The sequence below is a fragment of the Citrus sinensis genome, chromosome 5 (genome assembly GCF_022201045.2).
Source record: "Citrus sinensis cultivar Valencia sweet orange chromosome 5, DVS_A1.0, whole genome shotgun sequence".
Taxonomy (NCBI): Eukaryota; Viridiplantae; Streptophyta; class Magnoliopsida; order Sapindales; family Rutaceae; genus Citrus; species Citrus sinensis.
Genome location: NC_068560.1, coordinates 24852749 through 24983513, shown reverse-complemented (window position 1 = coordinate 24983513; position 130765 = coordinate 24852749). Strand labels below are relative to the sequence as shown.

General features: G+C 34.8%; 3 protein-coding genes, 1 long non-coding RNA gene and 4 other non-coding genes across 24 annotated transcripts; 4 read left to right on the top strand and 4 right to left on the bottom strand.

The window, feature by feature from the left end:
- Positions 1 to 11545: 11545 nt before the first annotated feature.
- LOC102623528 (cysteine-rich receptor-like protein kinase 44) lies at positions 11546 to 123036 on the top strand. Of its 15 annotated transcripts, XM_052441990.1 has the most exons (9): positions 11559 to 11766; positions 11871 to 11974; positions 12350 to 12553; positions 12653 to 12784; positions 12876 to 13084; positions 13487 to 13697; positions 13968 to 14205; positions 14397 to 14547; positions 14640 to 15009. In XM_052441990.1, the coding sequence occupies exons 2-9, from the start codon at positions 11896 to 11898 to the stop codon at positions 14946 to 14948; spliced, it is 1533 nt and encodes a 510-aa protein (XP_052297950.1). In that variant the 5' UTR covers positions 11559 to 11766; positions 11871 to 11895; the 3' UTR covers positions 14949 to 15009. The 15 variants fall into 15 exon arrangements, with proteins under 15 accessions (XP_052297945.1, XP_052297944.1, XP_024951662.2 ...); XM_052441984.1 differs by adding an exon at positions 67906 to 68294 and having other exon boundaries at positions 11553 to 12553; positions 14640 to 14856; XM_052441986.1 differs by having other exon boundaries at positions 11555 to 11766; positions 11871 to 12553.
- Positions 33375 to 33481, top strand: LOC112498485 (small nucleolar RNA R71). Its single transcript, XR_003065796.2, has one exon. It is a non-coding gene; the product is annotated as a small nucleolar RNA R71 (small nucleolar RNA).
- Positions 51988 to 52149, bottom strand: LOC112498005 (U1 spliceosomal RNA). The gene has a single exon (XR_003065090.2). It is a non-coding gene; the product is annotated as a U1 spliceosomal RNA (small nuclear RNA).
- Positions 68758 to 72930, bottom strand: LOC127902555 (uncharacterized). Of its 2 annotated transcripts, none has more exons than XR_008054941.1 (3): positions 71191 to 72930; positions 70804 to 70879; positions 68758 to 69370 (listed from the first exon to the last, which is right to left on the bottom strand). It is a non-coding gene; the product is annotated as an uncharacterized LOC127902555 (long non-coding RNA). The 2 variants fall into 2 exon arrangements; XR_008054940.1 differs by having other exon boundaries at positions 72477 to 72904.
- LOC112497807 (small nucleolar RNA R71) lies at positions 85451 to 85557 on the top strand. Its single transcript, XR_003064789.2, has one exon. It is a non-coding gene; the product is annotated as a small nucleolar RNA R71 (small nucleolar RNA).
- Positions 97298 to 97459, bottom strand: LOC112497829 (U1 spliceosomal RNA). Its single transcript, XR_003064812.2, has one exon. It is a non-coding gene; the product is annotated as a U1 spliceosomal RNA (small nuclear RNA).
- LOC102623230 (3-oxo-Delta(4,5)-steroid 5-beta-reductase-like) lies at positions 98215 to 99825 on the bottom strand. Of its 2 annotated transcripts, none has more exons than XM_006471724.4 (2): positions 99658 to 99825; positions 98215 to 99549 (listed from the first exon to the last, which is right to left on the bottom strand). In XM_006471724.4, the coding sequence occupies exons 1-2, from the start codon at positions 99694 to 99696 to the stop codon at positions 98395 to 98397; spliced, it is 1194 nt and encodes a 397-aa protein (XP_006471787.2). In that variant the 5' UTR covers positions 99697 to 99825; the 3' UTR covers positions 98215 to 98394. The 2 variants fall into 2 exon arrangements, with proteins under 2 accessions (XP_006471787.2, XP_015383889.2); XM_015528403.3 differs by having other exon boundaries at positions 98215 to 99546; positions 99658 to 99819.
- On the top strand, positions 120101 to 121988 carry LOC127902554 (cysteine-rich receptor-like protein kinase 25). The gene is made up of 4 exons (XM_052441997.1): positions 120101 to 120559; positions 120659 to 120790; positions 120882 to 121093; positions 121514 to 121988. Exons 1-4 carry the CDS (start codon positions 120169 to 120171, stop codon positions 121766 to 121768), a joined length of 990 nt encoding a protein of 329 aa, XP_052297957.1. The 5' UTR covers positions 120101 to 120168; the 3' UTR covers positions 121769 to 121988.
- Positions 123037 to 130765: the final 7729 nt, after the last annotated feature.

The following is a 130765-nucleotide window of genomic DNA, read 5'->3' as shown; positions in this document are numbered from 1 at the left end:
GCTTGATGAATCACAATCTTTCATGGCTTCATCTTCAGTATTCTAGTGTATTCTATAGAGCTCTTCTATAGGGTGTTTGTTTAGCTGATTCGAGAGTACCTTGAGCTGCTAAATTCTAATTATCGTCTTCCCACCAAAATAATCTCACCGTGGCATTTCATCGTACACTTCATCACTTCCATCAAACACCTTCATTCTTAATTTTACACACTGAGCCTCAAGGTGGCAATCTGTACGGGTACTTCATCGTTGTAGTTGAAATGTGAAACTGTATTTATTCAAATGTCAAACTGAATTTATTCAAGTATGTGTATATCCATTAATGATTGTTAAGGAAGCTCATAATGTATGGAAGGATGCAGCACACGTGTGAGTTGAGTACAGTCAGCTGAATCAGTTGAAGAGTGAAGTGCCAGCTCAGCTGAAGTTAGTTAGGCATGTTAAGTTTCTATTCAGTTAGTTTCTTCATTTTCTGTTAAGCTGTAAACAGTTAAGTATAAATACAAGCATCTTGTAATCATTTTGTTATCAAGAAAAATGAAATAAAGCATAAGATTCCAGAAGTCTCTTTACAAATTTCTTAGCAATCAAAATACATTTTCTCAGTAACCAAACAGTCTGTTCATTTAAGTTTTAAGCTTTCAAACATGGTATCAGAGCCATACAGAGCTAGTTCTAGTAATCAGTAGTCAAGCTTTCTTAATCAAACAATAAACAACACAAATCAACCTGCTCAAATCAACTTCTCTTTTACTAACCCTATCAAGCTAGATCGATCAAATTACTTACTCTGGCGTTCTCAAGTTTTAGCTTCAATAAGAGGCAATCGTTTAGAGGATTTTGTCACAGGAGCCAAATCAGTACCTGATAAGTATCTTCTGTCAACTGAAGCAGATGGATCTACACAACAAATTGAAAATCCTAAATATCAGATCTGGAGATCACAGGATCAGACACTTCTTGGTTGGCTACTGTCATAATTAAGTAAAGGTATTTTAAGTCTTGTTATCAATTGTAAGAGTTCATTTGATATATGGAGAACTTTGGAAAAGAAATTTGGAGTTCAATCTAAAGCTCGAGTTCTTCAGCTCAGATATGAACTAAACACTCTTAAAAAGGAAGCTCTTAATATTGAAGATTATTGTATTAAAATGAAAGCAATAGCTGATAAGCTGGCCAGTGCTGGTAGTTCAATTACAGAGAAGGATCTTATGTTAACTATTCTTAATGGATTAGGACCAGGATATCGTGATATTGCTACATTTATAACTGGTGCACGGATGAAATTTGATGATGCTTATGCACTGTTACTCACTCATGAGACTAGATTAGAGCAGGAGCAAGGTGACAAAAATATGTTTAATGCAAACTATGCATATACTAATGCATATTATCCTAGAGCTTATTTTGCACAGCCTAGAGGAAGTTTTAAACGAGGAGGTTATTCTGGTGGTAGAACTCCTTTCTTTGGCAAAGGAAATATGAATTACTCTCCAAGAATGTTTAATGGAGGTTTTAGAAATGGATATGGCAGAGGATTTTTTCCTGGAAATAACTCAACTGATTTCAACCATTTTCCAGCACCTAGGAATCCAGTACCTAGGAACTCATCTTTTCTAGCTAGAAATGGATCTGCTAACATGAGTGGATCACAAGGAATTTTTAATAATGCTGGAGAGCTGATATGTCAGATTTGCTTTAAAAATGCCATACTGCTGATGTCTGTTGGCACAAATTTGTTGAAGACTATGTGCCTGTTCCAAGAGGTTTTGGCAGAGGAAAAACACCAAGAGTAGCATATTTTTCAAACTTTGATGGCTCTACTTCTAATCCAGATTTTGGCTATGAAAATCTTAATAATATGTTTCCAGGTTATGATTCTATATCTAGCAATAGTTATTATTCTGGAATGGATGGATATAGTCCTAAAGCTGCTAGAACAGCTTTCATGGCTAATTTTGAAGGGACTGCTGATGATAGACGGTATTTGGATAGTGGAGCAACTCACCATCTAACCAACAATATGGAGAATTTGCATATCAATGAAGAATTTAAAGGTACTGATCAGTTTATCATTGGAAATGGTCAAGGTTTGTCTATTACTCATGTTGGACATGCATTTATGATATTAAGAGCTTCTAAATCTTTACCTACACATGCTAGAATAACACTTAAAGATATGTTACTTGTTCCTTCAATTATTAAAAATCTATTAAGCATTTCCAAACTCACATCTGATAATCATGTATCTGTTGAATTCTGTGGAAATATTTGTTTTGTGAAGGACATGAAGGGTCAAGTTCTTCTGCAGGGTATTGCTGAAAAAGGCCTTTACAAGCTGCTGCTAAACTCTAATTCTCTTTCTTCATCACCTACATCTTATCTTTGTAAATCCCAGCCAAACAAACCAGTTTCTATGTTGTCTGTTTTCAAACACTGTGATAATGGTACTCGAGCTTGCTATCATTCTATTTCAAATAAGTGTAATGCCAAACCTGATATAATAACTTTGTTGCATAGAAAGTTTGGTCATCCAAGCTCAATGACATTGGTGCATTTGCTCAAATCTTGTAAACAGTTTAAAGTCTCTAAAAAAGATATGTTGTCTTCTGCAAATACTTTATGTGAAGCATGTCAGCTAGGCAAAGTCCATAAGCAACATTTCTCAATAACCGAAACAAAAACAAAAGGGGTGTTAGAATTGATCCATACTGATCTTTGGGGGCCTTCACCCACTGTGTCTAGAGATGGATACTAATACTACAGAGAGCTGGAGAAATTCATCTCAGAATTCAGTAAGACTTTTGCCTTAAAAGACTTGGGAATTTTGTCATATTTTCTGGGGATAGAAGTTTCCTATACTAAAGACTGCATCTATCTATCTCGGAAGAAATATATCTTGGATTTGTTATCTAAAGCTGATATGCAAAATTGTAAAGGTTGTGACACTCCCATAGTTACTGGATCAAAGCTTCTGAAAGAAGTCAAAGGCTGTTTGGGTCAATACATTGAGGATGCAACAAGCTATAGAAGCTTAGTTGGAGGTTTACAATATCTGGTATTAACCAGACCAGAGATAGCATTTGCTGTGCATAAATTGAGTCAGTATGTGACAGCTCCAACACTCCAGCATGCTATGGCTTGTAAAAGAGTTCTTAGATACCTGAAGGAAACTGCAGATTAAGGTTTGAAGTTTTTAGCAGGTGGGGAAATAAAGATCACATGATTTACAGATGCAGATTGGGCATGTGATGTTAATGACAGAAAATCAATAGGAGCATATTGCATTTATTTTGGAAACAATCTAATTTCATGGTCATCCAAGAAGCAGGCTGTGGTTACACGATCCAGTGCAGAGAGTGAATATCGAGCTCTGGCTTCTGCAAGTGCAGAGATAACATGGATCTAGTCATTATTCAGTGAACTCAGCATTAAGTGTACTTCATTACCAACTATCTGGTGTGATAATATAAGTGCAACAGAGTTGGCCAAGAATCCAATTTATCATTCAAGAACTAAACACATTGAACTGGATATGCACTTTATTAGAGACAAAGTTTTGGCAAAGGAGTTGGAGATTAACTATATTCCTAGTGAGGAGCAAATTGCTGATGCTTTGACAAAGCCTCTGACATTCATTCATTTCAATTATTTCAGGGCCAAACTCAATGTGCAACCATGCCCCTTGAGTTTGAGGGGGGCTGTTAAGCAAGCTCATAATGTATGGAAGGATGCAGCACACGTGTGAGTTGAGTATAGTCAGCTGAATCAGTTGAAGAGTGAAGTGCCAGCTCAGCTGAAGTTAGTTAGGCACGTTAAGTTTCTATTCAGTTAGTTTCTTCATTTTCTGTTAAGCTGTAAACAACTGAGTATAAATACAAGCATCTTGTAATCATTTTGTTATCAAGAAAAATGAAATAAAGCATAAGATTCAAGAAGTCTCTTTACAACTTTCTTAGCAATCAAAATACATTTTCTTAGTAACCAAACAGTCTGTTCATTCAAGTTTTAAGCTTTCAAACAATGATGAATTATTCCCATGCAATAATTTGAATGGGTTGGAAGTCACATTCATTTTTCTTTCTTCCTCAAATGGATATTCCAAGGGATTTGCCAATCATAATAAGCTGAAAATCTCCCATCAAACGAACATTTTTATTAGCATATTTTGCAGACATGTTTCTCAGTCTTGGTCACAAAACTAAAACAGAAATAAATCCGAAATGCTGACGGAAATTAACATCGAACAACCTCATGCAATTTATTTGATGGCTATCATCCTCAGGGCACTGGACCTTGTCTGCGGGTGAAAATTAAACACAACCAATCGATAATAAGTCCCGTCAATGAGCCTAAATTCATGAATAATATTCCGAACAGGCCGCTGATCATCTTCGTTAATCGTCTCAACGCTTCTTGCCTGACCCTACCTCAGTTGACTTACAGCCACAACACTCAACTTCCCACCGTTCAATTGTTCTCACCTCAGAAGCCTCACGAAAACATCTGTACACAACACGTTCATCGTCACTTGTAGTAATTTCTTCCAGCAGAATTCCATCAGGAGAAGGCTTCCAATCATCCATCACATCACACGGTCCAAGATTCGAAGAGCAAGCAGCTCGAACAATGTAAGCGACAGAAACATCATCTACAATGCAATTGCCTTCGGATGGACACCAGGCACAGCATTTGCTATCTTCGTGCCAACCAAAGAGCAACGAAGGCTGTCCAATAAGAGTGCTATCTCCATCGTCGTCTCAACAAGCAAGCTCATGTTCCAACGCTTCATGTTCTACATTATATAAACGAAACCTGAAACCGAATCATGATCCAAACATAGTTACTGATTCCAGAAGGATTGCTTGCGTTCCAAGAAACATTGCTACTCTTACGAAAGATAGAAACATAAACGGCCGGAGTCTTCGGTTGTGCCCTAGGAAAAATAAAATTCTTTATGCTGATAGTGGCTTAAAAATTCCGTAAATAAAATCCGCTGAAAGCAGCCTTGCGATTAGGTACATAAAGATCATGAATCCAAGTTGAGATATACACTGGCGGCGTAGGTCAAGGCACTGGGGTGATTATCATTAATGGAAAACTGTTTCATGAAACTCTTGAAATCATTCAAATGGCAAAGGAAGAGCGAGGAGTAGAGGTTAACAAGTTGATAACAAACTTGTCTATATGTATATATATAGACATTTCTAGTTAACAGATGAACTACTCTATATGGAGCTGCAGTGAGAAACTTTGTCCTGCTGGAGCACTTGAAAAAATGACTACGTGACTCCTAAATCAGCAATCTTGGGTATCTAAATACGGAAATATTACCAACAAAGTGTTGGCTCCACTGGCAATGGAGTCCCCTTAAGTGGCTTGACTGGGTTTGCTCCCCAGTTCGAGTCGCAGGGAAGTCGCCTTTGTTGAGAGAACCTGTGCCTCCCGGTTCGAGCGGGGACTTCTAGTCTGGGTTGTGGTACGGGCTTAAAGGTGTCTCCCACAGTTGGGGCCCTCCCCAGGATACCTCGTGGATAAGACCAAAAAAAAAAAAAAATACGGAAATATTAATTACTTAGAAATTTCAGCGATATTCTTTTTATTTGGTTTAATTATAACTGTTTTGTAAGAAGGCATAAAATTATTAGTCGTGAGTAGGTAAAAAGAGACATAAACCTTATATGACTTTAGTTTTTGAACAAATATAATAACCTTTTCAAAGTTTTTTTTTTTTCGTAATCTCTTTCTGTAACCTTTCTTTTTTGACTTGAGAAGCATAGTTTTTATATCATCTTAAAATCTATAGTCGCAGTAAACCTAGTAAACCTCACCTATATTTACAGATAAATACTAATGAAATGTTGAAGACAATTAAACGTAAAAATAACTTTTATTTATTTATTTCAAATGTGTCTCCAACTAATGATCAAAGAAGCACATGACGTGATTCGATACTGTCACTACCAGAAAGTATAGTTTTTAGTCTCTACATACTCCATAACGGTATACAATAATACATGATTTTATTGGATTTGGATCTAATAGGATTTTACATCAAATTTGGATTTTGGGTTTAATAAGTTTTTACATCAAATTTGATTCCAGGATTTATTGCATGCAGTGCAAGTCTCCAGCGAGAATAAAACGATGATATTAGAAACGCCTTAGCATTACTAAGATAAAGGCCTCATACAAAAACTGAATACAATAATTAACTTAGTTTATCCTTAACTCTGCGTACGCTATCTGTAAACAATGTTAATTTAATTAATTAATTTATTATTACTTACTGGTCGTATTCAACATTGTTAACAAATATTTCAACCATTTTTGTTAAAAAATTTCCAATGCAATCCTTAAAAACTAAAAAGATAAATATTTCTAAAACGCAATTAGTTGACAATTGATTAACGGAAAACAACAAAATCACGTAAAAAAAATTAAATCTCATAAAAAGAGATCCCAGAAGAATCTCGTTCTTATATTAGGAGTAAGCCCGAGAAACTAAGGGCCACTTTGATAATACAGTAGCTTTTAGAATAATCATTGCTAATTACATTGTCGAAACAATCAATTGTGAATATAATTAGTAAAATATTTAGCAAGATTTATTTTTAAAGTATTATATGTTTTAAAAGCAGTCATATGTATTTGATAAATCCTACTGTTCAACTGTTATAAGAAATATAAATGACTGAAGTGAACATAATGTTGAATAAAATTTATTAACAGAATTATAAACATGTTTGTAAAATATATGTTTAATGTGTAAATATAATATTTGATAGCTAAAATAAATATTTTATATTATTAATTTTATTTTTTATTTTTTATCTCAATATAATTAGTAGTAATAATAATAATCTCTTTAAATTTAATAGTTTTACCTTCTAATTAATAAGGACAATTTTGAATTTTTATAATATATGTGAAGATATATATGAAATAATATTAAATATAAAAAATTGATTGTCAAAATTAGATTTTAAAAGTTACTTATTTTCTACTTTTTAAAATTTGCATGGAATAATTTTCTCCAAAGTAATTAAAAAAAATCAGACACCTAAATTAATTACTAGCTTTTCGAAATCATTTTTAAACACCTTACAAGTATTTCCAAACAGACCCCAACTCTCTTTTGTAAGTAACAAACCCATGGCCCATTTTGAAGTATAACAATAATCGGACGGCAAAATTACGCATTAGATAATTGCATGAGTCGTGGTGCCCGGCTAGCAGCTAACTTCCCCATCACTTATGTTTAGGGACGGGATCCACCCAAGATAACATTTTTGAATCTTAATTTGTACCTCTCAAATATATGTGTCACTCTCACTTATTTATTAAAGATAAATTTTATAACTGATAAAATTATTATTATATAATTTTTTTCAATAAACTATTATTACAAACTCGTTTCTTCTTTTAAACCTTTTGTTAATATTCTCTTAAAATAAAAATAACTTTACATCTTTTGTTTATGCAAATCTCATTTAATTTTTTATCTTTTAATTTATCTTATTATCTCTCATTTTTCTCTCCTAACTTATTAACCCATATTCATTTTCTTAAATTTATTTTTTTCTTCTTTACTTTTAAAATGGTGATCTATGGATTTTTATTTTTCATTTTTTAAAAAATGTTGATATATATAGAGAAATGTTCAAATCCGGAATTTGAAAGTGTAGGAATGTTCGGGAAAACACATAAACCGTGTGGTTTAAGAGCTTTAAGTTTTAAACATTTAAAACACCGCGGTTTTAAAGTTTTACCAGACGTTTCCCGCACTTTATGATCCTGGACCAGACAACTACTAATAAATTACATATGTAATCGCTTGTGTGAATTATTATACTTTACATATTTATGCAATATCAAACTATTATACTTTATCAATAGGTAAATTATTGGTATTACATAAAGTATAACAATTTGTTTTCTGAAATGTAAAATTTTAATAATCTTGGTTTTATCTTTTAAAAATTAAGACTTGACTTATTATCTTGACTATTATACTTGACTTATATTATTGACGACCTTGACTTATATTATTGACGACCTTTAGCCACTATGAGTTCATAATACTTAGTGTGAGATATCAAGAAATATCTTATAGTATATACCTATTAGTTCTAATTAGAATATAATTTTTTAATGTATGTTATACAATAATTTGTTTAAAATAGTAGAATATACCGATACACGCAAGAAATTATATTATACGTCAATCGTAGTTAGTTTAATATATATCTAAAAGCTTATATATAATTCTTTCATGATCTTAACTTTTCCTAAGCAGGAGTTAGTCTAATTTATAGTTAAAAGCTTATATTTGATTCTTTCACGATCTTTACTTGTCCTAAGCAGGAGTACATCCTAACCCACTCCCTCTAAAGGAAAGTACTAATGAAACTGTCATCCACTGTCAGATTCATCGGTGAAATATATGTAACACAAATTTTCAACGTAATCATCTTAATCTGTAGATAAGTGCATAGTAGGCTTTGATAATTTGATAATTAATAATTAATTTTAATACTGAAAAATGTATTGTATAATTATTACTAAAGGGAATTTCATTTGATTGGGCTTCTTTGTCTTGTTTTGAATCTGTTCATTTGATTGGTGAATGGTCTTTTTCTGTCACATAGCTATTTAATCAAGTAGGGACTACACAGACATGCAGCTCCACAGATGTGACATCAATGTTATTATTTAGCACTGCAAGTATTTAATACTCTCCCCACCTATGTGACAGACTGACGGGGATCTGAACTCGAACTTTTTGTTTTTTTTTTTATATGAACACAAAAGAATTTTACAATCTTAATTAGATGGCAGTCACCCGTCACTATAACTCACCATTTTGATGAATTTTTTATTTATTTATATTAGAATGCTATATTGGAATTTTTTTCTTTTTCCAGAAATTCGTGTTTAATTAATCTAACGTATGTTAAAGTTGCATGGTATTTCTTAACGATGACTAATCTTCGATGTGAAGAATAAAGATGCCTAGCAGCTGCCAGTTATGACTGGAGGAATAATTTTAGAAACTGCCAATTATGAATAATTAATCAGGGAAGGTCCCATTAGAAAGTGCAGGACCACTGCAGACGACTTCCTAAGTCTGGTTCCGTGCTGTTGGGGCTGGTTCGCGTCTTCGAAAAGCCTGATTGGCCATTAGAAAGTGCAGGACCACTGCAGACGACTTCCTAAGTCTGGTTCCGTGCTGTTGGGGCTGGTTCGCGTCTTCGAAAAGCCTGATTGGTCCGCGTTGAGCAGCCTTGATATGGTACTCCTTTCATTTTCATTGATATTTCTCATCAAATAGTTAAGTAGGGCCTCCACAGCCATGCATGCAGCGCAAGACTCTATTATGGTCGTTTCATTATTTATCTGCATAATTTTTTATGGATATTTTTCATATAAAAACATTATAAACTACAATATAATTGATTAACATCTAAAAAGATTGCATTCAATTGAATATGATTTAAGTTATGATAATATATTATCTTATATATGCTCTTTGATATGTTTTTTATTTGTTTAACATTTATGATTTGTAAGGACACAAATATAAAATATTAATTTTTAAATTTTTTAAGTTAAAAAACAAATAACTCAATATTTATTTTTAAGAATTTAGGCAAAAAAAAAAAACAAACGTTGCCTGTTATTAGTCTCCAATGTGAAGATGCCTGGAAAATGTCGATGGTTTCGCGTTGTACAAACTTCATAGGAGTTTTCTAAACTTCCTTAATGGTCCTTAGGGATGGCAATTGGGTGGGGTGGGGTTAGGCATGGCAAAACCCCGGGTTCGGTCTGGGTTTGGTGCAACTCGGGACCGGACCGGACGCCAAAAATTGAAACCCGGACCCGAACAAAACCCGGCTTTTGCATGTCCGGTCCGGGCTTGAGCCCGGCGTGTCCCAGGTCCGGGTTTTGTCTTCGGGGCTTCTAAGCCCGCAAACAATTATTTAAAAAAAAATAGTTGTTCTAGTTGGCATTGGGAAGTGGGAAACAATGCATGCAACATAAATTGCAAGTATTGATTCCTGACAGGTTGTTGATGGAGATAGTTGTTGTCTTGTTGGCATTGAAATTCAAATTAATTAAATTAAAAAAATTGTTAATTGGTTTGGACGCCCACTCAAAGGCCACCCAATTGAATTTGTGCGCGTGCGTGCAACCTTCGTGTCCACGTGCTGCGAGGCTGCATGTTCTGTACATATAACACCGGCCAAATTTTACTTTTCAACATTAAAAACTTGGGAGCTTGCTACCTACTACGGTACATTATCTGTAAATGCCAAACGAGAAGAGATGATGCCGGTGCTCCCTACGGAGCAAAACCGAGTCAGCAAATGCCAAACGAGAAGAGATGATGCCGACTGCTGATTGCCGACTGCCGAGGGGCGACGGTGACCGACTGACGGTGGGTGCTAGCCGACGGTGACAGTGGCAGCGTCGCTGCTGATGCCTTTGGGTTTGGGTGTTTTGCGATTTGGGGAATTAGGGATTTTCGGATTTGGGTGTTTTGCGATTTGGGTTTGGGTAAATGGTTTTATTTATTTATTTTTTTAAGTTTATTCGGAAAAAGGGTCCGGGTTCGGGTTCCGGGTTTTTGTTGCTGAACTCGGACCGTGCCCGAAAGTGTTCGGGTTTTAAATTCTGAAACATGGATCCGCTTTTTCAGTATATACGGTCCGAGTTTTGCTTGGACCGGATTGGCCGAGTTCGGGCCGGATCCGGTCCGGGCGAGTTTTTTTGACACCCCTAGGTGGGGTGGGGTGGGGGTGGGGAGGCATATCCCATTCCTCACCCCATTAAAATTTTTTGCCTCCATTCCCCACCTCATTCCCCAATAAATTTAGTGGGTTGGGGATGGGGAATCTCCATGTGGGGAATAATTTCACCATCCCCACTCCATTTCCCATTTGCCTATTTTATAGTAGGTATAAATATATGATTTCAGTAAATTAAAAATTAATTACTTAAAATAAAATCATTACCATATTATAAAGTATTTAAATTATTTTTAAAAAATCTCTAAAAGTTTGAAATAATATCTTAAAATACTGTCAAAACTGAAAATTGTTTGAAGAGAGCAGCATCTTAAAAGAGAAAAGAAAACATAACAATATTTTAGAGTTGAAAAAGAATTATATTGTAGGATTTTCTTTTATTCATATCATGTTTATATTACATAAAAATAAAAAAATTATTAATTGACATTATAGTTGATAAAATAAAAATTATTAAATAAGAATTAAAAACATATTTATATATAATGGGGATTGGGGTGGGGTGGGGAGTACAAAACCAAATCCCACCCCGTTAAGAATTTGAGAATTATTTTTCTCCCACTTCCCACTCCATTCCCCAAAAATTATTTAAATTTTTCCTCATTTGGGGTGGGGCTCCATGGGACCCCAAACTCGTGGAGAATTTTGTCATTCCTAAATTGATCCTTTGTTGTTTGACTTGTCAATTTCATTGATCTTTGTATTATCCTTTTTAATTATTTAGCTTAATGAAAATCCAATCCCAATAGAAGTTACGTGAATGGGGTTGGAACTCACTATTTTTCTATTATCTTAACTCGTCTTGTATTCACCATTAATCCTGTTTACTTCTAGTTGGATACTTGTGTCTTAATTCAGTCCCTTGACATTGGAAACTCAAAAATTTTCAGAGTTGAAGAGCAAGGGGACGATGCCGATTCTGCTCGTATTATTTGGCCTGAGAACTAGAAACATAGTTAGCTTGCTTTACCTTTTTTCGTTTCTATCTTTAGTGCTGTTACAAAGTTCGTCAGCGGCGGCTAAACTTGACTCCAATTATCTCTACCATTTCTGCGTCAGGGAAAGCAATACTTCTTCTTTATTCATGTATAATGTTGGCACACTCTTCTACGGAAAGCTCTACAATGAAGGTGGCCGCTACCTATACTACAACGCAACTGAAGGTGATGACCCGAACAAAGTTTATGGTCTTTATCATTGTTATTTCGGCGTTTCTATTGAGGTCTGCCAAAATTGCATAAAAGCTCTAATCAATACCCTTGTGACAAATTGTACTGGCTCCAAGGGGGCAATTATATGGTATGATCAGTGTATGCTGCGCTTTTCTAACATTTCTTTTGTGTCTACGCTGGGTCTAGCGCCATATGTAATCTTATCTCAAGTAACAAACTTTACTGATCCCGATAAGGTCACTAACATTTTGGTTCAGTCAATCAATGATCTAATTCAAAATGTAACCTCAAGGGATTCTAACTCAAAATATGCAGCAGCAGCCCAAATGGTTAACGCCTCTAGCATTGACAAAATTTGGACTCTAGTGCAGTGCATACCATATCTGTCTAAATCAGACTGCAATATTTGCCTGCGCCAGACTGTTTCTCGAATTTCATCCCGCTACTACGGAAGGCAAAGTGTTAGAGCCCTTTCGCCAAGTTGTATCATAAGATACGAGATGTACCCTTTCTTTGAGGAACCTACGGCTCCCATCTCTCCACCTAATAAGAAGAGTGGTAGTTCCAATGGTGAGTTCGTAAATCTCAGGTTCCTTAATTCTATATAAACATAGCATAAGATGTATAAAGGGTTTTCCTCAGAGATTCTTTAACTTGGCTATATGTTAGATTCGGGAAAGAAGAAAACGAAGGAAAGCAGAACATGGATTGCAATCGGCGCCGCGGCATCATCAATTATAGTACTTGCGCTATCTTGTTTTTTACTTTGGTGTATGAAGAGAAGAAAGGAAAGAGTCAAAGGTAATGTTTGGCATTAAAAAGCTATATATACTCGACCACTTCCTTGTTCTTATTCATAGTTTACGAAGTTAGTTAATCCGTTGTTTTGCAGAGGAGAAAGCAAATAGTCAAGAGACACGATCGCTTCATCTGGCAGATGGTAGAATTGGCAACGACTATTCGTATGATGTTTTACGAGGACAGAAGCAGGAAGAATCTCAAGAGTTCCCTTTGTTTCCGTTACATCTCGCAGTTGAGGCTACGCAGCATTTCTCTGATGAAAATAAGCTTGGAGAAGGCGGATTTGGCCCTGTTTACAAGGTAATTATAAAGGGATGCTTAAGGTCCTATTCGGTATTTAGGTGTTATATCATTTAAGCTATAATTACTGTAAAAAGAAAAAAAATTGTAACCATAAAATAAAAATTTTGAAGAGTACATATGATTTTTAAATAATAATTTTGATAAAAATTGTAAAAAAAAATTATAATTTTTTCATCACATAGAGATCGAATTGACTTAGTTTCTCAGTCATAAAAGTTAGTGTTTACTAAATACTTTAGCGTTAATCATACCGATCCATTTTTATTGTATGCTTGTTTAAATATATCTAAGTATTCACCGAATGCAGTATTTGGAAATGAGTTCATGTCAGCGGAAACTTGCGTTTTCTGTACGCATACAAGACTTTCATGATAACAATAAATGGAAAGTTGCTTGCAGGGTAAATTAGCAGATGGCAAGGAAATAGCAGTGAAGAGGCTCTCAAGAACATCTGGGCAAGGCCTACAAGAGTTCAAGAATGAAGTTACTCTAATCGCCAAATTGCAACATAAAAATCTTGTGAGGCTGTTGGGCTGCTGCTTACAGGAAAATGAATCACTGCTTATATATGAGTACATGCCCAACAAAAGCCTTAATGTCTTCCTCTTTGGTTTGTTTCTCAGACTTTCTATTTCCTTAATTGCTAGTTGTTAAGTTGTGCAAATAAAAACAGAACCTGTGGTTGTTTTGGTTTAATTTCAGCTTGTATAATTGAAGTGGCCCTGTTATATGGTTTGCACATTATGTGCCCACTACTAGGCACTATGGCAATTGTACCCAAGTCTTTCCATTTCCTATTATTTTCCCCGCTGCCTTGCCATAGAAGAGTGGATGACAAAGTAGCTAATTAAGTTAAATGCTATGTCCAATTCATTATCAGATTCAACGAGGAGTGTACAATTGGACTGGAAACGACGCATAAGCATCATTAATGGAATTGCTCGGGGTCTTTTATATTTACATGAGGATTCTCGACTCAAAATTATTCATCGTGATCTCAAAACTAGTAATGTTTTACTCGATCATGAGATGAACCCAAAAATATCAGACTTTGGAATGGCTAGGATATTTGGTGGAAATCAAAGTGAAGCTAACACCAAACGAATTGTTGGAACATAGTAAGTTCATTTCATTCCCATCTGCTTCTGTTTTCTCTGTTTCCAATAATTAAATTTGCTAACAGTATTCTATTGCACTTGGTTTGAACATGTGACCTCATGATCATGTCACCAGATTCAAAATACGGAGGTCACATACGTCACTAGCTTTTCTATGGCATTTGATCTTATGTTGTTCTGTTTTCAAACAGTGGATACATGGCCCCAGAGTATGCTATGGAAGGATTATTTTCTGTAAAATCGGATGTTTTCAGTTTTGGAGTTCTTCTGCTAGAAATCATCAGTGGAAAAAAGAACAGTGGGTTTTATCTATCAGAACTTGGTCAAAGCCTCCTTTCTTATGTGAGTAACTTTCTCTATCCTTCTTTCTGGAGAATAATTTCCAATGATTTTGAGTCTCATCTTTGCTTATGACCTGTATAACAATATTATAGACATGGAAACTATGGTGTGAAGGAGAAGCACTGGAGCTGATGGATCCAGTACTCAAGCAGTCATGCGTTGCTGCTGAACTTTTGAAATTTATCCATATTGGATTATTGTGTGTTCAAGAAGACTCAGCAGACAGACCTACCATGTCTTCTGTGGTTGTCATGTTAGCAAGCGATACTGTAACACTTCCTCAACCAACCGAACCTGCATTTTCTGTAGGTCGAGATGTTGCAAGGCCAAGTCAATTCTCATCGGGTGCCGAAGTTTGCTCTGTTAATGAGGTTACTCTTTCAAATGTGTCACCTCGTTGACTTGACCATCAATTCCTGTTCATTCACTCCGTAGAAAATAAAAAGCGAAGTGTGTTTTAGATTTTGAAGTCCTGGCAATGATAAAACTACAAGAAATTATTAGTTACGGCAGGTCCAGCAGCAGCTCTTGATTATCCAATACAAACATTTGTTCTGCTTCTACACTGCATGAACTATTGGCTATTGAAAGATTGTATCTGGTTAATGTTGTGCGTGGAATGCGGAATCAAGCGCAGTAAATAATTATAGAAAAATAAAAGACACAAGAATTACGTGGTTCGGTAATTAAACCTACATCCACAGAGGTAAGAAAGAATAATTGTTTATTTAACAATTAATAGAGTACAATATTTGAGTAACGAATCTCACTTCCCAAAAACCCAAATATACCCAGTACTCTCACACTCTACAGAAAAGATAAATTTCCCAGACACACTTCTCTCACTTCTCTTAAAAGCTTAGAAACTTATAAACTTAACAATTTTGAGATGATCTCAAATGAATGAAATCCTTAGCTATTTATAGGAGAAATGAATTACTATGCAAAGAATAAAATAATTAAAAATAATAATTTTTAATTATTATTATTTTTCAAATCCATCCCCTTTGTCCGTTCTTCTTTTCTGCTTGAAAAATCTCTACAATTGTTAGTGTAACCAACAATTTGTTGACTTCAATAAATCGTGCTACCAACCTTGAAATTGGCAAGCTCTTCTTTGACTTTTCAACAATTCTCCACATCGGCGAAGATTTGTTCAAATCTGAGCTGACTACCAACGAGCCATCATCCCCAAAGTGGCTGCATCTCTATGACTGCTTACGTACCCAAATTTGGGATCAAGCCAATCGTAGTTCAAAATTTTCGAAGGACATATCTTAACACAATCGAAGGATTTGAATTAATTTCAAGCAATGTTGAAACTTAACTCCAGAAACTACCTTCGTCAACATATCTGATGGATTATCTTTGGTATCGATCTTTCTCAACAACACAACACCGCTCTTGATAATCTCTCTCACATAATGATATTTCACATCTATGTGCTTCGTCCGAGCGTGATATGTTCGATCCTTCACAAGGAATACCGCACTTTGATTATCACAGAAGACTGCAATGTTCTCCTGGATTACTCTCAAATCACCTAACAAGTCTTTCAACCAGATAGCTTCTTTTACAGCTTCAGTTGCTGCCATATACTCTGCTTCCGTAGTGAACAGAGCAATTGTCGATTGCAAAATCGACCTCCAGCTAACCGGACCTCCACCCAATGTGAATACGTAGCCTGTTGTAGATCTTCGCTTGTCAAGGTCTCCAGCGAAATCAGAATCACAATACCCAACACATTGTTGACCACAATCCTTCTTAAACAATAACCCAACATCAACTGTCCCATACAGATATCGGAGAATCCACTTTACTGTAAGCCGGTGACTTTTACCCGGATTGTGCATGTATCTACTAACCATGCTTACTGCTTGAGATATATCAGGCCTTGTACATACCATAGCATACATAAGACTACCCACAACACTAGCATATGGAACACGAGCCATGTAATCGCGCTCTTCTTGAGATTTAGGACATGAAGAAGAGCTTAATTTGAAATGAGAAGTTAGAGGTGTACATATTGGTTTAGTTTTGTCATCCATACCAAATCTTTCTAGCACTTTCTTTAAATAAGACTTTTGAGTCAACCATACGCTCTCATTCTTCTTGTCTCTACGAATCACCATCCCAAGTATTCTCTGTGCATCACCCAAGTCTTTCATCTCGAACTCAGAAGCCAGCTGCTTCTTTAATCTTTCGATCTCATCTCTATTCTTCGAAGCTATAACCATATCATCGACATAGAGTAACAAATAGATGAAAGCTCCATCTGGTAGTCTTCTAAAGTAAACACAATGATCGTGTTCACTTCTGGTGAATTTCTGCCCTTGTATAAATTGATCAAATCTTTTGTACCACTGCTTTGGCAATTGCTTTAGTCCGTACAAAGATTTAATCAACCGACACACATGATTCTCCTTTCCAGCAACTCTGAAACCACAAGGCTGAATCATATAGATTTCCTCCTCCAAATTTCCATGTAAGAACGTCGTCTTAACATCCAATTGAGCCAACTCTAATTCATATTCTGCAACTAAGGTAAGTAGGATACGAATGGAAGTATGTTTTACAATTGGAGAGAAAACTTCATTATAGTCAATACATTCCTTTTGAGCAAAACCTTTTGCCACGAGCCTTGCCTTGTATCGAGGAGTTGATTGATTCGGAGATCCTTGCTTTTTGGTGTAGACCCATTTATTGCCAATAGCCCTTTTCCCCATTGGTAACTTTACAAGTTCCCAAGTCTGATTTTGATGGAGAGATTTCATCTCTTCCTCTATGGCTAACTTCCACTAATCACTTTCACTGCTGTGTAATGTTTCACTGAAAGTGTTGGGGATGTCATCATCAATAACTGGAAGTGCATAGGCTACCATCATGTCTTTAGTAAGCCATCCAGGTTTCTTTATCTCTCTTCTTGGCCTTCTTGTTGCTATAAAATCATCATTATCTACATCATCAATTGTTTCTTCATTTTGTGGGACATCAGAAGAAACAACCTCTTCTTCAACTCTAGGTGTCACCTCCATAGTTGAACTCTTCTTTGATGTAGAACTAATTGGTACATATGGAGTTGCACAAACTCCACCCGCTGCAATACCTCTTTGGTCTTGTTCTCCACCTGCTGAGAACTTGAAGCTTTCATCATTGAAGCTTCATCAAATGTGACATCTTTGCTACACACAAACTTTTTATCTCCGAGATCCCAAAGCTTGAAGCCCTTTACTCCACCTTTGAATCCCACAAAGATAGCTTTTCTAGCACGAGGATCCAGTTTACCATCTTTGACATGATAATAAGCTGGACACCCGAATACACGAAGGGAATCATAGTCTTGTGCATACTTTCCAGACCACTTTTCCATAGGAGTTTTACCTCTAATTGCAGTAGAAGGCAACCGGTTTATCAAGTGACTTGCGTAGCTCACAGCTTCAGCCCAAAACTTTTTATCTAAACCAGCATTAGATAACATACATCGTACCTTCTCCAGTAAAGTACGATTCATACGCTCAACCACACCGTTCTGTTGCGGAGTATGTCTCACCTTGAAATGTCTTTTAATACCCTCGTTCTGGCATACTTGCAAGAATAGATCAGAAGTATATTCACCCCCATTATCAGATCGTAATACTTTGATCTTTCTGCCAGTTTGAGTCTCCACCAATTTCTTCCATTTCACGAAAATCTCTAGAACCTCATCCTTTGCTCGCATGGTGTACACCCACACACGTCTAGAGAAATCATCAACAAATGTAACAAAATAATGGCTTCCACCAATTGATGCAGTCTTGGTTGGTCCTCATACATCACTATGAACATATTCAAGGATCTCACGAGTATCGTGATTAGCTGTACCAAACTTGACCCTTGTTTTCTTGCCTACTACACAATGCTCACAGAAATTTAATTTACCGGCTTTGGTACCTTTTAAGAGTCCATGCCTCATCAGAGTTTGCAAAGACTTCTCTCCAGCATGTCCCAGTCGTACATGCCATAGCTTGGTGGTGTCACTGTGCGCCTCAACAACATTTGCTTCATCAGTTATACCTCCCTTCAAATAGTACAGATTGTGACGCCGAACCTCTTGCAGAATCACCATAGCCCCATGTGTAAACTTCATTATACCATCTTCAATGGTAACCTTGTAGCCTTTAGCTTCCAAAGCACCCACAGAAATTATATTTTTCTTTAAAGTTGGAACAAATCTAACCTCTTTGAGTTCTCTGACCATTCCATCAAATATTTTGAGCCGAATTGTTCCTATCCCCATTGTGCAACAAGGTTGATCATTCCCCATCACAACTGCACCGGATTCCAGATTACGAAAATCTATGAACCATTCCTTAATAGGACACAAATGATAGGTTGCTCCAGTATCAAGTATCCACTCGCTCGAACTAGCCACGTATGCTGTAGGAGTAATACTTAGTGAATAATCAGAGCCCTCATCTTTCCGTGCCATGTTTGCTACTGCTGGTTTCTTCCCATCTCTCTTTTGAGCCTTTGGACAATCTTTCCTCCAATGGCCCTTTTCATGACAAAAGGCACACTCATCTCGAGCTATATTTCTGCTTCTTGATTTGGATCGAGAATTCTTTCCACCACGCTTCTTCTGTTTCTTCATCGCCCAATCTCTGCTCACCAAATCTTCAGACGATACTCGTTTAGAATTTTTATCATTATTCCGAATCTCTAAGCTAGTCAATGATGTGCAAACATCTTTAAAGACGATCACACTCTTCACATATATCAAAGTAGTCACAAAATGGCTATATTCCTCTAGTAGTGAGTGTAACAGAATCATAGCCTTGACTTCATCCTTAATATCTTCATCAAGATTCTTCAAATTAGCAAGTAACTTTTCAAATCTTGAAACATGATCGTGCATTGACACCCCAGGCTTCATTCGAAAACCATATACTTGGCTCATTGCATGAAGGCGATTTTCAGGACTTTTCACCAGGTACTTCTCCTCCAATGTACACCACAAAGTCACCACACACTCCTCATCTTTCACTAAGTATTTCACCTCTTTGGTCAAATAAGATTTGATCTGACTACAGACTTTTTCATTCATATGATCCCAAATTTCTTCATCATACAAGTGTCTTTTATTTTTCAGAACAACATCGAGATCGATTTGAATAAGGGAATCTATAACTTTGCGCCTCCACATGCCGAAGTTGATTTTCCCATCAAACTTTTCAACATCGATCTTCTGGCCTCCTATAACAGGTGCTGAATAGCGATTTGACAAATCTCGCCTCCCACCTGAAGTGTCTCCTGAAATAGTCTCGGTAGATCTCTCCCTAATTCTGGAAGTTTCACCTTCTACCATTTTCTCAACGAACTATTTCCACTTGAAAAACAGTCTCTATGATGTTAATTTCGCGTGAATAAATGCACCAGGAAAGTTCTCAGGAAACTGGACGGGAACTCGGTCCTAATTAAAAACCAGAATCCTTAAACTCTTATCGTCTTTGTTGACAGAACTTTCCTAGACATGCAAAAATACAAAATACTTACAATTGACTGTCTCCCAAGTACAAATGGCCGTCTCCACCGTATTCGTGAACAGTACCGTATACGGGAATAGTACCGTATACGGGAATAGTACCGTATACATAAACAGTACCGTATCCCCCCAAGTACGAACTTTCGGCTCTGATACCACTTGTTGTGCGCGGAATGCAGAATCAAGCACACCAAATAATTATAGAAAAATAAAGGACACAAGAATTACGTGGTTCGGTAATTAAACCTACATTCACGGAGGTAAGAAAGAATAATTGTTTATTTAACAATTAATAGAGTACAATATTTGAGTAACGAATCTCACTTCCCAGAAAACCAAATATACCTAGTATTCTCACACTCTGCAGGAAAAATAAATTCCCCAGACACACTTCTCTCACTTCTCTCAAAAGTTTAGAAACTTATAAACTTAACAATTTTGGGATGATCTCAAATGAATGAAATCCTTAGCTATTTATAGGAGAAATGAATTACTATGTAAAGAATAAAATAATTAAAAATAATAATTTTTAATTATTATTATTTTTCAAATCCATCCCCTTTGTCCATTCTTTCTTTTCCGCTTGAAAAATCTCTACAATTGTTGGTGTAACCAACAATTTGTTGACTTCAACAAATCGTGCTACTAACCTTGAAATTGGCAAGCTCTTCTTTGACTTTTCAACAGTTAATTAGTCTGAATACACATCTATTTTGCCTTAGGTTTTACACCGGTGAAATAAAAGAAACTGAATTGGATTTAAACAGCAAAGAATTCAAAAAAATTATGTATGAAAAAGGAAAAAAAAAACCCCAATCATATGCAAAATTTCAGGTTTTGACAGTGGTGAAACCATGTTAAGGCCTGCAGGATTTCACATGGGCCACGGGAGGGTGACAGAAAATGATGATGTACCCGTGTAGGTGATTGGCCATGTGCAAATTCAAGCTTTAATTTATACCTTTGAATGGATGAAGCCTCTCATTTCCAAAATTTCTTCAGGGATGAAAACCAAATGATCTACTATGTTGCACAGGTGGTACCAGACTATAATCTAAATAACTGGACCACACCTATTTCAATTTGTACCATCCATACTGAAATCTCTGAGAATGACTCCGCTGGCTCCAAAGATTGATTCCTAATCAATTATGACACCAACATGTACCACTCAAATTCATTGACATATTTACATTTACATGATAACTTCTATTACCTGACGCTTTTGCTAATTCCCCACCTGCAAAATTTGGATAGTTACATAGAGATCTTAGAAAGGTATATATGGGGACAAAGGGAGGCCAAGAGTCCCTTATTACCCATAATTCTGACCAGGTTCAACTCCGACAACTTATGGTGAATTGTGAACTTGTTCACTTGAATCTCTGATGCTCACGGGCAAAGCAAAGGCCACTATTGTGAATACCGTATAAGTAGCGGGCCTGCTAAGTAATCTCAATGCCAACGTGCATGTAGACAACAAGAGAAAGAGTAGTGTTACTTCTTCAGCTGTCCGCTGGAGTTCCCCTAACCACTTCACTAGGGTTCTCTTACAATCCTTCACTGAAGTATATTGGGGCAACTCTGGAGGGCAGCTGGAATTCATTAATTTGTTAGTTAGAAAAAAAATAATAAATAAAAAAAAGCTTGATGATAGTAGCTCGTGTATTTATGGATCATATAATTAGATTTCTCATGTGAAACCAGAAAATAAATCAAAATCCAAAACATAGCTACTGAGTTCAAAAGGATTGCTTGCATTCCAAGAAACATTGCTACTATTACGAGAGACAGGAATGTAGACGGTACAGTCTCCCCGTGAGCCTTCGTTTGGAGTGGGGAGCTTAAAAATTCCATAGAATAAATTCCCCTGAAAAGCAGCCTTGTGATTTATAGAGAGTGATGGCCAGTGCATGTGCATTGGTTAAGGAAATTTATAGAATGGAAGACTTAAAAAGCATTCAACTTTTTGGGAAGTCCAAAAAGTCAGAATTACTTGCTGAATAGTTAAAAATTAGAAAAAAAAAACTACTTCGAAGTGTAATAAATTTTTGCAATTTTCCAAATCATTTATCTCCTAAATCAAATATTCCTGCTATCACATTGTTTAATTAGAACCCTCACTAAGTCCAAATTAATGTAATATTCTAATAATCAAACCACAACAAATAATGTGTATCGTGGAAGGGTTCATGGAAATTTCAGGACTTTTAATTTTAATGTTATGACCTCTTACAATAAATAATATTCTACGTGCTTGTTAGATATAACTTATCTAATGATAGAACTTTTGAAAATCAAATAAGTTATTTTACCTTTACTCGTAAAACTCAAATTTTGGGATTTTAGGCACAAAGGTTGAAAAACTTTTTCAAAATGTTACTAAAATATCTTGTATTGATTTGATAATCTTATTTTATTTATTTCATAACATAACTTTAAAAAAACTTACCTATAAAGTAATTTTTATAATTTTTAATAAAAGTTCTCATTAACAATCAAACAACTAAAATTGTTTTGATAAAAGCTTTTCTAACAAAAGTTATACTTACGTTAAATAAGCTCTATTTATAAAGATACACCAAATGGAGCCTAAGTGAAAATGATGGATGAATTTAAGGTAAATGAAAAAATAAATCAATAAAGGTTTTTATTTTTTTTTCTAGTTAAGCCATGAAATAGCAAAAATTTTGCCCATATGGCAATAGGCACATTCAAAGTTAACTATATGATTCTTAAATTAACAAGCATTACAAGAAAACAGATATTAGATGACGAAAAATAATTATCATAAAATGAGGTGCATGACGAACAATCTCTCCTTCGTCTACATCATTGTCACGAGGATGGATATATATTCAAGGGTGCAGCGGTGGTTGAACCCACTCAAAAATAAATTTTCTATTAATTTTTGGAAAAATTATCTTTGGTGGGTTAATTTTATAAGCAAAGTTTGATATTATGCTAAATTTTATAAATTTTTGTTTTTTATTATGGTGTGGCCTCCTATAAAAATAAACAACAAAATACATGTATTTTGAAGTATTTTCAAAATACATCAACCCCATATCCTAACATAAGTAATCACCAGCAGCAAAGTACTTGTGCCAAAAATCAATGTCCACCAAATTCTAGCGCTAAAATCCTCATCTAGCAAGACAATCCAAATTCACAGTACCTAAAAACAAACATAGTACAAATTAAAAATTGTAACTCCAAAAGCCATCAGAGTATTATCATCTAAAGAATCATAATTAAACCACAATGATGATATAAAATTTTTAAATATAACAAAAAGGAAGCTTGTATAAACTATTATTTCTTTTAAACGAAAAACATTTGTATAGCAATCACTTAATGTATACTCACAAATAGTGGTTTATAGCAATAATCAACATCATTTACCAATATATCAATAATAGTAATCTCAAGAAATACCAAACAAATGAAAATATCAAAGCATGAACCAAAACATTGCTAAGAAATTATACTTATACTTTCGACCAATTTGTCTCAACTCTCTACTATCAGTAATAATGAAACTTCTGTAGATGCACCACTAAAGAGTAGAAGTAGGCTTAGTTGTTCTGGCATGCATTGCAGCACCAGCGAATTTCATTTCATTCAACAAAGCTTTGACTTAAGAACCCAAATGTAGGAAATCTCAATGCACTCAGAGATTTTTCATTTCCATTTTACAGTAAAAAAGAGAGTAAGTTTGATAAGAGAAACTCAAACAAAAAATTAAAGATCACCTATTGCATTTAGCTTTGAGAAATTTAGAATTTATTGGAAGACTAAAAAGCCAATTATAAGCCAATTATGTGCATCCATGTCATGCTAAATATGATCGTGATTTTTAAAAGGTTATCTATTAGAAAAAGCAGGTTTTGTAGTTAATAAATTTAAAGTTAAATGTTGCAGAGCGCCCAAGTTGCTAGCCCAATTACCTACAATTTCAGGCCAAGAGCCCAAGACAAGGTTAAGAGTGCTAGCTTGTAAGCTCAAGCTTATACATATCTAGAATTCTTTATACAACTCTAGCACATGTAAATATCTAGAATTCTAGGCAAGTTAGTAGAATTCTCTAGAACTCTAGAGCTTGGCAAGCCTCCCCTATAAATAGGGCATGTCATTTAGCATTTGAGCATCAAGTTTTGAGCAAGCAACTCAAGCACTCTTGTAAGCTCTCTTGTAATCTCTTTTGCGAGTAATATAATTTTCCTTATTCGGCTCCATTGCTCTCTTCTCTCTAGCTCTTCCGAAAACCTCTAGGCTAAACTAGTCGAGAAACTCAAAGGCTTACTTAGCAACTTTCGGCAAGAGTTGTCTAAGTGCCGCACGGGTTTATTGCACAAAATACTCATCCCATCACAAATGGTATCAGAGCTAAGGTTTGCACCCACGCAAGTTAGCTTACGAGCAATGGCCAACCCTCTAAACCCATCACAAGAGGGCGTTGTTGGTGTGGAAGTCCCACTGGATCCAAGCCGCGGTCGCGAGGAAGGACGCGCTCCAGGCAAGACCCGCGACAAGTCCAAGGCCTCATTCATTGATGCCTTGGAACCTTGCATGGTTACGCTCGAAACGATTATGTCCGCCGCTCAAGACATCCTTGATGGATTGGAGGAAAGTGTAGACGGTCTCGAGGGAGAATACGCCGAATCCACAGTGGCAACAAGGGCCCTCATCCAAGACCATTAATCCAAGGGGAGTTTCGAGCATTTCACGAGGAGTTGCTGAAACTCTGCAGTTTCGTCCAAGAGGAATTGCGAGCTGTCCGTGCGGAAGTGGAGGAAGTCCGCTCGGATTGGGCATGGCACAAGCGTACACTCTTCGCTAGCCCGGCTTCCGCAAGTACAAGTGATGCGCGATGCGTCGACGTGCCAAAACCCGACACCTATGATGGCACATGCAATACCACTGTCACGGACAACTTCCTCTTCGTGTTGGACCAATACTTCGATGCCATGGGTGTACGAGATGAGGCATCAAAAGTGGACACATCACCCACTTATCTTCAAGGCGCTGCACAACTATGGTGGCGTCGGAAGCATGGCGAGATGGGTAAAGGCATTTGCACCATCGACACTTAGGCCGACTTCAAGCAAGAACTCCGAAAGCAACTCGCCCCAAGCAATGCAAAAAAGGAAGCGCGAGCGGGCTTACATCGCTTAAAACAAACGGGTAGTGTTCGCGATTACATCAACGAGTTCACTACCCTTATGCTCGAGATAAGTTACATGTCTGACAAGGACTCACTCTTCTACTTCCAAGATGGTCTCAAGGATTGGGCCAAGACGGAGCTCGATAGGCGGGGTGTTCAAATACTTGATCACGCTATCGCCACTGTGGAATCGCTCACCAAATACTCAACATAATCCAAAGACAAAAGGCCTAGCCAAGGCAAAGGTGGGGGAGAGAGTCGCAATGACAAGGACAATAATCGCAAGGACAAGGACAACAATCGCAAGGACTGGGGCTAGAAAAAGCCTCCTAGCAACAAGAGCGGGCAAGGCAAATCGGAGAACAAGAAAGAGCCACCAAAGCCATTAAGAGCCCATGTTTCATATGCAATGGCTCTCATTGGGTACGCGACTGTCTGGAGAAAAAGTCGCTTAATGCTCTCGCAGCCTAACTCAAGAGCAACCCTACAATGTCCGCGGAGGAACCCCAACTCAGCATGGGTTCTCTCTAGCGCCTCGACACACTCAATCGCCAACAACCCGCACTCACCAAGAAAGGGCTCATGTATATGAGTGCGAAAATAAATGGTCAGTGCATTCGAGCACTACTAAACACGGGAGCAACATAGAACTTCGTGTCTATAGACGAGGCCAAGCGCCTAGGCCTTACGACCACCAAAGAATGAGGCACGATGAAGGCGGTGAACTCACCTGCCAAGCCAATCACGGGAATTGTACAAGGAGTGTACACAACCTTCGGTACGTGGAGCAGAAAGTTTGACTTCTTTATTGTGCCCATGGATGACTTCAAAATGGTCCTCGGCATGAAATTCTTCGACCAAGTCCATGCCTTTCCGCTGCCCGCTACAAACTCCCTAAGCATCCTCGACGGAAGTAAAGCATGCATGGTTCCCACGGAATGTGGCAAGTCCGAGGAGAAGACGCTCTCGACCATGCAATTCAAAAGGGCTTTCAAGTAGGACTCAAGCTTCTTAGTCTCAATCCAGGAACTAAACAAAGAAGGAGATTGCGGAAATAAGCCAAACTAAGTCCCTCCGCAAATACAAAACGTCCTCAATGAGTTCAAGGAGGTGATGCCTCCCGAACTTCCGAAGAAGCTCCCACCTCGACGAGAGGTAGATCATGCGATCAAGCTGGAATAAGGTGTGAAGCCACCAGCCTTGGCGCCCTACTGCATGGCGCTGCCTAAACTTGAAGAGTTGCAAAGACAACTCAGGGACTTGCTGGACGCAGGTTACATTCGCCCCTCAAAGGCCCCATTCGATGCACCAGTCCTTTTCCAAAAGAAAAAAGATGGATCGTTACGAATGTGCATCGACTATCACGCGCTCAACAGGATCATCATGAAGAACAAATACCCGATCTCCTTGATCGCGGACTTGTTCGAACAGCTTGGTAAGGTGCAGTACTTCACCAAACTCAACTTGTGCTCTGGGTACTATCAAGTACGCATCGGCAAGGGAGAGGAACCCAAGACATCGAGCACAACAAGGTACGGGTCTTTCGAATTCCTTATCATGCCATTTAGTCTTACTAATGCACCCGCTACATTTTCCACACTCATAAACAAGGTGCCCCAACCATTCCTCGACCGCTCTGTGGTCGTGTACTTGGACAATATCGTGGTGTATAGCACCACTCTCGAAGAGCATGCCCAATATTTACGACAAGTCCTCCAAGTACTTCGAGACAATGAGCTCTTCCTCAAAATGGAGAAGTGCTCGTTTGCCCAACAAAAAGTGAAGTTCATTGGCCACAAGATTGCGGGCGAAAAATTCATGATGGAAAATGCCAAGGTGAAAGCCATCCTCGAATGGGTGCCTCCTATGAAAGTGCCCGAGCTTCGCTCATTCCTTGGATTGGTAAACTACTACTGACGCTTCATTAAGGGCTACTCAGCAAATGCGGTACCCTTGACAGATTTGCTTAAGAAAAATCGAACGTGGGGCAGAATGTGGCAATTCGCTGAGCACATCCAGAATTTCAAGCATGAGAGCGCGATGAGGACGCCGCGAGCTTAGGTGGGGCATGATGTTGCGGACCGCCCAAGTTGCTAGCCCAATTGCCTACAATTTTAGGCCAAGAGCCCAATACAAGGCCAAGAGTGTTAGCTTGGCCCGATTTCGAAAATTTCTAGCCAATTCTAGCACACTCAAGCTTGTACATAACTAGAATTCTCTACACAACTCTAGTACATGTAAATATCTAGAATTCTAGGTAAGTTAGTAGAATTCTCTAGAACTCTAGAGCTTGGTAAGCCTCCCTTATAAATAGAGCATGACATTAAGCATTTGAGCATCAAGCTTTGAGCAAGCAACTCAGCACTCTTGTAAGCTCTCTTTTAATCTCTCTTGCGAGTAATACAATTTTCCTTATTCGGCTCTATTGCTCTCTTCTCTCTATCTCTTCCGAAAACCTCTAGGCTTAGTTAGTCGAGAAGCTCAAAGGCTTACTTAGCAACTTTCGGCAAGAGTTGTCTAAGTACCGCATGGGTTTGTTGCGCAAAACACTCATCCCGTGACATAAAGCTCCTTTAATGCACATAGATGATAATAATTTTTGTGCTTATGTATGTATGACAATAAAGACAAAGGCGAAAGAGAGAGTACATATCAAAACATATTTGAAGCAGCTCTTATAAATTATAAAATGTACGAACGCAAACCTTTTAATTTGAAAGCAAATTTCCACTTAAGCCAACCTCCTTTAAGTGTACCACACAATCACAAAAATTTAAGTCCAGTGCTTTGCATAATCGAAAACTGATCAAGAGATAAAAAACACAGAGGGTGAAAGAAATTAATGCAACTTACTCAGCACAATAGTGCCAATATTAACCTTGGAGAGAAATTTTTTCATAAAGGCTTAGTCCAGCCTCTGCCTTCTGGTCCCTGGATGATCCAAAACAAAAAAGAAAATACACCTAATATCACTATTATTAAAATGACCCACCCGCTAATTAGGCATCATCCACCAACGGATATTACTCGTCTTATTTAGCTAATTATTGACTATTTAAGTATTATCCAAGCTAATTCCTTAATTTCAACAATCAAGGATGGTTTATGCAAAAAGCCATGGAAGAAGTCAAGGATGAACTAACAAAACGAAAAATTTCAACTCTTTAGTATCTCCACCATAGGGCACATATGAAAATAAAAAAAATTAATAAAATCCAAGTTTAAACAAAAATTCCAAATTGAACGGGGAGGTTACCAGGCTTCGTGTCATATATTATGGACAAAAAAAAAAGAAGGTTGAATCATTGGTATTACTGTGAGGTCCCATAGTTGATCAAGAGACTGAGTTGAATTCTCATCGAGGGAACCCATCAGCTCATAATCCAGCTCAACTTGCAACATTTAAACGAATAAATATTTAATTACCAAGTTAAATTATAAATTTAAAAGTAATTCTTTATGAAATGGAAATGAAAGAGCATGAACCATCGATTAATAATATGACACTACATGAGGGGCATGGGGAATTGGGAAGAAAACTGGTTTGGGTGAAACGAAAATGAAACCCTGGCCACCACTAACTCATTGCTTCACAGCTAATTCCACTGTGTCACATCGAATCTCACCAGCGTTGGGGCCTCCAGCAACCGAGGAGCAAATCCCAACCACTCTTCGCCAAAAACTCCGATAGATTATTGGCACAACGGCGGCAACGTGAGGTCTGAACGATAGCAATATGGTAACTCTTTTTTTTTTGTAATATACGCAGTGACGTCATAGAAATTTGAATGATCAAGTGAGGGTTTGAGTTTATGATTTAACAGTGAGGCTGTGACCCGTTACCGTGAGGATGACTGTGTTTAGACTAGGAAAATGTTGGAGTGTTTTTACTCAAGAACTGTGTAAACGCACCGTTTCATTTCTTATTTTTAAATAATAGTTAATATAATTTTTTGTCTTGACCATATCATAAATTCATGATTGTCAATAATTCTATCACAAAGTTGGTCATTAATCCTTCATAAACTGTAATTCCATCACAAGTTCGCATGCTTTTATGATAAACGTTATTTTGTCCACAATCTGTCACAAAATATTTGTTGTCTCTGTTTGTAGTTGGTGTTGATCATGCACTTATTTTATTTTTATTTGACTTAATTATTACTATTTTATTAGAATGGGTAAAGTTATTGATTGTGAGTAGGTAAAAAGAACATAATCTTGTTATGATTGTTATTTTTTTAGACATAAATTATTTAAATTTTTTAAAAGAATATGTGTTCGTTATCTATTTCTGTCGTTTGTTGGTTTCTTTATTTCCTCTTCTTTTTTTCACTATAAAAGCATGGTTTTTACAATTTTAAAATCTATATTCATGATAAACCTCGGCTGTAGATATAGACAAATGTACTATTAAAATATTGGAGAAAATTAAATGTAAATATTAACCTTTACAAAGTTCAAAAGGCAAGTGAGTCCTTTTTAAGTTAAAATCAAGTAACCTTAGTTTATTAATCAATGCCTCTGTCGCATCATCACTCCATCCATCATACAATTTCTCTATGCATTTTAATTGTAAAATGCTCAAATTGTCTTGAACGCTGATTATTTTATCATGTTCATTTATTGTCGTGATTAGCTTCAATATTTTATTCATCTTCACAACACAAGATTTCAACCGATTCAATAACACGTTAAGTTCACACCGATCATCTTCATATCTGATCAATATTTCATCTTTCAGACTTATTGGTCTGTTCTTGAATTTTTCATCTTCTACAAGAGACGTGAATACTCATTCATCACTTAATTCTGGAGATATATGTTATGCTTGTGTTATGTGTGGGCGTATAACAATAACTTGGAGTACAAGTCTTCTTTTCGTTTTTGGCAAAAGTTTCTCGCTCTTTGATTTGATTTTATTTTTTCAACAATTCTTTCTCCAAAAAATATTGATAAAAATAATATTGAAACGTACAAAACTTTCCACTGCATTTAAAATCTTGACATGTTTATTTCTAGAGAGCAACTTATTTTGACAATCTAAAATAAAACAACTCATCGTTATTGAGAAAACGGCTAACCGTTTTCTTTCAGTGAGCGTGTTTTCGCGTCAACTGAAAAAACGGTTAGCAGGTTTGAGGAAAAAGAAAAAACCAATTGTGAATGGATACAAATTTCAAACCAAAGTGTGTCTTTGAAGAAGTACCATTTCTAATGGTTGTAATCTTTCATATAAACATTCTTCTTCATTAAAATAGACACATACATTAGATTAAAAAGTCCAGATTATTACAGATTTCATATGTGTTCTTAAAATACAATCTTATTTGTTAGAGATTGTATTTAGGATTTGATATATCTTGGGGGTAATTTGCCATTAAATTCTATAGCAAACTAAGTGTGGTGAGGGCAAATAAAACCTTAAAGGAAAGTGTATAAACACGTCTCAAATCCTAAGAAATTTTCTTTGTTCTTTGCCTCCAAATTCGAAAATCCATCAACAATCTTTAAGGTTTTATTTTGCAAATGGAGGCTGAGAATAGTTTAACATCATTTCTTAACCCTAGTGTCCATCTCGATCGTTTTGATGGCACTAATTTCACTCGTTGGAAGGGAAAATTATTCTTTCTCCTTACTGTTCTTAAAGTGGCATATGTTCATGATCCAAAATTGGAACCGTTTCTAGAACCAAAAGAAGATGATACATAAGTTGTTAAGGTTGCAAGGAAAAGGCGTGAAGATGATGAATTGATGTGTCAAGGTCACATACTCGATACACTCTCTGACAGGCTCTATGATCTTTACAATTCTATGGCTTCTCCAGTGCAAATTTGGAATGCTCTTGAGTACAAATATAAAACGGAGAAGGAAGGTACTGATAAATTTCTTGTCTCAAAATATTTTGAATTTGTTATGGTAGACACAAAATCCATTCTTGATCAAATACATGAGTTACAAATTATAGTTGTTAAGCTTCGGGAGTTAAAAGTTGAAATTTCTGAATCATTTCAAGTTGGGGCTATTATTGCTAAATTGCCTCAAAGTTGGAATGATTATAGAAAGAAACTCCTTCATAGCAAAGAGAACATAACTTTATAAGAATAACAAAAACACTTGGTAATCGAAAAAGAGACTAGATCTCGCGAATCCAAGGACAAGCATGATTCTACTAAGGTTAATGTTGTTGAAGCTAGTAAATTTTCAAAGTCAAGAATGACAAGAAATTCAAGAAGTCCAGTACACAAAAGTTTTCTGGAAATTGTTTCTTTTGTGGCAAGAAAGGCCATCACCAAAGTGATTGTAGGTACAAGAAGAAAAAGAGAAAAGTGAATTCCTATAAAGCTAATGTTGTTGAAGATAAATCTGAAAAGATTTGTACTATAGTTTCTGAGATGCAAATTGGCATGATTACCGAAACCAATATGGCTGAGACTAAGTCCTATGATTAGTGGCTCGATTCGGGTGCAATAATTCATGTTTGTAATGATAAGAAATTTTTCTTATCATACAAAGAAGAAACAGAAGGACAAATGGTTCTCATGGGTAACAATAATGCAGCCATGGTAGCAGGGAAAGGAGAAGTTGAGATCAACTTTACTTCTGGAAAGAAAGTTACATTGTATAATGTCTTTCATGTACTTTCCGTTAGGAAGAATATTGTTTCTGCTAGTTGTATGTGTAAGCACGAGCTTAAGATTGTACTTAAGGGTAATACTTGTATTATTTCAAAGAATGGGATGTTTGTTGGGAAAGGGTATTCTCGTGATGGAATGTACAAACTCAACATTAATACTAATGATATTAACTTAGCTTATATTATTGAGTCTTGTGATGTTTGGCGTGCTAGATTAGCACATTTGAATTTTAGATCTTTGAAATACATGTCTAAGCATGGTTTGATTAATTTCAATGATGTTAAAAATCGTAAGTGTGAAATCTGTATCCAAGCTAAATTAACTAAGAAACATTTTCCTAAAACTGAATGAAATACTCAAATATTAGATTTAATACATACCGATATTTGTGAGTATAATGACATTTTAACAAGAGGAGGTAAGAGATACTTTATCACTTTTATTGATGATTGTTCTAGATACTTGTTGGTTTATTTTAACACTATTGCTATTGGTGTCAATGTGCAAGTGTACACAACAAGTAATAAAGTGATGAGTATTCAAGATCGTCTCCACATGGATTGGTTGATCTCTTTCCGTATTTGCTGCAGCTTGACCCCTATCATTAGTGTCTGGCTAGCCGGGTTGTTGTAACATACTCTCATCTTGAGGTGGTTTTTGTGAGGAATTAAGTGCCAACCCCTTTTTAGTCACATCAACAGGGATATAAACATTCTTTCCAGATCTTAAGTTGATTACTTTGCAGTATTCCTTCCCCTATCTTCTTGGATCTTCTATGTTGCTGGGTAAACTTCCTTAAGTTCTGCAACTTATTGCTATGGCAAGCTGTCCCATTTGGTTCTCCAGGTTTCTCAAGGATACAGCCTGACTCTGCACAATTGCTTCATTCTTTGTAATGTATTCCTTAATCAATGCTTCCAATGAAGTGATTGGATATTGGCTAGTGTGTTTTTGCCCTTGACTCTGTTGATGAAAACCAGGTGGTTGAGTGTTCCTACTCTGTCCATTCAATGCTGGAGCATTTTGATTTTGACTGTTCCATTAGAAATTTGGGTATTGCTTCCATCCAGGGTTGTAAGTATTTGAATATGGATTGTTCTGAAGCTGTCAGTTGAAATTACCCACATAATTTACTGATGCTGGATTTCCAGGGCAGTTATCAAAGTCATGATCTTCACCACAATACACGCAAGACAGTTCAGCAACTTGCTTTACTGCTGCTAGAGCAGATGTCATGGCTTTTACCATGTTAGTCAAAGAGGTTACTTGTGCTGATAAAGCTGTAATTGCATCTATATTATGCACCCCTGCTGCTTCTCTTGCTGCTGGCTGTCTAGTTGCTGGCCACTGATAATTATTGTTGGTAATTCTCTCCAAAATTTCATAAGCTTCAGTGTAAGATTTGGATAACAAAGCTCCATTTGCTGAATCATCTACCATCAATCTTGTACTAGGATTCAACCCATTATAGAAAGTCTCCAATTGTATGCAACAAGGAATGCCATGATGAGGACATCTTCTGAACAATTCTTTGAATCTTTCCCAAGCCTCATACAAACTCTCATCTTCAAGTTGATGGAAAGAAGTAATCTCATTCCGCAATTTTATATTTTTTTTCGGTGGAAAATATTTCATTAAGAATTTATCAGGCAACTCATTCCATGTAATGATGGAATCATATAGTAATGAATTTAACCATGCTCTTGCTCGATCTCTTAGGGAGTAAGGAAAAATCCTTAATCTTAAAGCATCTTGTGTTGCTCCAGCAATTTTAAAAGCATCACTCACTTCCAAAAACAACTTAAGATGGAGATGAGGATCTTTATTTGGTAGTCCATTGAATTGACACACTACTTGCAACATTTGAAACATTACTGGCTTCAGTTTAAAGTTTGCGGCTTCCACTTCAGGTCTGATTATCTCAGGGTGTACAACTTGAGAAGTTAACACAGCATAATCTTTAATAGCTCTGTCCCTGTCATCAGCCATGTAAATAATATTGTTGTTGCCTGGCTGTCTCTGGTTAGCATGTTCATTTTGCTCTTCTTGAATGTTGACTGGTTGTAATGGCCCGTGAGGGTCCAAATTTCCCACATCTTGCAAATTATCCATGTCTGAAACTGTTTTTGAATTCCTTTGTTCTCTTTGCAGTCTTCTTACAGTTCTTTCAATCTCATGATCAAAATGAAATACAACAGATCTGTCTTTGCGCATGTAATTGTTGATCTGTCAATAAAATAAATTAGATCAGATTGGCACTATCAAGATTTACTTCACACTTCGAAATAACCAATCAATCCCCAGCAATGGTGCCAAAAACTTGTTGGTTTATTTTAACACTATTGCTATTGGTGTCAATGTACAAGTGTACACAATAAGTAATAAAGTGATGAGTATTCAAGATCGCCTCCACAGGGATTGATGTTACTAAAAATACTACAGCAACCATAATAATGCCATCTATCTTAGTTTCAAGGTGAACAAATTCAAAGCTGTTTACTACCGAAATTGACAATGGTGAGGAAATAAGGCAAATAAATGCAGTGATAAAATAAACTAAGTAAATTGCGTGAAAAAAAGTAATCAATTGAGAATAAGGTAGTTGAATGATCAAACTCTCATCATGGGCTGACTGTTTTTCATCAAGTTAACTCCAGTTGCTACAGCAATTCCTACAGCACTGGGTAGAATTATTTTATATCCTCAGTTGTCGCGTGTTGGATTTTTCATACCTTTAAGTATCCTAACAATGACCAGTTGTTATTCTACATGAGGCAGGGCATTGCGAACATCAATTCTCTCCACCCTACAAGGTGAGTCCCTATGTCTAGTTTATCACAAATCTTAACTTCAAGTATGGCCCTTATGGGATTCAAGATAAACTTAATCCAAAAAACTTAAATTAAGATCAAGTATTACTCCAATAATATCCACTAAGACATTCCCTTTTGCGGCTCTATCTTAACTTGAACCATTAAATGGGTGGTCAACCGAAGTAACAGTTATAATAATAACTACTAGAGTAAAATGCTATAGCAATGATATAGCAACTTATAAGAACAGTCAAGAACCCATTAGATTGTTTGTCACTCAACTATAATCAAGTTAGTTCATACTTAGAAAAACATAAGCAAATAGCAAACTAATGGTCATGAAGTACATTGGTTCAATCAAAGAGTAGAGAAAAGAACAAGTAAAGAACAATGAAGACTGAATCCAAACAGCTCTGCTGGTAACGACTCGTCTATCTTGACTTATCATTGTTTCCTTCTTTTCCTTTTTAATTTTCTTCAATATTACTCATTGCTGTCGTTCTATGTGTTGTGCGCCTCTTTTTATACTAAAAATTAGGGTAAGCAAGAGCCTAGGGCGCGCGTGAGTCAGATTAGGAAACTGCAGATCGCAATCCTGCAGGTTTCCCGTGCTAAATCTTCTCTATCGTTGTTCCAGATTTGCTACAGCAATGGCTACCCCAGCAATTGCTCGAGCACTGCACTGTTCTAGATTTTGTTTTACTTCTTTTGTGGCCATATTCTTCATCGTTTGTGCCAACCTAATGCTTCAACATTCTCCCTTTGAATCATAAGCTTCTGAAAACCTGCGATTATGCACACAATTTGATCATAAATTAATTAAATCAAGCAAAACTTATTAGGACGAAACTAAAATGAATGTTTATGCAAAGTGTAACAAAAAATGCAACAAAAACACATCATCTACTCTCTAAGTGATCTTAATTTAAGTCTAAAATTGATGTAATAACTTTCATTTCATAGAGTTATCAATGTACTTATGTGTATTTGCTTAGAACAAAATATGAAGCTTTTGATAAATTTAAAATTTTCAAAGCTGAAGTTGAGAACCAAAAAGATAAGAAAATCAAAATGGTTCAGAGTGATAGAGGTGGTGAATATTTCTCAATTGAGTTTGATAATTATTGTGAATAATTTGGAATAATTCACCAAAGATCAGCTTCATTTACACCTCAACAAAATGGTTTAGCTGAAAGGAAAAATAAGATCTTTACGGATATGATAAATTCCATAATCCTTAATGCAAGACTACCAAATAATTTGTGGAGGGAAGCATTACTCACTGCATGTCATTTTCATAATAGAATCACATCTTTGAAAACACATGTATCTCCTTATGAAATTTGGAAAGGAACAAAACCAAACTTAATATATTTAAGGGTTTGGGGTTGTTTAGCTTTTTATAAGATACATGATCCTAAATCATCAAAGTTAGGTGCTAGAGGTATAAAAAGTGTTTTCGTAAGATATGCTGAAAATTCCAAGACTTATAGGTTGTTAAATTTAGATTCTAATGTGATTGTGGAATCTAGAGATGTTGAATTTTTTGAAAATAAATTTCAACATGATTCCAATATTGAATTAGAATCAATTATTGATCAACCATGTGATAATGCTCCTAGTACCTCCACTAATAACAATAAAAGAAAAGAGTTTATGACATCTTTCGAATCAAGGAGGAGTTAACGTGAAAAGAAAGAAAAGAGTTTAGCTCTAGATTTTAGTTCATCACAAGCATTACTCTTCTTAGTTGAAGGGGATAAAAAGAATGTACTTAACAAAGTACCAATGTTGTTAAATATTAAAAAAGATCTAAAGATATTTAGCGAAGCTATGTCTTCTAGAGACGCTTCTTTTTGGAGAGAGGCGGTAAATTATAAAATGGATTCGATTATGTCGAATCAAACTTGGATCTTGGTTGATCTTCCTCTAGGATCTAAACCAATAAGCAACAAATTGGTGTTTAGAAGAAAGTACAATAGTGATGGTTCTTTGCAAACTTTTAAGGTTAGATTAGTAACCAAAGGGTTTAAGCAAAGAAGTGGTATTGATTATTTTGATACATATGCTCCGGTGGCAAGATTAACATCTAGAAGAGTGCTTTTTGCATTTGCTTCTTTGAACAATTTGTATGTGTATCAAATGGATGTTAAAACCGCTTTTCTTAATAGTGATCTTAATGATGAAATCTATATGGAACAAACTGAGAGATTTGTTTTGTCTGGAAATGAAAAAAAGGTATGCAAGTTAGTCAAGTCACTTTATGGTTTAAAGCAAGCACTAAAACAATGGCATGAGAAGTTTGATTCGGTAATCTTAGCTCATGGTTTTAAGCATAATAATGCTGATAAATGTATATACTCTAAGTTTACGAATGATTTTGGTGTGATCATTTGTTTGTATGTTGATGACATGCTTATCTATGAAACAAACACGCAAGGAGTAAATGATACAAAGAATTATTTAACTTCACAATTTAAGATGAAAGATCTTGGTGAAGTAGATACTATCTTAGATGTAAAAGTGAATAAACATAGTGGGGGTTACTCGTTGTGTTAATCTCATTATATAGAGAAAGTGCTTTCTTAAATTCAATTATTTGAAATTTAAAGAAGCAAATACCCTATATGATTCTAGTATTAAATTACTAGAGAATTCAGGCCGAGCAATAGCACAACTTGAATATGCAAGTGTTATTGGTAGCTTGATGTATGCTATGCATTGTACAAGGCCATATATAGCTTTTGCGGTTTGCAAAATGTCAAGATTCATGAGTAACCCAAGTGTTAAACACTGGAAAGCAATTGGAAGGATACTTAGTTATCTTAAAAGGACCATTAATTTGGGTTTGTTTTATAATGATAATAATAAATGGATAACCAATACAAGTGATAATAAATCCACTTCTGGTTGGATTTTTACAATTACTGGAGGAGCCGTTTCTTGGGCTTCAAAGAAACAAACATGCATAACTCACTCAATAATGGAAAGTGAGTTTATAGCACTTGTAGTTGCAGGCAAGGAAGCAGAATGGCTGAGAAATTTGTTGTTTGATATAATGTTGTGGCCACAACCGATGCCATCTATTTCTTTGTACTGCGATAGTGAAGCTACATTGTCTAGAGCTTATAATAAAGTGTATAATGGAAAGTCTAGACATATTAGCTTGAAACATGAATATGTGAAACAAATAATAGCAGATGATGTTATTAATATTGTTTATGTTAGGACTAATAAGAATCTAGCGGATCCTTTAAAAAAAAGGTCTTTCAAGAGACTTAGTTAAGGATACATCTTTTGGAATAGGATTGAAACATTTCTTTGATAAAGTCACCAACGACGGTAACCTAACTATGTAGTAGTTATACTACTATTCTATAGTTAAATGGGTAATAACAAGTTGTTGTTATGTGACTGGTTTGACACCGAAAATAATTAATCCCATTTGAGATGTTCAGTTCAAATAGCTACGAGGTTGAGGTTGAGTATTTACTCTTAATGAAGTTCAAGTCTTACAGTAGCTAAAAACATGATTTGAAGCTTCACTTAAGTGAACATAAGAAATGGTGTCGTTTCTAATAAGATCGTGGTTTAAATCTTGTAAATGTTCATGAATCCAAGATAGAGCACAAGGCCGGAATAGTGCTAAATATTGGAACATAACTTTGAAATCTGAGATAGCTTATATGTGACGTATCTTCGGTATTTACTTAAAAGATAAAGTTTAATTCTTAGCACTCTATTGTCTTGTAAATGCTTTGAAATATGCTCACTAATGAAAGGTTAAAATTGAAAGATAGCTTTTTGTACGTATAAGTTTATCATTAATAAATCTGAAAAAAATTATTACAAACTAGTGGGATATTGTAAGAGAGATTGTAACATTTTTCTTTTATTTGATATTCTGGAATAAAACGGCTTGCCGTTTGGATAAAACGGCTAATCGTTTATTTCCAGATAGCATGTTTTCTGTCCTACAGAACACGGCTAACTGTTTGGAGAAAACGGCTATCTGTTTATTTCCAGAGAGCAACTTATTTTGACAATCTGGAATAAAACGGCTCACCGTTATTGAGAAAGCGGCTAATCGTTTTCTTCCAGAGAGCGTGTTTTCGCGTCAACTGAAAAAAAGGTTAGCAGGTTTGAGGAAAAAGAAAAAAACCAATTGTGAATGGATGTAAATTTCAAACCAAAGTGTGTCTTTGAAGAAGTACCATTTCTAATGGTTGTAATCTTTCATATAAACATTCTTCTTCATTAAAATAGACACACAAATTAGATTAAAAAGACTAGATTATTACAAATTTAATATGTGTTCTTGAAATACAATGTTATTTGCTAAAGATTGTATTCAGGATTTGATATATCTTGGGGGTAATTTTTCATTAAACTCTATAGCAAACAAAGAGTGGTGAGGGCAAATAAAACTTTAAAGGAAAGTGTATAAACACGTCTCAAATCCTTAGAAATTTTCTTTGTTCTTTGCCTCCAAATTTAAAAATCCACCAACATTGCCTAAATCCTCATCATGTAATTCAGCTTAATTTTCTCCAATCACTTTCTCCTCTCACATTTATTTTCCCAGAAGCCAAGCAGAGAAGTTACATACAATACCGAGAAAGAAAATTTATTTAAAAAAAAAAAAGGAAAATGCCCATTTGGCCAACACACAATCATGAGCTTCTTACCAACATGTCATCTTTGTTAACAATGATGCTCATGACAAACCTACACAGCTGGATGATCTTGTTCGCGGAGGTGTTGGGCTCTGAATATGCAGCCATAGCAACCTTTGCTCCAACCTTAGTCTTGGTCTGGGGATTCAGCATCAGAATCGAATCAGCTTCTTCGATCTTTGACTGGGCACAATACGTAGTAGCTTTATCTCATGTTTGCACACAAAGCAGGCGGGCCGGCGTTCTGCTTTCTTTAAGCATCAATGTGTATTATTTTCTTCTCTCGATTTACACACCTTTCTTGCTCAACTTCTTTCGTGGTGCTTTTCGTAGTGCAGATTTGGGTCCCGCACATCGTTTCTTGATGGAAAATGTTGTTGCAATGTTATGGATTTATTACGAGGTTACAGCTGCTGCCGTCCGTGGAGAGTACGGACAGTCTGATGATGGCTTGATTATGACCTTGGCAACGATTGTTTTGTTGGAGGATAATCAAGTGATCATGGGTGAGGTTGCGGTCTGGCAAACGGAAATAACCAGACGGGTCGATATGCATAATTAGAAGAAGCTGCCTTGTTACTTACGGTACTGGATCCATCCATGCATTCGGCACCTCAACTACTTATGTTATGTTTAAGGTTAGAGAGGTTTAATTAAACATCTTTAATTTGCTGCACTTGTTTTTTCTTTAGATCTAGTTGTTAACACACTCTAAACTAGCGTCTTATTTTGGTTATTTTGCTTTGGAAATGATGATATTAGCCCTTATTATAATCAACTTCATTTTAATTCATATATATGCCTTTTGAACCTCTCTAATTCCATTCTTAATTTTAGTTTTCTTCATGCTTATATTCTTGGAAAAATAATTGTATTTTTTTGGTTTTCCAAACGATGGGCATAAGTTTGTTAAATGGCTAGAATATTAACAGCAGTAATTAAGCGTCGCCAAGCAAGTTTTCTTTTTCCCCTTTTTCAATAGGAAGTGAGAATATCCAAATAACAAAGACAGCTAGTCCTAGGGAACAAAAGCAACATATGAGAAGCTTGCTTGTATTAGGGAGTGGGAACAAGTTGAAAGCTCTTGCTGCTAAGAAAAGTGTTAATGTTATCACTAAGGATGGCAAAATCCGGATTCAGATTCGGAAAAAATATGCGGATCTGGATGCGGATAATATCCACACGGATTGCGGGCGGATATTTCGGATATCCGGATCCGCATAATAATAAATTTAAATATAATTTTAAATTTAATAATTTACATAATAATATTAAATAAAATTCAATTATAATTTAAGAATCAACAATTTAACATCAATTCAACATGAATAACATACAACAACACCATAAATTCACAAACAATAATTTCACAATATAAATCAAATATAAAAAAATTAAAAAATCTAAGGTAAACCGATTTATTACAAATTCTCTAATAATAATAATAATAATAATTATTATTATTATTTTTATTATTATTATTATTATTAGTAGTTTTTTAACATATTTTTTAAAGTTAATGAAGATTATAGAGTTAGTTATGCTTATACATTTAAACAAATAATTTAATTAAATAAATAGTTTAATTAAAAAATAAAAAAATCTAAGGTAAACCGATTCATTACAATATTCTCTAATTATTATTATTATTATTAATTTTTTAACATATTTTTTAAAGTTAATGAAGATTATAGAGTTAATTATGCTTATACATTTAAATAAATAATTTAATTAAATAAATAGTTTAATTAAAACATAAAAAAATCTAAGGTAAACCGATTGATTACAATATTCTCTAATTATTATTATTATTATTATTAATTTTTAACATATTTTTTAAAGTTAATGAAGATTATAGAGTTAATTATGCTTATACATTTAAATAAATAATTTAATTTATATATTTTTCAATTGAAATTTAATTAAATAAATAATTTAATTATTAAAAAATGTGGATCTGGATATCCGGTTTTCCGGATGCAAGTCCAGATCCGGATCCGCACGGATGGTGATTTTTAAGATCCAGATCCACATTTTTTAACATGTGGATCTGGATTTTTCCGGATCTTTGCGGATCCGGGCTGGATCCGGATTTTATTGCCAACCCTAGTTATCACAAATGTTTCAAGTAAGCATTCTTGCATAATTTCTCTTCCATCCTTTTACTAATCTGCCCATACTAGCCCTTAAGATGTTCTAGGAGCCATTTTAATAAATGCCTTAATTTTTATTTTCAATTCAAGCGAATCTGCAATTCTTCAAATGCACTCTACTTCCTATTTTGTTGCATTCTCTTTTTAGTAAGGCCACGCAGCTCAGATAATGCCCCAGAAAACAGAACTGAAGAGGCGGAATCTATTGGGTTTGGTAACCCATTGCTATAATGTCATCATGGAAATGAGATTTATAGATGTATTAGTAATAATATTCTTTTCATTTCTCTGTGGCACTTTCTAATCACACTCGTTCATCTGTTGTTGTGTTTTGGAAATTTCTTGGCTTAAACCTCTTTGAGACATGCCATCTTTTAGAAAGTAAAATATGATCTAATTGCTTATCACTGAAGACTCCTGTCGATAAACCTTCTGTAATTTTTTTTTTCAATGCGGTGAACAAAGTCCAGATTCATTTTGATCAAATTCATTTTGTTTAAATCCCTTATTTCTCTTAAGATTTGAAGTTGAGTAGCCAATTAAATAAAATTATTTAAAAACCATTCGGTCACATTTGTGGGCATAAATCCTCCATAGGTTGTTAAATGGGTTTTAACTACAGAGATTATCACTTGAATTATCAAAATCACTATTGTGATTGTTAATTACAAAAATGAAAGTGCGTTTGGTAAGATGATTTATTGATTGAGCGTGTGATTGGTAAATGCTATCATTCTTGAGCAGGGTCTTGAATGTTAGACATAGAAGACTAGCACTTGGATGTTGGAGAAAAATTAATTTTTTAAATTTTTTATAAAAACTTTTATGATCGCTCTCATATAATATATAAGAATTTGTAATCTATAAATCGTACCTTGAAAATCCGATTTGATTTTTTTCGCTGAAGTGATTTAGGCTCCCAGATCACGATCTATCACCACCACTCTTGTTAGAAAAATAAGAAAAGCATTTTGCATCTCTATATACACAAGCAAGAGCAAGTTTGGACTTCTAAAATACTCTTGTTAATTTCCTTGGCGTATACTAATTTGCTTAAAGAGCCGGTAACAGTAATTAGCAAATAGCAATGACACTTGGAGGACCTGGAGGGCCACCTCGGTGGGGTCCACCACTTCTTGGACCGCCGGACTTTTTCGGTGGCTTTTGTGACGTCATCGGTTCATGGTAAGTAATTAAACATCGAATTTAGGTGTTGAGGGTTTCAAAATTCTCCATTTGTTGTTCTATTAGTCCCATTCATTGTTGAAGTGCACCAAGTAAACATCGTTGATACATGATGTAGTGTAAGATACAGTGACACGTGTCAAAATGGGAACTTAAGATGCAGCTGAACAATCACGAAACAATTGACACATTGACAAAAAAAATTCTCAGAGGGGGAAAAAGCTAATACTGGTTTTTGATTGCTTGTCGTTGGGTTTGTTATGACAGCTTGAGCTTTCTGTGCTCCTGCCGGTTGCTACAAGGCTGCTTTGGTGGTCCAATGGGCCCGCCTGGACCTCCTGGTCCAACTGATCTCGGCCCACCACCTCCGTGATCATCTTGCATGCCAGTTGCCACCCGTCATAGAGTTCTGTGTGCTGCTTTACTTTTACTCCGATGTTGTTTATATAATGAAGACGGTAGTTTTAATTGTTAAGGAATTTGTTTAAGATAGTTAATTATGATTTATTATTTATGAGTTATCGGATGGTTTTGTTCATTGTTATTTTATGCAAGTTTAATCGGCTGAAAATGATGCTAATTAACCATTAATTTATTTGATACTTATTAATTCAATCTTACGGTGTAACGGATGGATTCGAAATATGATATACAATAATAATTTATTATATTACATTTACGAAACTGGGGTTTATATAGTTTGTCTCAAACCATTGTTTCACATATCATTAATTATGATGTGTATAGTGTTATTTAACTTTGTGGTTTATCAATCATCTAAATGCTAATCGTGTGATATCTTTTAATAATTAACTTAATTGCCAAGTAAGTGTCAATTTATTACTCATATTATATTATCAAGATATTTTAGAATTAAAGTCCTAGACTTGACCAAGTAGTTTTCAAACAGTTTGGAGAGATATGAGTTTAAAAAGATTTATTTAAGTATTGATGGACCTTCTAACATTAAAAAATAAATAAATAGATATTTTTTTTTTTAATGAAACTTAGCTAGCGAGGTAATTCTATTGAAAACCAAAAATAATTTATACCTAGTTAGGGGAGACATAGTGAACCTTACACCTCAAAATAGTTAGACAGTTTCAATAGTAAAAGGAAAGCTAAAATATTTATAAGAGTATCTCCGAAAAAACACTTCAAATAAGATTTTATTATTTATTTAAAGAGTTACATCAGTATTTAAGATTTCAAAAGACACTCCAATTAAGATTCTTTAAATAAAAAATGATTCTCTCTCTTCAATTTTGTAGAGTCGCTTTTTTTCTTTTCAATTTATATTTTATTATTTTTTATTGGGAAGAGAGAGAGAGAGAGAGAAATGCTTTAATTACCATTTATTTTTCTTAAAAAAATATTTATTTGATTAAAATAATATCAACTTATTTCTATTTGAAGAGCCTTTGGGAGAAAACATTTTTTTTACTCTCCTTTTTACCATATAGGTAAGCAAATAAATATTTAAAGAGTAAAATTAATAAAATCTTTTGGAGATGCTTTAGGAAATCTCTTGTTATAAATCATCCCACAAATAAATATAAATAGAGCACTCTAATCCTAGGTTTGCCAAACATTATTGTTTGCAGCAGAGAAACTCAAATTCTTCGAATAATATTAATACATATCAAGAGTCGTTTAATTGTTGACAGAGTGATGAGTTGCAAATATTAATGTATATATGAAGCGAAAACCGAGAAATTTGAATTTACATTTTGTTTTACATTCTTTTGTTCACCTTTTCATCGACTTGACTCACCTGTTCCTATCGAATTGTCATGAATTCATATTGCTTAATTGCTGTAATTTCGAAATACAACATGCACTGCATGAACTATTTGAACTTTGAACACTAGGTTATATATATAAATGGTTCTTTCTACTTACTAGTCTTTCATTATCGATATGGAACATCAGGCTGTATAAATTAAAGTTCTCTAGCATATACATTTAAACAAATTCCATTTGCCTTCTCCATTTGCTAGTCCACAATTCTAATCCATACCATTAAGCTTTCTTGAATCTACACACACACACACATCACCATATATTTTCTACATTTGCTTGATCAATAATCATCAGCGTATATATATATATATATATCCTTGCATTGCATTTCTAAGGAAACGAAAAATTAAGCTCAATTTTATTGAAGTTGAGAATGACGTAAAATCGTTTAATTAATTATTTGCTATTAACAAACAACAATGCAATACATAGCTGGAAATCTAACCAACAAACATGATATCTATTTGGGTAGTAGAAGGGTTTCCAAGTAATTTTTGCTCATTAGAAGTCTCTGAAACAAAAGAGATGGTAGAACGAAGGTTTTCCAACATCAAACCAAAACAATTGATTTTCCAAAGTTTGATTGCACGTGTGACACGCGTACTTACTTAATCATGATAAAAACGGCATGCTTCCTTTATCGTTTAAACCTTAAATTGTAATGGGGAGAGGAGAAGAGGAGACAGTCATCCTGTATCCATTTCTGATATCTTGTATATGTTCCCGTTCTTGTCAGAATTGTTTGAGAAATCTCCGTCTCTTCTTTGAATAATAACAAGGGATCTTCAAGGGTTTATGATCCCCAAATAACTAATATATTTTTAGCTTTCGTATTTAATTTAATCATATTTTATATAGATATTTTTAAAATATAATATTTACTTCTCATTTAAAACTTTTTTTATTCAGATAAAAGTCACAAAAGTTTAGTTTTTCTATTCAGATACAAATATCTAAAAATCATACATAAGTTACGAAAAAAAAATAATTTTTTTTTAAGAAAAAATATAAAATTAATAAAATTTCAAATTTCATACATTTAACAAAAGTATGTTAAGTTTAAAAAAAAAATTATTTACACATGATATTTACAAATAGGTTCCGGTTATATTGAAGTTACTCTACCATGAAGCACTCCTTTATAACTACACAACTAAATTATTATGCACTTTTTATTATTTATCATTTTGATTATGTGATTGTGGAGGAATACTCCACGATGAAGCTAACTCAAAGATAACCATGGCCTTACAAATAATAGATGTCGTTCCGTTCAATATCTGACTTAACCAGCATGAAAGATACTGACTTGACAATTTCTCGATTATCTCATAAATAACTTGTCATACTCATGTGGATGTCCTCATTTGAGTTTCATTCTTAAACAAAACATGAAAGAGACATGGAGTCCATGTGCAAACCATGCATAATGTTGGCGTTTTCCGACTTTATTCATAATTGTACATCGACTTTATTCATTGTGCAAACCATGCATAATATTTTTGTTGGAAAAAAAAAAAAAAAGATAAGCCATCTACTACAATTAATACATAATTGTACATCGACGTTGATGTTTCTTCTCAATTTCTTCTTTTCATTTTGCCTTTGCTTACTAGTCCACACTTTCTAATCCTTAACCATTAAGCTCTCTTGAACCTATAATTTATACATGCCCCACTTAATTATATTTAATTGTCTCCTTGATCATGAATAGGATCATGGCCAAATGAAATCTGGGGCTGTCACTTTATTTTGATGCTCTCGTCTTTATCCTTCTATGGAGCTGACCTGCTGCGTGCCAATGTTCGGTGGGCCATGTCGCCCTTCTGGGCAACGACCTTTCTGATTTTATTATAATAATCCGAGATAATTGATCTTTCTTCCTGGTATTGTTGACCATCGTGTTATGTGCCTTTAAAAAAAAAATTATTGAAACTTTGAAATAAGGCGCCATGTTTTACTTTTTGGTGTTAATCGTGCCCGGTTTTATTGCTATTAACATCCTCCCATTTCAACTATTGATGGCTCTTAATTGCTAGTTGATCCCCAATTCAAATTATGAAACAATTTCTGATATAAATATTTCTTAAAATTAATTAGAATAATTTGTTAACTAGAACAACGACATATTTGCCCTAATTATAAGTTTATAACAACACGTAACGATTATTGGATAATTAGCCCAGCAAGTTGACAATTTCCACGTGATGACTAGTAACTACTAATTCATGAGTCAAGTCTAAGGGGGCTTTGAGGGCACTCGAATCAAGTGAGTATTTCTTTCTTTCCTCCATCTCCCTTTAAAAACTTGGCGTTGTTAAGACCGGTCTTAAGTTTGCGTTAGGGTATGACTGTGGCGGAACCAGGGGCAGAGCTCAGGAAAAAATTCTACAGGGGCCAAAATTATAACTGATTGTTGATAACTACTAATATATATATATTCTACAGGGGCCTAACATCAATTGTGCAGGGGTCAATATAGATATTTTATACTAATTTTTCACATTTTATTTAAGGGAAATTATCATTTGTATACCCTTAGTTTACTCCATTATCAAAAATACTATAACACTTTGAGGGTGTATCAATCGTCCACCCTAAGTTGACAAAATGTATCAGCTGACCACCAAACCGTTGGTTGCCGTTTAAGTATGATGACGTCAGAAGGGTAATTTGGTCTTTTCATATGATACAAGTGATAATTTAAGGGTATACAAGTGATAAAAAGAGAATTTAAGAGTATACAAGTGATAATTTTCAAGGGTAAAATCGTCAATTCACTGTAACTCCGTTAACTTTCAAACAGCAACTAACGGTTTGGTGGTCGGCTGATACATTTTGTCAACTAAGGGTGGACGATTGATACACCCTCAAAGTATTGTAGTATTTTTTATAACAGAGCAAATATAGGGTATATGAATGATAATTTCCATGCATGCGTGCATGTTTTAAAAAATAAATATCTTTGACCTTTTTTATGGTATACTAAATTTTATGATTTAAATTTAACTATTATAATCTCCATTTTAATGCCTCTTCAATTTTATAAATTTTATGCTATAACCTAGTCAATTTTTTAATTCCTCTATTATGACTCCGGTTAAATTAATGGTGTGTTTACTTGAGAGTTTAAGGAATGAGAATGAAGGAATTAGAATGAAACTCATGTGTTACTTGGTAAAATGTAATTTGGGAATGAGAATAAAATGTGTGGGTCTCACACAATTTGAGAATAAAGAACGGGAATCACATTCCGATGGAGGGTTTGGGAATGTGGATTCTCATTCCCTGAACTGACTTTTGTATCCTTCTAATTTTTTTTTCATATTTCTTGAATTACTCTCGTTCAAATCACAATTAATTTTATTATTTTAAATGCCATTATTATTATTATTATTATTATTAAATTTTATTAACTTTATTATTTTAGTTATTATTAATTATTGTTATTATAATTTTTATTAATATTATCATTATTAACATTTATTATTATTAATTTTATTTTTTAATTAATATCATTTTTATAATAATACTTATACATGTATCTAGTTAATGAAAATTACATTATTTAATACTATAGGTATTTTGGTAAATTAATTCTCATTCTCATTTCTCATTTCTTATTCTCATTCCTCATTCTCATTCCTCATTCCCATTTATTTTGTCAAGTAAACACATTAATGACATTCCAGCACATTCACATTCCCATTTATTTTTGCCAAGTAAATATTAGAATTCATTCACATTCCTTATTTCCATTCTATCTCATTCTCATTCCCATCTCATTCATATTCCACCTCATTCCTATTCTATGAAGTAAATGCACCATAAATTCGTAGTTCCGCCCTTGGCATTTGTTTGGCTTTTTAGCTCGAAAAGATGAATTTGATAGTTTTTTTCACTCCACGATTCAACAACACTCATGTCGCTATGTTTTGACTTTTGGGTTTTATGAAAATTGTTTAAAGCGGGTTAGGTCCCATGAACTTGGTTATCAGTCATGGCCCAGGACTTTTTATTTTCATTGATTGTTAATATATACTAATTAATAAACGATGTTGTTGCCTAGTTCCTATCAGAGTTTTGATTGTTGTAGGTGAATTATTACAATGGCTTAGCACCAGTTATGAGATTGCAGTGGCTGATAAGCGACTAGAAATAAGTTGCTGAGTAAGTACTTTTGTGTTTAATTTATTGTATTGTTGTAGTTGCTATAAGATTGAAAAGTAGAATATATGCAATTGTTAAATTTTATTGTGAAACGGTTGTTTTATTATATAAAGATTAAAATAAATGTCAGTTTAAACTGTTTTTTATTTATATATTAGGATTTATTTAAAAATAAGACATAATTGTTATTTTGTTAAACTATTAATATTAGTTGTGATGACTTGTCTAATAAGTTGCTTATAAAAAAGATAAAGAATCAAAACAGGAAAAGTTTTTGTGCAACCTCATATATACTTTTAAAAACTGTTGTTAAAATATAGAAATTTCTGAAATGAGCAGTTTTTAGAAAATTTACTAAATATCATTTTTGTAAAAACTTATAAAATAAACTACTTATAGCGTTCATCCTCAATCTCAAAGAAACTCGTAGAGTGGTTTACCTGGAAAGCCAATATACTATATACAAAGATTAAAATACAGATTGAAAATAATTAAATATAGTATTCTAATAAATATAGTTTTCGTACCTATATTTTTTAGGTGGTCGGCATCGTTTTTTTGCCATCCTCAAATGTCTCCCCATAGAAAATGACATTTTGTATTTACTATACCAATTTTGGGTATAATTGCAAAAAGGTATAATACTATAATAATAATAAAATATTTAGGTAACCATTTATGAAACTAAGTGTTGTAGGATCATTTAAACAAACTTTAGAATTATTTTTTGGGTACAAAGTGACAACTTTTTTTTTTCAATCTTTGTCCACGTTCTTCCATAGTTCCATGGTCTTCAAGATTGGAACATGATAAATTGCAAGCTTCCCGCATAAAAAGAGTAATGTTATATATTTTAAATTTTTTATCTCAAAAATTATTACAATTGATGTGATATTTATTAATTAGTTGGTGAGATAATACAATTAATTCAGTTGGATTATAAAGAATTATCAACTATTTAATAAATGACACATCATTTGAGATAAAATATGAAATATCTTTCTTGAACCCCGACGTCACCTAAATCGACCCAATATACATTCTTTCTTCATTGGGTGAGAGAAATTATGATGATCAAGAGAACAATGATTAATTAAAATTGTAATCAGCTACCAACTTCAGAATATTAACTACATTTCTACTCTTATTTTATTTGTAGCCAATTTCGGACAAGCTTTTAGAATATTAAATACATTTCCAGTCTTATTTTATTTATAGTCAATTTAGGCCATACACGTAGTAGGATAATAAGGATCCAAGTCAGTTAAGGCACTCATATTGTACCTATGGTAAAAAAGTCAACAAAATCTATCCATCCTAAACTATGGGTTAAGGTTGGCGCAATAAAATTTTAGGTCTTACGCAAAAAAAAATTTATTTAAAAGAAAGTTAACATGAGATTGGTTGAAATTTTTTTGATAAATATGTATGATTAATTTTTTTCATATATAAACCGTTAACAGATTTTCTGCATAATAATTTTTAATTGCCTTGAATTTTTTTTTTTTTTTTGAAGTAGAAATCATCAAACAAACCTTATTTGATGGAAATTTAACTTTCAAAATAGAGAATAATCCTTAACTAAATCTCAGAAAGGTCTAAATTCGATCAAGATTTAATGTTAAATAATTAAAAAATATTAAAATCCTACATCTTAAACAAGAAAATAAAGAAAAACTAATTTTTTAGTGGAACTATATATTAAGATGGGGCCCAACGTTTAGGTGAGCAAATATAATTATTCAGTTTTTTTTTTCAATTTTTAAATAATAAAATAAACCTTAATTAGGATCTTATTAGGTAAGTACACTAAGATACGCCTTGACTTCAGCAGAGATCTGATTAAGGCACCCTTGGGGCACTAGTCACAACCAGACGACAATGTACAATGGATTTTCAGTCTGATCAGGATTATGAAACTCCCTAAGAATAATTGTTAAGTTAAGAGTAGGATTGTCAAAAAGGTCTGGGCCAGCCCAAGCCCGTGACAGCCCAGCCCAAGCCCGCGGGCTTTAAGCCTAGCCCGCGGCTTGAAGTTAAAGACAAGGGCTCTCACCTTGTAAAGCCCAGACGTAGTGGGCCTAGTTAAGGGCCTTCCACAAAAGCTCAGACTTAAGCCTGGACTTTATAATATAATGCATATATATATATATATATATATATATATATATATATTTTTAAGAAATAAATTATAATATATTAAAAATTTTAAATTGAAAAAAAACTGAGAAATAAAAAAAAGCCAAGATTAAGTAATTAACAAAAAACAAAACGAAATCAAATTCCCAAAACCTAAAATCCCTAAATTTATCTCTACATCTCCAGCCGCTACATCAGCCTCTCACTGCACTCTCAGCTGGCAGCCAACAACCGATGTTTACTGCCTCACCCTCACAACGAATTAAGGATCCACCACCGTCAGCAGCGATCCACTATCCACGCGCGACACAGCAGATCCAGCAACCCAGCAGCAGTACAGCACCAAACGGGCGACGCAACAGTGACCCACACCCACCAGCACCACCAGCGCGATGTAGCTGCAGCCAATCGAACGCGCGCGATGCAGCAACAACGATCTCAGCTCCAACGCGACCCAAAACCAACAGCACCAACAACACATGCGAACCAGCAACACCATCACCAACTCCACCCCAAGAAAGCTTCGATTTTTTTTAATTATTGTAGAAATTCTGAGATTACTGAAGCCATTGTTGATGTTGTAATGGAGAGTAGTTTTGTGGAAGAATCGAGAGAGAGAGTGAAGAAGAAAAAGAAGAAGAATGTTTCATTGTTGTCATAGCAAGTGGATAACGAAGAAGAAGCACTGTGTTTCAGTTTCAACCACAAATTCTTAGTTTATCGTATTTTGTCTCTTGTAATTTGCATATTTTTATTTGATAGGCACTTTCTCTATTTTGTCATCAAAATTAAGCAAATTTTTCACTTATATGTACATTATTATTTTTTTTATAAGATTTTGTGGATAATTGATACGCTGTAGGAAAAGTTCTATCTATAAATGAAAATGCTCGTAGCTCTCAGTCAATCTAAAAGAAATAAAAATAAAAATTTATTAAATTATTAAAAGTCCAAGCCCTGTCCAGGCCCAGCCCAGGCCCGCGCAAGCCCGGCCCCGGCCCAGCCCTATCAAGTTTGGACAGGCTTTAGAGGGCTTGGGCTCCTTGCCAATTACATGAGCTTGGACTTGGGCTGGAAAAGGCCTGGCCCAAGCCCGCAATTTGCCAACCCTAGTTAAGAAACACCCGTTGAGACTGGCGCCCAAAAATAGTTAAAATTTTGAATGAGTTGGGGAGGGGGCCGCGCAAACGCAGGTCCCCACTGTCACAAATTATGACGTAGGCTCAACCACTTTAGGTTGACCTTAGGCGGGTGCACCTCCCATGTGCAATGAAGGCCACCAACCTAGGCCATGGGCCTTTATGATCGCTCATTGACCCCGTCCAGGTAAGTATGTTCTTCAGTTGCTTGGCGCTCATTATTTATATCTTTTGTCATAACTGCCTTTTTGTATCGCTTCGATGTGGGATACATTAGTTTTTTCATTAACCAAAGCATAGCCATAAAATAGATTTCTTTGACAGACACTATCATATTGAGGATATGCGTGAATACCTGACAGACTATGTGAGGATTCCCAACAACAATAAGCAGTGATCTGGCACAAGTGATTGCAACATTAAATCTTCTTGGATTGTTAAGAAATCCGAGATAGTAAGTTCTGTCAAATTCATCGTGTTTGACTGTTGATCTGACAGTCGACACGCTGATAACCTCTCTCTTGTCCTCGAAATTGTTCAATAGTCTCTACCTTAACATCCGACATATCCCATGTTTCAAGTACTTTCTTGATTTTGAGGACCTACTGGCGGCAAGGTATTATAACGCCAATATCTATCTCATTAAGCTCTGTATTTTCAAGTACTTAACCTTGATACTACTGGTTGCTTCTTATAACACCAGGAAACTAAGTTTGAGCTAATGTAAACTGCATACTCAGCAACTGACTTTCTATCATCTTTGTCACACGCCCAATCTGAGTCACTGAAGCAATTCATTTGTAAAGTTCCAAACTGATAAAAATGCAGACCAAAATGAATTGAGCCCTTCAAATATCTCAGAAGTCTCTTACAAGCTTCCCAATGTTCTGCAGTTGGTGAAGACAGATATTGACTAAGTTTATTAACAGAGAAAGCTATCTCAGGCCTTGTGAGTGTCACATACTGCAATGCTCCAATTATGCTTCTATACTGAGATGCATTTGGAATAGTTGAACCTGATCATTTTCTGAGTTGATGTCCTGTGGACATGGGAGTAGGAACTGGGCTACAATCTGCCATATTATGCTTTGCTAAGAGGTCAGCTATATACTTTGCTTGAGAATAGAATCCATTTGTTGTTTTGGAGACTTCAATCCCAAGAAAATAATTCAACTCTCCCAAGTCCTTCAAAGCAAAAGTTTTCTGTATATTAAGAATCACTTGCTGCACCAGCTGATAGTTAGAACTCGTAACAATGATGTCATCCACATATACTAGAACAAGCAAAATGTGACCATTTTTCTCACTTATCGAAGAGTGAACTATCAGACTTAGAATTGAGAAACCTCCATTGAGATACCATAGCAGATTTGAACCTGTCAAACCATGCTCTGGGGGCCTGTTTTAATCCATAGATGGCCTTCTTAAGTTTACAGACATGATTAGGCTTGGTGGAATCAGTAAACCCTGCAGGCTGTGCCATATATACATCCTCAACCAAAATGCCATTTAAGAAGGCATTATTGGCATCAACCTATCTTAGAATCCACTTATTCACAACAACTAAGCTTAAAACTATTATGACTGTTGATGCTTTCACAACTGGACTGAAGGTTTCATTGTAATCTTCTCCATGTGTTTGATGGAATCCTTTTGCTACAAGCCATGCTTTGTATCTAGATATGGTACCATCTAAGTTGTGTTTAATTCTGAAAACCCACTTACTTCCTATCACTTTGACAGGAGTTGAAGGTAAAACTAAGTCCTAAGTATCATTGCTTTTAAGAGCTTGATACTCCTCTTGCATTGCCTTGAACCACTTTGGATCAGAAATTGCTTGGGTTATAGATGTAGGTTTTGAAGGTTTAGCCAAAAGATCAGCAATATATGATTTTGGTTTAAAAATACCAGCCTTAGATCTGGTTATTATATGGTGTCCTACTGGAGGTGCAGCAGGTATTACATGAGGTGGTGAGTGAATATGGCTTAAGGATAAAGTGTTAGATGGTTGTTCTGTGTGAGAAGATATAGGAGAAGAAGATAGAGATGGAGAAGGAGTATATACCTCTCTAGGAGCTAGAGATGAAGTCTCTGAGGAATCACTTGCTGGTTGAGGTTGCAGAGGAGATTGTATTGGAAAATGAGTAAAAGAAGTGAAGTCAGGAGAGACTGTATTTGATGAGACACAAGACTGAGAGACAGAAGAAAAATTTGAACCAGACACATATGGAAAAGAATTTTTATAAAAAATTACATGATTTGATATATACACTCGACCAGAGGAATGAAGACATTGATACCCTTTATGTTGACTGCTGTAGCCAATAAAAACACATCTTCCAGACCTAAAATCAAGCTTGTGTTTATTGTATGGCCTGAGATAGGGATAACAAGCACAACCAAAATTCTAAGAAAGTTATAATCTGGTTTTTGAGCAAAGAGTTTATGGTAAGGAGAAATGTTATTTAAGATTGGAGTTGGTAACCTATTGATGAGAAAAACAGCCCTGTGAAAGGCATTCCACCAGAATTTGAGTGGCAAGTTTGCTTGAGCTAACAAGGTGAGGCCAATATCTACAATATGCCTGTGTTTTCTCTCTATTCTACTATTTTGATGGTGAATATAAGGACAAGGATGCCTAAATTGGATTCCAGATTGAGCAAGATAAGTAGAAAAACTTCTAAACTCCCCTCCCCAATCTGTATGCACAGTTTTAATATTGCTATTGAAGAACTTTTCAATGAAGCTTCTGAAGGTTATGAATACTTGTAGTGTATTAGACTTAGCAGCTAAAGGAAAAAACCTACTGAAATCATCTAAGATTGACAGATAGTAAGAATAGCCTTGAGTTGAAGTAACATGTGAGGGACCCCAGAGATCAGCATATAAAAGCTAAAGAGGTTCAGTTGTTTTTGTGGCAACAGAATCAAAATGTAACAAATGGCTTTTGCCAAATTGACAGGCAATACAGAAGTTCAAGGCTTTGGTTTTATTAAAAATACCAGTAGTACAATCCTTCAATACAGTTTTAAGAGTATGAAAAGCAGGATGCCCTAGCCTTTTATGAAGCAGATTAACATCTACTACACTTGCACTAGCTATTAAGGCTGACTTACATGACAAATGATTGACTGAATCAGAATTGTTTAGTGAACCAGAAGGATTACAAGACATAGAAGGAAAATAAGCAAACATAGACTCAAATTTATTGAAAGAAGATTGACATAACAAAGCTGTGCTATCTTAAGAGAATTGAGATGCACTTTGGACTTGATACAATCCTCCTTTTGCAATTCCTCTAAGCAAAATGATCCTTGAGCTCCTGGCCTTAACAAAACAAAAATTTGCAAGGAATTCAATAGTAACATTGTTATCAGCTAAGAGTTTGGAGACACTAAGTAAATTTTTGGTTATTTGAGGAACATGAAGAACATGATTTAGTAACAAAGGCTCATGTGTGGTTGTGTTTAGCAATACTGATCCAATGAGATTAATATGCAAAGAGGAACCATTCCCAACAAGTAGTTTTTCATTTCCAGTGTAAGCTTTTGGTGCAAGGAGTTTACCTGAATCATTAGTGATGTGATTAGTAGCACCACTATCAATGAACCAGGTAGGATCTTCAACAATCTCTGGAGTAGGCACTAATGGAGCTGAAGAAGAACATCCACTGTTATAATCTCCATTAGAACAAAAAGCAGGTGCAGAAGGACTGGCACCAGAGGAGCTTCCAGGATGGGCAACATAAAATGCAGCAAGATCTGAGTACATCATATAACCTTGATAACCAGTACTTCTTGGCATATTAGAATTTCCAAAATTAGGCTGACCAAACATATTGCCAGAATGAGGATAAAAACCTCTGCCATAAGCTCCATTAAAAGATCTACCACCAGCATTTCCAAAACCTCTTCCAAAATTTCTTTGACCAGGCCTAAAGTTGCCATTAAATGCTCTTCTAGCTTGATTCCTTGAAGGCACAAAAGCAAAGTTGTACTTGTTTCTGCACTTATTGGCTCCATGACCAGGTATAAAACAGATTTGATAGATGATTGTTGAATTAAGATCACCAATCTGACCCATACTATTACCACCAAAACCAGAGTTATAAGCACCTCCATAAGTTCCAATGTTGTATTTTTGGTTACCACCAGCATATTTTCCAAAATTATATTGCTTTTGAGCTATATTAGCTGTCATATTATGTGTAACATCACTAGCAATTTTGCCTTTCCTCTGCTCAACTCTATTTTCGTGACTTAATAGCAAAGAATAAAATTCATCAAGACCTATTGTGTCACCTCTAGCTAAAACACTAGTAACCAGAGATTCATAATCTAAAGAGTCCAATCCAGTTAACACATGTTAAATAAAGTCATTCAATTCAACAGGTTTTCCAGCCAAGGCTAAGCTATCAGATAACCTTTTCATTTTAGCAAAGTAATCAATCATAGACATAGATCCTTTTTTAAGTGTTTGAATCTGCATTTTAAGTGGCATAATTCTAGCTTGAGACTGAGAGATAAACATACTTGTGAGTGCATCTAGAAGTTCTTTAGCAGTGGAGCAATGAATTACTATTGCAAGTAAGTTTTGTTGGATAGACGACATCATCCAACTCATAATCAATTGATCAGTCTTAATCCAAGCTGTATATTCTGGATTGATCTCTCAATCCTCTGCTCGAGTTGAACCACTAGTAATAGTGCTAGCTGATGAGAGAAATTGCTCTGGACAAGTTAGATCACCATTGACGAAGCTTTCTAGACCGTTTCCTTTGATTGATGTTAAGATCTGAGTTCGCCAAACAATGAAATTATTCTGATCTAGTTTGACTGGAGTTGCAAAGCTATAGGATCCTGAATTTTGATTAGAACTCATTATGGCTAGCTCTGATATCATGAAAGAATTTGTAATATAATGTGTTTGGTTAACGAGAAAGTTAACGAGAAAGTAAAGAAGAACAAATTAATAAGAAGAATCTGGAGTTTATTAGAAATTGTTAACTCAATCATAATAATGACCTGAGCTCTGTTTATATACAAAGACGATTACACTCACTTGAGTCTATTACAACAAATACACACGCTTAACAAGTTCATTAACAGTAAGTTGAGTCAGCTAACTAACTATAACATGTCAGCAGGAAAATTATCTTATGTTTGCAACTCCATATTTTAACCATGCTCTGTAACAGGGCCAAATCGCAAGTAAGTAGTGTTACTCCCGTCTGTTGTGGGGTACAAGCGAAGACAATAAGAGAAACGTACATTGGTCTCAGGCTCCAATTGCCTCAGGATTGATCGTTGCCCTGCCCTTAAACCAAACACCCCTGCAATTATATTGTCACTTCCCATGTATCCACCAAATGATACGTTCTGATTGTCATAGCCACAACCAAAGGTTACATTTGCAAATGTTAGGCTTGTATTTTTATCCCCAGGAAAAGTGAAACTTTCGGACGAAAGCACACCCTTAATTTCACTGCCTTCTTTGTACTTCCAATCGTATGAGCATAGACCTTTACTACACAATTTGGGGACACAAAGCGGGTGATCACAAGCTAACCCGCGATAAGTTTTTGATTCCTTGACAGGAAAGCTTCCTCCCTTGATTGGAAAGCAACTTGTGCAACCCTCACATTGAAGCCATCTATCATCACTACCGGTATCCACTACCAAGTAAGGTGAGAACTGTGTCGAGCCGATGGATATCTTTGTTATGTATATATTGGTGTTAGCAAAAGGAGAAGGATAAACAGGTGGTTTTAGTGTTTCGGGTTCTTGCTTGGATCCGAGTTGAAGAGCGCGAGCTCTGGAGAGTTGAGCAATTCTGTGATGTATTTCTTCTGGAGAAAGGTCTTTGGGAAACAGAGCCGAATCAATGGAGGTTCTTGGGGTGAGCTCAATTCTAAAGCCATTAATTTTTCTGGTCAAGGTGAGAACGTAAATGTAAATGGCTACTGCAATTTGTATACCTAAGAATTTCATGCTCATTTTTTAACTATCTTTGTGTCTAGCGCAGGTGAATAATTTTTATTTTATACAAGTGTTCTATATAAAGAGGATTTTCAGAATCAATGATATTAAATTTTGCATCAATCACTCCTGGATTTTGAAAAATGATATATAACCAAGTCTCGCAACAAATCAGCCAACGTAACCTTGTATGGAAAGTAAATTATCTCATTTACAGCTGCACGATTGACTCCAACGGCCAGAGACAAATTGAGCCTATAATTATGTGATTATAAATTTAGAATTAGAGTGATAACAGAATTACCATATTTGCCCATTCTTCTCAAAGTTACTTTCTTTTTAAGTACTACTCCATGAATAACTTAAAATTTAACTAAAACAGAAACCACATTGTATATGTGTTTATCAAAATTGATCAGATAACTGAAAACGGAAATGAATTCCAAATGCTAGTGGAAATTTACATCAAACGACCTTATGTAATTTATTTCATGGCTAATTGGCTATCATCCTCAGGTTCTGTATCACATGTGCAGGTCAAAATTAAAAACAGTCCATCGATAATAAGTTGATGGGGTGAAGGCTTGAAATAGAGGGGAAGAAGAAAGAGATTCAACTTTGGGAAGTTCAAAGTAATTAATCCCATTCATCTTCTCAACTGAAGAGCACTAGCATAGCAGCTAATGAATGCAAGGACTAAATGAACTGTTTCGAAGTCACGTGATTCTTATTAAGTTAATAATAAATTTTTACAATTTTTGAAACATTTTATGAATTAAATTATCTCATCATTCATGGGTGTGTATCATATTATTTTAAAATAATAATATCACAAGTTATGATATGTTTTCATGGACGGTCTAGTTAAAAAAAAGCAGTAAATGAATAACTAGAAACAAAGAACAAAAAAGCACAACTGCGGTAAATTCATTGTCTTTCCGGCAAGTGATTTTGCAGGCTTTTTATTCTAAGCCTATACACTAAATTGCAGTTATTATTTTTTAAATGGCTTGGATTGGGTCTAGAATTATACAATTAGAAATAAGAATTCTTGATACATTTTGCCTTTAAGCTTGATGAATCACAATCTTTCATGGCTTCATCTTCAGTATGCTAGTGTATTCTTTAGAGCTCTTCTAGAGGGTGTTTGTGGCATTTCATAGTACACTTCATCACTTCCATCAAACACCTTCATTCTTAATTTTACACATTGAGTTTCAAGGTGGCAATCTGTACGGGTAATTTATCATTGTAGTTGGAACATTAAACTAAATATATTCAAGTATCTGTGTATCCATTAATGATGAATTATTCCCATGTAATAATTTGAATGGGTTGGGAGTCACATTCACTTTTCTTTCTTCCTCAAATGGATTTTCCAAGGGATTTGCCAATCATAATAAGCTGAAAATCTCTCATCAAACGAACATTTTTATTAGCATATTTTGCAGGCATGTTTCTCAATCTTGGTCACAAAACTAAAACAGAAATAAATCCCAAATGCTGACGGAAATTAACATCGAACAACGTCATGCAATTTATTTCATGGCTATCATCGTCAGGGCACTGGGCCTTGTCTGCAGGTGAAAATTAAACACAACCAATCGATAACAAGTCCCGTCAATGAGCCTAAATTCATGAATAATATTCCGAACAGGCCGCTGATCATCTTCGTTAATCGTCTCAACGCTTTTTGCTTGACCCTACCTCAATTGACTTACAGCCACAACACTCAACTTCCCACCGTTCAATTGTTCTCACCTCAGAAGCCTCACGAGAACATCTGTACACAACACGTTCATAGGCACTTGTAGTAATTTCTTCCGCCAGAATTCCATCAGGAAAAGGCTTCCAATCATCCATCTCATCACACGGTCCAAGATTCGGAGAGCAAGCAGCTCCAACAATGTAAGCGAGAGAAACATCATCTACAGTGTAATTGCCTTCGGATGGACACGAGGCATAGCATTTGTTATCTTCGTGCCAACCAAAGAGCAACGAAGGCTGTCCCCTAAGAGTACTATCTCTATCGTCACCTCAACAAGCAAGCTCATGTTCCAACACTTCATGTTCGGCATTATATAAACGAAACCTGAAACCAAATCATGATCCAAAACGTAGTTACTGATTCCAAAAGGATTGCTTGCGTTCCAAGAAACGTTGCTACTCTTACGAAAGATAAAAATATAAACGCGTTCAAGCGGACAAGAAAGGAAGTCATCATACTTGTAAGGAAAATAAAATTCTTCATGCTGAATAATATCCGCTGAAAGCAGCATTACGATTAGGGATTAGGATCTTCTCCTGATCTGATCTTTATCTGAGCAAATTTTGTTAATACGATTGATGGTTAATAAATTAAAAAGAAAAAATAGTTAAATCATAATCATCCACTAACACTAAAACACAAGTGGCACAAGATCAGGAAAGGATCCCGATCCTGCCATTAGATACATAAAGATCATGAATCCAAGCTGAGATATAAACTCTGGCGGCGTAGGTACGGGCATTGGGCTGATTATCATCAATGGAAAACTGTTTCATGAAACTCTTGAAATCATACCAATGGTAAAGGAAGAGCAAGGAGTAGAGGTTAACAAGTTGATAACAAACTTGTTGTAAATGCATAGCCGCCTGTGGCGCCCATGATGCCAATGCGCCAATTCCAAAAACTATTTCAAAGTGTCATTAAATTTTTACAATTTTTTGAATAAGTTATCATCTAATTGAACTAGCTCATCATTCAATGGCGGGTATCTTATCAATTTAAAATAACAATTTTGGCATTAACTTTTTTAGATGATACTCAATAAATTATACTAATTTTTCATTACTGGGAGATATTCTAATGTCATAATTTATGATATGTTATTGTTATAAATGGTTAATAATACGTCTCGAGGTGGACGTGTGACAGAATCAGTACAAAAACCCGCCCTAATTAATGATCTGCCTTTAAACGATCTATGTTGAGTCACTTTGAGGGTAGGTTCAAGGAAATTTGAGGCTTATGCAAAAAATTTATAATTATGCATTTTTATTCTAATGTCATCACTTTTTGTAATAAATAATTTATTTAATAATTATATTAACAAGGAAAAAAAAGAGATTTATTTAAGGTAAAATAAAAAAATCAGTAAGATATATATATTTCTAGTTAACCGATGAACTACTCTATGGAGCTGTAGTGAGAAATTTTGTCCTACTGCAGCACTTTGAAAAAATGACTATGGGGTTCCTAAATCAACAATCATGGGTATTCAAATACGGGAATATTAATCACTTAGAAATTTTAGTGATATTCTTTTTATTTGGTTTAATTATAACTATTTTATGAGAAGGCATAAAATTATTGCTTGTGAATAGGTAAAAAGAGACATAAACTTTATATGACTTTAGTTTTTGTACAAATATAATAACCTTTTAAAAGATTTTTCCATAATCTCTTTCTGTAACCTTTCTTTTTTGACTTGAGAAGCATAGTTTTTATATCATCTTAAAATCTATAGTCATAGTAGACCTCACCTATATCTATTGGTAAATACTAATGAAATGTTGGAGATAATTAAACGTAAAAATAACTTATTTGTTTCTTTCAAACGTATCTCCAATTAATGATCAAAGAAGCACATGACGCAATTCGATATTGTCACTACCAAAAAGTATAGTACAATCTTTAAATCCACATTTCGAGTCTCTATATACTTTGATGGTGACACTGAAAGTGAAGGATAAAAGGATGATATACAATGTTGCTTAGAATATATATGATTTTATTGAATTTGGGTTTAATATATAAGATTTTACAAAATTTGGATATTGAGTTTAATAAGGTTTTACATCAAATTTGGTTCCAGGATTTATTGCATGTAGAGCAAGTCTTGAGCGACAATAAAATGATGATATTACAAGCCTTTAACATTACTAAGATGAAGACCTCATGTAAAAATTGAATAGAATAATTAACTCTGTATATTTCTTGGATTCCTTTTCTTTGCGTACACTATCACTAAACAATGTTAGTTTGTTTTATTTATTTATTATTTACTTGATTGTATTCAACATTGGTAATAAATATTTCAACCATTTTTATTAAAAATTTTCCAATGCAATTAATTGACCGCTGATTAATGGAAAACTACAAAATCACATAATAAAAATTAAATCTCATAAAAAGAGAGCCCAAAAGAATCTTGTTCTCATATTAGAGGTAGGCACAAGAAACTAAGGGCCACTTTAGTAATACTATAGTTTTTAAAATAATTATTGTCAGTTATGTTGTCGAAATAATCAGTTATGAATAGAATTAGTAAAATTTTGGTAAAATTTTATTTTTATTTTGCTTTCTCATTATAATTGGCAATTAATGATAATCTCTTTACATTTAATGATTTTATTTTTTAATTAATAAGGATAATTTTAGATTTTTATAATATATGTGAAGATACATGTGAAATTGTATTAAATATAAAAATAATTGTCAAAATCAGCTTTTGAAAAGTTACTTAGTTTCTACTTTTTAAAATTTGCTGTAAGATGGGCTAATTTTATCAAAATAATTTTTTTAAAAATTAACAAACACCAAAATTAAATCCTAATTTTTTAAAATTATTTTTGAGCATCTTAATAAGTATTTCCAAACGAACGCTAACTCTACTTCGTGTGTAACAAACCGACGGTCCATTTGAAGTATAACAAAAATTGGACGCCAAAATTATTCAATAGAGAATTGCACGAGTACTTGAGTGGTGGTGCCCCGCTGGCGGCTACCTTCCGCAGTTCGGCATCCCTTATGTTTAGGAGTTAGGATCCACACAAGATAATATATGAATACTTGAATCCTAATCTGTACCTCAAATATATGTGTCTCTTATTTATTGGAGATAAATTTTATAATTGGTAAAATTATTATCATATAATTTTTTCAATAAACTATTGTTATAAACTCTTTCCTTCTTTTAAACCTTTTCTTTAATACTCCTTTAAAATAAAAATAACTTTACATCTTTGGGTCATACAGATCTCATTTAATTTTCTATCTTTTAATTTATCTTATTATTTCCCATTTTTCTCTCCCAACTTACTTAAACCGTAATCATTTTCTTAAATTCATTTTTTCCTTCTTTATTTTTTGAATGGTGATCTATAGATTTTTATTTTTTATTTTTTTGAAAAATGTTGATATATGGGTTACACATGTGACCGCCTGTGTGAATTATTATACTTTACAGATTTATGAAATATCAAATTATCATACTTTGTGCAATAGGTAAATTATTGATATTAACATAAAGTATAACAATTTGTTTTCTGTAATGTAAAGTTTTATTAATCTTTTAAAAATTAAGATGAAAACTTGACTTGTATTATTGTCGACCTTGACTTCTATTATTGTCGACCTTGACTTATATTATTGTTGACCTTTAGCTACTATGAGTTCATAATACTTAGTGTGAGATATCAAGAAATATCTTAGGGTATATACCTATTAGTTCTAAAGACAAAAAAAAAGTTAATTTTTTTAATCTATGTTATATATTTGTGGTGAATTCGATCATAGTTAGTTTAATTTATGTCTAAAAGCTTAATATAATTCTTTCACGATCTTAACTTCTCCTACGCAGGAGTTAGTTTAATTTACGCTTCAAAGTTTATGTATGATTCAATTTATACTTTAAAGTTTATGTATGATTCTTTCAACTTGTCCGAAGCAGGGGTGCATCCTAACTCACTCCCTCTAAAGGAAAGTACCAATCAAACTGTCATCCACCGTCAGATTCATCTGTGAAATATATATAACAAAATTTTTCAAAGTAATCATCTTAATCCGTTGATAAGTAATAGGCTTTGGTAATTTGATAATTAACAATTATTTTTAACACTGAAAAATGTGTTGTATAATTATTACTTTAAGAATTTCATTTGATTGAGTTTCTTTTTCTTGTTTTGAATCTGGTCATTTGATTAAAGTTCGCCGGCGAATAATAATTCCTGCTAAAGAGATGACTTTCTTAAGTCTAATTCCGTGCTGTTGGGGCTGGCAGCGTCTTTGAAAATTAATTAAGTAGGGCCTCCACAGACATGCGCGACTTTATTACGGTCGTTTCATTATTTAATTTTATAATTTTTTATGAGTATTTTTTATATAAAAACATCATAACTGTAATAATATTAATTAATATATACTAATTCAGAATATAAAAAGATTGTATTTAATTAAAAATTTAATTATTTAAATTATGATATTATATTATCTTATTTATATTCTTTGAGACATTTATAATTTGTAAAGGCACAAATATTAAAATATTAGTTTTCAGATTTTTTAAGTTAAAAAATAATAATATTTATTTATATGAATTTAGACACAAAAAAGATAAATATATCATTCAAATTCGAACATTTAACTTTATTAATTAGGTCTATTTAAGTTTTTTTTTTTTTAAAAAAAAAAAAAAACACCTCCTGTTCTTAATTTCCAATACGAGGATGCCAGGAAACTATGAATGGTCCGCGTCGTACAGACTTCCTTGGTTCTTAGACTTCACCAATGGTCTTTTGTTTGACTTTTCAATTTCATTGGTCTTTGGTTATTTAGCTTAATGAAAATTCAATCCCAATACAAGTTATGTGAATGGGATTCGAATATAAAATCTCTTATTTTTCAACATAAGATATTTTACCATCTCAATTACATGTGACCCACGACTTTTCTAATATGTTAACTCGTCTTGTATTCATCATTAATCCTGTTTACTTCTAGTTGGATGCTTGGGCCTTAATTCAGCCTCTTGACATTGGAACTCAAAATTTTCAGAATTGAAGAGCAAGGGGAAGATGCCGATTCTGCTCGTATTATTTGGCCCGAGAACTAGAAGCACAGTTAACCTGCTTCACCTTTTTTCATTTCTATCTTTAGTTCTGTTACAAAGTTCGTCAGAGGCGGCTAAACTTGACTCCAATAATTATCTCTACCATGCCTGCCCACGAGAAAACAATACTGCTTCGGGCGACATATTCATGTATAACCTTGCGACACTCAAGGAAAAGCTCTACAATGAAGGTGGCCGTTCTCTCTACAACGAGACAACTGAAGGGGATTACCCAGACAAAGTTTATGGTATTTACAATTGTAAATTCGACGTTTCTTATGAGGCATGCCAAGACTGCATAAAAGTTGCAATCGACACCACTGCGAAAAATTGTACTGGCGCCAAGGTGGCTATTGTATGGTATGATCAGTGTATGGTGCGCTTCTCTAACGATTCTTTTCCCTTTTCGCTAAATACATCGGAAACTGTATACCTATGGAATATAATGAACGTTACTGACCCTTATAAGTTCTCTAATATTTTGGCTCAGTCCTTCAGTGATCTAATTCAAAATGTAACCTCAAGGGATTCTAACTCAAAATATGCAGCTGCAGCCCAAATAGTTAACGCCTCTAGCATTGACAGAATTTGGACTCTAGTGCAGTGCAGACCATATATGTCTAAATCAGACTGCAATATTTGCCTGCGCGCTTCTGTTTCTGGAATTTCATCCTGCTGCTACGGAAGGCAAGGTGTTAGAGCCCTTTCGCCAAGTTGTGTCATAAGATACGAGATGTACCCTTTCTTTGAGGACCCTACGGCTCCCATCTATCCACCTAATAAGAAGAATGGTAGCTCCGACGGTGAGTTCGTAAATCTCAGGTTCCTTAATTCTATATAAATTAAACATAACATAAGATGTAGAAAGAGTTTTCCTCAGAGATTCTTTAACTTGGCTATATGTTAGATTCGGGAAAGAAGAAAACGAGGGAAAGCAGAACATGGATTGCAATCGGCGCCACTGTATCATCAATTATAGTACTTGTGCTATTTAGTTTTTTACTTCGGTGTATAAAGAGAAGAAAGGAAAGAGTCAAAGGTAACTCGACCACTCCCTTGTTCTAATTCATAGTTTACGAAGTTAATTAATCCGTTGTTTTGCAGAGGAGAAAGCAAATAGTCAAGAGACAGGGCTGCTTCATCTAGCAGATGGTAGACTTGGCAACGACTATACGTATGATGTTTTAGGAGGACAGAAGCAGGAAGAATCTCAAGAGTTCCCTTTGTTTCCGTTACATCTCGCAGTTGAAGCTACGCAGCATTTCTCTGATGAAAATAAGCTTGGAGAAGGCGGATTTGGGCCCGTTTACAAGGTAATTATAAAGGGATGCTTAAGGTCTTATTTCGTATCAAGATATTATATTATTTAAGTTATAACTACTATAAAAAAAAAATATTATAACTATAAAATAAAAATTTTAAAAAGTACATATGATTTTTAAATAATAATTTTGATAAAAATTGTAAAAAAAAATTATAATTTTTTCATCATACAAATGTGAAGTTAAATTAACTTAGTTTCCAAGCAATAATTTACTAAACACTTAAATACAGTTGCTTAAAAAAACAACTATTAATCGTACCAATCCATTTTTACCGTACGCTTGTTTAAATTTATCCAAGTATTCACCGAATGCAGTATTTGGAAATGAGTTCATGTCAGCGGAAAATTGCGTTTTCCGTACGCATACAAAACTTTCGTGGTAACAATAAATGGAAAGTTGCTTGCAGGGTAAATTAGCAGATGGCAAGGAAATAGCAGTGAAGAGGCTCTCAAGAACATCTGGGCAAGGCCTGCAAGAGTTCAAGAATGAAGTTACTCTAATCGCCAAATTGCAACATAAAAATCTTGTGAGGCTGTTGGGCTGCTGCTTAGAGGAAAATGAATCACTGCTTATATATGAGTACATGCCCAATAAAAGCCTTGATGTCTTCCTCTTTGGTTTGTTTCTCAGACTTTCTATTTCCTTAATTGCTGGGTGTTAAGCTGTGCAAATAAAAACAGAACCAGTCGTTGTTTTGGTTTAATTCCAGCTTGTATAGTTGAAGTGGCCCTGTTATATGGCTTGCACATTATGTGCCCACTACTGGGCACTATGGCAATTGTAGCCAAGTCTTTCCATTTCCCATTATTTTCCCCACTTCCTTGCCATAGAAGAGTGGATGACAAAGTAGCTAATCAAGTTAAATGCTGTGTCCAATTCATTATCAGATTCAATGAGGAGTGTACAATTGGACTGGAAACGACGCATAAGTATCATTAATGGAATTGCTCGGGGTCTTTTGTATTTACATGAGGATTCTCGACTCAAAATTATTCATCGTGATCTCAAAGCTAGTAATGTTTTACTCGATCATGAGATGAACCCGAAGATATCAGACTTTGGGATGGCTAGGATATTTGGTGGAAACCAAAGTGAAGCTAACACCAACCGAATTGTTGGAACATAGTAAGTGCATTTCATTCCCATCTCTCTCTGTTTTCTCTGTTTCCAATAATTAAATTTGCTAACAGTATTCTATTGCATTTGGTTTGAATATGTGACCTCATGATCATGTCACCAGATTCAAAATACGTAGGTCACATAGGTCATTAACTTTTCTATGGCATTTGATCTTATGTTGTTCTATTTTCAAACAGTGGATACATGGCCCCAGAGTATGCTATGGAAGGATTATTTTCCGTAAAATCAGATGTTTTCAGTTTTGGAGTTCTTCTGCTAGAAATCATCAGTGGAAAAAAGAACAGTGGGTTTTATCTATCAGAACTTGGTCAAAGCCTCCTTTCTTATGTGAGTAACTTTCTCTATCCTTCTTTCTGGAGAATAATTTCCAATGATTTTGAGTCTCATCTTTGTTTATGACTTGAATAACAATACTATAGACATGGAAACTATGGTGTGAAGGAGAAGCACTGGAGCTGATGGATCCAGTACTCAAGCAGTCATCCGTTGCTGCTGAACTTTTGAAATTTATCCATATTGGATTATTGTGTGTTCAAGAAGACTCAGCAGACAGACCTACCATGTCTTCTATGGTTGTCATGTTAGCAAGCGATACTGTAACACTTCCTCAACCAACCGAACCTGCATTTTCTGTAGGCCGAAATGTTGCAAGGCCAGGTCAATTCTCATCAGGTGCCGAAGTTTGCTCTGTTAATGAGGTTACTCTTTCAAATGTGACACCTCGTTGACTTGACCATTAATTCCTGTTCATTCACTCCGTTGAAGATAAAAAGCAAAGTGTGTTTTAGATTTTGAAGTTTGGATTTTGAAGTCCCGGCAATGATAAAACCACAAGAAATTATTACTTACGGCAGGTCCAGCAGCAGCTCTTGATTATCCAATACAAACATTTGTTCTGCTTCTGCACTGCATGAACTATTGGCTATTGAAAGATTGTACCTGGTTAGCTAGTGTGAATACACATTTTATTTTGCCTTATGTTTTATTATATTTCACCGGTGAAATAAAAGAAACTGAATTGGATATATGAAGCAAAGAATTCAAAAAAATTATCTATGAAAAAGGAAAAAAAATACCCCAATCATATGCAAAATTTCAGGTTTTGACTGTGGTGAAACCATGTTAGGGCCCGCAAGATTTCCCTCAAACATTTTGGGGTTTTGGGTTGGGGAGGGGGGGGTGTTGAAACTCTAAAAGGAGTATCTAATGAAGTGTTTAAAGGAACTCTAGGGGATGTGCATGTTAACAGCACCACTAGCCTTCTCTTGTATACTAAGAATTGCATCATGTGTTGATTGTCCTGCTTGCTTTGTTACAGTTATGAAGGGCATAAAGTTGTTGGCAGTGAAAATGGATGCAACTTTGGGCGATATGCACGGGGAGCAGAAAATGATGTACCCGTGTTGGTGATTGGCCATGTGCAAATTCAAGCTTTAATTTATACCTTTGAATGGATCAAGCCTCTCATTTCCAAAATTTCTTCAGGGATGAAAACCAAATGATCTTACTATATTGCACAAGTGGTAGTAGCAGACTATGATCTCAATAACTGGGCCACACCTATTTCAATTTCTACCATCCACACTGAAATCTCTGAGAATAACTCCGCTGGCTCCAAAGATTGATTCCAAATGAATTATGACACCAACATTGACCACTCAAATTCAATGACATATTTTCATTTACATGATAACTTCGATTACCTGATCCTTTTGCTAATTCCCTACGTACAAAATTTGGATAGTTTTATAGGGATCTTAGAAAGCTATATAGGGGGACAAAGGGAGGGAGACTTTTGTGGTGATTCTTCAACACACAATCTTAACATTTTCATATTACCCATAATTCTGACCAGGTTCAACTCCGGCAACATATAGTGAATTGTGAACTTGTTCACTCGAATCTCCGATGCTCACGGGCAATGCAAAGGCCACTATTGTGAATACCGTATAAATAGTAGGCCTGCTAAGTAATCTCAATGCCAACGTGCGTGCAGACAACTGTTACTTCTTCAGCTGTCCCCAGGAGTTTCCATAACCACTTCACTAGGGTTCTCTTACAATCCTTCACTGAAGTATATTGGGGCAACTCTGGATGGCAGCTGGAATTCATTAATTTGTTAATTAGAAGAAAAAAAAAAGAAATAAAAAAAAAGCTTGATGATAGTAGCTCGTGTATTTATGGATCATATAATTAGATTTCTCATGTGAAACCAGAAAATAAATCATAATCCAAAACATAGCTACTGATTTCAAGCGGACAAGAAACTCATCATACTCTAGGAAAAAAATACATTTCATCATGCTGATAGAAGCTTAAAAATTCCATAGAATAAATTCCCCTAAAAGCAGCCTTGTGGTTTATAGAGAGTGATGGCCTATGCATGTGATTGGTTAAGGAAATTTATAGAATGGAAGACTTAAAAAGCATTCAGCTTTTTGGGAAGTCCAAAAAGTCAGAATTGCTTGCTGAATAGTTAAAAATTTAAAAAAAAAAAAAAAACTACTTCAACGTGTCATAAATTTTTGCAATTTTCTAAATCATTTATCTCCTAAATCAAATATTCCTGCTATCACATTGTTTAATTTGAACAGTCACTAAGTCCAAATTAATGTAATATTCCAATAATCAAACCACAACAAATAATGTGTATCGTGGAAGGGCTCAAGGAAATTTCAGGACTTTTTAATTTTAATGTTATGACTTCTTATAATAAATAATACTCTAAGTGTTTGTTTGACATGACTTATCTAATGGTTAAACCTTTGAAGCTCAAATAAGCTATTTTGTCTTTACTCGCAAAGCTCAAATTTTGGGCTTTTAGGCGTAAAGGTTGAAAATCTTTTTCAAAATGTTAAATGTCTAAAAGCTTTTGTACTAATTTGATAATCTTATTTTATTTATTTCATAACATAACTTTTAAAAAACTTACTTATAAAAGTAATTTTACGATTTTTAATAAAAGTTCTACTAAAATTGTTTTTGTAAAAGCTATACTAACAAAAGTTATACTTAAGGTAAATAAGCTCTATTTATAAAGTTACACCAAACGGAGCCCAAGTGAAAATGACGAATGAATTTAAGGTAAATAAAAAAATAAGTCAGTAAATTATTTTTTTTCTAGTTAAGCCATGAAATAGTAAAAACTTTGCCCAGATGGCAAATAGGCACATTCAGAGTTAACTATATGATTCTTAAATTAACAAGCATTACAAGAAAACAAACATTAGACGACGGAAAATAATTATCATAAAATGAGGTGCATGACAAACAATCTCTCCTTCGTCTACATCATTGTCACCAAGATGGATCTATATTCAAGGGTGCAGGGGCAATTGAACCCACTCAAAAATAAATTTTCTATTAATTTTTGGAAAAATTATCTTCGGTGGGTTAATTTTATAGTCAAAGTTTGATATTATGCTAAATTTTATAAATTTTTGTTTTTTATTATGGTGTTGCCTCCTATAAAAATAAACAACAAAATACATCAACCCCATATCCTAACATAAGTAATCACCAGCAGCAAAGTACCTGTGCCAAAAATCAATGTGCACCAAATTCCAGCGCTGAAATCCTCATGCAGCAAGACAATCCAAATTCACAGTACCTAAAAACAAACATAATACAAATTAAAAATTGTAACTCCAGAAGCCATTAGAGTATCATCATCCAAAGAATCCATAATTAAACAATAATGACAATATACAATTTTTAAATATAAAAAAAGCCTGTACAAACTATCATTTCTTTTAAAAGAAAGACATTTGTACAGCAATCACTTAATATATAATCACAAATAGTAGTTTATAGCAATAATCAACATCATTTACCAATATATCAATAATAGTAATCTCGAGAAATGTACCAAACAAATGAAAATATTAAAGCACGAACCAAAACATTGCTAAGAAATTATACATATACTTTCAGCTAATTTGTCTCAACTCTCCACTATCAGTAATAATGAAACTTCAGAAGATGCACCACTAAAGAGTAGAAGTAGGCTTAGTTGTTCTGGCATGCACTGCAGCACCAGCGAATTTCATTTCATTCAACAAAGCTTTGACTTAAGAACCCAACTGTAGGAAATCTCAGCGCAGTCGGAGATTTTTCACTTTCATTTTACAGTAAAAAAGAGAGTAAGTTTGATCAGAGAAACTCAAACAAACAAATAAAGATCACCTATTGCATTTAGCTTTGAGAAATTTAGAATTTATTGAAAGACTAAAAAGCCAGTTATGTGCATCGATGTCATGCTAAATATGACCGTGATTTTTAAAAGGTTATCTAGCAGAAAATGCAGGTTTTGTAGCTAATAAATTTAAAGCTAAAGCTCCTTTAATGCACATAGATGATAATAATTTTTGTGCTTATGTATGACAAGAAAGACAAAGGCGAAAGAGAGAGTACAGATCAAAACATATTTGGAGCAGCTCTTACAAATTGTAAAATGTACGAACGCAAACCTTCTAATTTGAAAGCAAATTTCCACTCAAGTCAATCTACCACACAGTCACAGAAATTTAAGTTCAGTGCTTTGCGTATTGAAAACTGATCAAGGAATCAAAAACACAGAGAGTGAAAGAAATTAATGCAACTTACTCGGCACAATAGTGCCAAACTTAACCTAGGACAGAGAATTTTTCATAAAAGGCTTAGTCTCAGCCTCTGCCTTCTGGTCCCTGGATGAGTCCAAAACAAATAAGAAAGTATACCTAATATCAAAGGCACTATTATTAAGATGGCCCATCCAGTAATCAAGCATCATCAACCAATGGATATTACTTGTCTTGTTTGGCTAATTATTGACCATCTAAGCATTATCCAAGCTAATTCCCTAATTTCAATAGTCAAGCATGGTTTGTGCAAAAAGCCATGGAAGCCAAGTCAAGGATGAACTAAGGAATTGAATATTAATTTTTTGTTTTCTAACTACTGCCTTTCAACTCTTCAGTAGCTCTACCACAGGGCACATATACAAATAATAAAAATTAATAAAATCCAGGTTTTAACAAAAATGTCAAATTGAACGGGGAGGTTAGCAAGTTCCTTTTCATATATTATGGAAAAAAAAAAGTTGAATAATTGGTATTACTGTGAGGGAACCCATCAGCTCATAATCCAACTCAACTTGCAACAATTAAACGGATAAATATTTAATTTAAAAGTAATTCTTTATGAAATAGAAATGAAAGAGCACGAACCATCGATTAATAATATGATACTACATCAGGGGCATGGGGAATTGGGAAGAAAACTGGTTTTGGGGCAACGAAAGTGAAACCCTGGCCACCACTTACTCATCGCTTCACAGCTAATTCCACTGTGTCACATCGAATCTCACCAGCGTTGGGGCCTCCAGCGACCGGGGAGCAAATCCCGACCACTCTTCGCCAAGAACTCCGATAGCAATATTGGCACAACGGCGGCAACATGAGATCTGAACGATAGCAATATGGTAACTCTCTTTGCTTTGTAATATACGCAGTGACGTCATAGAAATTTGAATGATCGAGTGAGGGTTTGAGTTTATGATTTAACGGTGAGGCTGTGACCCGTTACCGTGAGGATGACTGTGTTTAGACTTGGAAAATGCCGGAGTGTTTTTACTCAAGCACTATGTAAACGCACCGTTTCATTTCTTATTTTTAAATAATAGTTAATATAATTTTTTGCCTTAGACCATATCATAAATTCATGATTGTCAATAATTCCATCACGAGTTCGCATGCTTTTATGATATACTTTATTTTGTCCACAATTTATCACAAAATATTTGTTGTCTCTGTTGGTAGTTGGTATTGATCATGAGCTTATTTTATTTTTATTTGACATAATTATTACTATTTTATTAGAATGCATAAAATTATTGATTGTGAGTAGGTTAAAAAAAACATAATCTTGTTATGATTGTTATCTTTTTAGACTTAAATTATTTAAATTTAAAAAAAAATGTGTTCGTTATCTATTTCTGTCGTTCGTTGTTTTCTTTATTTTTTCTTCTCTTTTTCACTATAAAAGCATGGTTTTTACAATTTTAAAATCTATATTCATGATAAACCTTGCCTGTAGATATAGACAAATGTACTATTAAAATATTGGAGAAAATTAAATGTAAATATTAGCCTTTACAAAGTTCAAAAGGCAAGTGAGTCCTTTTTAGGTTAAAATAAAGTAACCTTAGTTTATTAATCAATGCCTCTGTCGCATCATCACTCCATCCATCATACAATTTCTCTATGCACTTAAACTGCAAAATGCTCAAATGGTTTTGAACGTTGATTATTTTATCATGTTCACTCATTGTCGTGATGAGCTTCTATATTTTATCCATATTCACAACACAAGATTTCAAACAATCCAATGACACGTTAAGTTCATACCGATCATCTTCACATCTAATCAATATTTTGCTTTCAGACTTATTCTATTCTTGAATTTTTCATCTTCTACAAGAGACGTGAAGACGCATTCATCATTTTATTCTGGAGATATATGTTATGTGTGGGTGTATAGCAATAACTTGGAGTACAAGTCTTCTTTTCAATTTGTGGCAAAAGCTTCTCGCTCTTTGATTTTACTTTTTTTCGAAAATTGTTTCTCCAAAAAATATTGAAACATACAAAACTTTCCACTGCATTTTAAATCTTGAGAGTTTGGTTAATAACATAACAATAATTCTTAATTCCCATGTATGGTACATAATTTTTTACAATTACTCAAATATAGATATGCGTAAATAAAAAAATTGATGAAAAATAAAAGTGCCTGCATACAAACAGAAGAAATGAATTTTAATTGATCAACAGAAAAACCAGCACCAACAATAGGAGTTAAGAAGATTTTGAAAGATCATAAATTTGAGAAATAAAGTGACTGGAATGAGTAACAAGTTTTGTACAGCTCAACAAGTCTACGATATGTTAATTTTCAACTTCAGAAATTAATAAGATATTGGAATTAATGAAGTCTATAAATTGAGATGACTATGACCTTCAAAATTCCTTCCAACTTTCGTCTTTTCTCCTAACTTCATTAATATTGCTCACAGGTGAAAATTTCCTCTTTTCTTTTTACTCTTTTTTTTGTGCCCATTCGTCTCCCCTAGGCTTATTTTTTCTCTTTACTTCTCTTTTTTTTTTCCTCATTTCCTTCTTCTTCCTATGTTTTCTTTCTTTCTTATTTTCTTTTCTTTCTTATTTTCTTTTCTTTCTTCATTTCCTTTCTTTCTTCTTTCTCTTCTTCTTTTTCTTCTCGCTCTCGGCAAGCGTCATTCCCGCTTGGTTTCCGGTGGCTGCAGCAGAGGTTTTGGCTCCCGATCTGGTCGGTTCAAGGCAGTTTTCACGGCTCGCGGCGAGATCCCAATCTTGCGGTAGATGCGGAGAAAGCCGGCCAAAATAAAAAAACGAAGAAAATGAAAAACGGAGAAGACATTACGGGGGGGAAGCATCACGGTGACTGGGATGTCGCTGCCACCGTCCAGATCCGACACCGGCTGCCACGACTGCAGCCACCGAGAACCAACGCCGAAAATCGAAAAGAAGAAAGTCGGCCGAAATAAAAAAAAAAGAGAAAAGAAAAAGAAAGAGAGAAGAAAAAAAGAGAGAGAATGAGAAATAAAACAAGAAGAAAAATAAGAAACAAGGAAGGATGATCGAAGTGGCGAAAAAATCAAGAGCACACATCATTTTTGTCGAGAAAGAAAATGCATTTATAGATAACGAAAGTATTGATCACTACATGACTTAGTTTTGTTACCCTTAAGGAGAACGGGAGACCGTAAGACCTCCTATCTTTTTCATTTGAGAATTAAAGAAATTCTAAAGTTGCAACTGACCAACATAGGGTATTTGGGGTACCCCATATAGGCTACCACACACAAACATTAAAGAAAGCAGATAACAGTAGAAGACTAAAGGTTAAGACACTATCCTTTAGTAATATTTCCACAGTATTGCAGCATTTCAGGGGTGTCTCACGATTGTCCCATCCTTGTGGGGTAGCCTGTATGCACCTGACCTAACGAGTTTATCGATGCAATATGGTTCTTCTCAATTTATCCCGAAAGTGCCTTCGCAGGATACCCTAATATTCTGAGTTACCCTCCTCAAGACCAACTCTCATTTCTTGAAGGATCGAGGGCGTACCCCTTTTTTTTCATATAGACCTAAAATGCGATGTTGGTACATGGTTATCCTCAATTCTGCTCTAGCCCTTTTTTCAGCCACCAAATCAAGGGTTAAAGCAATCAATGAGGTGTTCTCGGCCTCATCAAAGTATTCAATTCTATGAGAGGGTACCCCGATTTCCGCTGGGATTACTACGTCAACACCGAATGCGAGAGAGAAAGGGGTTTCCCTGGTAGAGGTGTTCTGAGTAGTTCGGTAGGCCTACAGCACCCCAGGTAGCTCGTCTACCCAAGCTCCTTTTCTTTCTTCTAGCTTCTTCTTCAGGATACCTTTGATAATCTTGTTAATGGCTTCGACCTGCCCATTAGATTGGGGTGGGTAGGTGTAGCAAACCGGTTGGCTATCCCAAGCTCCGACCAAAAACTTCAAAATTTTTTATTATCAAATTGCTTGCCGTTATCACTAATAGTTACATAAGGAATCATAAATCTACAAATGAAGTTATTCCAAATGAATTCCGTGGTTTTTCTTTTTGTGATGGTTGTTAGTGGCTCAGCTTTCGCCTACTTTGTGAAATAGTCTACCGCCACGATTAGATGTTTTGCTTGCCTCTTCCCGGTAGGTAACGGGCCAAGGGGAAGATATAACTGTTAGCTTCTCTAGGGGTAGGTGGGGTACCCTGGCGAACATTTGGCACTTGTCGCAGCTTCGTACCATATTCTTAACATGTTCCCGCATGGTAGGCCAGTAGCTCATGTATCTCCCTCATGACATACTCGACCTCGTCATTTCCCAAGCATTTAAAGTAAGGAAGAGTAAACCCTCTTCTGTATAGCGTATTCTAGATCAGGCAATACCGTGTAACTTTATACTTTAGTCTTTTTACTTTACTTTTATCTAAGGGGAGGTCCCCGTCCTTAAGGTACCTTATAATAGGCTCCATCAAAGGTACCCCATTGGACAATGATCCTACTTTCAATGGTTCTAGGAGATCAACACTGGAGGCGGGTATGTGTTCTGTCATGATAGGGCCAGCTGACTGAGCTACACCAAGGGACGCCATTTTTGCCAGATTGTCGGATTCGCTGTTCTCCAGTCGGGGTACCCTTTCTACTTTAACTTCACAAAATTGGGACATCAACTCTCTGTTTTTCCCGAGGTACCCCTTCATGTTTTTCTATTTCGCTTGATATTGTGCAGTAATATGGCTTACCACCAACTGGGAGTCGCTTTTGATGTGTACCTTTTTTGCTCCCAAAGCCTTCGATATCCTCAATCTCGCTAGGATGGCCTCGTATTCGGCTTCATTGTTTGAAGCCTTAAATCCAAATTGCAAAGTATAGCATATTTTCACCTTATTCGGATCGATTATAATTACTCCCGCACCACTTCCGTGTGAATTAGAGGAACCGTCTATATATATTTTCCAGCCCTGCTCTCTTCATCGGTGGATATGGTATCTGACAGGTACCTCAGATTACCTTTACTACAGGAGTCATTGGCGAATTCCGCGATGAAATCTGCGATGACTTGAGCTTTGATTGCCGAATGAGGCTTGAAGATGATGTCGAACTCGCTTAATTCAAGGGACCATCGGAGAATCCTTCCGGACATATCTAACTTCTGGAGAATTTTCCGGAGGGGAAGGTTGGTGACGACTACAATGGTGTGAGCTTGAAAATATGTCTGAGCTTCCTTGCAGAGACAACCAATGCCAAAACGATATTCTCAGAGGTGGGGTACCTCTTTTCGGCATCAACCATAGCCTTACAAGTGTCGTAAATAGGTCATTGTACCCCATTATCATCTTCTCGGAGTAATACAGAACTAGTGGCATGCTCGGATACGACAAGATACAACAGAAGAACCACCCCCGGCTAAGATTTGGCGAGTAGTGGAGCATTGACGAGGTACCTCTTCAGTTCTTGGAAAGCTTCTTCGCAATCAGGGGTCCATTGGAGCTTCTTGTCGGCTTTCAAGGCTTTAAAAAATGGCTTACATCGGTCAGTAGCCTTGGAGATGAAACAGCTCAGGGAAGCTACCCAGCCTGCCAAGCTTTAAACCTCCTTGATGGTACGTGGCGACTTCATGTTAAGAACCATGCGAATTTTATCGGGGTTGGCCTCAATCCCCCGTTGTAGCACCATGAACCCAAGAAATTTACTCGAGGTAACCCAAAATGCACATTTTTCATGGTTGAGCCACATCTGGTGTCTTATTAAACCTATAAAGGCATCTCTACGGTGCCCCAGGTGTTCCACTGCATGCACCGATTTGGTGATCATGTCGTCTATATACACCTCCATTGTGCACCCGATTTGTTCTTTGAAAATTTTATTCACCAGAAGCTGATAAGTAGCTCCGGCATTCTTTAAACCAAACAGGATAACCTTATAATAGCATAACCCACGATTGGTGATGAAGGCCGTTTTTTCTTGATCGGGTTCGTACATTGGGATTTAGTTGTAACCGGAGAAAGTGTCCATAAAACCAAGCATCTCATGCCCTGCTGTTGCATCAACCAATTGGTCTACTCGAGGAAGAGAGAAACTATCCTTGGGGCAGGACTTGTTCAAATCAGTGAACTCCACACACATACGCTACTTTTCATTTGATTTCTTGAATAAAACAACGTTGGATACTCAATCGGGGTACACTGCTTCCCGGATAAATCTCGCTGCTAATAGGCGGTCTACCTCTTGTTCAATTGTGTCGTACCTCTCTTGGTTGAAGGTTCGACGCTTCTGTTTAACCGGTTTATGATGTGGGCTGACATTGAGTTTGTGACAGGAGAGTGAATGTGAGATACCCGAAATGTTCGAGTAGGACCAGATGAATACATCGTAGTGCTCATGTAGGAAGTTGATAAGCCTCTCTAGTTGTTCCTCCGAAAGATTGGCGCCTACTTTCACGGTCTTTGTTGGGTCGATGGCACAAATCGAGACTAAAATAAGGTCTTCAACCAGGGTACCCTGTTTTTCATTTTACAATATTTGGGGATCTAAAGGTGCCTCAAATTCACATCTGGCCTCCATATGGTCCCCGTGGGGTACTCTTGAGTCATCCGGAGCAACTGTTTCTACACCCACTGGCGAGGTTCCCAATTGCTTTGGTAGGTTGGTTACCTAAGAAGCTTTTTTTAGCACTGCTCTCCGCTGTCTAGCAAGTGCTCGCTTCGAGGGATAAAGTGTGGGCTTGCTACCACTGTGGTACCCCTTCATTAGCGGATCGGAAGCTATTTTGTAAGTGACTTTGGAGGCCACAGAGTAACATTCACGAGCTAATTGCTGGTCCTCTTAAATGGTGATAACTTCTTGGGCGGCTAGAACTTCATGGCAAGGTAGTGCATAGATACCACCGCTTTAGTTACTACTTAGAACGACCTACCCAATATAATGTTGTAGGCACCCAAGTGATCCACAATAAAAAAATCAATCATATGAACAACACGGTGAGGTACCTTACCAAGTGTAACGGGCAGTGTAATGATGCCCTTTGGGATAACCATATCTCCAGCAACCCAATAAGAGGCGTAGCATATGAGGTGATCTTTGGCGACTCAATCAATAGCTTTTGAAAATGATATCGACAGAGCTGTCGATATCTACAAGAGTTCTTGCTACTCTACCAGTAGCAACCTTCAATGTAATTACTAAGGCATCGTCATGGGGGTACGAGATACCCTCAGCGTCTTTTCTGTGAAAATGATAGGCGGGGGATGGTGGGGTACCTTCAGTGTACCACATCCATTAAAGTTGACTTCTCTGGCAATATCGGTGGTTAACGACAATGATTTACCATAGCTTTTGATGGCTCTCATGGACTAGCCAGCTAGAGTTGGTTCGCCCATGATCATCCAGACATACACGCCTTTTTTATGTCCCGGAGGAGCTTCTCATTCGGGGCCGCCATCAGCTACCCGCTTGCCCTTATCTTGTTCCATGGACTTCTGAGCCTCTCTCATGCCAGCAACAAATTCTTTGAAGTACCCGTTAAGAATCAAAGATTCAATTTCCTCACGCAAGCTAAAGCACTCAGCTGTGCTGTGACTGAAGTCCTCGTAAAACTCACAATACTTTAGACTATTTTCATGTTGGGGTACTTCTTCATGGGCTTGGGTTGATAAAAGAGGTCATTATCCTGAATCTGGCAGAAGATCTGCTTTAGGGAACGATTCAGCGGATGTTAAGATTCGTACCAAGGTCTTGGTGGTGGCTCTCGCTGCTCTGGTGGTGGCGATCTTGGAGGTTGGGGTACCCGTGAGATACCCTGAGTGTTATACCCTCGTCCTCGCGAGGCAACCCGTGGAGGGCTCCGTGTTCGGGGTACCCTCGGTATTGGGGCTTCCGTTCTCTTGGGCTTTTCCTTGTTCTTTACAACCTCGGCTTTATCTTCTTGGCGCTTCAAATGACATTTTTCATTCATCTCCACCTACTGCAATGCCTGGGGATAGGCTTTCCAATACGAAAGTAGGCGCTTCTTTTGGAAAGAACGTCATAATTTGCCCAACTGTAACTTTTTCTCAAAATGGGTCAGTGTGTGTTGGTTTCCAAACGCAACACCTCTTGGTGGAAACGGCCTACATACTCCGCTAAAGGTTGGCTTCCCCTTGCTTGATAAAGGCAAGTTTGGAGGTTGCCCTATCTTGAGTGGAAGCATAGGAAAACTCTTTAGTAAATTTGGATAACAATTGGTATAGAGAATATACATTACCCGCCTTCAAAGACAGAAACTATGACTTTGCAGGGTCCGTGAGTGTGTGTGTATGTAAACATCCTACACATGGCATTCTCATCTAAACCCTTAATAAGCATTTGGTCGCGGTATAGCTCAGCATGCTCCGCGAAATCAGTGGTATCCGAGTACTGGGGTATCTGAGGTATGGTGAACGCTTCGGGAAGAGCTATCATTTAAATATCCATAGTGAATGGCGATTGGTAGGTCATTGGTGTTGGAGCACTTGTGATGTTTTGCTTTTCTGAGAGGAGTTTCACTTAGGCTTCTAGGTTCTCCATTTTTTCCACAAGTTCGACAGGTACTGTTGGTATATAAATACTAATGTTATTGGTGTCAATGTGCAAGTGTACACAATAAGTAATAAAGTGATGAGTATTCAAGATCGTCTCCACAGGGATTGATGTTATTAGACTTGCTACAGCAATCTTAACAGTGAAGATTTTGTGCTAAAATAAAATAAACAATTAATGAAACTAATGTACTAATTAAAATAAAAACCCAATAAATAAATGCAACAAAATAAACTATCACGTCAAGCTCAAGGATAAAACTAATGGGAATATATAGTAGTTGAGTGAATAAACTCTCCTAATGGTCTTGACTATTTTCTAATGGTTGATTCGGTTGCTGTAGTATTTGCTACAGCACTGGGCAGAATCCTTATGTATCCTTATCCGTCGCATGTTGGATATCTTATATCTATGTGCAACCTAACAGTGATCAGTTATTTTGCCAACATAAGATATAATATTACACGCTTAGGTTTTATTTACCCTACAAGGTGAATTTCTATGTCTAATTCATCATTAATTTTATATTAAGCATGGCCCTTTTGAAATAAGTTATACTAAATCCAGGAAACTCAATCTAAAACCAAGTATTGCTCTGATATGTTCTACTAAGATAGACCCTTTTGCGGCTCTCTCCTAACTTGTATCATTAAATGGGTGATCAACCGAAATAATAAATAAAAATAAATACTATAAAAACAAACTGCTACAGCAAACATGCAGCAACACATATATTCAGTCAATAAACCATCAAGATTGTTTATCATTCAACCACAAATAAATTTAGTTCATGGTTTGCAAAAGAAAAATAAAGAACAAAGTTTCAGCATTGAAACACATCCCCATGAATAAATAAAAAACACGAAAACAAGAGAAGAATAAGAAGGATTGAGCTACCAATTGATTTCTGTAAATTCTCCTCTTGTGCAGCTCTTAATCTCTCTCTTGAATCTTGTTTTTCTTTTGTTTCTTTGTGTTTTTCTCCTTGGGTGACGACTCTCCTTATTCCTTATGATGTGTCATTCTTTTATAATTGAAAATTAGGGTAAACAGAAGCATTGGGCGCGCATAAGTCAGATTAGGAAACTGCAGATCGCAATTCTGCAAGTATCCCGCGCAGAATTGTTCCAGGATTGCCACAGCAACGGCTACAACAATTGCACTGTTCTAGATTTGTTTTAATTCTTTTGTAGTCATGTTCTTTCCTTATTTTTGCAAGCCTATTGCATCAGCATTCCTTCCATGAATTCTAAGCTTCTGGAAACCTACAATTATGCGCACAATTTGAGCACAAATTACTTTAAATTGAGCAAAAATGATTATTTATGCAAAATGTAACAAAAATGCAATAGAAACACATCATTTACTCTCTAAATAATCTTGATTTAAGCCTAGAATTTCCATAATAACTCTCATTTCATAGAGTTATCACACCCCCAAACTTAAATCGTTACTTGTCCTCAAGTAATGACAACACTCCAACAGTTCAATCACACAACCATGCAACAAATAACTTAGCTCTGTTATCAAATTTGCAAGGATTCTTCAACCCTCAGGTCACACTCTTAATCATACAAAATTGACATAGCAGTTCAAGTTTTAGACTTAGGCTTTATTCTGTCCAAAATGTGTGTGTGCCACTTTGATCAAATTCCAGAGGTGCTACAGCATTACAGAGACATTGCATATAATTCAAAGGTAGAACACAAATATATTCATATATGGGGGAGCAGAATTCACAAATAAACTCAAACTGTGCCACAACAAACATAATTATTATTTTTTTAATTAAATTTTTCAATGCAACATTGAGCTTTCATGTGAATGTCTATCACTTGTAATGACGACACCCAATTACTTACTCAAAGTACATGTCAGAGTCGCTGCAGCAACACATTCAGGATGTTATATCTAGGTCTTACCTTTGGACGGCTTTAACTCAAGGCTGAACATGGGGTTCATGAATAGACCAGGTTACTCAGTATCCTAGGCAACAGACCTCTTTATTTTTCATTCCTTCATCACCATTTTTTTTCTTACTTTTATTTATATATAATTGCTGCAACACTGCTCATAGCTCTTGTTGCCTTTGGACTCAAGTCTGCATATGGGGTGCATACTCAATACTGGTTACTCAGCAACTTAAACCATTGGAGCATAATTTATTTCAGGCACAATCCAACAAAAATGTTCCCCCAAACTTAAGATATTTTCTACTCTTTTTGTTTCCTGGTTCTGCTACAGTATTCTCATAAAACTCAACTAAAGTTGAAGTGTCGGGACAGAATTTCAACCTCCATCTATAACTATCTCTACTTGTCATTCCCATAGATACTGAATAACACTCAATTTATCTTCATTAGGTTTTTAAATCCATACATAAATATTAGATAACAGAGCTTCACACAACACATAACACAAGTATAAACACATGTATTCAGAAACACAACCCCTCCAAACTTGAGTGGTGTTGTGTCCTCACAAGCACACAAAACAACACCACATAAACCATACATGCATACACTAAATAAAAAGACATGTAGAATGAATTAGAAAATTAAAATTAAATGAAAGAAAAGTTTTGCAGAAAGAAATAAAATAAACTAGCGGGTAGAGGTACTCCTATGTTGCTGGAAACATTGCTGCATCACAGGCTGTAAAAGAGTCACTTCTTCTTTGATATACTTCTCAAATGATCCTTATCATAAAATCTGATCAATCCATTTGCTGCTACAAAAGTAAGAAATGCCTCTGTTGTTTGAGAATCTTCTGTTATATGCCATGCTGTAAGTGGTGCTGCAGCAATTCCTTCCTGCTCTTTTTGCCCACATTTTTTTTACTTGCTGCAATTTAACACAAAGATATAAAAAATAAAAAAAAATTAGATGCATACTTAAAATTTAAAAAAAAAAGATAAAGTAAATAATTTAAAAGCTAAATTCAATGCCTTAAAAACTTGAAACAACTTCCCTTATTGGGTTGTCTCCCAATTAGCGCTTGATTTTAGGTTTTTCAGCCTGACCTTTCTTGTTTCCTCAACCTAGATCCTTTAAGAATCGATCCTTCTTTAGGATGTTCACATCATCTCCCATATAGTGCTTCACTCTCGGCCCATTAACCTTGAATTCTTGTTGGTCTGGAGTGAGTTCCCTTTGTTGGATTTTTGCTCGTCAATTTTGAAGGGTTGCTTCTCTCCTAACCATGCTATGTTAGCTGCTCCACGATCTTCACCATCAAATTCTTCAAATGTTACAGCATTGATTTCTTCCTTACTGCAGCAACTGTGTAATCTCTCTGCTACAACAAAGTCCACAACACTAATAAAATTACAATATTTAATCTTATCGGGACTCTTCATGGCATCCAGCATATTGAATGTAACTTACTGGTCATTCACCCTCATGGTTAATTCTCCTTTTTGAACATCAATTAGAGTATTTCCCATGGCTAAGAAAGGTCTTCCTAGAATGATTGGCACTTCTTTGTCTGCCTCAAAGTCTAGCACAATGAAATCCACCGGAAAAATAAATTTATTCACCTTCACCAACACATCTTCAATCTTCCCTTCTGAATAGGCATGAGATCGGTCAGCAAGTTGTAGAGTCACTGTTGTTGGTCTACATTCACCAACTTCCAATTGCTTAAACACTGATAAAAGCATGAGATTGATGCTAGCCCCCAGATTACAAAGCGCTTTGCCACTGTATTCAGTGCCTATGGAGCATGGGATTGTGAAGCTTTCTAGATCCTTTATCTTCTGTGGTATCTTACTCTAAAGCATTCGGCTGCACTCTTGTGTTAGAGCAATTGTTTCAAACTCTCCAAGTCTTCTTTTCTTTATCAAGATATCCTTAAAAAATTTCGCATAGTTTGGCATTTGCTCTAGAGCTTCCACAAAAGAGATATTGATATGTAGTTGTTTCAGCACTCCCAAGATTTTGCTGAACTGCTTATCTTGTTGCTGCTTTTGAAATATTTGAGGGAATGGTGGTGGGTGCCTAAACTGCTGTGCTACAGCAGGTTGTACAGACTGCTTCTCTTTTGCCATGTTCTGAGTTGGTGCAACAGTCTCGTTATCCACATGTATTGGATCATCATTTCGGCAAATGTTGTAGCTTGACTGCTCTCATCAGTGTGCTGCGAAGTGGAGGATTGTGACTCTTTTTCACTTTGAGTTTCTTTCTGGATTGAAGTGGACTCAGCTTTTCTTTTTGGTACACCAACGGGACTATCAACATCCTTTCCAGATCTCAAGCTAATCACTTTGCAGTGCTCTTTCCCTTCTCTTCTTGGGTTCTCTGTGTTGCTGGGTAAACTACCCTGAGGTTTGTTACTTATTGCTGTAGCAAGCTGTCCAATTTGATTTTCTAAGTTTCTCAAATATACATTATGACTTTGAACAACTACTTCATTCTTCACAATATAATCTTTAATCAAATCTTCAAGGGAGCTGAGTTGATCATTGTTGATGCTTCTTTGCTCTTGATTTTGCTGATAAAATCCAGGTGGTTGAGCAGGTCTGTTCTGTCCACTGAATGCTGCAGCATGCTAATTCTGATTATTCCATGAAACGTTCGGGTGTTGTCTCCATCTAGGGTTGTAAGTGTTTGAATATGGATTGTCCTGGTTCTGTCTATTAAAGTTGCCCATATAGTTAACCGAAGCTGGATTACCAAGACAATTGTCAAATAAATGTCATTCTCCACAATAAACGCAAGTCATATAAGAAATTTGGTTGACAGTTGCTGGAGCAGTAGTCATAGTCTATACCATATTTGTTAATGAAGTTACTTGGGCTGACAATGCTGTCAAGGCATCTACACTATGAACTTCTGCTGTTCCTCTTGCTGCAGCTTGTCTGGTTGATGGCCACTGATAGTTATTGTTGGTTATTCTGTCAAAAATTTCATAATCCTCATTGTAAGACTTAGATAACAAGGCCCATTTGCTAAAGCGTCCACCATCAATCTAGTGCTTGGGTTGAGACCATTATAGAAAGTTTCCAACTGTATGCAGCAAGGAATACCATGATGAGGACATCTCTTGAGTAACTCATTAAATCTCTCCCATGCATCACACAAGCTTTCATCTTCAAGTTGATGGAAAAATGTGATCTCGTTCCTCAACTTTGCATTCTTGGTTGGCGGGAAGTATTTCATCAAAAATTTATGAGTCAAATCATTCCATGTAGTGATAGAATCTAGTGGTAGAGAATTCAACCATGCCCTTGCTCGATCTCTCAAAAAAAACGGGAAAAGTCTGAGTCTCAATGCTTCTTGCGATGCTCTAGCAATCTTGAAAGCATCACTTACTTCCAAAAATAACTTAAGGTGTAGAAGAGGATTTTCGGATGGCAAACTATTAAATTGCCCCACTGTTTGAAGCATCTGAAACATCATGGGTTTGAGTTCGAAATTGTCAGCTTGAACGTCGGGTGTAACTATTCTTGGATGTATGGCCTAAGGAGTCAACACTGCGTAGTCTCGAATGGCTCTATCTCTATCGTTCGCCATGTGAATAATATTGTTGTTCCCTGGTTGTCTTTGAACACATTGTCCATTCAGACTTTCATGTACATTGACTGGTTGTATCTCCTCTCTACGGTTCAAGTTTCTCAAATCTTACAAATCATCAATTGCTACAGCAGCTTATAATTCTTGATGCTCTCTTCTCAATCTCCTTGCAGATTTTTCAATTTCTGGATCAAACTGAAATTCAACAGATTTATATTTGCGCATGCAAGAGTTTCTAGATCACATATGTCAACAAATAAACAAATCAAAATAAAATTAAAAATTAGCACCGTTAAAATTAATTTCACAAATCACAATGAACAATCAATCCCCAACAACGGCGCCAAAAACTTGTTGGTATATAAATACTAATGCTATTGGTGTCAATGTGCAAGTGTACACAACAAGTAATAAAGTGATGTGTATTCAAGATCGTCTCCACAGGGATTGATGTTATTAGACTTACTACAACAATCTTAACAGTGCAGATTTTGTGCTAAAATAAAATAAACAATTAATGAAACTAATGTATTAATTAAAATAAAAACGCAATAAATAAATGCAACAAAGTAAACCATCACGTCAAGCTCAAGGATAAAACTAATGGGAATATATAGTAGTTGAGTGAATAAACTCTCTTAATAGTCTTGACTATTTTCTAATGATTGGCTCGGTTGCTGCAGTATTTGCTACAACACTGGGCAGAATCCTTATGTATCCTCAGACGTCGCATGTTGGATATCTTATATCTATATGCAACCTAACAGTGATCAGTTGTTATGCTAACATAAGATATAGCATTACACGCTTAGGTTCTATTTACCCTACAAGGTGAATTCCTATGTCTAGTTCATCATTAATTTTAGATTAAGCATGACCCTTTTGGAATAAGTTAAACTCAATCCAAGAAACTCAATCTAAAACCAAGTATTGCTCTGATATGTTCCACTAAGATAGGCCTTTTTTGCAGCTCTTTCCTAACTTGTATCATTAAATGGGTGATCAACCGAAATAATGAATAAAAATAAATACTATAAAAATAAACTGCTACAGCAAACATGCAGCAACACATATATTCAGTCAATAAACCATCAAGATTGTTTATCACTCAACCACAAATAAATTTAGTTCATGGTTTGCAAAAGAAAAATAAAGAACAAAGTTTAAGCATTGAAACACATCCCCATGAATAAATAAAAAACACGAAAACAAGAGAAGAATAAGAAGGATTGAGCTACCAATTAATTTCCGTAAATTCTCCTCTTGTGCAGCCCTTAATCTCTCTCTTGAATCTTGTTTTTCTTTTATTTCTTTGTGTTTTTCTCCTTGGGTGACGGCTCTCCTTATTCCTTATGATGTGTCATTCTTTTATAATTGAAAATTAGGGTAAACAGAAGTCTTGGGCGCGCATAAGTCAGATTAGAAAACTGCAGATCCCAATTCTGCAAGTATCCCGCGCAGAATTGTTCAAGGATTGCCACAGCAACGCGCAGAATTGTTCAAGGATTGCCACAACAACGGCTACAGCAATTGCACTATTCCAAATTTATTTCAATTCTTTTGTAGTCATGTTCTTTCCTTATTTTTGCAAGCATATTGCATCAGCATTCCTTCCATGAATCCTAAGCTTCTGGACACCTACAATTATGCACACAATTTGAGCACAAATTACTGTAAATCGAGCAAAACTTATGAAGACTAACAAAAATGATTATTTATGCAAAATGTAACAAAAATGCAATAGAAACACATCATTTCCTCTCTAAGTGATCTTGATTTAAGCCTAGAATTTCCATAATAACTCTCATTTCATAGAGTTATCAGGTACCCTAGAGGCACCTAATGATGTCGCTGCCACTTGAGAAGCCCTTTTGGTGTTTAACTTTTCCCGGTGATCCTCGTGGGCACATTTTGCACGCCTCCTATCCTAGCTACTGCGGGAATTGCAAGAGGCAGTATATTGCTTGTCTCGGGAGCCCACGGTTTGAAACTTATAACGGGTACCCGATGGCCCATGTTTTGGCTTACTGGCCTCGGGTACCTCTTTTCTAACTATAGGTTGTTAGTCCGTTTGAGGTGGTGGAGTATCTAGCATCACTGGTGGAAGTGAACTTTTAGGTACCCGAGATCCAACCGGCCTAAGTATTGCACGACCAAGATTCTCGAAACGCCTATGAGAGATGGGTTCCTTATCTTGGCGAATACCAGTCGATTGTTTGACAACTTTGCCCTTGGCGAGACAAGTTACTCTCCTTGCGGGATCACTACCTTCACCACTGTTGACATCTCCTATCCTTATAGGATCTGCCATTAAACCCTCGAAGGGTAGGTCGAGTGCCATGTATTGGAACACACTTAATAACTAGTTTGATAACCACGGTGGAGGCTTTTTGTGCATCTGCCCACAGATGGCGCCAATTGTTTTCGATAAATTTTGGGGGTAGAAAAAGACAAATCTATCTAGGATAATGAATTTGTATTTTTTAGGGGAAACGGGGTACCTCACTGGTTTGTTGTGTGTAGTGTTTCTGAATTCGAAAGAGGTGAGAAGGGGATAGGGAAGTGGTAACAATGGTAAAAGGTTTGAACTAAGAAAAATAGCCTTCGAAACGAGCTTCACTCCTGTAAAATAATGAAATAGAGGTTAGAGGTGAAGCCAGGGTACCCCAGCATTCACACTCCAACGGTCAAGTTAGCAAACTCAATCTTTTTAATGGTAAAGAGAGCTTGCTAGCCCTTTGTAAATTAAGGTTTAAGGTTGAAGAAAGCTTATTTTGTGGAGTGTGAGTGAATGAGAACATGATGGAGAATAAAACCTAGACACCTTTATATGGAGTACTTCAGCTGCCACGTGGCATATCCCTTTTGGCTATGAGCTATCCCTTTATTGGTCTTTTACGTCTTTTTACCTTTTTATGATTTTTGAGCCATTATGTGCATGCTTGGGAATCAAGATAGCGTTCGCTGCATATCTCATCTTTTGGAAACGTGGTGCGTGCTGGAGAGTGGTCCAGGGTACCTCTACAGTGGCTGTCGAGTAGGCGGCTGAGGACCACTACCTTGGGACAGTGTCCTTCACTTTTGGCAGGGTGGCAGGTGGTTGTCCCCCCTTTTTTAGTACAACATTTTGATATTTAATTCTAACAAAATCAAATATTATCCTTCAAGATATGGAGATATTGCCCATGGCGGACATTTTCAAAGTGTTCTCCTAAATCGGATCTGTAGGGTACCTCCAGTTATATGGGGTATCTCGATCTATGCGGGGTACCTCACATCATGCTGGGTACTTTGATCTATGCGGGGTACCTCGAATCATGGCGGGTACCTCGAATGGTACTGGAGTTATTCCGTTCGTCGACACATGGTTGTTTGCTACCTTTCCTATTTTCCCCCCAAACAGATAGGTAAATGCACTAATAGAGTATAAGCACATGGTTGGGACTGCCTCAATTCCAATCCCCATCATGTAATTCAACTTAATTTTCTCTAATCGCTTTCTCCTCTCATATTTATTTTCCTAGAAGCCAAACAGACAAGTTACATACACTACCGAGAAAAAAAATTAAAAAAAAGGGAAAATGCCCATTTGGCCAACCCACAATCATGAGCTTCTTCCCAACATGTCATCTTTGTTAACAATGATGCTCATCACAAACTTTAACAGCTGGATAATGTTGTTCGCGGAGGTGTTGGGCTCTGAATATGCAGGCATAGCAACCCTTGCTCCAACCTTAGTCTTGGTCTGGGGATTCAGCATCAGAATCGAATCAGCTTCTTCGATCTTTTACTGGGCACAATACGCAATAGCATTATCTCATGTCTGCACACAAAGCAGGCGGGCCGGCGTTCTACTCTCTTTAAGCATCAATGTGTATTATTTTCTTCTCTCGATTTACATACCTTTGTTGCTCAACTTCTTTCGTGGTGCTTTTCGTAGTGCAGATTTGGGTCCTGCACATTGTTTCTTGATTGGAAAATGTTGTTGCAATGTTATGGATTTATCATGAGGTTATAACTGCTGCCGTCCGTCGAGGGCACGGACTGTCTGTTGATGGCTTGATTATGACATTGGCAACGATTGTTTTGTTGGTGGATAATTATGTGATCATGGGTGAGGTTGCGTTCTGGCAAACGAAAAAAACCAGACGGGACGATATGCTTAATTAGAAGAAGCTGCCTTGTTGCTTACGGTACTGGATCTATCCATGCATTCGGCACCTTAACATCCTTGTTACTTATCTTTAAGATTAGAGAGGTTTAATTAAACATCTTTAATTTGTTGCACTTGTCTTTCTTTAGAGGTAGTTGTTAAGAAACTTTAAATTAGCTTCTTATTTTGGTTATTTTGCTTTGCAAATGATGATATTAGCCCTTATTATAATCAACTTCATTTTAATTCATATATATGCCTTTTGAACCTCTCTAATTTCATTCTTAATTCTAGTTTTCTTCATGCTTATATTCTTGGAAAAATAATTGTATTTTTTTGGTTTTCCAAACGATGGGCATAAGTTTGTTAAATGGCTAGAATATTAACAGCAGTAATTAAGCGTCGCTAAGCAAGTTTTCTTTTTTCCCTTTTTCAAAAAGATAGGAAGTGAGAATATCCAAATAACAAAGATAGCTAGTCCTAGGGAACAAAAGCAACATATGAGGAGCTTGCTTGTATTAGGTAGTGGGAACAAGTTGAAAGCTCTTGCTGCTCAAAAAAGTGTTAATGTTATCACAAATGTTTTAAGTAAGCATTCTTGCATAATTTCTCTTCCATCCTTTTACTAATCTGCCCATACTAGCCCTTAAGCTGTTCTAGGAGCCATTTTAATAAATGCCTTAATTTTTATTTTCAATTCAATCGAATCTGCAATTCTTCAAATGCAGTCTACTTAATAGTCTGTTGCATTCTCTTTTCAGCAAGGCCACGCCGCTCAGATAATGCCCCAGAAAACATAACAAAAGAGGGGAAATCTATTGGATTGGTGGCCATTTCTTGAAGGATTCTTGTGATTTGCAGAGTTGTATAGGGATGAATTATCTGGAAGAGAATACTAGTTAACAGTTAGCTCACATATACAGAGGCAAAAGGCAGCCTTTTTGGTCATTTTTCTATAGAATTTGTGTAATCAGTTTACCCTCTAACCTAATTTTCGAGTAATTATATACATAATTCAATTGGGGTTGGTAGCCCACTGCTATAATGTCATTATGGAAATGAGATTTATATTATCAAGATGAGTCCGACTATGTTGGAACTACTCCATGGTAGAACACTCATTTATAATCATACAATTAAACTTATAACGTACTTTTTAATATTTATCACTTTACATGTGTGGTTGTGACTTACGTTTTTCCTTAGAATCGCTCTAACATAACCATGATCTATCAAGATACGTTAGAATTAAAGTCATGCATTTGATCAAGTAGTTTTCAAACAGTTTGGAGAGATATGAGGTTAAATAAATCGATTTAACTTTTGTAGGACCTCCTAAAATTAAAAAAAAATAAAAAAATAGATTTTTTTTTTCAATGAAACTTGGCTAGCGAGGTAATTTTATTGAAAACTAAAAATAATTTATGCCTAGTTAGGGAAGACATAGTAAACCTTACCCCTCAAAATAGTTAGACAGCTACAATAGCAAAAGGAAAGCTAAAATATATATAATAAATCTCTTATTATAAATCATCCCACAAATAAATATAAATAGAGCATTCTAATTAATCCTAGGTTTGCCAAACATTATTGTTTGCAACAGAGAAACTTGAATTCTTTGAATAATATTAATATATATCAAGAGGCGTTTAATTTTGACAGAGTGATTGGTTGCAAATATTAACATACAATCAACATAGAAGTGTTCTGTGTTTAATGCATATATGAAGCGAAAACCGAGAAATTTGAATTTACATTTTGTTTTACATTCTTTTGTTCAACTTTTCATCAACTTGACTCAATTTTATTGAAGTTTGAGAATGACGTAAAATCGTTTAATTATTTATGTGCTATTATCAAACAACAATGCAATACATAGCTGGAAATCTAACCAACAAACATGACTTCTATTTGGGTAGTACAAGGGTTTCCACGTAATTTTTGCTCATTAGAAGTCTCTGAAACAAAAGAGATGGTAGAACGAAGGCTTTCCAACATCAAACCAAAACAATTGATTTTCCAAAGCTTGATTGCACGTGTGACACGCGTACTTACATAATCATGATAAAAACGGCATGCTTCCTTCATTGTTTAAACCTTAAATGGTAATGGGGAGACGAAAAGAGGAGATCGTAATCTTTGTACCCATTCTTAATATTCTACGTACGTCCTTGTTCCCGTCAAAATTGCTTGAGGGATCTCCATCCCTTATCTGAAAAATAACAAGAGATCTCTAAGGGTCCATAATCCCCAAATAACTGATGTTTTTTTAGTTTTTGCACTTCATTTAATCATATTAACCTAAATAGGTCATATTGCACTTAATTTAATCATATAAAATAAAAAAGAGAATGATCATAAAAAGGTCATATTTCATTCTACTCCATCAAACTTTTGGTATATACAATACTCAAATAATGATTTTGAAAACAAAATTCAAATAATGTAATTCTTTTACAATATTGACGTGAGTGTTGTCCATGAGCAATGATATCTCTTGGTCGATTATAGCGCAATGAAGCTACGTGTGGGGCTACGAGTTGACGTAGCAATGAGTTAGGCTACTCGGCCACCAACAATGCAATGTACTAGTGACCTATGATGAGATGAGGACAAGCTGGATACTAGTTATGGCACAAATAATTTGGAAGGGATGTGTAATGCTGTGAGAGAGTGACTTAGAATTTGATTTGTGAATTGTAGGCATGTGCGATTATTGATTTTGGGCTGTAGTTAAGTCTAAATTACAATTAATTTTTTATATTAACTAATACTTATATTATTTGTATAAGCATTTTCATATTTGTTACTTACACTAATATCTAATATTTTACAATTTAAAATTTAGTATTTATTCACTAATAATTCTAGGAAAATAAATTAAAAATTAAAAATTAGAATAGGAAATGGGGAAATAGGAAAGGGTGGACCCTTCCCTAGATATGAAATTAGATATAAAAAAAATTATCTTCGTTCTTTCTCTGAATAAGAAATTGGGTATCAAATTATCTTCATACCCTCCTCAAATGGGGAAAATTCCCAAGGCCCCATCCCTATAGGGGTTTTTACTATTCTTTGTTTAAGGTAGCATTTGTTTTTTTATCTGAAATCTAAATGTTTCTGAATTTTTCTAATGTTTGAATGAATTTAAATATGAATATTTAAATGACATGTTTTTTTAATACTAAATATAAGCAACATCTTTTTATTTTTATAAATAAAAAAACTTAAACATAATTCTTTGACATTTATATCCTTGCAAACCAAAACAAAAAAGATTAGATTTTATAACTTAAGAAATAAATATATTTTATACAAATATTTTTGAAATATAATATTTTCTTCTCTTTAAACTTTTTTCTATTCAAATAAAAGTAAAAAAAAATTATTTTTTCTATTCCGATAAAAACATATATAAATCAGACATAAGTTATAAAAAATAAATAATTTTTTAAAAAAATATATCTAAAATTAATAAAATTTCAAATTTCATACATTAAATAAAAATATGTTAAGTTTAAAAACATGTTACTTGCACATTACATTTATAAATAGGATCCAGCTACGTTAGAGCTTCACGGTAGCAACTCCGACATAACCGTGGCCTTACAAAGAATAGCTGTCGTACCGTCCAATATCTTTACTTAACCAGCATGAAAGATAATGACTTTGCAATTTCTCGATTATCTCGTAAATAACTTGTCATACTCAGTCTAGTGCCCTCATTTGAGCTTCATTCTTAAACAAAACATGAAAGATACATGGAGTCCATGAGCAAACCATGCATAATGTTGGCGTTTTCCGACTTTAGGAGGTGGGGGGGAGAAAAAAAAAAAAGGAAAAGCCATCTACTACAATTAATACATAATTTTACATCGACGTTGATGTTTCTTCTCAATTTCTTGATGTTTCTTCTCAGTTTCTTCTTTTCATTTGCCTTTGCTCACTAGTCCACACTTTCTAATCCTTAACCACTAAGCTCTCTTGAATCTATAATTTATACATACCCCACTCAATTTTATTTAATTGTCTCCTTGATCGTGATTAGGATTTGACTAAATGAAATCTCGGGCTGTCACTTCATTTTGATACTCTCGTCTTTATCCTTCTATGGAGCTGACCTGCTGCGGGCCAGTGTTCGGTGGGCCACTTCGCCCTGCTGGGCAAATAGCTTTCTGATTTTATTATAATAATCTGAGATATCTGATCTTTCTTCCTGGTATTGTTGACCATCGTGTAATGTGCTTTTTTTATAAAAAAAAAAAACCATTGAAACTTTGAAATAAGGCGCCATGTTTTACTTTTTGGTATTAATCGTGCTCGGATTTATTGCTATTAAGATCCCACCATTTCAAATATTGATGGCTCTTAATTATTTGCTAGTTGATGACCAATTCAAACTATGAAACAATTTCTGATATAAATATTTTTCTTAAAATTAATAAGAATAATTTGTTAACTAAAACAACAACATATTTCCGCTAACTATAAGTTTATAACAACACGTAGCGATTATTGCATAATTACCCAGCAAGTTGACAATTTCCACGCGATCACTAGTAACTACTGATTCATGAGTCAAGTCTAAGGGGGCATTGAGGGCACTCGAATCAAGTGAGTATTTCTTTCTTTCCTCCATCTCCCTTTAAAAACTTGGCGTTGTTAAGACCGGTCTTAAGTTTGCGTTAGGGTATGACTGTGGTGGAACCATGCATGCATGCATGTTTTAAAAATATATATCTTAGACCTTTTTTATGGTATACTAAATTTTATGATTTAAATTTAACTATTATAATCTCCATTTTAATGCCTCTTCAATTTTATAAATTTTATGCTATAACCTAGTCAATTTTTTAATTCCTCTATCCTGACTCCGGTTAAATTGAAGTCTTGGTTCCGCCCTCGGCATTTGTTTAGCTTTTTACTTTTTAGCACGAAAAGATGAATTTGATAGTTTTTTTCACTCCACGATTCAACAACACACGCCGCTATGTTTTGACTTTTGGGTTTTATGAAAATTGTTTAAAGCGGGTTAGGTCCCATGAACTTGGTTATCGGTCATGGCCCAAGACTTGTTATTTTCATTGATTGTTAATATATACTAATTAATAAACGATGTTGTTGCCTAGTTACTATCAGAGTTTTGATTGTTTTTGGTGAATTATTACAATGGCTTAGCACCAGTTATGAGATTGCGGTGGCTGATAGGCTACTAGAAATAAGTTGCTGACTAAGTAGTTTCGTGTTTAATTTACTGTATTGTTGTAGTTGCTATAAGATTGAAAAGTAAAATATATGCAATTGTTAAATTTTATTGTGAAACGGTTGGTTTATTATATAACGATTAAAATAAATGTCAGTTTAAATTGTCTTTTATTTATATATTATGATTTATTTAAAAATAAGACATAATTGTTATTTTGTTAAAATATTAATATTATAATAACTTTAAAAAGTTGTGATGACTTGTCTAATAAGTTGCTTATAAAAAAGATAAGAAATCAAAACAGGAAAAGTTTTTGTGCAATCTCATATATACTTTTAAAAGCTGTTGTTAAAATAGAGAAACTTTTGAAACGAGCAGTTTTTAGAAAATTTACCAAATATCATTTTTGTCAAAACTTATCAAATAAGCTACTTATAGCGCTCATCCTCAATCTCAAAGAAACCCTTAGAGTAGTTGAACTGAAAAGCCAATATACTATATACAAAGATTAAAATACATATTGAAAATAATTAAATATAGAATTCTAATAAATATAGTTTTTGTACCTATATTTTTTAGGTGGTCGGCATCATTTTTTTGCGATCCTCAAATGTCTCCCCATAGAAAATGACATTTTGTATTTACTATACCAAATTTGGGTATACTTGAAAAATGGTATAATACTATAATAATACAAAAATATTTATGTAACCATTTATGAAACTAAGTGTTGTATGGTCATTTAAACAAATCTTAAAATTATTTTTTGGGTAGAAAGTGACAATTTTTGTTCAAGATTGGAACATGATAAATTGCAAGCGTCCATCTCCGCATAAAAAGAGTAATGTTATATATTTTAAATTTTTTATGCCAAAAATTATCACAATTGATGTAATATTCATTAATTTATTGGTGAGATAATACAATTAATTCAATTAGATTATAAAGAATTATTAATTACTTAATAAATGACACATCGTTTGAGATAAAATATGTAATATTTTTCCAGAACCCCGGCATCACCTAAATCGACCTGATTATACAGTCTTTCTCCATTGGGTGAGAGAAATTATGATGATCAAGAGAACAATGATTAAGTAAAATTGTAATCAGCTGCCAACTTCAGAATATTAACTACAGTTCTGCTCTGATTTTATTTGCAGCCAATTTCGGACAAGCTTTTAGAATATTAAATACATTTCCAGCCTTATTTTCTTTGTAGTCAATTTAGGCCATACACGTAGTAGGATAATAAGGATCCAAGTCAGTTAAGGCATTCATATTGTACCTGTTAGATGGTAAAAAAGTCAACAAAATCTATCCGTCCTAAACTATGGGTTAAGGTCGGCGCAATGAAATTTTAGGTCTTAGGCAAAAATTTTATTTAAAAGAAGTTAACATGAGATTGGTTGAAAATTTTATGATAAATATGTATGATTAATTTTTTTCATATATAAACCGTTAACAGATTTTCTGCATAATAATTTTTAATTACCTTGATTTTTTTTTTTTAAGTAGAAATCATCAAACAACCTTATTTGGTGGAAATTTAACTTTCAAAATAGAGAATAATCCTTAACTAAATCTCCGTGAGGTCTAAGTTCGATCAAAGATTTAATGTTAAATAATTAAAAATATTAAAATCCTGCACCTTAAACAAGAAAATAAAGAAAAACTAATTTTTTTAGTGGAACTACATGTTAAGATGGGGCCTAACGTTTAGGTGAGCAAATATAATTATTCAGTTTTTTTTAATTTTTAAATAATAAAATAAACCTTAATTAGGATCTTATTAGGTAAGTATACTAAGATACGCCTTGACTTTAGCAGAGATCTGATTGTGACACCCTTAGGGCACTAGTCACAACCAAACGACAGTGTACAATCGATTTTCAGTCTGGTCAGGATTATGAAACTCTCTTAGAATAATTGTAAGTTAAAAGACAACCGTTGAGACAATGGCGCACAAAAATAGTTAAAATTTTAATTGAGTTGGGGAGGGGGCCGCGCGAACGCAGGCCCCCACTGCCACAAATTATGACGTAGGCTCAACCACTTTGGGTTGACCTTAGGCGGGTGCACCTCCCAAGTGCAATGGAGGCCACCAACCTAGGCCATGGGCCTTCATGATCGCCCATTGACCCCGTCCAGGTAAGTATGTCCTTCAGTTGCTTGGCGCTCATTATTTATATCTTTTGTCATAGCTGCCTTTTGTATCGCTTCGATGTGGGATACATTAGTTTTTTCATTAACCAAAGCATAGCCATAAATAGATCTCTTTGACAGACACTATCAAATTGAGGATATGCGTGAATACCTGACAGACTATGTGATTGCAGCGTTAAACATCCGACATATCCCATGTTTCAAGTACTTTCTTGATTTTGAGGACCTGCTGCCGTTAAAGTATTATAACCCCAATATATTATAACCCCAGTATCTGTCTCATTAAGCTCTGTATTTTCAAGTACTTAACAAGTTACACTACGTATTCTATATTTTGTCATCTTCTTAAACGAAAAAAGCAGAATATTTTGTCACAAGAACACCACAAAAGCTTGATTCTGCCTTATTGATCATTCTATATCGTGTAATTAAATAATTATGCACGCCACACACAACTGAGAGTTTATATCAACGATCAATGATGTATATATCTTTGACGAGAAACATCTTTCAAGCATGGGACGACATGTCTCCATTATTTGTTTCCTTTATTCAGGGCCTTAGTATACGTAGTAGGAGAGATGTAAAATATAGAGCTAGAAAGCTAGGGGGAGGGATGAATTCTACACCTGTCCGACAAAAGTATTTTTCTAAAATCTCAGATTTGTTGTGCAATTATTACAAGTGATTGGTGATGCCAAGGAAGATGAAAGAAAGGCCGGGATGAACCGATGAACACAAAGAAACAGAAATTAACAAGTCTCCAATTTTATTTTTATAAAACAGATGTGACAAGAGACTGTAGATTTTCCAACCTCAGACCAAAAACCATTGATTTTTCAAACAGTTACATGAATCATGATAATGAAACATAATAACCATTTTACTCACCAAATAACAATTACAACCTCCACAGAATATCACTCCTTTAAGGCACAATCCTGTAAGTTTTCATCTTGTCAATCCAATTAACGAAAGAATTCTTAGAATTCCTGAAGCCCAAGAATCCGTGCTCCTTGCTCTTATTCATACTATCCAACAACAAAAACCCTCCATCTAACATCATATCTGCAAACCACCAGACAGCCACCTCACTCAACTTTGTGAGCTGCAGCTGATTCTCTTTCACGATCTGCTCCCACACACCTTCTTTACCTCTCATAATTTCCTCCAATCTCACTCTCTCGCCATCCTGTGGTAACCCATAATTCTCAATCTCAAACTGCTCAGCCAACACTTTCCACAAATGCTTCCACTTAAAAACATCCCCATTGCTGCAGTTAAAAGCTTCGTTTCTCGCATACGGATCCACCGCCGCCCAAATGTGTTGCTCCGCAATCAAATCCGCGTCCGAAGCAACCGAGTAGCCCTCCCAACAATCTTTACTCCCTGGAAACAGTAAAGGAACCCCTTCATGTTTACATATAGCCGCATACACACACAGAGTGCCTACAACATTCATCATACTGTACGGTGAAAACCCAAATATTATATGAGGCCGGTGTACGGACCAAGTCAATGACAACGGCCCCTTTCTTTTTTCGACTTCTTCAAACAAAATGTCTTCTTGAGTGTAATAAAAGTTTGTCACATTCAGTCTTGGCAGGTCTTCGGTGAAGGGCGTGTCGTGAGGCCGTATCTTGCCGAACGACTCGAACGGTCCCACGTAGTGTTTCCCTCCGGTTTGGAGGCAGACGTGGCGTAGATTTGGCGCGTTCGGGATAACGGAACGGAGCACGTTGCGTAGCATGGCGCCGTTGACCTCGCAGTTCTCGGCTTCCGTGGGACGGCTGGCCCACGTCACGTAGAAGATGTGGGTGACGTCGGTGAGTTTTGAGAGCTTGGCCTGCGTGTCGTCCTGGTCGGAAACGTCGCATTGGATGTACTCAATCGGATGATCGGCGTTCCAGTCGGGCCGGGGGCGTCGGGCCACTCCGTAGACCTTCCACGGGCCCCCGGGAGTATCATGTCGGGGCAAAATCTCAGCTAGGCTGTTTCCCACAATTCCCGTAACGCCTATCACGAGTCCCACGTGCTGGTAGTCTTGAGGTTGCGGTGGTCGCTCATCTTCTTCGAATTTCTTCTGTAATTTAAAATGAAAATCAAACTCAAGATTTTAAAAATATGAACTAATAAGAATAAAATTTTCAAGCACAGCAATTGAAAGAGATGATCTAATTATAAGTCTTACCTTGGCAGCGCCAATTGCCCCTGCCCACCACCAGCTCATTTTTGGTTGTTGGTACAAGCTTTGTAATCTGCAATTACTAGGTTTGATAACAAATCTGGTTTGTGGCTTTGTGCTTCAGTGCTTCTTAACTAATTACATTATTATTTATGGGAAATGAAAGAGAAAATCCGATGACGCGAGCAGTGACATATGTGGCTAAATCCAAGTCACCGAGACACCGACCCACGAGCAACGACACGACTCACGAGTCATTGAGATAAATTGTGCAATATAGATTAGGCTTTTGCTAACTTACATATAAGCTACGGCCTCTCACAAGGCTGGTGGGTTTAAGTGAGATCCACATCTGAGTTTGTGAGAGCCTGTACCTTACATGCAACGTAAGGTAGCAGCTCCCTATAAATTATGATTCTTTCTTATTATTTTTATTATTTGCTTTTTTCTCTCTCATAATTTTCTAAATTTAGTGAAAAAAACTAGTTAGGTAATTAATATTAAATTCAAAATTTAATATGGATAATTTATTTCATTAGAAAAAAATTAATAGAGAAAAAATAAGGAAAAAAAATCCTTGTCCATGCAATATTCCTTGTGTGCGCTAGGAACTAAATTATACTAAGGCCCCTTTGGGATTGCTTTTGGAAATTTTAAAAGAGGAGTTTAAAAGTGATTTTGAAAATCTAAAAACTAATTTCAGCATTTGGTAAAAAAAAATCAAAACCACTTTTGTCCAAATTAATCGCTCTTTAGCTGATTTTAATAATCAATTTTATCCTTTAACATAATTTTATAAATATCCTTATAATTATTACATAAACTAAAAAGTATTCTTATTCAAATTGGAAAGAAAATCAATAATTTAATAATTTTTTTACTAAAATTCACACTTTTTTTTACCCTACTTCTTCTTTTATTATTTGTTTTCTTTTTGAGTTTATGTAGCTCATTACATTTTTTTAATGTTTATTTGTTGGAGTACCTCATTATACTTTAATTGATGTTATTTTAATGAAAAATTTAGTTGATTTTTTAATTATCAATTGTTTTAAGTTAAAAAAATCAAAGAAATAAAACCAACATAGTATAAATTTTATTTTTAGTTAAAATTATTACAATATACAATTAAAAATATTATATATATACATGTTTTTATATGTATAAGTAAAATATATCCTGCATTATGTATATTTTAGTCATCTATTTTGTCATGATAGTTTACCACTAAGATTTTACTAAATACTCATAACTACTTTCAAAACGCATAAAAAATTTTTTTTTTAAAATTACTAAACACTTAATTAATTTTTTTATAGTTAATTATTTATACAGTTAACAATAATTATTTTAAAAATTACGGCATTTCCAGACCTATAAAGAGTCAAAATCAGCCTGAGCGCATGCACAAACGCGCCCCATCAGATGATGTGCCGTTTTTGTCATACTCCTTTTCTTGCTAATTCGTCATGGGGTTGAGGCAGATTTTCAATTCTGAAGACAAAAACGGCACGGAACATTCGAGACTACTCATGTCACTTTGTCAGCCTTCAGCCTGATTATCATTTTCTATACAATATTCACTTAGAAGTTAAGAAAATAGACCAATTTTCCATCAATTGAATGAACATGGCGTCTTTTTTATACAATATTCGCTTAGAAGTTAGAAACTAGACCAATTTTCTATCAATTGAATGAACATGGCGTCCACGTGCCTTTAGAAAATTAAGATAAGCCGTCGGGTTAATTACACTTGGATGATATATCTTGTCACAAATTTTAAAATAGAGATACATATTTAAAAAATACTCAATAATACAATTCATTAACTCTTACCGTTAATTCTAACGGACTAAAAAATTACAAAAAATATTTATTTTAGAATTAATTATCATCAATAACACTTATTTTGACATATTTGAAAAAGGTAACCCATGTTTTAAAAATATTTGATCAAATAACAATCCGTTAATTTTTACTGTTAACTAATGGAAGTAGTCAATTAATTAAAAAATAACATTTTTCCCCTACAACTAGTTACAAAAAATCATGTTTCTATCCCTACTCACTTATTTTTACTTTTTTTAATAATATATATTGAATCTAGTTCATTCTAATAACAAGGATTTTTTTAGTTAAATCAAACTAATTTTCCTTTAAAAAAATTTCTTGTTGAATCAATTTGCTACTTTGGCTCCAGGAAATCACGGCTGCTATCATGCTGTGGCCGTGGAGAAGATGACGGTTAGAGAAGACAAAGAAAGAAGGAGAGAAAGAGGGGAAAAAAAAAGAAAAAAAACTACGAACTGAAAAAGATAAAAAAAAAAAGGAGAAAAAAAAAGGAACTGAAGAAGATGAAGAAAGGAGAAAAAACTGGAGAAGAGGAAGGAAGAAGGGGAGAGAGGAAAATGAAAAAAAAAATTAAATTAATCTATTATTAAAAAAATTTTACTTGTGGTCCATTAGAATTATCGATAAAAGTTAATGAATTGTTACCTAATCAAGTATTTTTAAAACATGTGTAATTATTTTGAAATTTATCAAAATGTATGTCACCCATGTGTAATTAATCCTAAAATAAATATATTTACTCTTAGTACGTTAGAATTAACTATAAAAGCTAACTGATTGTCACTTGATAGAATATTTTTAAAACATATGTCACATTTTGAAATTTGTCACAATATATGTCACCCAATCTTAATTAATCCATTATAAAACACCTTTTGAGGGTTTTTTTTTTCTTCTGTTCATATGTCTTACTTACTACTGGTCCACCCTCTTTAATTTCTTTTTAATGATACTAGTGCACATTTTTCCCCTTTTTTCTTTTTGAAATTTACTAGTCCTCACTTCTAATCGTTAACCATTAAGCTCTCTTGAATCTACATATTACACCCCACTTTGGCCCCGTTACGTTTAAGTGCACCCATCAAGAAAACTATGGTGACGGTGCACCAACAGTGACAAGAAGATAGGTTGTTCAAAATTTCAATCATTATTTGACGGTAAAACAAAAACTCATATGATGATGATGACAGTATTGTTGCATAGTTAAGACGAACGACAATTTTAGGGGCACGAAACTGTGTAAATGATGTGTTGTATGAATTATAATTTTAATAATGAAATATATCTACATAAATATATTTGTAAGTATGTTTCATTTAATTAATGTTCAATTTACTAAATTGCCCCTCTCATAGTACAAGAATTTTACAAATATATGATGGAATGCTGTGGAGTTGGATAAATTATTGATTCAACCTCAACCGAAATATTGTAGTCTAAGAGTTAGCCTCTGGAATTTTGTCATACATATCTTATATATGTTCATGCAGATAACTCTAATTATTCTGTTTGATGACCTTGTAATCCACCCAGTCATTACATTTTAACCTTTTAATCCACCTATTCATTACATTTCTCAAGGATAAATGATAAATGACAAAATAAATTTGCTAACATCAAACAAGAAATGGTTGTTTGCCTGCTGAGAAGCCAAATAGATTTGGTCCATTAGGATAGCTGGGGATGACAATAAGGGATCACCAACTTTCTGAGACACAGCATTAGACTTCAAAACAAGATCAGCTTCTTCAAAATGGATTGTCATTGATGGTTTTGAATCGTTAATGCCAATTGACGTGACCCAAATCATTTGGAATTTTCTTTGAATTCTCTGCCTCTACAAGATGCTTGATCATCTCAGCTTTCAAACTTTATATGCAGCAGGAACCTGAATTATTGGTCCAACGCAGCCACCCCTTGTAGCTGTAAATCACAGGGTTTCATAGCCATTATCTCTTTGTTTTGTGAGTAGCAAGAACATTGTTGCATCATTTGTCATTTTGTATGGATATACAGAAGCACAAATGGCTTTTGAGGAATTGGTGCTGATTTTGCATTTAAATGCTCTTTACTCCTTTTGAAATTGCATTAACGTTTTACTATTTAAGATATTGTACAACTAATCATGTTATCAGTGTTTCAAGTTTCAATATTATTGCACAAATGAAAAATGTTTATACACCACCAATCATGTATCATTGTTTCTTACATCATAATTATCTTTTCTAAAGCAAGTTTAGATCAGCGTTTTTGGGTATTGAATGTTGAATTGGATGAATTGATACTGTTGCTGTGTGTGGGTGTACGTTACGTTAATCGTAACGTAGGAGCTCCTTATTATTATTATTAGGCTTAATAGTAATCTACTCCCTTTCCCACCCATGTGAGCGGCAATCAAATCTATATATTTTGGTTTAAATGGTTTTTAGTCTTTATAGAATTTCATTAATGCTTTACCATTAAAGGTATTGCACAACTAATCATGATGAGCTGCGACTGCCAGTTCTACAAATTTCTATATTTACATTAACGATAACTTTTTGTACACCTAATCATGTATCATTATTGCTTCTTACATCATGATTATCTAAATCAAGTTTACGTAGGGTTCAAATTTTGGAGAATTCATAATTAAATACTGCATCAGTCTTATTTTTAACACCTGCTATGTCTAAAATTGAGTACTGATCAGGCCTTTACAATTGCAGGACCTGAATCCAAAGAAGCTGACAATCTGGGATGAAAAAGAAAAAAAAAAGAATTTAAAAAGCCTGCAATTTTATTAGAGTCAAATAATCTTATTCTTGCTCATTACATGTCTTAGAAACAAATGACACAGTAGATTTTCCAACATCAAACAAAAACCTTTGATTTTCTTGCTGAAATGCCCCCAGAAGATTCGGTCCGGATGGATGCGTAGGCAAGAAAATCAAACAGAACAATTGAGGAGCAACGAGCAACGAACCCCATCACAGCAGTATCATCCAGAAAAAGGTCAGCCCCTTCGAAATGGATTACCATTGACGGGAAGAAAACACTAGCATCAGCATTAGCTGCATAATAGCATAGCAAAGATCATACGGCACATGCAATACTTTTACAGGATGAAAGCCTCGCGCCAAATAGAATTCGAGGATTTCTAGTTTCAAGACTTCATATGCCTCAGGAACAAGAAGAGTGGGTCCAACACCTGAATCAATAGCAAATCCACCAGAGCCTCCTTGTTTCAGCTGAAACAAAGCTGGGTCTATTTCTAGTCGTTTTCCTTCAACGCTAATACCTGTAACATTCACAAAATAAGTAGTGTTACTCCCGTCTGTTGTGGGGTACAAGCGAAGACAGTAAGAGAAACGTAGGTTGGTCTCAGGCTCCAATTGCCTCAGGATTGATCGTTGCCCTGCCCCTAAACCAAACACCCCTGTAATTATATTGTCACTTCCCATGTGTCCACCAAATGATACGTTCTGATTGTCATAGCCACAACCAAAGGTTACATTTGCAAATGTTAGGCTTGTATTTTTATCCCTAGGAAAAGTGAAACTTTCGGACGAAAGTACACCCTTAGTTCCACTGCCTTCCTTGTACTTCCAATCGTATGAGCAGAGACCTTTATTACACACAATTTGGGGACACAAAGCGGGTGATCACAAGCTAAGCCGCGATAAGTTTTTGATTCCTTGACAGGAAAGCTTCCTCCATTGATTGGAAAGCAACTTGTGCAACCCTTACATTGAAGCCATGTATCATCACTACCGGTATCCACTACCAAATAAGTTGAGAACTGAGTTGAGCCAATGGATATCTTTGTTATGTATATATTGGTGTTAGCAAAAGGAGAAGGATAAACAGGTGGTTTTAGTGTTTCGGGTTCTTGATTGGATCTATGATGAATAGCGCGAGCTCTGGAGAGTTGAGCAATTCTGTGATGTATTTCTTCTGGAGAAAGGTCTTTGGGAAACAGAGCCGAATCAATGCAGGTTCTTGGGGTGAGCTCAATTCTAAAGCCATTAATTTTGCTGGTCAAGGTGAGAACGTAAATGTAAATGCTACTGCAATTTGTATTCCTAAGAATTTCATGCTCATTTTTGAACTATCTTTGTGTCGAGTGCAGGGTGAATAATTTTTACACTAGTGTTTTATATAAAGAGAAACATCCTAAAGGATTTTCAGAATCCATGACATTAAATTTTGCATCAATCACTCCTGGATTTTGAAAAATGTTATAACCAAGTCTGGCAACAAATCAGCCAACGAAACCTTGTAAGGAAAGTGAATTATCTCATTTACAGCTGCACGATTGACTCCAACGGCTAGGAGACAAATTGAGCCTATAATTATGTGATTATAAATTGAGAATTAGAGTGATAAAAGAATTATCTCAAACTTACTTTCGTTTTAAGTACTACTCCATGAATAATTTAAAATTTAACTAAAACAGAAACCACATTGCATATGTGTTTCTCAAAATTGATCAGATAACTGAAAACGGAAATGAATTTCAAATGCTAGTGGAAATTAACATCAAACGACCTTATGTGCAGGTCAAAATTAAAAACAGTCCATCGATAACAAGTTGATGGGGTGAAGGCTTGAAATATAGTGGAAGAAGAAAGAGATTCAACTTTGGGAAATTCAAAACAATTAATCCCATTCATTTCTCAACTGATGAGCACTAGCATAGCAGCTAATGAATGCAAGGACCAAATGAACTGTTTCGAAGTCATGTGATTCTGTTAAGGAAGCTCATGTTGCAATCAAAAGAGCAGCTCAGTTAGCACGTGTGAACTAAAGCAAAAATCAGCAAAGTCTGTTAAGAAGCTTTGTCAGCTCAGCAAGTTTGTTGTAGCATGCTTTTCATTCTGTTTTGTAGTTAAGCTTATTTAATTAGTTGAGCTCTCTTATCTTAGCTTAGTATATAAACAAATGTAGATTTACTTTTCGTTGTTATTGAGAATTGAAATAAAATAAAAACTTCAAAATATTCTTTTCATTTTCTTAGTTCCCAAACACATTTTACAGTTGCAAATTTAGCTTTCAAACATGGTATCAAAGCCAAACAGAGCAAGCTCTAGTAATCAACAACTGAATTCCAAAAATATAACAGCAGCAAATATAAGTCAGATCAATTTCTCATTTAACACTCCGATCAAGTTAGATAGATCCAATTATTTACTTTGGCGATCACAAGTTCTAGTATCGATTAGAGGAAATCGATTGGAAGGCTTCATAGATGGAACCAAACCAGCACCAAAAGAAAAATTACTACTTGCTAGAGCTGATGGATCTGCTCAAGAAATTGATAATCCAGAATATCAAAATTGGAGATCACAGGATCAAACCTTATTTGGATGGCTGTTATCAGCAATTAATGAAGGTAATCTTAGTCTTGTTATTAATTGTGTAAGCTCGTTTGATGCATAGAGAACCTTAGAGAAGAAGTTTGGAGTTCAATCTGAAGCTAGAGTACTTCAGCTTAGATATGAGTTGAATACAATAAAGAAGGAGGCATTAAACATTGAAGGTTACTGTATTAAGATGAAATCTATAGCTTGATAAACTTGCTAGTGCTGGTAGTCCAATAACAGAGAAAGATCTGATGTTAATAATATTAAATGGATTAAGATCAGGCTATCGTGATATAGCAACTTTCATAACTTGTTCTAAAATGGAATTTGATGATGCTTGTGCATTGTTGTTAACACAGGAAACTAGACTTGAACAAGAACGAGATGATAAGAATATGTTTAATGCAAACTATGCTTATGCTAATACATGTTATCTTAGAGCTTTCTATGGTCAAGCTAGAGGTAATTTCAGAAGAGGTGGATATACTGGTGGTAGTTTTGGTAATATTGGTAGTAGAACTCATGGATTTGGAAGAGGAAATTTTGGTCCACAAAGAATGTTTAATGGAAGCTTCAGGGGTGGAAATGGCAGAGGATAGTGTCCTAGTCAAAATAATGCTCATAATTTTTCTTCTCAATCACCAAGAAATATGACTCCATTTACTAGAAATGGATTTGTTGGAATTAATGGATCAACAGGGTCTACTGGAACCATAGAAGAAACTCCTTGTCAGATCTGTTTCAAAATTTGTCATACAGCTGACATCTGCTGGCACAGATTTATAGAAGACTATACCCCTACTCCAAGAAATTTCAGTAAGGGAAAAGGACCAAGATCTGCATACTTTGCTAATTTTGATAGTTTCAACTCACATCTCAGCTGTGAAGAATATGATTGTTTCAACTATATGCCACCAAATTTTCATCATACTTCTGGAGCTTATCTTTATCCTGGAGTTGATGCTTACAATCCTGGAGCTGCATATATGGCAAAGTTTGAAGGAGTTGCTGATGATGGTTGGTATTTGAATAATGGAGTTACTCACCACTTAATAAATAATATGAAAAATTTGCAGCTCAGAGAGGAGTATAAAGGTAATGATCAGCTCATCATTGGTAATGGTAAAGGGTTATCTATCTTTAATGTTCGACATGTTTTTCTGTCATTCAGAGCTTCAAACAATCATTCTTCACATCCTGTTATAGCACTTAAAGACATGTTGTTTGTTCCTTCAATCACTAAAAATTTGTTAAGCATTTCTAAACTGACCTCTGATAATTCTCTCTCTGTTGAATTTTGTGGAAATATTTATTTTGTAAAGGACATGAAGAGACAAATTCTTCTACAGGGCCTTGCTAAGTGATGAGCATAATTTATATACATATTTTACCCTTAATTATATAATTGCTAGCTATTTTCATTAGTCATTTTTAGTTAATTAAATTATTTTATTGAATAGGGAATTAATTAGAGATTATGGATGAAAAGTGCATAAAGAATAACAACCGGACAACATTGAAGATCAAGTCAATTTGTGGAAACAGTTAAGCAAATATGTATGAAATTCAATCCGAAGAAGCCGAGGCCAATAAATTGAATTCTCCATGCTAGTGCAAACAAAGAAGAAATTTAAAACTAAAGTGGCCTGCACGTGAGAAGCAATTGCATGGCATTACAAAAAGAATGAAAATTCTAAGTGGGCTTCACATGCATGGGCTCAAAGTCGGTTGTGCTTGGCTTGTTTTAAAACCTTTTGATTTGAGGATTTTGGAGGGTGTTCCAATATAAAAGCCGAACTTTGGCTTTTGCAAGGGAGGTAGCCGCCAGCAGACGCAAGGCTGGAAAAGAGCAATCAGCAGCAACATTTCAATATTTCTCATGGCTGATTTTATCTCTTTTGTTGCTCTTAATTCAAGTATGTCTAGCTAATTTTCTTATACTGAGGTTAAGGATGAAACCATATTCAATGAAATAATTATCTTTTTATTTAATTAATTCCTTATATATGTTCTTTGATGATTATGGTTTTTATTTCACATGATTAATTGGATGTTAATAAAATCTTTTCATCGATTCTGTCATGCATTATTGATTGTTAGAATTAATATTTGATTAAATCTATGCTTGGATCTATAAAGTTTATACATGATTATCTTTGATTTTATGTCTTTCATTAAATTGTTTACATAAAGTGCTTAGGGAAACTTTGACTCTTTATTATTCAATATGTTTACATGAGGTTCTTAGATGTCATATTATTAAGTAGAAAAAGAACCTACACAAGATTAATTTTATCTGGGCTTAAATGTTATATCTATAAGATGACATAAATTGATTTCGAGTTGTCACTCTAAAATTGGGGATTAATTAATAATTAAATAATTAATAGTTGAATAGTGGTGGATTCTGAAACCTTGGTAATTCTTATCTTATTGAATTCTCCTTTATTTTAATTGCTTCCTTAGTTTAATTAGTTTAATTTTCTTAGAAACTCAATTTGGTCAACTAGGTTAGAATTGATATTAATTTTAGATTTAAATTAGACTTTTCAATTTATAACAATCCATGTGGGATCGACCTCGTTACCACTATTCTATTTCTAGATCCGTGCGCTTGCGAGTATATTAAAATTTTCACAACACTGAGAAAGGTCTCTACAAGCTGCTATTGAAACCTAAGCCTCTGTCTTTATCACCTGCATCTCATCTATCACAATCTCAGATAAATAAGCCAATCTCTATGCTGTCAATCTCAAATGTGTCTTATGTTCATCAAAATTGTAGTGCTTTTACTACAACTTGTAATAACTCATTTTCAAATGATTGTAATAAAAAACCTGATGATCTGACCTTATTGCATAGAAGGTTTGGTCATCCAAATTCAACAATATTGATGCATTTGCTCAAGTCTTGTAAGCAATTTAAAGTCTCTTCTAAAGCTCTTTCATCTTCTACTTATTCTCTCTATGATGCTTGTCAATTAGGAAAGACTCATAAACAACATTTTCCCACTACTGAAACTAAAAGTGCACAAGTGCTGGAACTAATATATACTGATATTTGGGGGCCTTCACCTACTATTTCTAGGAATGGATACAAATATTATATCAGTTTTGTGGATGACTACAATAGATACACTTGGGTTTATCCTCTCAAGCTTAAGTCAAATGATTTTGCAGTCTTTAAACTCTTTAAACTCCAAGTAGAATACTAGTTAAGTACTAAAGTCAAGATGTTGCAATCTGACTGGGGGAAGAATATAGAGTGTTCACTGATTTCTTGAATCAAAATGGGATCATATTTCAACATTCATGTCCATATACTCACCACCAAAATGGTTTGGTTAAGAGGAAGCATAGACATATAGTAGAATTGGGATTGACATTATTAGCTCAAGCTGATCTGCCCTTTAGATTTTGGTGGGATGCTATTCACACTGCAGTTTATCATATAAATAGATTGCCTACTCTTGTGCTAAAGTTTGTGTCTCCTTATGAAAAATTATTCAAACACAAACCAGATTACAGCTTCTTAAAATGTTTTGGTTGCCTTTGTTTTCCATATTTGAGGGACTTTAACAAGCATAAGTTTGATTTTCATACAAGAAAATGCATCTTAATTGGATACAGCCCATCTCATAAAGGTTACAAATGTTTGACAAGTTCAGGAATGGTTCATATACTTAGACATGTGATTTTTGATGAAACTATATTTCCTTACTTAACCAACAACACCTTTTCTCCTTCTGAAAACACATCCTCATCTGAGATTCCAGTGTCATCCTTTACTCAGCAACAAATTTTTCAGTTATTAACACTTTCTACCCCTGATAGCAGTCTTGAAGAGAATTTCTCAGCAGACTCAGCAAGAAATGAACAGGTATCTTCATCATCTTTACATACAGACATTTTACATCATGAGATACCTAATCATTCTTTGACATAATCTTCATCACCTCACATATCTTCTCAAAATTTAGAATCAATTCAGCCACAATTTGAACCACAAGTTACCATTCAACAATCACCATCTCAGCATATTCCTGATGCCTTAAACACAAGCCTAACTCAGAAACCTTCTCACAAAATGATTATCAGATCCAAATCTGGTATCTTCAAACCAAAATTATATACAGCAGCTTTAATCAATAAAGAACCTGATACAGTTCAAGAAGCTCCTAATGATAAGAACTGGCATCAAGCCATGAGAGACGAGTATGAGGCTTTAATTAGGAATAAGACTTGGTCATTAGTTCTGTCTTCAGCTGAACACAAAATTGTAGGCAATAAGTGGGTGTTTAGAGTCAAACAAAACAGTGATGGAAAAGGTTTTCAAAAGGTTGACTGAAGATGTTTATATGTGTTAACCTGAGGGGTTTGTTGGTCTGCAGAAGCCTAGCTATGTATGCAAATTAAAGAAGGCTTTATATGGCTTAAAACAAGCTCCAAGAGCTTGGTATGATAAGTTGAGAGATAGTCTGGTTACCAAGTGGGGATTCAGAAAATCAAGAGATGATACATCCTTGTTCTGTAAAGGAAAGCAGGGCTCAATAATTTTTGTTTTGATATATGTTGATGATATATTGATCACAGGTCCTAATAGTGTTGAATTGGAGCAATTTATCTTGGAATTCAGTAAAGTGTTTGCTCTGAAAGACTTGGAGAAACTGTCATATTTTCTTGGTATAGAAGTTTCTTATGTTGCAGATGATATTTATCTATCTCAGAGAAAATATATCAGAGATTTGTTGAGTAAAGCTGATATGTTAGAATGTAAAGGGTGTGACACTTCAATGGTGACATGAGTAAAGCTCCAGAAGGAAGTTAAGGGTCATTTGGGCCAGTATGTTAAATATCCTACTGGTTACAGAAGTCTTGTTGAGGGGTTGCAGTATTTAGTTCTAACAAGACCAGAAATAGCTTATGCAGTACACAAGTTAAGCCAGTATGTGTCAGCTCCTACACTTCAACATGTCATTGCCTGCAAAAGACTTCTTAGGTATCTAAAGGAGACTGAAGATTATGGTTTAAAGTTTTCAACAGAAGGAGAAATGAAGCTCTCAGGTTACACTGATGCAGATTGGGCTTGTGATATTGATGATAGGACATCAACATGTGCTTATTGCATTTATTTGGGAAGTAACTTGATATCTTGGTCATCCAAGAAACAGTCAGTGGTTGCTAGGTCCAGTACAGAGAGTGAGTACAGAGCCCTTGCAGCTGCAAGTGTAGAAATCTCATGGATTCAGTCATTATTTGTTTAACTTGGCATTGAATGCTTTTCTCTTCCCACAATTTGGTGTGATAATGTCAATGCAATAGAACTAGCTAAGAATCTTGTCTATCATTCAAGAACAAAACATATTGAATTAGACATGCACTTCATTAGAGATAAAGTCCTAGCTAAAGAACTGGAAATCAGATACATTCCCAATGAAGAGCAGATTGCAGACATCTTGACTAAGCCTCTCACTTTTATTCATTTCAATTATTTTCGAGCCAAACTCAATGTGCAAACATGCCCCTTGAGTTTGAGGGGGGATGTTAAGGAAGCTCATGTTGCAGTCAAATGAGCAGCTCAGTTAGCACGTGTGAACCAAAGCAGAAATCAACAGAGTCTGTTAAAAAGCTTTGCCAGCTCAACAAGTTTGTTGTAGCATGCTTTTCATTCTGTTTTGTAGTTAAGCTTACTTAATTAGTTGAGCTCTCTTATCTTAGCTTAGTATATAAACAAATGTAGATTTACTTTTCATTGTTATCGAGAATTGAAATAAAATAAAAACTTCAGAATATTCTTTTCATTTTCTTAGTTCCCAAACGACAGTTGCAAATTTAGCTTTCAAACAGATTCTTATTAAGTGAATAATAAATTTTTACAATTTTTGAAACATTTTATGAATTAAACTATCTCATCATTCATGGGTGAGTATCATATATATTATTTTAAAATGATAATATCACAAGTTATGAAATGTTTTCATCGACGGTCCAGTTTAAAAAAAAAGCAGTAAATGAATAACTAGAAACAAAGAACAAAAACGCACAAATGCGAAAAATTCATTTTGTCTTTTCCAGCAAGTGATTTTGCAGACTTTTTAGTCTGAGCCTATACACTAAATTGCATTTATTATTTTTTAAATGGCTAGGATTGGGTCTAGATTGATACAATTAGAAATAAGAACTCTTGATACATTTTGCTATTAAGCTTGATGAATCACAATCTTTCATTGCTTCATCTTCAGTATTCTAGTGTATTCTGTATAGCTCTTCTAGAGGGTGTTTGTTTAGCTGATTCGAGAGTACCTCGAGCAGCTAAATTCTAATTATCGTCTTCCCACCAAAATAATCTCACTGTGGCATTTCATAGTACACTTCATCACTTCCATCAAACACCTTCATTCTTAATTTTACACACTGAGTCTCAAGGTGGCAATCTGTACGGGTACTTCATCGTCGTAGTTGAAATGTTAAACTGAATTTATTCCATCAACGATGAATTATTCCCATGCAATACTTTGAATGGGTTGGAAGTCACATTCATTTTTCTTTCTTCCTCAAATGGATTTTCCAAGGGATTTGCCAATCATAATAAGCTAAAAATCTCTGATCAAACGAATATTTTTATTAGAATATTTTGCAGATATGTTTCTCAATCTTGGTCACAAAACCAAAAACAGAAATAAATCCCAAATGCTGACGGAAATTAACATCGAACAACCTCATGCAATTTATTTCATGGCTATCATCGTCAGCGCACTGGACCTTGTCTGCAGGTGAAAATTAAACACAACCAATCGATAACAAGCCCCGTCAATGAGCCTAAATTCATGAATAATATTCCGAACAGGCCGCTGATCATCTTTGTTAATCGTCTCAACGCTTCTTGCCTGACCCCACCTCAGTTGACTTACAGCCACAACACTCAACTTCCCACTGTTCAATTGTTCTCACCTCAGAAGCCTCACGAAAACATCTGTACACAAGAGTGCTATCTCTATCGTCACCTCAACAAGCAAGCTCATGTTCCAACGCTTCATGTTCTGCATTATATAAACGAAACCTGAAACCAAATCATGATCCAAAACATAGTTACTGGTTCCAGAAGGATTGCTTGCGTTCCAAGAAACATTGCTTCTCTTACGAAAGATAGAAACATAAACGGCGGAGTCTTCGGTTGTGCCCTAGGAAAAATAAAATTCTTCATGCTGATAGTGGTTTAAAAATTCAATAAATAAAATCCGCTGAAAGCAGCCTTGCGATTAGGTACATAAAGATCATGAATCCATGTTGAGATAGACACTGGCGGCGTAGGTCCAGGCACTGGGGTGATTATCATTAATGAAAAACTGTTTCATGAAACTCTTGAAATCATTCAAATGGCAAAGGAAGAGCGAGGAGTAGAGGTTAACAAGTTGATAACAAACTTGTCTATATATATATATATATAGACATTTCTAGTTAACAGATGAACTACTCTATGGAGCTGTAGTGAGAAACTTTGTCCTGCTGTAGCACTTTGAAAAAATGACTATATGATTCCTAAATCAGCAATCATGGGTATCTAAATACGGGAATATTTATTACTTAGAAATTTCAGTGATATTCTTTTTATTTGGTTTAGTTATAACTATTTTGTAAGAAGGCATAAAATTATTAGTCATGAGTAGGTAAAAAGAGACATAAAATTTATATGATTTTAGTTTTTGTAAAAATATAATAACCTTTTTAAAGTTTTTTTTTTTATTTATCATAATCTCTTTCTGTAACCTTTCTTTTTTTACTTGAGAAGCATAGTTTTTATACCATCTTAAAATCTATAGCCACAGTAAGCGTAGTAAACCTCACCTATATCTACAGATAAATACTAATAAAATGTTGGAGACAATTACATGTAAAAATAACTTATTTTTCTTTCAAATGTGTCTCCAATTAATGATCAAAGAAGCACGTGACGTGATTCGATACTGTCACTACCAAAAAGAATATTACAATCTCTAGATTCATATTTTGAGTCTCTACATACTCCGATGGTGATGGTGAAGGTGATAGGTAAAAGAACGGTATACAATTATATGTGATTTTATTGAATTTGGATTTAATAGGATTTGCATCAAATTTGGATTTTGGGTTTAATAAGGTTTTACATCAAATTTGATTCCAGGATTTATTGCATGCAGTGCAAGTCTCCAGCGACACTAAAATAATGATATTAGAAATACCTTTGCATTACTAAGATGAAGGTCTCATACAAAAATTGAATACAATAATTAACTTAGTATATTTCTTGGATTCCTTAACTCTGCGCACGCTATCTCTAAACAATGCTAATTTAATTAATTAATTTATTATTACTTGGTCATATTCAACATTGTTAACAAATATTTCAACCATTTTATTAAAAAATTTCTAATGCAATCCTTAAAAACTAAAAAGATAAATATTTCTAAAACGCAATTAATTGACAACTGATTAATGAAAAACGAAGAAATCACATAATAAAAATTAAATCTCATAAAAAGAGAGCTCAGAAGAATCTCATTCCTATATTAGGAGTAAGCCCGAGAAACCAATGGCCACTTTAATAATGTTGTATCTTTTAAAATAATTATTGTTAATTGCATTGTCAAAATAATCAGTTGTGAACAGAATTAGTAAAATGTTTAGTCAGATTTATTTTTGTTGATACTGAAATCTGCTTGCCCTGTGACCGACCAGATTGTTCCACCAACGCTTGTACCACCAACGCTTGTATGTTCAATGGAGAGGACGTTGCTCTTTTGCCTCCTTCCGCAATTGTCAAAGCTCCAGGGATTGGAATCACCCCTTTTTCCTCTTTCTAATCCTGCACTCACAGAGATAGATCAGAGACGCCGGTGGTTTTACCGGCGTAAACCCTCCGATGCCTAAGTTAGCACAAGGTGTTTACGAGAAAACTATGTATTTTAAGTTGTATGATTTCTTGTAATGCTCTCAAAAATTCACATGGAATGTAACCTGGTTTCAATTTGGCATAGTTTCCCCTTTGTCTCTCAATTTTTCTTTCCCTTTTCCATCGGTTTCCTGGCTTTTTATAGCCGTTGTCCCACGTTTCCGTGTATTCTTTATGCCCGCCATTTTCGAGTGATGCCAGACCCTCATGGGTCTCCAACTACCGGATTGTGGGTAAATGTGGGATCCCATGTTTTTCCTAACAGTCCGGGTCATAGCGAAATTGCCGTGATTTCGTGAGATCCTGTGTCCTTTCTTTGGGTGATGAACATCTGGCCAGTATATGTTTCTGGTCGGTATACATTTCTAGTCAGTTCGTGCCCATGCTCGATGTATCACCAGGATTCAGCTTGTGCCACTCACTTGAGGAAACTCACTTCAGGTTGAGAGATGAGGACATGGCCGAACTGGTACTTTTCCTTACTCAACAATTTTTAAAGTATTATAGATTTTAAAAGCAGTTATATATATTTGATAAATCTTTCGGTTCACTTTTTATAAGAATATAAACAATTGAAATAGACATAATGTTTAATAAAATTTATTAACAGATTTATGAACATGCTTGTAAAATATTTGTTTAATGTGTATATATAATATTTGATGGCTAAAACAAATATTTAATATTATTATTATTATTTTATTTTATTTTATTTTGTTATCTCAATATAATTGGCAATAATAATAATCTCTTTAAATTTCATAATTTTATTTCACAATTAACAAGAATAATTTTAAATTTTTATAATATATGTAAAGATATACATCAAATTATATTAAATATAAAAATAATTGTGAAAATTATATTTTAAAAAGTTAATCATTTCTAATTTTTAAAATCTATATGGGATAATTTTCTCAAAAGTAATTAAAAAAAAATCAAACACCTAAGTTAACTACGGCCCATATTGAAGTATAACAATAATCGGACGGCAAAATTACGCAGTAGCTAGTGAATTGCATCAGTCGTGGTGCCACTAGCAGCTAACTTCCCCATCACTTATATTTAGGGCCGGGATCCGCCCAAGATAATATTTTTGAATCTTAATTTGTACTTCTCAAATACATGTGCGCTTATTTATTAGAGATAAATTTTATAACTGATAAAATTATTATTATATAATTTTTTTAAATAAACTATTATTATAAACTCTTTCCTTCTTTTAAGCCTTTTGTTAATATTATCTTAAAATAAAAATAACTTTACGTCTTTTTTTATGTAAATCTGATTTAATTTTTTATCTTTTAATTTATCTTATTATCTCTCATTTTTTCCTCTCCTAACTTATTAACCCATATTCATTTTCTTAAATTTATTTTTTTCTTCTTTACTTTTTAAATAGTGATCTGTAGATTTTTATTTTTCATTTTTTTGAAAAATGTTGATATATAGGTTACATATGTACCGCCTGTGTGAATTATTATACTTTACATATTTATGCAATATCAAACTATTATACTTTATCAATAGGTAAATTATTGATATTACACAAAGTATAACAATTTGTTTTCTGTAATGTAAAATTTTAATAATCGTGGTTTTATCTTTTAAAATTAAGATAAAAATTTTACTTATATTATTGATGGCCTTTAGCCACTATGAGTTCATAATACTTAGTGTGAGATATCAAGAAATACGTTATAATATATACCTATTAGTTCTAAAGACACACTAAAAAAAAAAAATTATGTATGTTATACAATTATTTGTCTAAAATAGTAATATAAACCTATACACGCAATAAATTATATTATACGTCGATCATAGTTCGTTTAATTTATATCTAAAAAGTTATATATGATTCTTTCATGATCTTAACTTCTTCTAAATAGAAGTTAGTCTAATTTATACTTAAAAGCTTATATATGATTCTTTCACGATCTTAACTTGTCCTAAGCAGAAGTGCATCCTAACCCACTCCCTCTAAAGGAAAGTACCAATCAAACTGTCATCCACCATCAAATTCATCAGTGAAATATATGTAACACAACTTTTCAAAGTAATCATCTTAGTCTTTAGATAAGTACATAGTAGGCTTTGATAATTTGATAATTAATAATTAATTTTAATACTGAAAAATGTATTGTATAATTATTACTAAAGGGAATTTCATTTGATTGAATGTCTTTGTCTTGTCTTGAATCTGTTCATTTGATTAAGTTTCGCCGGTGAATAATTTAAAATCCTGAGCACTAGAATGGTCAATGGTTATTTTCTGTCATTATACCTGGTGTCCAGTGATAAACTTCTTCTATTTTATCTTAGACCTGAACATTAGAATGGCACTATCACATAACTATATAATTAAGTAGGGACTCGACAGACATGCAGCTCCACAGATGTGACATCAACGTTATTATTTAGCACTGCTGCAAGTCTTTAATGCTCTCCCCACCTATGTGACGGGGATTTGAACTCGATTTTTTTTTTAACACAAAAGAATTTTACAATCTTAACTAGATGGTAGTCACCCATCACTATAACTAACCATTTTGATGAAATTATTTATTTATATTAGAATGCTATATTCGAATTTTTTTTTTTCCAGAAATTCGTGTTTAATTAATCTAACGTATGTTAAAGTTGCATGGTATTTCATAACGATGACTAATCTTCAATGTGAAGAATGAAGATGCCTAGAAGCTGCCAGTTATGACTGGAGGAATAATCTTAGAAACTGCCAATTATGAATAATTAATCATGGAAGGTCCCATTAGAAAGTGCAAGGAGCACTGCAGACGACTTCCTTAGTCTAGTTCCGTGCTGTTTGGGGCTGGTTCGCGTCTTCGGAAAGCCTGATTGGTACGCGTCGAGCAGCCTTCATGTGGCACTCCTTTCATTTTCATTGATATTTCTGATCAAATAGTTCAGTAAGTAGGGCCTCCACAGACATGCATGCAGTGATAAGAATATGTGTTAACAGCATTAGTTTAGTTAATTCAGTTATGGTGACGTGGCAGTCCAGTCAGCAAAGTAGTCGTTAGTCTGTTTAGTTTGTTATTTAGCTTCTCTAAAAAGGTGAAATACACGTGAAAGTGATGAGTGTGTAAAAGAGATTCCAGCAAGCAACATATATAAGCTGGTGATCCCATTCTGTTAATAATAACAAGAATAAATTTTCTTTCTCTCTTGCTCAGATTTTCTCTGTAAACAAACATTCCAAATCAATAGATCTAATTCTAATTTGCAGCACGAGACTCTATTATGGTTGTTTCATTATTTATCTGCATAACTTTTTATGAATATGTTTCATATAAAACATTAGAAACTACTATAAAATTTATTAACATATGTTAATCTAGAATATTAAAAAGTTGTATTTAATTGAATATGATTTAAATTAGAATAATATATTATCTTATATATGTTTTTTAATATGCTCATTATTTGTTTAATATTTACAATTTATAAGGACATGAATATAAAATATTAGTTTTTAAAATTTCTAAATTAGAAAACAAACAACTTAATATTTATTTTGAAGGTTTTTAAAAAAAAAAGAAAAAAAACAAACATCACCGTTATTAGTCTCCGATGTGAACATGCCTGGAAACTGTCGATGGTCCGCGTTGTACAGACTTCATAGGGGTTTTCTAGACTTCATTAATGATCCTTTGTTTGACTTTCAATTTCATTGATTTTTGTATTATCCTTTTTAATTATGTAGCTTAATGAAAATCCAATCCCAATACGAGTTATGTGAATGGGGTTGGAACCCACGATTTTTCTATTATCTCAACTCGTCTTGTATTCACCCTTAATACTGTTTACTTCTAGTTGGATACTTGTGTGTTAGTTCAGTCCCTTCACATTGGAACTCAAAATTTTCAGAGTTGAAGAGCAAGGGGGCCGATGCCGATTCTGCTCATATTATTTGGCCCTAGAACTAGAAACATAGTTAGCTTGCTTCACTATTTTTCATTTCTATCTTTAGTTTTGTTACAAAATTCGTCAGAGGCGGCTAAAAGTGACTCCAATTATGTCTACCATTTCTGTCCACCAGAAAACAATACCGCTGCCGGCGGCTTATTCATGTATAAAGTTGGCGCTCTCTTCAGAGGAAAGCTCTACAATGAAGCTGGCCGCTACTTATACTACAACGCAACTGAAGGGGTTGACCCGAACAAAGTTTATGGTCTTTATCATTGTTATTTCCGCGTTTCTAATGAGGTCTGCCAAAATTGCATAACAGTTGCAATCAAATACCATTGTGACAAATTGTACTGGCGCCAAGGAGGCTATTGTATGGTATGATCAATGTATGGTGCGCTTCTCTAACAGTTCTTTTGCCCTTTCGCTCGAGACAGCGCCAACTGTATACGCATGGAACATAATGAACGTTACTGACCGTTATAAGTTCTCTAATATTGTGGGTCAGTCCTTCAGTGATCTAATTCAAAATGTAACCTCAAGGGATTCTAACTCTAAGTATCCAGCTGCAGCCCAAACGGTTAACGCCTCTAGCTTTGTTAAACTTTATACTCTGGTGCAGTGCATACCATACCTGTCTAAACCAGACTGCAATGTTTGCCTGCGCGGGGCTCTTGCTCAAATTCCAGCTTGTTGCTCCGGAAAGCAAGGTGGTAGAGTTCTTACGCCAAGTTGTAACATAAGATACGAGCGGTACCCTTTCTTTGCTCCCATCTCTCCACCTAATAAGAAGAATGGTAGCTCCGCTACAGCTCCCATCTCTCCACCTAATAAGAAGAATGGTAGCTCCGATGGTGAGTTTGTAAATCTCAGGTTCCTTAATTCTATATAAACATAGCATAAGATATAGAAAGAATTTTCCTCAGAGATTCTTTAACTTGGCTATATTTTAGGTTCGGGAAAGAAGAAAACGAAGGAAAGCAGAACATGGATTGCAATCGGCGCCACGGCATCATCAATTATAGTACTTGTGCTATCTAGTTTTTTACTTTGGCGTATAAAGAGAAGAAAGGAAAGAGTCAAAGGTAATGTTTGGCATTATAAAGCTATATATACTCGACCACTTCCTTGTTCTTATTCATAGTTTACGAAGTTAGTTAATCCGTTGTTTTGCAGAGGAGAAAGCAAATAGTCAAGAGACACAATTGCTACATCTAGCAGATGGTAGAATTGCCAACGACTATTCGTATGACGTTTTACGAGGACAGAAGCAGCAGGAAGAATCTCAAGAGTTCCCTTTGTTTCCGTTACATCTCGCAGTTCAGGCTACGCAGCATTTCTCTGATGAAAATAAGCTTGGAGAAGGCGGATTTGGCCCTGTTTACATGGTAATTATAAAGGGATGCTTAAGTTCTTATTTCGTATTAAGGTGTTATATTATTTAAGTTATAACTACTGTAAAAAGAAATAAAAAAGTTATAACTATAAAAATAAAAGTTTTGAAAAGTATATATGACTTTTAAATAATAATTTTGACAAAAATTGTAAAAGAAATTATAATTTTTTTTAATACAAGTGTGAGATCAAATTAACTTAATTTCCCAACCATAGAAAGCAGAGTTTACTAAACACTTGCTTTTTAAGCAACTATTAATCATACCAATCCATTTTTACTGTACGCTTGTTTAAATATATCTAAGTATTCACTGAATGGAGTATTTGGAAATGAGTTCATGTCAGCGGAAGCTCGCGTTTTCCGTACGCATACAAAACTTTCATGGTAACAAGAAATGGAAAGTTGCTTGCAGGGTAAATTAGCAGATGGCAAGGAAATAGAAGTGAAGAGGCTCTCAAGAACATCTGGGCAAGGCCTACAAGAGTTCAAGAATGAAGTTACTCTAATCGCCAAATTGCAACATAAAAATCTTGTGAGGCTGTTGGGCTGCTGCTTAGAGGAAAATGAATCACTGCTTATATATGAGTATATGCCCAATAAAAGCCTTGATGTCTTCCTCTTTGGTTTGTTTCTCAGACTTTCTATTTCCTTAATTGCTGGGTGTTAAGCTGTGCAAATAAAAACAGAACCAGTGGTTGTTTTGGTTTAATTCCAGCTTGTATAGTTGAAGTGGCCCTGTTGTATGGTTTGCACATTATGTGCCCACTACTGGGCACTATGGCAATTGTATCCAAGTCTTTCCATTTCCCATTATTTTCCCCGCTTCCTTGCCATAGAAGAGTGGATGACAAAGTAGCTAATCAAGTTAAATGCTGTGTCCAATTCATTATCAGATTCAATGAGGAGTGTACAATTGGACTGGAAACGACGCATAAGTATCATTAATGGAATTGCTCGGGGTCTTTTGTATTTACATGAGGATTCTCGACTCAGAATTATTCATCGTGATCTCAAAGCTAGTAATGTTTTACTTGATCATGAGATGAACCCGAAGATATCAGACTTTGAGATGGCTAGGATATTTGGTGGAAATCAAAGTGAAGCTAGCACCAACCGAATTGTTGGAACATAGTAAGTGCATCCATTCCCCTCTCTCTCTGTTTTCTCTGTTTCCAATAATTAAATTTGCTAACAGTATTCTATTGCATTTGGTTTGAATATGTGACCTCATGATCATGTCACCAGATTCAAAATACGGAGGACACATAGGTCATTAGCTTTTCTTTGGCATTTGATCTTATATTGTTCTGTTTTCAAACAGTGGATACATGGCCCCAGAGTATGCTATGGAAGGATTATTTTCCGTAAAATCGGATGTTTTCAGTTTTGGCGTTCTACTGCTAGAAATCATCAGTGGGAAAAAGAACAGTGGGTTTTATCTATCTGAACTTGGTCAAAGCCTCCTTTCTTACGTAAGTGACTTTCTATATTTCTTTCTGAAGAATAATATCCAATGATTTTGAGTCTTATCTTTGTTTATGACCTCTATAACTATATTATAGACATGGAAACTATGGTGTGAAGGAGAAGCACTGGAGCTGATGGAACCAGTACTCAAGCAGTCATGCGTTGCTGCTGAACTTCTGAAATTTATCCATATTGGATTATTGTGTGTTCAAGCTGACTCAGCAGACAGACCTACCATGTCTTCTGTGGTTGTCATGTTAGCAAGCGATAATGTAACACTTCCTCAACCAACCGAACCTGCATTTTCTGTAGGCCGAAATGTTGCAAGGCCAAGTCAATTCTCATCGGGTGCCGAAGTTTGCTCTGTTAATGAGGTTACTCTTTCAAATGTGTCACCTCGTTGACTTGACCATCAATTCCTGATCATTCACTTCGTTGAAGATAAAAAGCAAAGTGTGTGTTAGATTTTGAAGTCCTGGCAATGATAAAACTACAAGAAATTATTAGTTACGGCAGGTCCAGCAGTAGCTCTTGATTATCCAATACAAACATTTGTTCTGCTTCTGCCCTGCATGAACTATTGTCTATTGAAAGATTGTACCTGGTTAATTAGTCTGAATACACACTTATTTTACCTTCTGTTTTATTATATTTCACCGGTAAAATAAAAGAAACTGAACTGGATTTATGCAGCAAAGAATTCAAAAAAATTATCTATGAAAAAGGGAAAAAAAATACCCCAATAATATCCAAACTTTCAGGTTTTGACAGTGGTGAAACCATGTTAAGGCCTACAGGATTTCCCTCAAACATCTCTGGTATGCTAAGAATTGCATCATGTGTTCAGTGTCATGCTTACTTTGTTACAGTTATAAGGGCATAAAGCTGTTGCAGTGAAAAGGGATGCAACTTTGGGCGATATGCACGGGGAGCAGAAAATGATGATGTACCCGTGTAGGTGATATGGCCATGTGCAAATTCAAGCTTTAATTTATACCTTTGAACGGATCAAGCCTCTCATTTCCAAAATTTCTTCGGGGATGAAAACCAAATGATCTTACTATATTGCACAAGTGGTAGTAGCAGACTATAATCTCAATAACTGGGCCACACCTATTTCAATTTCTACCATCCACCCTGAAATCTCTGAGAGTAACTCCGCTGGCTCCAAAGATTGATTCCTAATGAATTATGACACCAACATTGACCACTCAAATTCATTGACGTATTTGCATTTACATGATATTACCTGATCCTTTTGCAAATTCCCCGCGTGCAAAATTTGGATAGTTATACAGAAATCTTAGAAAGGTAAATATGGGGACAAAGGGAAGGAGACTTTTGTGGTGATTCTTCTGCACACAATCTTAGCGTTTTCATATTACCCATAATTCTGACCAGGTTCAACTCCGACAACTTATGGTGAATTGTGAACTTGTTCACTCGAATCACTGATGCTTACGGGCAAAGCAAAGGCCACTATTGTAAATACCGTATAAGTAGCGGGCCTACTAAGTAATCTCAATGCCAACGTCCATTTAGACAACAAGAGAAAGAGTAGTGTTACTTCTTCAGCTGTCCGGAGTTCCCCTAACCACTTCACTAGGGTTCTCTTACAATCCTTCACTGAAGTGTATTGGGGCAACTCTGGAGGGCAGCTGGAATTCATTAATTTGTTAGTTAGAAAAAAATAATAAAGAAAAAAAAGCTTGATGATGGTAGCTCGAGTATTTACGGATCATATAATTAGATTTCTCATGTGAAACCAGAAAATAAATCAAAATCCAAAACATAGCTACTGATTTCAAAAGGATTGCTTGCATTCCAAGCAATATTGCTACTGTTACGAGAGACAGGAATGTAAACGGTACAGTCTCCCAGTGAGCCTTCGTTTGGAGTGGGGAGCGTGGCCGGGTTCAAGCGGACAAGAAATTCATCATGCTGATTGAAGCTTAAAAATTCCATAGAATAAATTCCCCTGAAAGCAGCCTTGTGATTTATAGAGAGTGATGGCCCGTGCATGTGCACTGGTTAAGGAAATTTATAGAATGGAAGACTTAAAAAGCATTCAACTTTTTGGGAAGTCCAACAAGTCAGAATTACTTGGTGAATAGTTAAAAATAAAAAAAAATGAAAAAAAACTACTTCAAAGTGTAATAAATTTTTGCAATTTTCCGAATCATTTATCTCCTAAATCAAATATTCCTGCTATCACATTGTTTAATTTGAACCGTCACTAAGTCCAAACTAATGTAATATTCTTATAATCAAACCACAACAAATAATGTGTATTGTGGGGGTGTTGGGGGGTCAAGGAAATTTTAGGACTTTTAATTTTAATGTTATAACTTCTTATAATAAATAGTTTTTTAAGTGTCTGTTTAGTATAACTTATTTAATGGTAAAACTTTTGAAGATCAGATAAATTATTTTAACTTTACTCACAAAGCTCAAATTTTGGGTTTTTAGGCACAAAAATTAAAAAACTTTTTCAAAATATTAATGTCTAAAATATCTTGTTTTATTTTTTATAATCTTATTTTATTTATTTCATAACATAACTTTAAAAAAACTTACCTATAAAGTAATTTTTACAATTTTTAATAAAAATTCTCATTGATAATCAAACAACTAAAATTATGTTGGTAAAAGCTTTCCTAACAAAAGTTATACTTATAGCAAATAAGTGCTATTTATAAAGCCACACTAAACAGAATCTAAGTGAAAATGACGGATGAATTTGAGGTAAATAAAAAAATAAGCCAATAAAGGTTTTTTTTTCTAGTTAATCCATGAAATAGCATAATTTTGCCTATATGGCAAATAGGCACAGTCAGAGTTAACCATATGATTCTTAAATTAACAAGCATTACAAGAAAACAAGCATTAGATGACAAAAAATATTTATCATAAAATGAGGTGCATGACAAACAATCTCTCCTTGTCTACATCATTGTCACCAGGACAGATCTATATTCAAGGGTAAAATTTATTAATAGAAAATTAATAAATTTTCTATTAATTTTTGGAAAAATTATCTTTCGTGGGTTACTTTTATAAACAAAGTTTGATATTATGCTAAATTTTATTATTATTATTATTTTATTATGGTGTTGCCTCCTATAAAAATAAACAACAAAATACATGTATTTTGAAGTATTTTCAAAATACATCAACCCCATATCCCAACATGAGTAATCACCAGCAGCAAAGTACCTGTGCCAAAAATCAATGTCCACCAAATTCCAGCGCTTAAATCCTTATGCAAACAATTCATAATTAAACCACAATGATGATAAAAAAAAATTTAAATATAGAAAAAAAGAAGATTGTATAAACTATCATTTCTTTTAAACGAGAAACATATGTATAGCAATCACTTAATGTATACTCACAAATAGTGGTTTATAGCAATAATCAACATCATTTACCAATATACCAATAATAGTAATCTCAAGAAATACCAAACAAATGAAAATATCAAAGCATGAACCAAAACATTGCTAAGAAATTATACATCTACTTTCGACCAATTTGTCTCAGCTCTCCACTATCAGTAATAATGAAACTTCAGTAGATGCACCACTAAAGAGTAGAAGTAGGCTTAGTTGTTCTGGCATGCACTGCAGCACCAGCGAATTTCATTTCATTCAACAACGCCTTGACTTAAGAACCCAATTGTAGGAAATCTCAGCGCACTCGAGAGATTTTTCATTTCCATTTTACAGTAAAAAGGAGAGTAAGTTTAATCAGAGAAACTCAAACAAACAAATAGAGATCACCTATTGCATTTAGCTTTGAGAAATTTAGAATTTATTGAAAGACTAAAAAGGCCAGTTATGTGCATCAATGTCATGCTAAATATGACCGTGATTTTTAAAAGGTTATCTAGCAGAAAATGCAGGTTTTGTAGCTAATAAATTTAAAGCTAAAGCTCCTTCAATGCACATAGATGATAATAATTTTGGTGCTTATGTATGACAAGAAGGACAAAGGCGAAAGAGAGAGTACAGATCAAAACATATTTGGAGCAGCTCTTACAAATTGTAAAATGTACGAACGCAAACCTTCTAATTTGAAAGCAAATTTCCACTCAAGTCAATCTACCACACAGTCACAGAAATTTAAGTTCAGTGCTTTGCATATTGAAAACTGATCAAGGAATCAAAAACACAGAGAGTGAAAGAAATTAATGCAACTTACTTGGCACAATAGCGCCAAACTTAACCTAGGACAGAGATTTTTTCATAAAGGTTAAGTCTCAGCCTCTGCCTTCTGGTCCCTGGATGAGTCCAAAACAAATAAGAAAGTATACCTAATATCAAAGGCACTATTATTAAGATGACCCATCCAGTAATCACGCATCATCAACCAATGGATATTACTTGTCTTGTTTGGCTAATTATTGACCATCTAAGCATTATCCAAGCTAATTCCCTAATTTCAATAGTCAAGCATGGTTTGTGCAAAAAGCCATGGAAGCCAAGTCAAGGATGAACTAAGGAATTGAATATTAATTTTTTGTTTTCTAACAACTGCCTTTCAACTCTTCAGTAACTCTACCATAGGGCACATATACAAATTAAAAAAAATTAATAAAATCCAGGTTTTAACAAAAATGTCAAATTGAACGGGGAGGTTAGCAGGCTCCTTTTCGTATATTATGGACTAAAAATGGCTGAATAAGTGGTATTACTGTGTGGGCTCATAGTCGATCAAGAGACTAATAAGTCGAATTCTCATCGAGTGAACCCACCAGCTCATAATCCAGCTCAACTTGCAACAATTAAACGAATAAATATTTAATTACCAACTTAAATTATAAATTTAAAAGTAATTTGTTATGAAATAGAAATGAAAGAACATGAACCATCGATTAATAATATGACACTACATGAAGGGCATGTGGAATTGGGAAGAAAACTGGCTTGGGTGATACGAAAGTGAAACCCTGGCCACCACTAACTCATCGCTTCACAGCTAACTCCACTGTGTCACATCGAATCTCACCAGCGTTGGGGCCTCCAGCGACTGGGGAGCAAATCCCGACCACTCTTCGCCAAGAACTCCGATAGATTATTGGCACAACGGCGGCAACGTGAGGTCTGAACGATAGCAATATGGTAACTCTCTTTGCTTTGTAATATACGCAGTGACGTCAGAGAAATTTGAATGATCGAGTGAGGGTTTGAGTTTATGATTTAATAGTGAGGCTGTGACCCGTTACCGTGAGGATGACTGTGTTTAGACTTGGAAAATACCGGAGTGTTCTTACTCGAGCACTACATAAACGCACCGTTTCATTTCTTATTTTTAAATAATAGTTAATATAATTTTTTGTCTTAGACCATATCTTAAGTTCATGATTGCCAATAATTCTATCACAAAGTTGGTCATTAATCCTTCATAAACTGTAATTCCATCACGAGTTCGCATGCTTTTATGATATACGTTATTTTGTCCACAATCTGTCACAAAATATTTGTTGTCTCTGTTGATAGTTGGTGTTGATCATGAGCTTATTTTATTTTTAATTGACTTAATTATTACTATTTTATTAGAATGCATAAAATTATTGATTGTGAGTAGGTAAAAAGAACATGATCTTGTTATGATTGTTGTTTTTTTAGACATAAATTATTTAAATTTTTTAAAAGAATATGTGTTCATTATCTATTTTTGTCGTTCATTGTGTTCTTTTTTTTTTTTTTTTACTATAAAAGCATGGTTCTTACAATATTAAAATCTATATTCATGATAAACCTCACTTGTAGATATAGACAAATGTACTATTAAAATATTGGAGAAAATTAAATGTAAATATTAGCCTTTACAAAATTCAAAAGGCAAGTGAGTCTTTTTTAGGTTAAAATCAAGTAACCTTAGTTTATTAATCAATGCCTCTATCGCATCATCACTCCATCCATCATACAATTTCTCCATGCATTTAAACTGTAAAATGCTCAAATAGTCTTGAACGCTGATTATTTTATCATGTTCACTCATCGACGTGATTAGCTTCAATATTTTATCCATCTTTGCAACACAAGATTTCAAACGATCCAATAACACGTTTAAGTTCACACCGATCATCTTCACATTTAATCAGTATTTCTTCTTTCAAACTTATTGGTCTGTTCTTGAATTTTTCATCTTCTACAAGAGACGTGAATAATCATTCATCATTTAATTATGGAGATATATGTTACGCTTGTGTTATGTGTGGGCATATAGCAATAACTTGGAGTACAAGTCTTCTTTTCAATTTTTGACAAAAGTTTCTCGCTCTCTTATTTTACTTTTTTTTTTCAACAATTGTTTCTCCAAAAAAATATTGATAAAAATAAAATTGAAACACACAAAACTTTCCACTGCATTTAAAATCTTGAGAGTTTGGTTAATAACATAACAATAATTCTTAATTCCCATACGTAATTTTTTACAATTACTCAAAATATAGATATGCGTAAATAAAAAAAATTGATGAAAAATAAATGTGCCTGCATTCAAACAGAAGAAATGAATTTTAATTGATCAACAGAAAAAACAGCAATAACAGTGGGAGTTGAGAAGATTTTGAAAGATCATAAATTTGAGAAATAAAGTGACTGGAATGAGTAACGAGCTTTGTACAGCTCAACATCGTCAACGATATGTTAATTTTCAACTTCAGAAATTAATAAGTTATTGGCATTAATGAAGTCTATAAATTGAGATGACTATGACCTTTAAAATTCCTTAATTTGTCACTTCCACCCAGCACTTTATACCTCAGTTTCCCATTTTGTGATGCTTTAATTTGAATTCTCTGCCATTTCCATTTGTTATATGAGATAGGTAAATGCACTAACAGAGTAGAAGCACATGGTTTGGACTGCCTCAACCCTCATCATGTAATTCAGCTTAATTTTCTCCAATCACTTTCTCCTCTCATATTTGTTTTCCCAGAAGCTAAACAGACAAGTTACATACAATACCGAGAAAAAAATTTACAAAAAAGAGGGAAAATGCCCATTTGGCCAACCCACAATCATGAGCTTCTTCCCGACATGTCATCTTTGTTAACAATGATGCTCATCACAAACTTAAACAGCTGGATGATCTTGTTCGCGGAGGTTTTGGGCTCTGAATATGCAGGCATAGCAACCCTTGCTCCAACCTTAGTCTTGGTCTGGGGATTCAGCATCAGAATCGAATCAGCTTCTTCGATCTTTTACTGGGCACAATACGTAGTAGTTTTATCCCATCTCTGCACACAAAGCAGGCGGGCCGGCGTTCTGCTCTCTTTAAGCATCAATGTGTATTATTTTCTTCTCTCGATTTACATACCTTTGCTGCTCAACTTCTTTCGTGGTGCTTTTCGTAGTGCAGATTTGGGTCCCGCACATCGTTTCTTGATGGAAAATGGTGTTGCAATGTCATGGATTTATCACGAGGTTATAGCTGCTGCCGTCCGTGGAGAGCACGGACAGTCTGATGATAGCTTGATTATGACCTTGGCAACGATTGTTTTGTTGGTGGATAATTATGTGATCATGGGTGAGGTTGCGTTCTGGCAAACGGAAATAACCATACGGGACGATATGCTTAATTAGAAGAAGCTGCCTTGTTACTTACGGTACTGGATCGATCCAAACATATTCGGCACCTCAACTGCTTATGTTTAAGATTAGAGAGGTTTAATTAAACATCTTTAATTTGCTGCACTTGTCTTTCTCTAGAGCTAGTTGTTAAGAAACTTTGAACTAGCTTCTTATTTTGGTTATTGTGCTTTGCAAATGATGATATTAGCCCTTATTATAATCAACTTCAGTTTAATTCATACATATGCCTTTTGAACCTCTCTAATTTCATTCTTAATATCAGTTTTCTTCATGCTTATATTCTTCGAAAAATAATTGTATTTTTTTTCTTTTCCAAACAATGGGCATAAGTTTTATTAAATGGCTAGAATATTAACAGCAGTAATTAAGCTTCGCTAAGCAAGTTTTCTTTTTTCCCTTTCTCAAAAGATAGGAAGTGAGGATATCCAAATAATCCCTACTGCTCAGGGACTTGAGATCTGGCACTTAATCAAATAAAATAGTTTAAAAACCACTCGATCAAATGCCCTATGACAATAAAAAAAATAATAATTTAATTATGTGTAAAACTAGCATTTCTCTACAACAAACACCAATTTAAGGTCTAAAATCCA

What these genes read in the sequence shown, in the direction of transcription:
- LOC102623528 (XM_052441981.1), top strand. Translation starts at nt 64,770, where the DNA reads ATGCCGATTCTGCTCGTATTATTTGGCCCGAGAACTAGAAGCACAGTT. An exon ending in AAGAAAGGAAAGAGTCAAAG is followed by an intron (nt 65,844 to 65,908) that starts GTAACTCGACCA and finishes GTTGTTTTGCAG; the next exon opens with AGGAGAAAGCAAATAGTCAA. An exon ending in AACCGAATTGTTGGAACATA is followed by an intron (nt 122,233 to 122,422) that starts GTAAGTGCATCC and finishes GTTTTCAAACAG; the next exon opens with TGGATACATGGCCCCAGAGT.
- LOC102623230 (XM_006471724.4), bottom strand. Translation starts at nt 99,696, where the DNA reads ATGAGCTGGTGGTGGGCAGGGGCAATTGGCGCTGCCAAG. An exon ending in GGGCAATTGGCGCTGCCAAG is followed by an intron (nt 99,550 to 99,657) that starts GTAAGACTTATA and finishes TTTAAATTACAG; the next exon opens with AAGAAATTCGAAGAAGATGA.
- LOC127902554 (XM_052441997.1), top strand. Translation starts at nt 120,169, where the DNA reads ATGAACGTTACTGACCGTTATAAGTTCTCTAATATTGTGGGTCAGTCC. An exon ending in GAAGAATGGTAGCTCCGATG is followed by an intron (nt 120,560 to 120,658) that starts GTGAGTTTGTAA and finishes GCTATATTTTAG; the next exon opens with GTTCGGGAAAGAAGAAAACG. An exon ending in GATTTGGCCCTGTTTACATG is followed by an intron (nt 121,094 to 121,513) that starts GTAATTATAAAG and finishes AGTTGCTTGCAG; the next exon opens with GGTAAATTAGCAGATGGCAA.